Below are 121,896 nucleotides of genomic sequence, written 5' to 3' on the forward strand. Positions count from 1 at the left end.
GATTTCATGGCTGCAGTCACCATCTGCAGTGATTTTGAAGCCAGGATATAGGGTCCCCTCCAAAAATCCATATGTTGAAACCTGACCCCTCAGGTGCTGGTACTTGGAGGTGGGGCCTTTAGGAGGTGATTGGTCATGAGAGTGGAGCCATTCTGATGAGACTAGTGTCCTTATCAGAGGGATGCCAGAAGCTCCCTTGTCCCTCTGCCCTGTCAGGTGCTGCAGCCTGTCTCCACCCAGCAACACTTTCTTAATCATGTGGCCCCAGTTCAGACCCAGATGAGTCCTGAGATCTCACAGAAGAAGCAGCTGATGGCCGGGGAGGGAGGGGAGTTGGTTAAGGAAGTGGATTAGGGACCCTGGATCTGAGAGTGAGGGGAGCTGGTGGGAGACAGCAAGTGTTTGTAGACGTCATGTGCTCAGCTTCTTCTGATAGCATGCAGGACCCTGTGGGCTTCTGGGCACAAGGCCTTTCTGTGTTCCCCCACTTCTTTGATTCCAGGAAACTGCCTTTATTCAGCCTCCATGATCTTTCCTGTTCCAATGGGCAGATTCAAGCAGTTGTTGATAAGGGGAGAGGATGGGAGACCAAGGAGAAACAGTCAAGAGCAGCCCTGGGACAAGATCCTGTTTCTTCATTAAGGGACACACACAACAATGTCTTTGAGCTGTTTTGCAGATACTAAACCCCCCTCCAGGTGGGAGAAGTCCATGATTAAAGAAGTCATGTGCTGCCCACAAGTATGGAGCCCCCCAACCAGTTGGACCCAAAGGTTGACAATGCTGACTCCTACTTCCCTCACCACCAACCCATCAGAAGAATGTCCACAAGCTGATCATGCCCCTTTTGGGCAATTAATATAAAGCTTCTCAGTGTGTCCAAGTTGGGATACATGGGGATACATGAATCCATTGTGTCCCCCTTCGCCTGGCAAAGCAATAAAGCTATCCTTTTTTATATCACCCAAAACTCTGTCTCCAAGATCCGATTTGGAACCAGTGTACAGAGAAGCAGAGCTTTCAGCATCACTTCTTGTCCTTCTTCTTCTTTTAATATTTATGTATTTATTTGGCTGCACCGGGTCTCAGTTGCAGCATGCAGGATCTAGTGCCGTGACCAGGGATCAAACCTGGGAACCATGAATTGACAGCATGGAGTCTCAGCCACTGGATCCCCAGGGAAGTCCCCATGTGCTCAATTTCTTATTCCCAAACTGAGACCTGGGCTGATAGTGAGGGGATCCAGGTGTTTACACACACACACACACATACATACACACACTCACGTCTTAGCTAAACAAAATCATACTTGAGGCATTATTTTGCAACTTGCTTTTTCACTTTGAATATCTTAATATGTGTTGCAGATGGTCTTAGATCAGGTGCCAGGTTCTGGAAAGAGCCCTCTTCTGGGGTGAGAAGTTGGCAAACTTCTCATTGTATCCTCCTGTGGCAGAAGGGGCAAGGGAACTCGGGGCGGGGGCTCTTTTCATATGTACGTATTTATCTGGTGGTGTCAGGCCTTAGTTCCAGCCCATAGGATCTTTCATTGCCGCAAGCAGGCTTCTTGCTAGTTGTGGCACACGGACTTAGTTGGCCCATGTCATATGGGATCCTAGCTCTCCAACCACAGGTCAAACCCACATTCTCTGCATTGGAAGGCCGATTCTTAATCACTGGACCACAAGGGAAGCCCTCTTAATACAAGGGCACTAACCCCATGCATAGGGCTTCCCTGGTGGCTCAGTGGTAAAGAACTTGCCTGCCAGTGCAGGAGACATCAGTTTGATCCCTGGGTCAGGAAGATCCCCTGGAGAAGGAATATTCTTGCCTGGAGAATCCCATGGATGGAGAAGCCTGGCAGTGAACAGTCCCAGGGGTCGCAGAAGAGTCAGACAGGACTTAGAAACTAAATAACAACAACAATCCCATGCAGGAGAGCTCTGCTTTCATGACCTAATTATTTTTAAAAAGCCCCACCTCCAAAGCCTCTCCTTAGGAGTTAGGTTTCGCTATATGAAAGGGGGGATGTGCAAACAATTATCTACAGCAGAAGTCTTTCTGTCTCAGTGGGTGGAGCCCTGCCACATTCTTCATGCGTGCTCTTTGGTACTTCCCTGTGTGGATGTGTTTTAGGAAAAACTCACTCACTCACTGTTTCCTTCTGCTTACGCTTGCAACAGTTCTGACGCCAGATGTGTGGGTTTTCACACCAGGCAATTCTGACCCTAACAGCCTGGGTTAGCGGAGACCCCATAGGTTCAAAGTCCCAGCCCCACAAGACTGTAAGCCATGGGTCCTTAGGTTACCTACAACTTCCATCTGACTCGGCTACCAATCAGAGGCTTCAAGGACCCCCTCTTTGGGTTTGATAATTTGCTGGAGGGTCATAGAACCCAGGAAAAGAGTTTACAAACTGTTGCCGATTAATTACAAAGGATACATTATTTTCATTTTATTTTTCACTTTTTTTTTTTTTTTAAACATTGGAGTATAATTAGCCCTGGGACATTGGACACCCTAATACTTCCCCTGAGGAGCAGGTGATCGGTCCTTGATGGGGGCTCATGGTAGAAATGGCTCATGATGTTGACCTCGCAAACAAAGAATAAAATCACAATAACCCTTGAGACTGACCAAATTGCCCAAACGACACTCTGTTTTGCTGATGGTGCCTACCTTCTCAAGGCTACAAGACCACTGGATTCCAGACCTCCGGCTACGTGACTGCAGGACTCAGCTACAGGCTAAAAATTAACCATCCCTTCAGAGCATTCTTCATTGGCGGGGTGTAAGAAAGACCCCGTCAGAAAGGGAGGACACTGGTTCTCTTTAAGGGCCAGTCACCCTCTCGTTTTCCGTCTAATAAATTTCCTTTTCTTGCCTGACTTCCCAGTTCGCTCTGTTTTTCTTCACCCTTGCCTTCCATTCTGGGAGGGAAGATCCACCTCAACAGGGTGGGCTCCTCTCACGAGCCCACCTCCGGCGGCCCCCTCCCTCGGACCTTGCCAAGACACCGAGACGAGCTCCAGGACAGGACTCTCCACTTGCCTTCTGGACTGACATCCACACACTGGCCCACATTTCATCCCTCAGTTGCAAGGGTGAGTGAAATCCCATTATCCTGAGTTCTCTCTCTCTCTCCCCAACCCCGCTCTCATTTCCAAGTCCTAGAGCTAGGCGGGAGGATACCTATGGACCTCACTTTGAAATAGGGGACACCCATTTCAAAGCAGACTATCATTCTTCTCTGAGAAGGTCTGAGAATGGAGATACCTTTTGTCTGGGCCCTTTCTCCTTGTTTTCTCTCACCCTCATCTAACCTCCCTATTCGGCCACAACGGGAAATTCTCAATCCCAGCCCTCAAGGATTACTCCTCTAGGATGCCTTCTCTGAAACCTAAAAGCCTTGGGCTTCCAATGGGAGATAAGACCAAAAAGCCTTATTTACTGTTCTAACACTGGCCACATTACAGACTTGAAAACAGGTCCCAATGGCCAGAAAACGGAACTCCCGACCTCGAAAACCTCTGCAAGCGGTCAGAGATCCCTTCTGTTCAGGCATTCTTCGCTCTCTCCACTCTGGACCCTCCCTCTGTGAATCCTGTTCTACTTCTCAAATACTCAGCCCACTCTGGGCCACATCCTCCGCATATAGTGTCTCCCATCCCTGTTCAGACTTTCCTTCTTCCTTCAACCTTTCCGACCACAGCCCACCCCCTGTCGCTCCCAATCCCCTTGTAGCCACTCCAGATCCAGTTCCACAACCTCCACTTTACGGTCCCTTCTCCCTCAAACCCCCTCCCCTGCCTGTTCCAAAGGCAAGCTCTGAGACCCCAGCCCCACCCTCTATCCCGAGGGTCCCAAGGCTCTACCCCAACCTCCGTAGATGCCCTCCCCGTAGCCAGTCCTGAACAACATTAAAACAGGAAACTTCCCCTCAGGACCCCGCTCCTTCCCCTGCCCGACTCCTCTTTTCCAGGAAGCAGCTGGAGCAGAAGGCTTTGTTTGGGTTCCTGTCCCAGCCTCCCTCACTGATCTATCGATCTATTGCAAATCAAAAAGCAGCGTCTTGGTTCCTTCTCCTCAGACCCGGATAACTATCTAGAAGAATTCAAGTATCTTACTCAGTCCTACAACTTAACCTGGCATGATATTTACATCATCCTTTCCTCCACCTCCTCCCAGAAGAGAAGGAACAAGTATGGCCAACCTCCCGGCTGCAAGCTGATGAGATACACAGGGCTGACGACACAAAGCCTGTAGGGGTCACGGCTGTCCCCTCCCAGAGATGATCCTGGGATTATCAGGCAGGGAGACCTGGGCCAGCAGCCTGTCATCACGTGGTTGCTTGCCTCATTGTAGGCCTTCAAAAGGCAGAACATAAAGCTATCATCTTTGATAAGCTTTGGCTAATAATTCAAGGGCTAGACGAAAACCCGGCACAATTTCTAGCCAGGCTAACGGAAGCCCTACAAAAATATACAAGATTTGATCCCATTTCAGCAGAGGGCACCATTGTCCTTATCACCCACTTTATCTCCCAATCGTCCCCAGACATCTGAAAGAAACTAAAAAAGGCAGAAGGCCCTCAACCCCCTCAACAAGACCTTTTAAATTTAGCCTTTAAGGTTTTCAATAATCGGGAAAAACAGGCAAAGCTAGAGAAGGCCCAACGAGATAAGGCCAAATACCACCTTTTAGCCACTGCCCTTCATGGCTCCAAATTTCCATCAACCAACAAAGGCAGGAAGCCGTGTGGGCCCTGCTTCAAATGCGGCAAAGAAGGCCACCGGGCCCACTCACGTCTAAAGCCAAGGCCCCCTCCAGGCCCGTGTCCCAGCTGTGGCACAAAGGGACATTGGAAGGTTGGCTGCCCAAATCCCCCTTAGGGATCCGGACATCCCCTCCTGGTCTCGAGCAGCAGTCCTCTGACCCAGCTCTGCCCAGCCTCCTTGGACCCGCCGTTGAGGATTAGAGGTGCCCAGGGCTCCAGGCCCCGACTCTTGCCACCTCTAAGGAGCCCAGGGTAACTCTCACAGTGGCAGGTAAGCCAATCTCTTTTCTCACCGACACAGGGGCCACTTACTCTGCTCTGCCTGCCTACTCCGGAAAAACCAAGGTCTCCCAGGTCTCTGTTGTGGGGATTTTCCAATAACCGAGCCTCTACCTTGCACACTTCAAGATACCCCATTTTTGCATTCTTTTCTCATACTCCCCAAATGCCCCACTCCTATTCTTGGAAGAGACCTTCTCACAAAGTTCAAAGCTTCTATTACTGTCCCAACCCACCTTCCAATCTAGCCTGGTTGCTGCTCCTTAACACCCACCACCTCTGCAACAACAGGCTCCTTTCTGTTTTCCTAGACAAAACTCTGTAAACAATTCTCACCCTCAACTAGGAACTGTAGCATGGCACCCCTGTAATTACACTTCACATCTCTCCTTCCGTTCAGGCCGATCGGTCTACCACGTCTCGGGAACTGCAGGACATTCTTTCGCTTTCTCAGGGAGACTCCCTTCTACTCCTCTTGTAGGGGCTACGCTGGCGAGGTCACTGTCAGTTTCAGAGACTACTAACAAGTTCCCAGAAAGACTCCTATTTGCTATCGATTTCAGCTGTTGTCTTCTTACTGCTGGAATGTTTTTCTCATGTGGAGCCACCGCCTATTTATATCTTCCCATTTATGTCTTCCAGCTAACTGGACAGGAACATACACCTTGGTATATCTGACCCCAGATACTTCAATTGCCCCTAACAATCAGACCCTCCATATCCCGCTAACTCATAACTGACCCCAGACGGGCAATTCATTTCCCTGTTGATCAGTTTAGGAACAGCAGCTGGGGTTGGGACAGAAACCACAGGACTCACAACCTCTTTAAACTACTACCAAAGCCTTTCTAAAGACCTCACTGAGAGCCTAGAAAAAATGGCTACCAGCCTTATAACTATCCAAAACCAGCCAGATTCCCTGGCAGCTGTGGTCCTCCAAAACAGAAGGGGGTTAGACCTTCTAACATCAGAAAACGGGGGCCTATGTCTATTTTTGGAGGAAACTTGCTGCTTCTACACCAGCAAATCAGGCGTTGAAATCAGCAAGAAATCTGACAAACAGGCCAGAATCTCAAGAACACGCCAACACCTCAGGAATTCATGGGAAAACTGGCTGAACAATTGGAATTGGATGCCCTGGGTCCTACGCTTTCTAGGCCCTCTCCCTCTACTTACCCTTATTCTAACTTTCAGCCCACGTTTAATGTGTCTTTTTTCAAAATTTCTTCAGGGCTGCTTACAAGGCTCCACCAGCCGAACTATCCATAAGCTACTTCTAACTCACTCAAATTATCAAAATCTTCGACCCCACACAGATCCCCTTGACCCACATTCCAGCCTTTTCTTATCTCATCCCCACGATGCCCCTGTCCCGAAGGAAGCAGTTACAGAAGACTGACCGTTGGCCCTTATCCTAAATCAAAAAGGCTGGAATGATAGGGTCTACATGGGGGCTCATTGTTAAGATGGCTCATTATGTTGACCTCGCAAACAAAGAATAAAATCACAGTGACCCTTGAGACTGACCAAATTGCCCAAATGACTTTCTGTTTTCTCACTGATGTCTACCTTCTGAAAGGTACAAGACCACCAGATTCCAGACCTTTGGCTACATGACCACAGGACTCAGCTACAGGCTAAAAATAAACCATGCCTTCAGAGAATTCTTCATTGGCAGGGTGTAAGCAAGACCCCGTCAGAACGGGAGGACACTGGTTCTTCCCAAGGGCCAGTCACCCTCTCGTTTTCCCTCTAATAAATTTCCTTTTCTTGCCTGACTGCCCACCTCACTCTCTTTTTCTCTGCATTCGCCTTACAGCAGGCAGTTCTCGGGGTGCCCGGGGTCTTGTAATCCTCAAGCACCCCTGTAGAGGGTCACAGGACAACCTGAAAGACATTCAGGATGGCAGGGAGAAGAGTTACATAGGCTTTAGCATCTTACCGACACTCACTAGTCCTCTTAAGAGGCGCGCCCGAGGCCTTCTGCCTGTAACCTTTAACTGCCAAGTGTATACAGAGGAAAGGAAATCTCCCTGCGTCCTTTTGACCACAGGTGGCATCCCTTGGTGCAGTACCGCTTAGCGACACTAGGTGGCGGCCCTGCACCATCAATGCCAGCAGCAAGCGGAGGCAGATGCTGGTTCCCTTCTCTGGAAAAACCCTCCGTTTCACCCACCGAAGTCCATTCTTTCCTGACTTTGTCCTATGGAGCCCGTGGGTGAGGGGAGGTAAACCTAGAGCATAAACGGAAAGGAACTCTAGGGTCTTGTGTTGGCTAAATTCTGAAGAGAGAGGATGACTTTCTCAACACACTCCACCATTTGGGTCTCCAGGTCCCGCCCCTTTCCGGTCCCTGGACTCTTAGCAGCCTCTTCACTGGCCTCCCCATCTTCATCCAAACCAGTCTGTTACTGTGTGCTCCATGGAAAGAGCTGGAAAGAGTGTAGGACTTGGGTCCAGCACTCTCCTCTGGGCTCCACCAGCCGTGTGGCCTTAGGCACAGCCCTAAACCTCTCTGAACCTCAACAAGAAAGTAGACATATCCCTTCATTCAATAGAACTTCATTGTGTTCTAAAAAAAATTGGAGGGGATATATGTATACATATTGCTGATTCATTTCCTTATACAGCAGATTGACACAGCACTGTAAAGTAATTACGTGTGTCAGTCGATCAGTCGTGTCTGACACTCTTTGAGACCCCATGGTCTGTAGCCCGCCAGGGTCCTCTGTCTGTGGAATTCTCCAGGCAAGAATACTGGAGTGGGTTGCCATTCCCTTCTCAGGGGCTCTTCCTGACCCAAGGATCGAACCTGGGTCTCCGGTACTGCAGGCAGATTCTTTACTGCCTGAGTCACCAGGGAAGTAATTATACTCCAATAAAATAAAAATAAATGAGCCTGTAGGAAGAAAAAGAAATTTAGTTTAAATCCTAGCTATGACTAACAAAGAAACCGCTAATATTTTACTCCCCAGGAAAGGTATGTCATCAGAGCTTTTTTGAGTTTGCGAACTGATGACTTCAAGGTCCTTTGCCCTTCTCTCCCAAGGGTCACGATGTCTCATCTCCTTGATCTGAATGTCACGAGGGAGCCTTGGGATTGCTCAGACGTGAAAGGAAGCCTGTCATTCTGCTGGGTTGGTCGGTGGTTTCTCCTCTCTGCTGCCTTCCTGCAAAGCGGTGCGTACAAAGGGCAAAGCTTCTCATTTTAAAACTGAGTGTGTGGTCTTTACTCACAAAGCCTGTTTCCTCATTGTAAAACTCGCCCTGACCTACCTTGCAGGATCGCTGTCAAGATTGAAAAATGTAAACATGTCTGACAAAGCCCCCTTTCACAGAGAGCTATGTGAGTATAAAATAGTAGAATGCAATTTCTCAATTAAAAAAAAAAAACAGGTGGGGTTTCGGGCACCCGGGGTAAAAGCACTGCGCGCTCTCGCCGCGGCCCGGGCGGAGTTCCCAGTTCGTTCTCCGAACCCGCTCGCCCTCTCCAGCTTCCCGGCGACTCCTGGGTCCGGTCCTTTTGGAGGAGGGGGTCAAGGGCCGGGCCTCGGAGCCTCGAGCGTGTCCGAGCAGGCTCGACGCGCTGGCTTCGGGCTGCCGGGCGAGGGGCGCGGTGTGAGGGCCGGGGCCCGGGTGGCGCGCAGGGGCTGCAGGAAGCGAGGGCAGCCGGGGCTCGGCCCCGCTCTGCCCGGATTAAAAAAAAAAAAAAACAACAACAACAAAAACCCACCATTGGGACTTCCTTGAAAGTCCAGTGGTTAAGACTCCATGCTTCCAGTGCAGGGGGCGTGGGTTTGATCCCTGGTGGGAGAACTAAGATCCCACATGCTTCACAGCACAGCCAAAAAATAAAAAATAAACCAACCTCCATTACTTACAAGATAAAATAAAAACACTTTATCCTGATCCTTCAGAGTCTCCAGCACATGCCCACCTGCCTGCCCAGTCTTGCTGCTGTCCACCATCCTCCCAACATGTCCTGTGATGCAGCCCACCCCAGAAACCAGAAGTTTTCCCCCAGAATCACCCCTGTGTCTTCCTGCTTGTTCATTCCACCTGGACTGTCCTTTCCTCATTCCTCCCTATCAAGATCTTTCCTATATCTTTAGGCGTATTAAAAGAAAAGCTTAGACTGTGCTTTTTGGTTAGTTAGAAAATTAATGCATGCATATGGTATGAAATGAAAAACAAGTCTCTGTTTCTCTTCTCTTAATTCCCCTCCCTCAAATGCAAGGTCACTCCACAAACACACTTCCAGAAGTTTATGTGGATCTACCAGCATATATATGTACATTCTCTTTAAATGTAGGTAAATGGAATTATCGCTTCCCTGGTGGTTCAGTGGTAAAGAATCCACCTGCCAATGCAAGAGATGCAAGAGACTTGAGTTTGATTGATCCCTGGGTCAGGAAGATCTCCTGGAGAAGGAAATGCCAACCTACTCTCTTATTCTTGCCTGGGAACCTACCATGGACAGAAGAACCTGGTGGGCTACAGTCCGTGGGATTGCAAAAGAGTTGGACATGACTTAGTGACTATACAACAACAAATGGAATTATAGCTATACTTATATATTAACATGTAACTTGGATGTATTCCAAATCAACATAGAGAGAGGTGGGCTCCCTGCTTTTAACAGCTGGGTGAGGGACTTCCCTGGCAGTCCAGTGGTTAAGACACTGCGCTTGCAATGCAGGGGTCACTGGCTCCATCCCTGCTTGGGGACTAACATCCTACATGTTATGTGGTGTGACTGGGGGGGGGAAGAAAAGCACACAGTTGAAAAAGATCAGAAAAAAAAATAACTGGGTGACATTAGCACAAATCCCCCCTCTTCTATTTAACAGCCTTCTCTCCAACAGGTGCTTGCTGTTGCAGCCAATGCTGTGATGAGTATCCCTGCCCCATGTGTCGGGGCAGGGAGACGTTCCCATGGGACCATCCACGACGTCAACCTCCACTGCAATCCCTCCCCTCCTGGGGTCTCCTGCAGACTCTCCTTGGAGTTCCTGGGCTGAGCATTTGCCAGAAGCTAGAGTCAGATGGGGACTAGGTTCAAATACCAGTTGCTCCATCAACATCTCTCACTGCGTCAGTGTTCTCATCCCTACAAAGGAGACGATAATCATGGTACCACTTCCGGAGTTGTCTTGAGTATTACATGCAATAACATGTTATAGCCCCTGGATCAGGGGAAGGACTCAGGATGGCTCGCTGCCCTCTCCTTCCCCCTCTGATATCCCATCTACCCTATGGAGTCCCAAGCTTTGCATGTGGGCCCTGGTCTAGTCGTCTGCACCCCGCAGCTTCCCCGGATGTGGATGTGGTGGTGCACAATAAATAAATGGCCCCTGCATGTGCCGTGAGGCGCAGTCCTCCAGCTTTGGCCTGACCCCCACTCCGCTAGGCCTGGGGGATGGGGAGGAGTAGAGGTGCCTTTCTCTGGATGGTCCACAGCACCCCCGAGTCCCTCCCCCTCTTTCCTTACCATCCACCCCCATCCGGGTCAGTGATAAATAGCAGGAAGGTGGGGGTCAGGAGCTTCATAAAAAGCCAAGGCCCTGGCCCACCCTGGGACCAACATCACTGTCTGATTCTGGTCCCCACAGGGACCAGACACTGTCTGCCTCCCCCACCCCTGGCTGGTGTCTCACTTCAAACTTGGCTCCTCTGGGCCAGCCACGTCTCTCCCAGGGGTGGGTCTGGGGGGAATAAGAGCCTGCTCAGGGCTAAGAAAGGGGCATTTGGACACTGGAGCTCACCCGAGATCTCACCACCGCCCCTGCGCCCCCACCAATGATTTTATTCGTCTAGTCTACCGCAGGAGGCTAGGCCAGAACATCAGCATCCAGAGGAGGGAACAGGGGCACCTGGGCAGCCAGACCCCAACCAAGGGGTGGGAAGGCCAGGACGGAGTGACTGGGCACCAGCAGGGCGTCAGTCGGGCCCACACACACTCGGGGGACCAGTTAGCTGGGTCCTGAGGATAGATGCCTCTGGGAAAGGAAGGTGCAGGGGTTTGGGCCCGGCTGCAGGGCACATGCTTGAGACGTCCTGCAGAAGTGGGCACCTGGGGTGGAGGGGACTCTGCCTGCCCCCACCCCAGTCGAGCTACAGGGCCAGGGGCGAGGCTGCAGCAGAGGAGGGAGGCTAGGAATCAAAGCTGAGCTCCTCTGGGCTGAGAGCAAGTAGAGAGACTGGCTCAAAGTTGAGGAGACATTGAGGTCCTCCTATGATAACAGTAACAGCAATAGCGGTTAACAATAGCAGCTGCTCACAATTATGAGCACGTGCCTCCTGCCCTTCAAGGGGCTTCTTATAAGAGACAGGGCCTATTTTTCAGTTCAGTTCAGCCACTCAGTTGTGTCTGACTCTTTGTGACCCCACGGACTGCAGCACGCCAGGGTTCTCTGTCCATCACCAGCTCCCAGAGCTTGCTCAAACTCATGTCCATTGCGTTGGCGATGCCATCCAACCATCTCATCCTCTGTCCTCCCCTTCTCCTGTCTTCAATCTTCCCCAGCATCAGGGTCTTTTCCAGTGAGTCAGTTCTTTGCATCAAGTCCCCAAAGTATTGGAGCTTCAGCTTCAGCATCGGTCCTATTTTTTATCAGGGCCTATTTTTATCTCCATTTTTATTTGTTTATTTATGCAAGATCTTAGCTCCCTGACCAGGGATCGAACTTAGGCTCCCAGCAGTGGAAGCACAGAGTCCTAACCACTGGACTGCTGGGAAATTCCTTTTACTCCCATTTTATTTATTTATTTATTTTTAAAATGAATTATTTATTTAATTCAATTATTTGGTTGCACCAGGTCTTAGCTGTGGCTTGTGGGATCTAGTTCCCTGACCAGGGATTGAACCTGGGCCCCAAGCCTTGACAGCACAGAGTCAGCCACTGGACCACCAGGGAGTCCCTTACCCCATTTTAAAGAGAAGGCAGCCGCAGGCCCAGGGAGGCTGAAGGATCTGAGACTCCTGTGACGGTAGAGATGCCGCCACCAGTGGTTTCATGGGTAAGAAGGTGGGATAGGGTGGCTGCTATGTTGAGAACAGGCTCAGACAGGCTCTGCGGCCAGAAGGCTGACCTTGAGTGCTTTCCCCAGCACCCAGCACCCAGATCTTGAGTGCTTTCCTCGGACGCAGGCACCTGTGAGAACCAAGGTCCTGCCCCATTAGGAAGGTTCCGTGTCACTGGGCCAGAGGCCACACGGGTTTGTGTGTTTTTTTCAACTGGGTCTCCCCTAAAGGAGATTCCTGGAACTTTACCAGAGACCCCGCCGCCACTCAGGCACTCAGTGAGGGCTTCTCCCAGTAGCAAACCCCAGGTCCCCTTCTGTCCTCGGCGCCAGGCCTGGACGCAGTGCCGGGGGCGAGTGGGCGGGGGAAGTTGAGTAAGAGCGGGTCTCAGCCAGGCAGGGAGCCTTCGCTGCAGCAGGATGCGGGGGAGGGCGCGTTCGCGGTGGACTAGAGTCTAGAGCAGCGATGGAAATCAGAGGAGGCGTCCCGGAGGCGGCAACCGCAGCAGGACTTGCAAGACTTGCAAGACTCTCCAAATGAGTTTGAAGGAACGCCTGAGGGCTAAAAGGCCCGAGGGAACAGGCTCGTTTGATCCAGGGATGAAGGCTCTGGGAGGGGGCTGTTATTGGAGAGGCTTTTCTTGGAAGTTGACGGGATGATGGCACTTCAGACCTAGATTATACGTTTTATCGGGGGAGGAGAGGACGGCGCCTGGATGAGAGTAGCTCCGGCGGAAAATAGGGTTTGCCCGGGCGGGGACAGCGCGACCCTGGAGCTACAGAGGATGCTGGCCTAGGGGACCGAGAGAGGCCCCGCCCCCAGAGCTCGGGCCCGCCTCCAGGACCCGGCCCCGCCCAGGCGTCCGGCCCCGCCCCCGGCCCCGCCTCCGCCGACCGCGCGCAGGTAGGGAAGAGGCGGAGCGCTGGGGCCCCGCCCCCGGGAGCCACTACCCAGCGGCCGGCCGGCGCAGCTTGGAGCTGAGTCCCGGGGACTTGGGGCCGCCGGGAGGTGAGCGCGGGGCACCGGGAGGGGCCGGTTCGCGGCAGCTGGGCGCCGGGCGCCAGAGGGGCCGCGGGGTCGCGCCCGGGGCGGCGGTGCGTGACCGACGAAGGTTCCGGCGCTGGCTCCACGTGGGCCGATACCGGAGGCCCGGGCTGGATTGGGACGGGGCCCCTGGACCGGGTCTGCCGGCCCCTAGGCTCAGCTCGGATAAGACACCTCCCGGGTCCCTGGGCCACGAGTCACCAGAGGCGGGGACAGGATGACTGAGCCGCAGTTTAAAGTCCCAGGAGGAAGAGCGGGGGGAAAGCCCCAGGGCAGGACCGCGCAGTCCCGCCTTGCCCCAGAAGCGCCCGGAATTCAGACCTTCCCCGCCCCTCCACTTTCTCCTGGGTGAGCTGCAGCGGCCAGGGTGGAGTTTGTTCGGCCTCCCCGGGGTGGAAACAGGTGCCGCAGCCAGGCCAGACTGGAGCTCAGAAGTTGGACCCAGGAGTCCTGACTTCTGGACAGAGGGGCTTGGGAAGGTGCCCCCCCACAACCTTCTCCGTTCCCCCAGGGTACTGCGTTGGGTTAGAGAGGAGTATGTCCCTAGGAGCCCGGGGTGAAAGGCCAAGGGAGAAGGTCTGGAGTTGGAGCTGAGAAGGGAGTGTCTGAGGAGGGGAGGGCTTGCCGACTGACCCCCCACGTGGACTGGCTGCTCTTTCCCAATGGCTAGCCTTAGGACCCTGTGTGGGTGGTATTTGCTGAAATGTGATGGGCCCAGCGTCTGTGTTGTGTTACTGTCACTCACGGTAGGTGAGGCAGAGCAGAGTGGAAAGTGAAGCTTCTTTCAGAGCAGTGACCCTCAAACGGGCCTGGGGGAGTGATTTGCCTGCCAGGGAACATTCAGCAGTGTCTGGAGACGTTTTGGTTGTCACACCTGGGGGTGGGGGGTGGGGAGGGTGAGTGTTGTGGCTCCCAGCATCTAGCGTGTAGAGGTTGGGGATGATGCTAAACATCCTGAGGTGTGCAGGACAGCCCCCTACCATGAAGAGTTATCCAGTGGGAAGTGTCAGGAGTGCTGTGCTGAGCTTGGCGTGGTACCGGGTCCATCAGATTACTTCTCACTGACTGCCCCTCCCTGCCTCAGTTTCACCAGGTTAGAGGAGAAATAAACCCAAATGAGATAAGCAGTAAGAAGGCGTGAGGGCAGTCCTGTCCTAACAGCAGGCCGCCCTTGGTGCCACCAGCCTCTTCCCTACTTAAACCCCGGGCCCTGCATTAAGCAGTTCTTGGTGCCATGGGGGAGGGGCTGGAAACAGGGGCTCTCTCACAGCTGGGTCCTGGAGTGCTTCACCCCCAGGGCACCTCCCACGCTGGGTGAGCCAGGGCAGCCCTGGGGGTCAGACATCAGCACAGTGTGGAGGGTGGGAAGGGGGCAACTCTGTGCTCAGAAACTGCCCAACCCTTGATTGCTGGGCGGGCCTGGATGCCTGACACCATGTGACCGGCTGTCATTTTCCCTTCTGAACCTACTTCTAACTCCTCAGTCACTTATACCAGGAAAATAACACCCGAGGAATAACAGGACACATTCCTTGCCGCTTCACAGTCTGCTTCCTGCCGGCAGTAAAACGTTCCACGGTGGCTGTGGGAACTCTGGGTGAGATGAGAGACCCGGGGTGGGCCCTGATGCTAGACAGCGAGGCCCCCCCTGCTCATGGTGTTAGCAGAGCCCCAGTGAGAGATGGGGGTCATCAGAGCCACAGGCCAGGGGGTTCCCCGGTAGGGACAACTCTGAATTAATTATTTGCGTTGGGCTCCCCGCTGTGCAGGGAATTGCAGCGGGGGCTGTCATAGAAAGGGCAGGATGGGATGAAGCAGCCGTCCACGCCCAGGAGCCCAGGTCCCCTCACTGCCCTCCCTGCCCACTTCTTGACAATCTCCATTCCCACGCCCACCCTCCATCCTGCTTACTTGTGGTCCCTGGCCTCCTGACCTGGGAACCCTGGTGGGGTCAGAGGGCAAGTGGCAGTTTCTGGTTTGACTTTTGCTTTGGAGGGGCTTCTCTTTAATCTTTTAACTTTAAAAGGCTGGAGTGAGGCTTTCACCTTTTCAGCTAAAACAAAAACAAAGCAACCTGTAATAGCGACCTCCCATCTTCTGTGTGCCTCTGAAGGCATAAAGCAGCAGTCAGACTTGCACAAAGCTGTTCAGGAAGTAATCAGCAGGGCCTCACGTTGAACCTGGGCCACCCCTTCCCAGGTCCAGCCCTAAAACCCTGTGCCACCAGCTGGCAACAGAGTACCAGGTGACTTCTACCTCACTTACTCATTTCTGAGTACCTGGTGTGACACACATGGACACACACACACACCGGCACACGCTCACTGCCCAAGGTGGGGACTCCTGGTCCTCTAAGAGGAGGAATGAGTCACGCCATAAAAGCACTGGGGGCCGCTGGGGTCCAAGCCCAGCTCCGGGTCAGTGGTGGTGGCCAGACTTCTCTGCAGGGTGTGTGACTTGCTGTGTAAACTCTTCCCCAGGTGAGGCCTCAGATGAGAGCAAGAAGTCAAGGGATGGTGTGTTTGTGCCTGTGACTTGAATGAGCCATCTGGCACTTCCCTGTGGGTTGGGATGAGGGGTGGCAGGATTAGGGCGGCCCCGCCACCTGCCTGCCCCCTCGTGTAGCATCAAAGGGGATGTACACTCCAGACTGCAGGTCCTCTTGGGTCTCCGTGACGCCCACTTTGGGACAGACCTTAGTGATGCCCTGGCCACCCTTGGGGATTTCCAGAGTGAGCTCACGCCTCTGCTCCCGGTTTCCCGTCCAGCTGGGCCAGCCTGGGGAAGGAGTGGTGACCGCGGTGGGGGGCCTGCAAAGCAAGGGCTGCTCTCGGGACCAGCATAAAGAAAGCATTTTCTTCTCGCATCAGAGCAGTACAGACAGCACCGTGTCTGCGTTCTCTCATTCAGTAAGTTTATCTGGGGACCCAGATGCAAGGCTTGCGGTTTCAGAGCCTTGGGAAGGCACATTCTGAACCTTCCAGGAAAGTTGTTCAGTCGCTCAGTTGTGTCCGACTCTTTGCGACGCCATGGACTGCAGCACGCCAGGCTTCCCTGTCCTTCACCATCTCCTGGAGCTTGCTCAAACTCTTGTCCACTGAGCCGGTGATGCCATCTGACCATCTAGGAAAGTGGCTGGCACTAAGTGGGCAACGCAGACAAGGTGGGCCCATCAGGGATGCTGGCCGGGAGGGTGGGGGTGGTGGTGGGAGGGGCTGATTCCCAGCTGGGGGAGCCAAAAAGCAAGGCCCAGATTCTGGCAGGTGCCTGGGCTATGAAAGTATGGTCAATAGGATGGGGCAGAGGGTCACTTAAATATTCTGTGCCTCATCTTCCCCAGCGGGGTCACAGTGGTCTGCTTGGGAGGATTCCAGTGGTGGTTCATGTGAAGCTTGGGCAGGTGTCTGGCTGCACGAGGAGCGTGGTGAGGGAGTAACAGAAACATCGCAGTAACAGGGACATGTCTGTGTGCCCTTGGGATGGACTCGTGGTGAGGCCAGAGGTCTTACCATGGCCTGTTGGGGGGACAAGCTGAGAACAGGCTGTGGAATGGCATCGTGGCTGTGTCATCCTCTAGAAGTGGCCGGGTCCAGGGTGGGGGACCTCAGCATCATGGAGGCCACGGGAATGGAGGATGGGTTTTGGAGGAGGGAAGGGAGGACCAGGCTGTGAACTGCTGGCCCCCACCCTCCAGCGTGTGCGTCATGTTGCTGGGTGGGGTGGGGGAGGGTTGTGGAGGCCGTGACCCTCAGCCCTGCTCCCCGCTGGCTGGGCTGCCTGGAGCTGGGAGCTGGGCCAGCTTGGCTTTCTCTGCCTCCCACATGTGGCCCCAGAGCTTGTGCCACGAGGATCCTCGGGTGGTCGTGCCCTCTCCTGGTGGCTCTCCCAAGGTCCTGCCCCCTGGTGCAGACCCCAGAAGGCCTGGAAGAGAAGGGGTACCTACGCAGGACTGGGTAGAAGCCAGCCTTGGAACTGCAGTCTGGCCCGAGTCCTGGCTCATTAGCTGATGGCTTTATCAGCCAGTGACAATCGTGAGATAAGGACAAGGATGAGAGAATGGTTGTGAAAGCCCTAGATAAGCTGGGAAGTGCCACCAAGCGTTAGATGATGTCATTTCTACTTGGTGGGGGGATGGGAGGGGCTCATGAGTCAAAGGCCTGTGCACCCCAAACTTGCCCCAGCTCCTGAGTCACCACCCCCTGCCCGCTCTTCTGCCATTTCGCCTCACCAGTTCCCAGATAGCAGGAGGCCACAGCCCCACGGCCTAACCGTGTGACCTCGGACAGTTGCCTTTACCTCTCCGAGCCTCAGTTTCCCCACCTGTCAAAGATCTGCTGCCTCCGGGGCACTTGGCTCAGATGTAGAAACCACGTCAGCCATGGTGGCGGAGGCCAGCCAGGAATAAAAGAAGCTACACATTACCCTCCACCAATTTTCCCAGGCACTGGGCATTCACGATCTCATGTCATCTCTGCTGCATCACCCCATTTCACAGCAGAGAACACTGAGGCTCAGAAGTCATAACTTGGTCATTCTTCCAGTGGATAGGTGGCCAAGCTAGAGTGTGAGCCCCCTCAGCTCCCATTTCTCGATGAGAGGACCTCAGTGGCTCCAAAGCAAGGTGGAGAGATAGAGCTGGTAATGCGTGTGGAGAGCCCCTCTGGTCTGAGGGGCCTGGCTGGCCCACGTCTACGTGTCCCAGAGCCCTCGCAGCAGGCATCGGGACTGGGGCCAGCTTCTTCCAGGGACGGAGCAAGCCCCAGGGCAGGATTCTGGGAAGTCTGGTTTATTAGCTCCTTAATGACTGTTTACAAGCTGAAAAGTGTCTGCCTGGCATCTTCACTCTGTGCTAACGGCCGACCCCAGCCTCCAGGAGTGTGGGGCACCCTGCACCCTGTCCTGAGCGTGTTGAGGTGAGCGACCCCGGGCAGCCCAGGGCCCGACAGTGGCTGAGTGACAGCGGGCGAAGCGTTTAACCTCTCTGTGGAATATCAGGCTTTGTCCCTCGGCTCCCCAGCCTCCCAGGGCGACCCCATAACACACCGAAGCTCAGAGACGCCAAGTGGCTTGCTTAATATCACACAGCGCTCAGGGCCGGGCCTCTGACCCCGTCTCCCCGAGTAGGACAGCGTTCTCATTGTCTGGAGCCAGGCCACAAGGCGGGGATGGAAACTGGGTGGCCTCCGCCCTCGCGAGCACACCACAGAGGCCTGTTCTGTGTGCCGGGGTTGGTTGTGTCTGCAAACGCCTCGGGGTCTGGAGCCCCTGGCGGGAGGGATGTGGGCCTCTCCTCCTCCCCGACCCGTGTTGCACCCATCCCCTCCCACCACTGAGCGTCTGCTAGGTCCTACCGGTTCCGAGGACCAGTGGAAACCCAGCTCCCAGTGCCTGAAGATTCCGAGAGAGGCACACTCCTCAGGAGTGTCTGGAGCAAAGCCTGGTTCACGACAGGTCTGGGTGAGTGTGGTGCCCGGTGGTGCAGGTACCCCCACCCCCTCAGGCTCCCTCCTGTGCCCTGGTATCCAGCCTGGATGGACCAGAGCCTTCTGGCTATGCTCCAGGAGCAGTAGAACCAGGAGGGAATAGACCACCTTCCCAGAGGAGGCCAGGCTGCCGGGCAGAGCATCTCAGGACCCAGCCACTCCATCCCTTCCCGCTGTTGTCCTTGAGCAGCCTTCGGCCCCCAGCTGCTAGAGGCTACTACTTTCCTGAGGTCTGGAAGGTCTCTGCCCAGCTGTGTCCCTGGTCTGCTTCCATCAGCAGCTCCTGGAGGCCAGTGGGGCCTTGGGGAGGGCACTGTGGTGGACAGGGCACAGCATCGTGGTCAGTTGGGGCCATCTGGTGGCATTTCCCTCCCAATAATGCCTGTCCCCCGTATGTTACCAACAGCGGCCCACACCTTAGGATGGGGGGCTGTGTGGCTTGGGCAGTTCCAGCTGGGTCTTGGAATTGGGATCCCCACAGGGATGGGGCATTCACATCTCTGCCAGCCAGCCCCGCCCCCCACTGGTGTGTGGTCCTGAGCAAACCTCTGGGTAGTACGGGGTGGGGGCTGGGAACACGGCAACCTGTCCTCCTCGCCCCTGCATGCTCTTGGCAGCGGCCTGGAGCCCGGCGCCCACGTCCCGGGTCTGTGGTCGGCTGTGACTCCCAAGCCACCCCAGCCAGGGAGCCCAAGCCTGGTTTCGGATGGGGAAGGTTACCAGGTCCTTGACCCTGTGCTCAGATTCTGTATCTTCTCGAGCTTGAGCAGAAAGCAGGATCAATCCGGGCCTCCCTGGGCCAGGGCCCTCTGTGAGTGGGGCCTCTCCCTGTGGTTGGGGCGCCAACCCACAAGTGGTTTCATTTTTCCTCTCTGTTGGGGGGAGCTGGGCTGAAGGGCGGCCTGTGAAATAAGTCTGCCGGCTGGCTCCCCTGGGGAAGTGGGTGCTTACCAGGAGGCAGGGGGTCCCGGGGAGGGCTCCCGCTGGCCTCTGGAGACAGATGGGCATCCCCTCCCCACTCTCCTTCCTCTAACTCTGATGGTGGGATTTGCGGCCCCCACCTGGGAGACTTGCCTCCCTCCCTTTTCATCTGTCCATTTTTGGTCTTCCTGATCCTGTCTGACCCTCAGCTGGCCTTCTTGGCTCTTTCCTGCCAGGCTCTCCTATCCGCACTCACTCTTGCCAGGGCAGGGAGGCATTCAGGGTGAGTCACTGGCTGCTCGGGCCAGCGTGGGGCCGCGGGTAGGGAGCCCGGCCAGGTGGCACCTTTTACATAAGCTGCCCCTTGCCGGGCCTTGCAGCAGCCAGAGCAGCCCCCCACTTCCCCCCGGCCCCCACCCCAGCTCAGCAGAGCCAGGGCTTTCACTGGGGGATTGCACACTGCCCAAGGGCCTGCTTCCTCCTTGCTGCTTTTTTCACAGCGGTTCCCAGAACAGCTGTGGGGAGGAAAAAAGCAGGTTTCGGTTTCTGTGACAGGGAAGCAAGTTGGGGGAGAGGCCACTTCCTTGCCCTCCTCCCTCACCCCGACATCCTGTGATTCAGCGGGGGGACAGGCAGGACCCAGCTGCCTGGCCACCTCCCTTCCCTCCAGACTGCCCGCCTGCCGCCAGCTGGGGGGAACCTCTGGGCCAGATGGTGGTTTCTTCTTCCTCTGTTCGGGGGGCCTGAGGCCCTCGTTTTGGGGGATCCCCTAACCTTCCTGACCTTATGGTTCAGAAAGCCCCTCTCAGGAGGGGCTGCTCATCCCTCCTCCCAGGGACCCCTCCCTCTCCTGTGTCCCCACGTCTGGCCACACGCAGGCTGAGTCCTGTGTCAAGTTGCCCTGCCTGCTTCTGGCTCAGGAGGTCCTCAGAGCCCCAGGGGGTGTGGAAAATCCATCCAGCGTGAGCAAGACCCGGGGTGGCTTCAGAAACTGCTGGTATGTCAGGGGGGTGGGCAGGTGGAGAGAGAAACAGGACACCAGAGTCAGATTCCCAGGGATGGAACCACACCTGGGGGCAGGTGGGGCGGGGACAGTGGGCCCATGCAGCCTGGGGATGGGGCAGCTGCCCTGGTAGGGCTCCGGCGGGGGACCCACTGTGGGGAGGCCTGGCTTGCCCTGGCTGTGGCTGCCAGGACAGGGCTCAGCTGGCGGTGCCCGGCCCCACCCTGTGGGGAAACCGGATTCCCTGGCGAAACCAGCGTGCAGTGTCTGAGTCTGCGTTTCTGCCATGTGTGTCTGATCCTAGGCTATGCCTCTGGGCGTGGAGGCAGTGGGGTTTTAGACTCTGGGTGTACCTTGGGGTGACTTGAACTTTGTACTGCACTTGCTCTGGGTATGTACCCCCCTAGTCCAGGGTGGAACCCCTTCCTCTCCCCAGGCCCCTTTGGGGTCTCCTGGGTACCCTGGGACTGAAGGCCTTTTTCTGGGACAGGCCCCCAACAAGGTCCGAATTTTATGGGCAGGTGGCAGTGGTCTAGCCAGGTGGGTCCTGCCCTCAAACCTCCCCACCCCTGACCCTGGGCTGGATGCTGCAGCAGGCCTGGCGGGGGATCTCAGAGCAGCGGATGTGACTGGTCAGGAGGAAGCCTAGTCCCAGGACGCCACAATTTCCTCTGCAATGAGCAAGCAGTTCTGGGGCGCGGGAGATAAACGTTGGGCGGGGCAGGCGCTCCCAGCGCTCCAGCACTTTTTCTGCCATCTGGGCTCCTCCCCGCCCTAGACTGGGTTATGGTGGGCACCCAGAGTCTGTCCACAACCCCTGAATCTACCCCAGGCACCTGCCACCCCCAGCTCCTCCCTCCCCGAGTCCAGAGGCAGGGGCCGGGCTTCTGGTGCCCCCACCCCCCGTGTCTGCATCAGCTGGGGGCATACCCACTCTACGGGGGGAGAGTGACGGGCAAAGTGGTGTTTTTATGCCCAATATGTGGGCTCGAGGATGTCACGGCGGGGCATCATTTTGTCCAACCCCCTTGCGTAGCAGAGAAGGAAACTGAGGCCGTGGAGGTCACGCTGCTTACAGGCCAAGGCTCTGGGCACCACACTATGAGGATGGTTAAATGGCTCCGCATGAAAAGGCGCCCCTGCCCTGCCTCTGCTCTCCGGGACTGGCCACTTCTCTTCGGGACTGCTAAGATTTCCCCCGGGTGGGTCCAGTCCCCCCTCCCCCAGCCTTGGATTGAGTCTGCCCTTCTTCTCATCAGGAGCTCCAAGTCACCCAGGGATCCAACTGTTTGGTGACCATACTGAGCTCAGGTGTGGCAGCCCCAGACTCGCCCCCAGCCTTCCCCCGATGCCTCCACTCGTCCTTGGTGCCAGTTTCCCAGGGCGGTGCCCGCCTGGTGCCCTCTCACTGCGACCTGGTCCCAGGGGGGGCCCAGCGGGAAAAGTTTCCGTGCTGGGGCCCCAGGCGAGGCTGTTGACTTGGAGCGGTCCCCTGAGTGGTGCCAAGTGGCGTCTGAGGCGCCTGCCGACAGCCCATCTGCCCTGGGGTGCAGGTCAGAACTCCCCACGTGTGCGAAAGAAGGAAGGATGCCCAAGTCTTGGCCAAGCCTTAAGCAGGAAGCGTTCCGGGCCACCAGCTGGGCCTCAGATAGCTCTCTGGCACCCCCTGTCTACCCAGAGCTCTCATCTGCAGTTGTAGGACTGGAGGTGAGAGGCCTGCTCAAAGCCAGAGGAGTGCTACCCTGTGGAATCGGGGGTCCCGGGCCCTCCCCCAGCCTCCAGTTTACCCCATGGTGGCCCCTTGGATACTTCTGGTGACCCAGACCGCTGAGAAGCACAGTTTGCAAAACGCTGAGATGTTCGACCAAGTTTCTCTCCAGGCTAGACTCTGCTCTGTCTCCCTGATAGGAGACTCTCTGGCGGCAAGTGTATCCCTGATTTAGGGAGAAGGGGCGCCTGTTCCCAAAGAGGCTTCAGGCCCTGTAGCCAGAGCAGCCTAAGTCCCAGCTGCTCCCCATCCTGGCTGTGTGAGCTTGGGCAAGTTACTCAACCCCTTTTGAGCCTCCATTCTTATCCACAAAAAGGTAGTTGATAATATCTACCTCAAAGCAAGTTTTGAGGACAGAGTAGGATAATGCATGTAAAGGGTCAGGCAAGGCCTGGCCCACCTGGGGCCCTGACCCCGTCCTGCCCCCAGCGGCCTCAGGGGCTCCATCAAGGGGCCCCTCCTCTGCTATACCAGCATGTCCCCTGTGCAGGACTTCTCAGAAACAAAGCCATGCCCTCAAGATGTTCACTTTTTTTTTTCTTTTGGCCGCAGCACACAGCATGTGGGATCTTAGTTCCCCAAGTAGGGATCAAACTCTCACCCCCTGCAGCAGAAGCACAGTCTTAACCCCTGGACCGCCAGGGAAGTCCCACGAGGTGTTCACTTTTTAATCCTTTTATGGTGTGTGTGTGTGTGTGTGTGTGTGTGTGTGTGTGTGTGTTAGTCAGTTGTATCTCTCTGCGACCCCACAGACTGTAGCCCACCAGGCTCCTCTGTCCATGGAATTCTGCAGACAAAAAAAACTGGAATGGGTAGCCATTCCCTTTCCATGAGATCTTCCCAACCTAGGGACTGAACCCGGGTCTCCTGCATTGCAGGCATAGATTTCACCTAAACTAATTGTTAAAGAGCCGAAACGACAGCAAAACACGCCTGAATCCTTTAAACACTGCCTTGAATATCTGCCTTTGTCTAATTGAAAAGAAATCTTGATCAGAAGATAGCCAATAATGCCTGCATTTTTAAAAGTTTAGTGTTTCTAATGAAGTTCTCTAGAAACAAGAAAAGAAAGTAGGGAGCGTATTGATTATGGTTCCCAGCCCAAAGCCCAGGTCTTTATGTGATTTTGTTAGATACACGCCCAGAGGCCCCTGGCGTCCGGGCGGTCTAAAGAACCTAGCTCATCACCACAAGGGGAGAAGGAGAGGGGTTATTTCTTAATCTCCCACCTTTGAAGCTGGTGGAATTATCCCCATTTTATAGATGAGGAGACTGAGGTCAAGAAGATGGAAAGATGCATTGGTCCTGACATACCCCCTTGAACCTGCCTCCCCTTCCTTATAGGCTGTGAGCACCAAGGAAGCAGCCCTGCCTGACCCGGAGTCATCTGTCTGTCTTTCCATCTGTCTCTGCCTCCAGCCACCTCTCCACAGAGCTGAGACTTGACCCCAGAGCATCTCTGCAGAGTGAGGAAAGGACTAGAACATGCTCTAAAGTCCTCAGCAACAAGACTCAGGGAACTGCAAGCTCAGCCCACAGCCTGAAGGTAGGTAACTGGGTAGCCGAGTGGCGTGGACCCCGGGTACCAGCTGCTTTCCTTGCTTGCTTACCTGACTTGAAGCAAATATGTACTGATGCTACCCGTGGGCCAGCACTCTGCTGACAGTAGAGATGCAGCTGTGAATAAGGCAGAAAGAGGGAGACGAGCAGGGTGAAGCGACGGAGAGACACGTGGGGTGGGAGGGGTGCTGCCTCGGGCAGTCCGGGAGGGCTCCTTGGAGGAGGTGGCGCTCAAGCTGGGACCAGAATGATGAGAAGGAGCCACCTGCATGCACAGGTGCTAATCTGATCTGGGGAGAGCCAGCAGGGTCCCAACCAGAGGCCCAGCATTTATGGAGCACGTACTTGTAACTTTTTTTTTCTTAACCGTCTTTATTGAGATACAGTTCACATTTAATCTATACAATTCATGTAAAACTCATCTACTTTAGGACATTTTCATCATCTCAGAGGGAAACCGCCGTCCTTTAGCTGTCACCCCCAGCCCTGAGCCATGACTCATGCTTCTGTCTCTGTAGATGTGCCTCTTCGGGACTGCATTTGGACCCCTGGCGTATGCGGTCTATTTGTGTCTGGCTTTCATTTAGCATGAGGTGCTCCAGGTTCACCTGTGTTTAGCCTGTCTCAGCGAGTCATTCCCCTTCATGGCTGAGTAATAGCCCCTTGTGTGGATTTAGCGCATTTTGTTTACTCATTTGAATGTTTGTTTTTCCCCATAGATCATAGTGCCCTTTTTTTAACTTTTATTTTGTATTGGGGTGTAGTTGATGTACCATGTTGTGTTAGTCACAGGTGTATGGCAGAGTGATTCAGTTACACATGTACATATATCTACCTTTTTCAGACTCTTTTCCCAAACTGCAGAATTTTTTTTTAATTGCACTGGGTCTTCGTGGCTGTTCACGGGCTTCCTCTGGTGGAGAGAAGTGGCTCTTCCCCGTTGTGGCGTGCGGGCGTCTCTTTGCGGTGGCTCCTCTCATTGTGGAGCACAGGCTCAGGCACACGGGCTCCAGGTTGTGACTCAGAGGCTCCAGAGTGCAAGCTCAGAAGTTAGGATGCGCAGGCTTAGTTGCTCCGCGATATGTGGGATCTTCCAGGACCAGGGTTCAAACCCGTGTCCCCTGCATTGGCAGATGGACTCTTATCCACTGTGACACCAGGGAAGACCCACCGCAGAATACTGAGCAGAGCTCCCTGATCTATATAGTAGGTCCTTGTTGATTGTCTATTTTGTGTATAGTGGTGAGGAGGAAGGAAGGAAGGGGTGTGTGCTCAGTCATATCCCACCCTTTGTGACCCTGTGGACTGTGTAGCCCTGCCAGGCTCCTCTGTCCATGGGATTTCCCAGGCAACAATGCTGGAGTGGGTTGCCATTCCCTTCTCCAGGGGATCGTCCCAACCCAGGGATCGAACCCTCGTCCCATGTGTCTCCTGCATTGGCAGGCTCATTCTTTACCTCTATGCCACCGGGAGCCCCAGATATAGTAGTGTGTATACGTTAATCCCAAGCTCCTAATCTATCTCTCCCCCTTTCCACTTGTATTTTGACGAGCGTTTGGCTTGTTTCCACCTTTGAGTTCCGGTGAACGTGGAGCTATGAACATTCTGGAACGAGTGTCTGTGGACATGCCGCCTAAGTGCGTGTCATGCGTGCAGTCACGTGATGCCCAGGATGTCTCTTTAGGGGAGGGGGTTATTCCCCCCATAAGGTGAGGACCTAGGTGACCAGTGATCAGAGGCAGGTCAAGCCCCAGGCCACCCAGCTCCTGTCTGTGCTTTTGACCATGACCCCCCAGCACCTCCTAATAGAGCGGCAGGTGTAGGGCAGTGAGGGATCCCAGGTGGCCCGATTGGGGTGAGGGTGGGACCAAGGAGGAGATGAAGGGATAAGGAGACTCACCAGCGGCCCCAGTGAGAAGTCTGGACTTGGTTTTAAGTGAGAACTGGAGATCCCAGCCTAGTGTTGAGCATGGTATGATTTGTGTTTTAAAAGGCGAACTCTGCCACTGGGTGGAAATGGTCCTGGGGTGGGGGCTCGAGGGGGCAGCAGATCAGGAGGAGTCAGGGGGCTGCTGGGACCCTTCAGGTGAGAGGTGAGGGTTGGGGAAGCAGGCAGGCTCCAAACAAAGGTGGCTGCTGTGTTGCCCTGACATCCAGCACCTTGGCCTCATGTGGCCCCACCCCGATCAGAAGATGGATGTGAGGGAAGAGAAATCAGACCTGCCCCAGCAGCCCTGGAATGCAGGGAGAGGAAATAGCAAAGGATTTTAGCAAGACAGAGGTCACAGGGCAGAGTGAGAGGTGAAATGGAGAGATTAGTCAAGTCAGAGGGTGCTCGTTCTGTTGGGTCAAAGAGGGTGTGGGAGTCAGTGGCACCTGTGAGGATGGAAGAGCCCCAGATGTGGGTAAATCGCTACTTCCTCCTGGCTGGGCCATTTGGAAAGTTCCACTGAAACTCAAGACGCACTTATTCTTCAGTCCAGTCGTTCCCCTTCCACTGTTTGTCTGTTATAAAACTTGGAGGTGGCGCTAGTGGTAAAGAACCTCCAACGCAGATTCATAAGGAGACAGGGGTTCAATCCTTGAGTCAGGAAGATCCCCTGGAGGAGGGCGTGGCAGCCCACTCTAGTATTCTTGCCTGGAGAATCCCCATGGACAGAGGAGCCTGGTGGGCTACAGTCCATGGGGTCGCAAAGAATCGGACACGACTGAAGCGATGTAGCATAGCACAACACGTGTGATGCAGGCAAGGGTGTCCTTCACACTGGACACAACTCTAAGCAACCATCAGTCTGGAGCTAAGTAAATCTTGGTACATTCCATTCTTAGAAACCTTCCCAGTCTTCAAGACAGATCAGGTAGATCTGTCTGTCTGCATTGACAGAGGAGGATGTCCATGCTGTAGAGAAATGATAGAAGTGTTAAGTGGCCTTCCCTGGCATCTCAGGGATAAAGAATCTGCCTGCCAGCGCAGGAGACGCAGCTTTTATTCCTGGGTCGGGAAGATCCCCTGAAGAAGGAAATGGCAAACCATGCCAATATTCTTGACTGGAAAAATCCCTTGAACAGAGGAGCCTGGTGGGCTACAGTCCATGGGGTCTCAGAGTTGGACACAACTTAGCAATTAAACAACAACAAGGAAATGTTAAGTATCGTGTCCTTTTCCAGGTGCAGAGAAGCATGCGCACACCAAGCTCTTTCCCGGAACACGGGGTGACAGGCGGGCCAGCAGTTCACTTTCCTTTAGTCGTCTGAGTCTTTTTCTTTTGCAATGCTCGTGTATCATTTTTATCACTAAGATGTAATATTCTTCCTTTGTGAAAAGAAAAAAGTGACAGATGGCAGTTTCACTTACCTTTGAAAGAGGAACTTGGCAGTCCAGGGGGACAGGGACTAGCACGGTGGCTTTCTCATGCTCCCAGGAGTTAGGTTGGACCTTCCCTTCCTCGCTTGCAGCCCAGGGATTCCTTCTCTGAGAACCACCCGCTCCCTGCACAGCTATGGGTCCCTTGTTTGTGAGCCGCCTGGAGCCTTCTCCCTATACGCCCCAAGCCCTGTCCCAGGGACGAAGGCAGGGCCCTTTGTCCAAGGAATCTGCCTTCCGGGCCCCTGGCCTGCTCTAGCCCGACTGATGGGCAGGCCAAGATCACATCCCTTCTGCATCCCTGGTCCTCACATTCCTTTCTGGGTGTGGTCCTCGCCTGAAGCAGAGAGACCAGAAACAGAACGAGGTGACAAGTTGGGGACCTTCCAGGCTCCTGCTGGCCTAGAATGCAAATGAAGGGATGAAAATAGACCTTCTCACCATACCCCACCCAGTCCGATCAGTGTGCTGCTGCGGGGTTTAGTATCCGGAGTCAGTTTTGAACCAACTGTCCATGGGTTGTTCTCAATCTGGGCTGCCCGCCATGGCACGCCCTGACACCCTGCACTGTCCCCGTGCCCCCCCACATCCTGCTGCCTCTCGACAATACACCTGTGCCCCCTCCGTTGCCCTTCCAGTTGCCCTGCCCCCTTACCCACCATGGCCTCCGATGACAAGAACGGAGAGAGGGTCTCCTCGGTGTCCAGCAGCCGCCTACAGAGCCGGAAGCCGCCCAACCTGTCCATCACCATCCCTCCGCCCGAGACCTCGGCCCCCAGCGAGCAGGCCAGCATGCTGCCCCAGGTAAGAGGGGCCCCCTCTGTGTCCCCTGGCATCTCTAGGGCAGTTTCACTTCCTGGAAGGGGGCCCTTCCGGAGCCTGTTGGAGCCCCTGCCGTAGGCTTCACCCACTGCTTCCTGGCCCCCAATGTCACTGGGAGTGACTTCTGAACTCAGGAACTCAGTCTCGTGGCTGGCCAGGGAAAATAGGAAACTCCTGTCAGTCCCACCTGGGAATCAGCTGTTTCCGGCCCCAGTCCCTTCTTTTATTTATTTTTATTTGGCTATGCCAGGTCTTAGTTGCAGGATCTAGTTTCCTGGCCAGGGTCCTGAACTTGGGTCCCCTCCATTGGGAGCACGGAGTCTTAGCCACTGGACCACCAGGGAAGCCCTCCGGCCCTGGCTGTTCTGCGGGCGGTAGACTGTCTGTGACTCAGGGGAAGGGGCACCCCGACTCTCAGCGCTTTGCTCATGCAGGAGAACGGGGATGAATCACTGTTGCCAGCATCCCAACCAGTGCTCCATAAAGAGTCCATTGAGAACCCGCTGCTCACAGCGTGGGCTCCCGTGCAGTCCGGGGCCCCGGGGTGGCGGTCTCGTGCCACCCACGCAGCCAAGGGCGCTTTCAAACACACAAAGCCGGGCCAATCTGCAGCTTAGCCATGGCCAGGACCTAGAGAGGGAGCCCTGGGGAAGTAAGTGCCAGGCTCCCAGACACACTAGAAAAGGGCCCATCTGACCCTCAGAATGAGAACGCGGCTTGGGGTCAGCTGGGGTCGAGGTTTGTCCTGTCTTGGTTTTCACATCGGAAGCCAGAGTAGAGGCAGCCGGGGAGGCTCGGAGCTCTACAGAGTCACAGCCCGTCTCCCTCTCCCACCTCCAGGAATCCGGAGGGCAGAGGCGCAGGAACCCGGCCCTCCTGAAGAGCGTCAGCCTCCAGGAGCCACGAGGGCGATGGCAGGAGGGCAGCCCAGAGAAGCGTCCTGGCTTCCGCCGCCAGGCCTCGCTGTCCCAGAGCATCCGCAAGTGAGCACATGTTCCGCCCCCGCCTACATGCTCCCCCACACAGCAGACCCCCCTTCCCCACCCGACGGACTCTGACACTCCGGGGCCCCAAGCCCCTTTCTGGGAGGCGTGGACAAGCAGCCCATGTTCCAGGCTGGGGAAAATGAGGCCCGGGTGGCTCTGTGCCTGGCAGGAAGACCCGGCAAGGAGGCTGCAGGGGGTCAAGGAGCTGGGGGTGGACCCTGCACTGCAGAGGAGGGTCCCCCTCTCTCCCCCCGGCCCCGGGCTCAGCCCTCAGGCCCTGGACTTTATTCCCCTGCCTCTGCCCATCCAGTCCCTGGACACTGAGTCGGGGAGTCAGTCTGCCCCCCACCCCCCACTGCGCCCACACATGTCCTGTCCCCTCCCACTGCACACACACGCACCCTGTCACCTCCCCACACACGGGGCCTGTCTTGCTCCCGCCGCCATGGTGACATGCGCCTTGTGCCCTGTCCGCCCCCGCAGGGGCGCGGCCCAGTGGTTCGGGGTCAGTGGAGACTGGGAACTGAAGCGGCAGCACTGGCAGCGCCGGAGCCTTCACCACTGCAGCGTGCGCTACGGCCGGCTCAAGGCCTCGTGCCAGCGGGACCTGGAGCTCCCCAGCCAAGAGGTGCCCTCCTTCCAGGACACTGAGTCTCCAAAGCCCTGCAAGATGCCCAAGGTGGGCTCCAGCCGGGGATGGGGCCATCAGGGGACTCGGCCCAGCTCCCGGCGGCCTCTGCTCACTGCCTCCCTCCCGTCCAGATTGTGGACCCCCTGGCCCGAGGACGGGCATTCCGCCACCCGGATGAGGTGGACCGGCCCCACGCCCCACACCCACCGCTGACCCCCGGGGTCCTTTCCCTCACCTCCTTCACCAGCGTCCGCTCCGGCTATTCCCACCTGCCCCGCCGCAAGAGGATCTCTGTGGCCCACATGAGCTTTCAAGCTGCTGCAGCCTTGCTTAAGGTAAGGATACCTCTGCCCGGCCTGCTCCCTCTCTCCCCCATTCCAGGCACCTGTGTCTGTGCCAGGGCAGTGGCTGCTCCGGGATCCCTGGGCGGAGAAGGGGGCTACAGCCCAGCAGGCAGACTCACCCACATCCTTCTAGCCCCGCTTCTCCCTAGTGCGGGCAGCTGGTTTCTGCACCGACACATACACAGGAGAAATAGGAAGTGAAATGTACAGTCACCGCTCCCTGACCCATGTTTGTGGAGCCCCTGTTACATGCTGGGCACAGGGGCACTGCAAAGAGAATTGAGCCAGTGTCCCTGCCCTAGAGGAGCACTCAGCTCGGGTGAGGGGAAGATGTCACCATGCGGTGTGACAGGTGCTGGGGCCCGCCCAGAGGAAGGGCTGCCCCGTCTTGCCCAGGAGAGGGGCTGATGTCAGAGAGGGCACTTGAGAGGTATAAAGAAAGTTTCACCAGGAAGGGAACAGCATTCTCAGCAGAGGGAACGGCATATGCAAAGGCCTGGGGGTAAGAGGCAGTAGCAGGTAGATTTAGTGAAGGGTGGTCACAAGAGGAATCATGGGAGGTGGAATCAGAAAGGTCAGCAGGGGCCCCGTGTGCTGTGCCAGGAAGCCCGAACCTTGGGAGTAAGGGTGCAGGGTGAGTGGTGGGGTGCCAGGTACCCAAGCCCAAAGGCGGGAGGTTGCCAGGAGAAGCTGGCAGCCAACTGCAGACAGAGTACTGTGTGCAGGCCTGGGGAGGAGCTGCAGCCCAGTCCCGGCCTCCACAGACACTCCTGCTCTGCGCGGGGTCCCACCTCCCTGGGAGGATGGCCTTGACACCCCTTTGGTGTCGGGGCAGGACCACCTCCCCTGGGCCTGACGCCCGTGCCTCTGCCCCACACAGGGGCGCTCAGTGCTAGAGGCCACAGGACAGCGGAGCCGGGTGGTCAAGTGCAGCTTTGCCTACCCCAGCTCCCTGGAGGAGGACGTGGTCGACGGGGCGGAGACATTCGACTCCTCGTTTTTTAGTAAGGCAAGCACGGGGTGTGTGGGCCCTCCGGGTCAGGGGGCTGGGGTGGGCAAGAGCTGTGGGAAGAGACCCGACTTCCCATCGCGCTCTGCCGGGAGGCCCTCAGATGTCCAGAGGCCTGTCCGTGGGATGGGGGTGCTGCCTCTCGGAGCTCCCAGGCTCCCCATCTTTCATTGGCAGAGCAAGGGCCTAGGGTGGGGCAGGTGCCAGCTGGGAGGGTCACCATCAGGGCCCGCAAACACGTGCCTCCCCTCCCTCTCTCCCCGGGAGCCTGTCCGACGTTGTCCTGCCCTTGAATTGAGCTGCTGGGGGGGCAAGCCGGGGGACAGTGACTCCTCACACTGTCTCTTGCTGTGTCCCTGACTCCACCCCTACCCCAGGAAGAAATGAGCTCCATGCCCGATGACGTGTTTGAGTCGCCCCCACTCTCCGCCAGCTACTTCCGGGGGATCCCACACTCAGCCTCCCCAGTCTCTCCCGACCAGATTCCCCTGTGAGTTCCAGGCAGTCCTCCCGGGTGTGGGGGGCGGGGTGGAGGGGTTCCCCAGATTGCAGGTCCCTCCTGGTCCCCTCCTCGTGGCAAGGAGGGGGTGAGGGTACCCGGCTGAGACCACCGTCCTCACCAGGAAGGAGTCCAGCCGAGCCCCGGTGCCCCCCACCAAACGCGGCAAGCGCATCGCCTCCAAGGTGAAGCACTTTGCCTTCGACCGGAAGAAGCGGCACTACGGCCTGGGTGTGGTGGGCAACTGGCTGAACCGCACTTACCGCCGCAGCATCAGCAGCACGGTGCAGCGGCAGCTGGAGAGCTTCGACAGCCACCGGTGAGCCGCCGGCCGGCCCGCCTGCTCCGAGACCTGGGGGTGCTCACTGTCCCGGAGGGCTGCTCCCAGGAGAAGGCCCAGGGAGAGGGGCTGGGAGCCATCCAGGAGGGACCGGGGGGCTTCCAGATCCCCCTGGGCCCTCTCCTGGAGCATCCCTCCTTGTTCAGCGAGCCTTTGATGAGCACCTCTTATGTGTCGGGGGAGCAGGGACAGTCCCCCGGGTCACCCTGCGAGTGCGCACGTCACCCGGGAAGAGTCGTCAGGTGTTGCTGCCTCTCCTTGCTTCTGGGCCCGCTTTCTCCCTGGGTCCCAGACAACAAGCATTCACTGAGTGCCACACAGGCCCTGGGACAGCAGAGCAGGGCAAGTGTGGTGGATCAGAAGCGTGGTTAGAAGCGGTGACCCCGAGTGAGGAGCCTGTGGAGAGGGACTGTGTACAAGACCTTGGGGAAGCCAGAGGACTGGGAACAGGCCATTCTGTGTACAGTTAGCAGCAACCTGCTAGACTTTGAACCCCAGATCACAAAAAATTAAGTGATAGCAGGTGTGGAGTGTGTCCCAGAGAAGGAGGACAGAGAAGGGAGTGAACCAGAGGCTGGGGAGGCATGTGGTCAGGAGGAGCAGCAGTTAGCTGGGTGAAAAGAGAAGGGCAGAGCATCTCAGGCAAAGGAAGCATCATGTGCAAAGGCCCCGGGGCTGCAGGGGTGCGTTCCCAGAACTGCAAGAGGAGAGGAAGGAGGCCAGGAAGGTGGGCAGGCGCAGCAAGGCCTGGCCACCAGTGGGAGTGGGCAGCATTAGACTTGATTCCCAGAGCAGCGAGAAGCCACGGGGAGGGTTTCAGCTGGGAGAGAAAGGCATAGAGGTGCGTGTTAAGAATTGCGGTGGTGAAGGACGAGTCTGAGCAGAGCAGTGGAGGGTTGGGAGCAGGTAAGAGCTGTCAGCAGCTGGGTGTCACAGGGCTGAGGGTCGGGGTGTGAGTCCAGCTCTGCTGACCCGAGGCCCTGCCCGCAGGCCCTACTTCACCTACTGGCTAACCTTTGTCCACGTCATCATCACATTGCTGGTGATCGGCACGTACGGCATCGCGCCCGTGGGCTTCGCCCAGCACATCACCACCCAGCTGGTGCGTGGGGCTCGGGAAAGGGGTCTCCATCCTGGGAATCCTAGCCTCCCCCACAAGAGGCATCCTTGTCTTGGGCCACCTGGTTCCTCCGAGGCACAGACCTGGCCCAGGCAGGAGGGGGCTCTGGGCTCTCCTCTGCTTTGCCTCTCAGCCCCTTCCTGGAAGCCCTTCCCTGGGACCGAGAAAGCCCTGACCCTGCCTCCTTCCACCCCTGCGCCAGGTGCTCAGGAACAAAGGTGTGTATGAGAGCGTGAAGTACATCCAGCAGGAGAACTTTTGGATTGGCCCCAGCTCGGTGAGGCGCCCAGGCGCGGAGGCATCTCAACAGGGAGCCCCCTGCCCCTGTCACCCCCAGCTGGGCAGAGAGGGGGTTGTGTCTAACCTGGAAGACCCCCTCAGCAGGAGCACCCTCGGGAGGAATGCTCCCGGCCAGGTCTGGGCCTGAGCTCACCACCCACTCCCCGGCGGCCCCCTCCCCAGATCGACTTGATCCACCTGGGAGCCAAGTTCTCACCTTGCATCCGGAAGGACCAACAGATCGAGCAGCTCGTGCTGCGGGAGCGAGACCTGGAGCGGGACTCGGGCTGCTGTGTCCAAAACGACCGTTCAGGCTGCATCCAGACACAGAGGAAGGACTGCTCGGTGGGGGCCTGGGCCCTGCAGCCCCGCCCAGCCCCGCTTGTCTGCGCTGGCTCCACTGGCCCAGCCTGGGGGAGGGCCTGGCAGGGACGGTGTCAGCACACTGCACCCATCCTTGTCTGCCCTCCCCAGGCTCATGCCCCCTCCCTGGCTTCACACCCCCCTCCCTGGCTTCACACCCGCCTCCCCGGGCTCGCACCCCCCGCCCCCTGGCTTCACACCCCCTTCCCTGGCTTCACACACCCCTCCCCGGGCTCACGCCCCACTCCTCGGGCTCCAAACCCCCCTCCCTGGGCTCGAGCCCCCTCCCTGGACTCACACCCTGCTCCCTGGCTACACACTGCCCTCCCTGGGCTCACACCCCCCTTCCCTGGCTTCACAGCCCTTCCCTGGTCTCACACCCCACTCCCTGGCCTCACACCCCACTCCCTGACCTCACACCCCCCTTCCCTGGCTTCACAGCCCTTCCCTGGGCTCACACCCCCCTCCCTGGGCTCACACCCTCCTCCCTGGGCTCACACATCCCATCCCTGGCTTCACAGCCCTTCCCTGGGCTCACACCCCACCCCCCTCCCTGGGTTCACACAACCCCCTCCCTGGGCTCACAGCCCCCTTCCCTGGCTTCACAGCCCTTCCCTGGCCTCACACCCCACTCCCTGGCCTCACACCCAATGTAGGCAGCCTGGCACAGGGAGAGTATCAACCTCCCCAGCCCCAGAGAAGTGAAAGCTAAGTCCTGGGAGTGTCAGCGAGGGGTGGGGGTCTGGGAGATGAGCCAGAGACCTGGACAGCAGGGAATGAGCCTCTGCCCTAGAGGGGCCCCTGCCCACTCTGATGGGCATGACCTTGTCCAGCCTGCCATGACCAGCCCTTCCCCATCCTCCAGGAGACTCTGGCCACTTTCGTCAAGTGGCAGGATGATACAGGGCCCCCCATGGACAAGTCTGATCTGGGCCAGAAGCGGACTTCTGGGGCCGTGTGCAACCAAGACCCCAGGTACCCACGGCTGAGCTCTCTGAGATGAGGCTGAGTGTCATGTCATTGGTGCTACCCGTGGGGGTGCTGCTGGTGGGCGTGGTCGGCTGGGGTGCTGGCTGGTGGGCGTGGCCGGCTGGGGTGCGGTCCGGGGGGCGTGGCAAGCTGGGGGTGCCGAGGCCCCACATTTTGCCCCCTCCAACGTCTACTTCCAGAACCTGTGAGGAGCCGGCCTCTAGTGGTGCCCACATCTGGCCCGACGACATCACCAAGTGGCCGGTGAGTGTGCGGAGAGGAGAGCGGTCCAGGAAGGGCAGGGAGGCACCTGCCCGCCGCACAGCTCCATCTCCACTCCGTGCCCCTCCCGGCAGATCTGCACGGAGCAGGCCAAGAGTAACCGCTCGGGCTTCCCGCACATGGACTGCCAGATCCGGGGCCGTCCCTGCTGCATCGGCACCAAGGGCAGGTGAGCCGGCCTGGGCCGCGGGCCCGAGCCCCTGTGCTCCTCCTCTGCCGCTGTTCCCCCGCCCCCTCCATCCATGCTGTGAGGGTCCCTGAAGAGGGGCACCCATCTTGCCAGCGACGCCTGCTGCGGCCAGGCGCTGGACACCGGGCGAGGGATCGGGACTCAGTCCCCTGACGTCTGCCCTTGCCTCTCCGTCCCCAGCTGTGAGATCACCACGCGCGAATACTGTGAGTTCATGCACGGCTATTTCCACGAGAAGGCCACACTCTGCTCCCAGGTGAGGCGGGGCCCTGGGCACGGTGAGCAGCCTTCGCGCCCTCCCACAGTGGGTGTCTGGTCCCAACCCCGCACACCAGGGCCTCCCACCCGGCCGGGTCCCGGGGACTGACTGCCGTGCGCTCGGCCCAGGTGCACTGCTTGGACAAGGTGTGTGGACTGCTGCCCTTCCTCAACCCCGAGGTCCCCGATCAGTTCTATAGGCTCTGGCTGTCTCTGTTCCTCCACGCTGGGTAAGAGGCCCCTCACTGCCCACCCCCCAGGCCCCCGTGGTACCACCTGGACCCCTGGAGGAAGGGCCCCTGAGCCAGGGCACAACCTGCCGGGCCCCAGTGCCCCCCAAGTGCCTGGCTGGTGGCCACGGGCGGAAGCCGATGCCCGTGTGTCCCCGCCCAGCGTCATCCACTGCCTCGTGTCTGTGATCTTCCAAATGACCATCCTGCGTGACCTGGAGAAGCTGGCTGGCTGGCACCGCATCTCCATTATCTTCATTCTCAGCGGCATCACTGGCAACCTCGCCAGCGCCCTCTTCCTTCCATACCGGGCAGAGGTGGGGACTCTGGGCACTCTGGGGACTGGGCGGGGTGGGGCTAGCCCTGCCACTTCCTTCCCCTCCCCACCCGACCCCCACCACTACCCGAGGGACGCACAGCCCCTGCTGTGTCAGGCTCAACAGTCGATGGACAGCTAAGCTGGGGGCTTCCTGGCCAGTTCCTTAGTCTGTCCCTGGGCACGAGGGAGCAGCGATGCCCCCAGGTCACATGTAGGGTCACCTCCAGAAAGACCTTCCTGGACCCCCCCTCCCCAACCCCCACTTCATTTCTCCCAGTGATCACAACCACCGCCGGCCAGCACGCCCCTTAGCTACAGGCTGGGTCATATGAAGTCGCCCTCGTGTGGCCTTTCTTGCTAAGAAAGCAGGGTTTGTGGGTCAGTTCCACCTCACGCTCCGGGCTGATTCAGCGTCTGTCCCTGCCACGTGCGCTGCCCGGAGCAGGCTGGCTGTCCTGCTTGCTGTGCCCACTGTGCACGTAGGGTGGGCGGAACGAGTCCAGCTGGGTTCCGGCGGCGCTGGCTGCACCTCAGCCCTCAGCTTCGGGGTCCGCACCCTGGGAGGGCCTCACGGACAGGATGACCTGGGTCCCAGGGCTCCAGCCTGGCTGTGCCCAGGGCTCCCCGCGGGCTCCCACCCGGCGCCTGGAAGTGACCGTGTCCGTGCCCCGCCCACCCGCCCCAGGTGGGCCCTGCAGGGTCGCAGTTCGGCCTCCTGGCCTGCCTCTTCGTGGAGCTCTTCCAGAGCTGGCAGCTGCTGGAGCGGCCCTGGAAGGCCTTCCTGAACCTGTCGGCCATCGTGCTGTTCCTCTTCATCTGCGGCCTCCTGCCCTGGATCGACAACATCGCCCACATCTTCGGCTTCCTCAGCGGGCTGCTGCTGGCCTTCGCCTTCCTGCCCTACATCACCTTCGGCACGAGCGACAAGTACCGCAAGCGCGCCCTCATCCTGGTGTCGCTGGTGGTCTTCGCCGGCCTCTTTGCCTCGCTGGTCATCTGGCTGTACATCTACCCCATCCACTGGCCCTGGGTCGAGTACCTCACCTGCTTCCCCTTCACCAGCCGCTTCTGCGAGAAGTATGAGTTGGACCAGGTGCTACACTGACCACCTGCCCAGTGGGGCCGGCACGGCTGCTCCCACCCAGCTCGGAGGATGCAGGGACTGTGTCTGGACCGAGCTGTCTGCCTGCACAGCGCCCTGCCCACACCCCAGAGACCCCATGGGGCCAGCCCTGCTCCCAGGAGCCCTCCCCCAGGAGAGGCCAAGTCCGAGGGGAGACGCTCCTAAAGGCAGCCTTCATGGGGGGCCAAGGCTCCCCTTCCTCAGGCCTGGGCTGGGGGACACTCGGAGCCTGTGCATCTCTGCAGCTCGGGGCCCAGGCCCTGACAGACCTCCACTGCCCGGCCGTCAGGACCCCTCCTGGTCCTGGGATGCTGCTCAGCTCCTACCTCCGGCTCTGCTGGTACGGTCCCCAGCCCTCCCCATTACTGTGAGCTAGCTCCTCCTGGGGATGAGGCTGGGGTTCCCGCCGGGTTCCCAGCCCTGCCTGGCCACGGTCCCCTTCCTATTGTCCCTCCCCTCTCTGTCCTGTGAGTCCATGCTCGGCTTCCATCAGTGGCCTGGTGAGCCTCCCCATTACGCTCCTGGACCAGACCTCGAGGGAGAGGCTTTGGCCGTGGTCTGGGACAGAGAAGGAGCAGAAAGACACAGCTGGACTGGGAAGCTGAGAGCCTGGGCTGTTACCCAACAGAAGCTGAACCCACCAACCCACTCCAGGGCCCCCAGGCCCTCCCAGCCAGCGCTTCCCCTCGAGTTCGTGTTCAGCCTCCTGGGGCTGGACTAATGCCAAGCAGCTCACCACCCTCTGTCTCACTTCTGCCAAGAAAGGGGCAGGGCCACCCTGTGGACCTGTGCCCAGGGGTTGCCAAGGTCAATCAGGACTTTTTTTTTTACCAATTTATATTATGGTCCTAATTTTTTAAAGTAACGCTAACTTTGTATGGACAACGTCTGAAATGAATTAAATGAATTAAATTCTTTAAGATAGGACTAGCTTTTGACCTGAGGCCTCAATAAAATAAAAGCTGGAACTTTAGGGGTGGGGTGGCGGGGGTCAGCCATGAGGAGCAGGGGTCAGAGGCGTGACCCAAAGGAACCGTGGAAGCTTGTGGGAATTTTGAGGGATTTGTTAGGGGCAGAAACCAGGTTGGGGTCACCTGGAGGGTTTCAGGAGGTATGCTGAGACGATACTGGTAAATCCTTGGACTCCCGCGCTACTCCAGCCCCAGCTGCTTGTAGAGATAGTCAGGGGTCTGGCTGGGCAGAGGGGAGGGCCAGCCTGGCAGAAGCGGTGCTGGAGCTGGGGGTGCAGCTCTTGGCCATTCACTGCACGTCCCCCAGCCCTTCACCCCACACCCGACGGGGCACAAGCACAGTTACTGTGGGCAGGGAACCTGGGGCGCTGGGGTGGTGGGACAGCTGGGAGGTGGCCCCTGCCCTCCCCTCCCACCGGCTGCCCCCACTCCAGGGATGAGGCCCAGAAGGGGCAGCCGTGGGTCTGGGGGCATAGGGGCTCCTTTGGTGAGACGCAGAAGCAAGGCTGCAGGATGCCTCCCACTGTCCCCAGTTCACGGACCCAGCACGTGTGGGCGCAGTATGGATGCAGGGGGTCTGGAGGGCCTGGCATGGACAGAGAGGAGCACACAGTACTTGTGCCCCAGGAGGGCACCTGGGCTGGGAGCAGCCACCCTGCTCTCTCTTTATTTCACCCATTCTCCCCGTTCTGCCATCCCCTGGGAATCACCGTCTCCCTTCAGACCAAGCAGAGTCGGGGGACGGCAGGGCAGAGAAGGGGACCAACTGGGGACAGGGTAGGAGCCCCCGACTGTGGGCTCCCCAGGGGCTCAGCGGTCACTGTTCCGGCGCAGGGCGGCGTGGCCCCGCAGGGAGCAGTGCATCTCCGTGAAGGTCAGTGAGCCCACGACGACGGCACACGGGCCCGCGGGATGGAAGCCGAACCTCTGGTAGAAGGGCACCAGCGCGTCCTCGCACATGAGCACGGCCCGGCGCACGGCCGGCTGGCCGCCCGCGTGCTGCAGGTAGCGCCACAGCAGCACGGAGCCCTTGCCCTGCTGCCGGAAGCTGCGGTGCACGGCCAGCGCGTGCAGGTGGGCCGTGCGGCCCCCGGGCCTGTGCAGCGTCAGCGACTCCTGGGGCGAGAGGCGGACACGAGTCAGGGTCGCCTCTGTGCACCCCAAAACCACCCCCGCTGGGCCAAGAGCAGCTGCCCCGCGAGTCCCCAGTCAGCCCCCTTCTACCCAAGTTAGGAGCTATGACCCCGCCCCTCTGTGGTCCCCTTCATCAGAGCCTTGAGCCCCAGAGGACTGGGCTCTCTTGCCGGGAGAGGACGCACCGTGAGCTCCTGTGTTGGATCCCAGGCTCCCGCTCCTCCCCCACATTCTGCCTCCACGGGAGGTGGTGGCCTCCTTTCCTGAGGCCTTCCCGGGACTGGGCAGGTCACCCCCATCCTCACCTGAGTAAGTCTCTCCTCGTCCCACAGGGAGCCGATGATGAAGGCCACGGGGCGGCCCTCCATGAACCAGCCCAGGGACAGCTCGGGACACAGGGTCAGGAAGTGCTGGACCTCGTCCAGATTCAGGGGGCAGTTGCCGGAGACAGAGATGAAGGCTGCGTCAGGAAGCATGCGTGGGTGACCCCCTGTCCACTGAGCATCTGCTCGGATGCTGGGTGGGCTCCCCGGGTCCCCAGGCCTCCCCTGGGAAAGCATGGGATTCAGGGCTGCTCTTCCCCCCACTCTCCTGAAACACGCGTGTGCTCCTGTACATGCACAAAACACACCGTCAGACACTCTGGGGGCCCATCTGCCAAGGACAGGGGACTCCAGGGTCTTCCCCCAAGGGCAACAGCAGCAGAGTTCCCCAGAATCCTTGACCCTGGGGGGCCAGGGAGCTGCTCACCCTCTCGCTCAATCTCAAACACGCCGGCAGCGTCCTCTGGGGTGAGGCAGCGGAACTCGTTGGCGGGGAGTGTGTGGCGCCGCTGGCGGCCTGGGGACCCTGGGATCCCAGACGGCAGGTGCAGAGGTGAGGGTTTCAGGCAGTGGATGCTCGGCGTGGACATCCTGGGTGCGGCTGCCACCCAAGGGGTCCCCAGCTTCAGAAGGGGCCTGTGTGACAAGGAGGGTCCCTCCACACCTGTTGGAGAGGGGTGATGGTCAGGGGGCTGGTCCTCATCTCCCAGGGAGTCGTCCAGGGCGATGGCACCTCTTGCCTCTGTTGCAGGAGACCTGGAGTGGGGAGTCTGGGCGCTAGGGCGGAGCGGGCATGTAGGGCATCGATTCCTCCTGCCTTGTGCTTGCTCTGGCTCCCTGGACCCCTTTCTGTCTGTCTCCCTGACTCCCGTCTATGTGCAGATCCAGCCGTGCCTCTGTTACGAAGCCTGTAATCTGCGAGTTGCCCTCTCCACCCTCCTCTGCCTTCTCTCTCCTTGTCTCCAAGCCCTAAGCAGGGGACTCCTGTTCCTGGGAACCTGTGAGAGGATCCCACTTACCAGGACCACAGGGCCAGTTACCCCAGAGGCCGTCCTTGGGCTCAGAAGCCAGGAAAATCCAGGACCTGCTTTTGTAGCAGGTGTGGCCGGGCAGCGCATGACAGTGTCCTCAGAGATTTCTAAGGCAATGCCCCACCTCCATGTCACCCCAGGCAAGACGAAACCAGCAGGGCTGTGCCCTGTCCCCAACCTCTGAGGGCAAAACCTTAGGCTAGCATGCAGGACACAGAGGGGATTACAGCAGCTGATGAGGCCCCAAGGGTTGGGGAAAAGATCACTTGGGACCGCTCAAAAACAAAAGTCAACTGAGTCCATTCTAAGATCAAATTGGCTTTATTCAGGGATTCATGAGTCAGAAAACTAAGATCATGGCATCTGGTCCCATCATTTAATGGGAAATAGATGGGGAAACATTGGAAACAGTGTCAGACTTTATTTTTGGGGCTCCAAAATCACTGCAGATGGTGACTGCAGCCATGAAATTAAAAGATGCTTACTCCTTGAAAGGAAAGTTATGACCAACCTAGATAGCATATTAAAAAAGCAGAGACATTACTTTGCCAGCAAAGGTCCGTCTAGTCAAGGCTATGGTTTTTCCAGTGGTCAGGTATGGATGTGAGAGTTGGACTGTGAAGAAAGCTGAGTGCCGAAGAATTGATGCTTTTGAACTGTGGTGTTGGAGAAGACTCTTGAGAGTTCTTAGACTGCAAGGAGGTCCAACCAGTCCATCCTAAAGGAGACCAGTCCTGGGTGTTCATTGGAAGGCCTGATGCTAAAGCTGAAACTCCAATACTTTGGCCACCTCATGCGAAGAGTTGACTCATTGGAAAAGACCCTGATGCTGGGAGGGATTGGGGGCAGGAGGAGAAAGGGACGACAGAAGATGAGATGGCTGGATGGCATCACCGACTCGATGGACGTGAGTTTGAGTAAACTCTGGGAGTTGGTGATGGACAGGGAGGCCTGGTGTGCTGCGATTCATGGGGTTGCAAAGAGTCAGACACGACTGAGTGACTGAACTGAACTGAACATGAGTCAAGCACCATCCCACCTGGCAAATAGAAAGGAGTTCCAGGGCTTCCCTGGTGGTTCAGTGGTAAAGAGTCCGCCTGCCAAGGCAGCAGACACAGGTTCGACCCCTGATCCGGGAAGATCCCACTTGCCATGGAGCAACTAAGCCCCTGCATCACAACTATTGAGCCTGTGCTCTAGAGCCTGGGAACCGCAACCGCTGAGCGCAGGCAGCCTAGAACCCCTGTTCTGCAACAAGAGAAGCCCCCGCAATGAGAGGCTCGTGCACCGCAACTAGAGAGAGCCCGCATGCACCAACGAAGACCAAGCACAGTCATGAAGAAGCAACTAAATATTTAGAAAGGGGTTCCAAAGAGTTGTACGAAATTGAATGCCTTCAAAGGCTGAAGGGGCCAGGAACGAGGAGAGAACTGATGAGGAATTCCTTGATGGTCCAGTGGTTGAGTCTCGGCTCTTTCACTGCTGGGGCCTCAGCTTCAATCCCTGGTCGAGGAACTAAGATCCAGCAAACCAAATGGTGCAGCCCAAAAATAAAAATGATTTTTTTTTTATAATGAAAGAGCAGATGAGGTCTATCAGGAAGAGTACGTCACTAATGCTGACCAGGAAATTCCAGATTGACTGGTTTAGCATTCCAGACCTGAGCGAGGCAGAAGCTGCCAAGAGGTTAGATATTAAAACCTCAGTTTGGTGCCGCTTAGCACTAGGGACTCCATTTTGGGCTTGTCATTGATTTCTAAACAGTGTTAAGCCTCAGGGGTCAGGCTCTAACCTCTGCTCTGGTGTTCACTGGTTGGCTGGGGCATCACCCTCTGTCCCCTGGGGACCTGGGCGCACCCTCCTCTGAGGGTCCTTCCAGCCCTGGCAGCCCAAGATTGCTGCATTTATAGCACTTGATACCTGCTGAACCCTGGATCAGAGTCTCCTTTAATCCACATGACAGCTCCGCCCAGTGAGTATGAACCCCATGTCAAAGAGAGGGAAACTGAAACTCAGAGAGGTGAGGTGAGCTGTATGTTACCCCCAGGGCTGCTAGGCCCCATCGATTTTCCAAATGACCAGTTCACATCTTCGCATCTCTCCTCGCGGTCATCAGTGTCCTCCAGTCAGGGTCTACCAAGCAAAGGGAGCTAGTGAGCCACCTGTCAGCTCAAATCTGGTTCCCAGATGGGCAGGTGGGACCAGTGAGCCTGGAGACACACACATGGCTGCAACTGTGCAATTCAGACCTTGCTGTGTCCACAGGGACAAGCCTCTGAAGGGGCTCCATCGCTGACTGACCCTGGAGGTCCTTCCGCATACATTACCTCCTCCGTGGTGTAGGTAACCAAAGTCTGGTTCTGCACGTGCACCTCTTTCTGAGCGCTTTGGGGAAGATCTCCAAAGGCAGGGTGTGTGTGCTAAGTCACTTCAGTCGTGCCTGACTCTGTGTGACCCCGTGGACTGTAGCCCACCAGGCTCCTCTGTCCATGGGCTTCTCCAGGCAAGAATACTGGAGCGGGTGGCCATGCCCTTCTCCAGGGGATCTTTCCGACCCAGGGATGGAGCCCAGGTCTCTCGGGTCTCCTGCATTGGCAGGTGTGTTCTTTGGCCACCTCAGAGGATCAGTGCCTGTCTGGGGGCCGGGCTTTTTAAAAATCCCAGCTGCATGCAGGGTCTTAGTTCCCTGATCAGGGATGGAACCTACGCCCCCCCTGCAGTGGAAGTTCAGAGTATTAACCACTGGACCACCAGGGAAGTCCCCTCAAAGGGAGCTTTTGGGGAGGTGCTGGAAATGGTACATTACGTTCTTAAATTTAGCTTGTGTGATTTTGTGCATATTTGTTCTACTTGTTTACTTAAATATCCAGAAGACTGCTTTGCCTATAAGGTCCACTCCAGAGTTCCTGGTCCACCTTGGCTTCACCCCATGGGCTCCTGGTCTATCTTGGCTTCATCCCATGCCCAGGGCTGCCCTCTGGTCTACCTTGGCTCCTGGTCCACCTTGGCTTCACCCCATGGGCTCCTGGTCTACCTTAGCTTCACCTCATGGGCTTCCGGTTCACCTTGGCTTCACCCCATGGGCTCCTGGTCTACCTTGGCTTCATCCCATGCCCAGGGCTGCCCTCTGGTCTTAGTATCTGATGTGAGCTTTCCCTCCTGAATCTAGAGTCTCAGCAAACTGCCTCCTGCTCCCTTCTCCTATGCCACTACCCCAGCCCCTCTTCAGGCCAGCAGATGGCCCCTGGCTTCCCTTTCTACCCCCAACTCACACCCCTCCTGCAGCTCTCAGCCCTTCCCTAGCCAGCACCCAGCCCTGTCCTTCATTGACACACACCGCCTGCCCTATCGGCCCTTGGCTTCTACTCCCGCACAGCAGAGCTGACCCCTGTCCACACACCATGGAAGGAGCCCCTGCTGTCACCAGGACCCGGGAGGCACTCCAGTGCTGGCCCGGCCAGGTGCTGCTGGGCCCACCTGGCCCTGACGCTGGAGTAACCTCAGATCAGCCCAGGTGCCCCCACACCCTTTCACCCAGGGCCCCTCTGCTGTCTGAGGCCCAGCAGAACCTCCAGAGCTCACATGACCCCTGCTTACCCCACCTGCCACTGAGCTACTTCCTGTCTTTCCCCTTCTGGGAACCCACGACTGACTTTTCAGGACTGACCAGAAGACTTCCTCAGGTTTGGCCTTCACACCTGCTGGGAGGAACATGTCCAGGACCTGAGTTGGGCACCCCCACCTCCAACCTGGGGTCCCAGAAAAGGCCTCCTCTGATAGGGGCTTCCCAGGTGGCTCAGTGGCTAAAGAATCTGCCTGCCAAGCAAGAAGACGTGCGTTCTGTCCCTGGGTTGGGAAGATCCCCTGGAGAAGGAAATGGCAACCCACTCCAGTATTCTTGCCTGGAGAATTCCAGGGACAGAGAAGCCTCACGGGATACAACCCATGGGGTTGCAGAGTCAGAAACCTCTTAGCCACTGAACAACAAAGCTCTTCTTAGATCCTGTGGCTCCACCTCGCCCTCTGGTGGCTGATCCCAACAGCCTGGAGCTGTGAAGAAATGCCCACTGTTGAATGCACCTCTTTTGTTTGGACACCATATGGCCTGTGCTTTCTGGAAAACCCGTCTAGGCACATGGATCCTCAGAGAACAAGACCAGCAGGATACAAAACACAGCTAAACTGGTGCATGGCTCCCATGGTGGGCAGGAAAGGGCAGGGAAGGCTGATCACAAGGCCTCTCTCCCGGTCAACAGGAAGAAAACGACAATACCCCATTACAGGGAGAGAGTGATGGGAACAAAGATAAGGGTGCCCTCTGCAGTGAAATCAACATCAAGAGTGACAGCAATAGTGCCTGGCACCAGCCAGAGTAAAAATCTGCTGAGGTTTTTTTTTGCTTAGCCCCAAAGCATGCAGGTTCTTAATCCCCTGACCAGGTATTGAACCCAAGTCCCCTGAAGTGGAAACGCAGAGTCTTAACCACTGGGCTGCCAGGAAATTCCCTACCAAGGCATTTCAGACCACTAGACTCGCTAGTCAGAGAAGGCGATGGCACCCCGCTCCAGTACTCTTGCCTGGAAAATCCCAGGGATGGAGGAGCCTGGTGGGCTGCAGTCCATGGGGTACCTAAGAGTCGGACATGGCTGAGCAACTTCACTTTCACTTTTCACTTTCATGCATTGGAGAAGGAAATGGCAACCCACTCCAGTGTTCTTGCCTGGAGAATCCCAGGGATTGGGGAGCCTGGTGGGCTGCCGTCTATGGGATGGCACAGAGTCGGACACGACTGAAGCGATTTAGCAGCAGCAGCAGACTCGCTAGAGATGTGTCCTCCCCCTCCCCTGGGCTGTAATTGAATCCGTCAACCAAGGGAGTAGCCTCAGGTGACATCAGTTAAGTCTGTCCAATTTAGCAAATAAAAATGCAGGACACCTGGTGAAATTTGACCCAGGTATACAACAAATACTTTTTAAAGAATGAATGATTCCCAGGTGGCGCCTAGTGATAAAGAACCCGCCTCCCAGTGCAAGTAAACTAAAAGATGTGAGTTCCATCCCTGGGTGGGGAAGATCCCCGGGAGGAGGGCATGGCAACCCACTCCAGTGTTCTTGCCTGGAGAATCCCCATGGACAGAGGAGCCTGGAAGGCTACAGTCCACAGGGTCACAAAAAGTCGGACACAACTGAAGTGAGTTAGCACACACGCATACATGTGATATGTAGAACATTTTTATACTAAAAAAGGAGTTTATCTCAAATTTCAATTTCACCAGAGGTCTTGAATTTTGTCTGGCAACCCTGTTTGTGAGGTATGAGAAGGGAAGTGGTCAGCCTGGGCCGGTAAAGGGCCGTGAGGGAGCCGGGGAGAATCGCAGGTCTGCACCAGGCGCAGGGCATAGGGCAGCGCCTATCTGAGCCTTGGGCTGGCTGGACCCTTTGGTTACCAAACCTCATACAGTTATCACCTTCTTTTCAAAAGTCCACATTCTGCCATTTTGCTTTTATGAAAGGCTTACATTAATACCTGTTTTCACTAACCAAAAGAAATCTGAAGAGGATTTTCGCTATTCCATGAAAAGAGGTGAAAATCGAAAACAGCATTGGGGGATCGTTTGGCAGTGAACAAACTGAATGCAACAGCAAAACGCCCGAGGGAAGACGTCCAGGAACCGGAGAAGCCGTTGACTGAGGTTTTCACTGTGATTGCCAGGGCTACAATGATTACAGGAAAACAGGACTAATTTTGAAACAGCATGTAGGTTTAGGGCAGCTTTGCACGTTGACTGCCTACTGAGGGTTCTATGATAGAACAACATGTGAGTCTAAGCAGTCAAGCTTACTGTCCTATTCCCAGCCTTCCTCACCAGCCACGCCAGCCACATCAGCGACATCAGGTACAGCAGACAGCGACCCTGACCTTTGACTTCGAGGCAAGCAGACCTAGAAGACACAGCTGTCAGTGACCTGCCTGCCCTGATGGATTCAGACGCGGTGAGATGTTATTAGATGAACTGCTTCCTCTCGGTCCTGCACGCCAGTCTCAGTCTTCCTCCCCCGCCGCCACCAAGACCGACCCTAACCCACCGTCATGACCACCTCTCGGCCTCCCAGTGTGTTCTATCTTCCCCATTCTGGTAACTGAGTCTAACTGTCGTATGTTATTTCTATTTGATAAATGCTGTATGATTATCTTATTATTCCTGCCTTCCCTATATGTTAGTGTTATTTTAGGTTTTATGTGTTATTTGGTATGATTTGGAAGGTTATTTGGGGGGTCTGGGAACACTCAAAAGTGTTTCCATATAACTTAATGGTAATCGCTTCTTCGCTTCACGGCCTTTCAGCTTACAAAAGTTTTCATGAGAACTCCCTACTTCCCGACAGTGGGAGAAACCTGTAATGTACACCTTGGTTTGATGCCCCCGGCCATGACTGGCACCTGTCCAGCTTTCCCTGCTTCAGAACCGTGGTCCTCATACCTGGCTGTCCATTGGAATCCCACGGGAGCTTTAAAAATATTTCAATAGCTGTCTCATCCTCCGAGACTGTGATATTGACATCCTAGAATGGGACTCCAGGCCTGTGTACCTTCCCCCAGGGGATTCTCCTGTGCAGCCTGGCCTCAAAACCACTACTCAAAGCTCATGTTCTCCCAACAGCCTTTTAGTCATGACTTTGCAACCTGCTTGTCTTCCTGTGGGGAAAGAATGTGGGTCACCCAACAGAGGTACCCAGCCCGCTGTGTGCACAGAGCCCGGGAGTTTCAAACCTCTGTAGCCCCAGCCATCACTTCCAGTGGAGTCTGTGGCAGTGGGCGAGAGTATAGACGGACCAAGAGTTTCCTGGCTGGAACTTATGGCAGTCCGCATGTGGGTTGAAAGAGAATTTCCAGACCTAGGGTGTTGCAGAAAGGAGTGAGTTTATTAAGAACCAAGAGCAGAGATAATGTGGGCACTGAGAGCGCAGCAGGCAGACACCTCCTGACAGGCCAGGGAGAGCGGACGGAGGGAGAATAGAGTTTATTACTGGGAGATGCCATTAGAACAGCAGGCATGCTCAAGGGAGGGATGACGTTTTTTGTGGGTTGTCATTGTTGTCCAGTCACTAAGTCGTGTCCAACTCTCTGGGACCCCCTGGACTGCAACACGCCAGGCTCCCCTGTCCTTCACTATCTCCAGGAGTTTGCTCACACTGATGTTCATTGAGTCGATGATGCTATCTGACCATCTCCTCCTCTGTCGTCCCCTTCTTTTGTCTTCAATCTTTCCCAGCATCAGGGTCTCCTGTGGAGACAATTTTTAAAGCCTCAAGACAAAGAAAGTTCCTGCTGGAGAGCTGACATTAGGTGATTGGTTAGAGCGCTATAGGGTAAGCACTGGCTCTCTTGACTCATCTGGGGTCAGGAACCTGGTTGGTGATGATCAGGGGGCTTTTGGCAACGGTTACAAAAGGGTTCAGTCTGCTTTGGAGGTGACCGTGGTTCTGGACTCTGCTTCTATGGCCTTGGGGCAGGACTCCACAGAACTGCTGGGAATATGTAAGGTTCCCCAGAGGACCCTGCTAGAATAATGGGGGGCATGATGAGGGCCCCCACAGGGATCCTGGAGTGAAATGGAATTCCCACAGAGGCCTAGACCCACAGTTCAGCCCCCTGGGCCCTTGGAAACCCCACCCTGTACGCTTTCCCTTCCTGGTCATAATATTTATCTCTTGTGCCCACTCCACTGCCCGTGGCTGTTCAGAGGCCTTCTGAGGCTCTGCCCAGCCTGGGGGCTGAGGGGGCAGGAGAAAAATGCCACCTACCTGCAAGGCGGTCACAGGTGACACCACTGTCACCAGTGTAGAGGCGAGAGGACAAGGCTGGGTGTGGGATGCAAAGTCAACGCCAACAGATGTGTCCGAGTGGGGACTCTGGCTCAGGGGCTGCGTCCCAGGCCCCTGATGATGGAGTTCCACTCTCTATGTCACGGACTCCCTGCAGCACCAGCCCCCTTGAGAGGGTCCCAAGACCACGGCTCCCCCGGCTCTGACTCAGCTCACCTCTCGCTTCTTCTCCCCAGTTGCTCCTCTTCAGGGGTCCCATTGTCACCTCATCCACCAGCTCTCCTCTGGGTTCCCCAGCCTACAAGACAGGGCTACACACATCTGGGTGCCAGCTGTGGCTGCCCACCAGGTCTCTCCCACAGGCTCTGTGGTCCCAGGCAGATCCTGGGCGATGGTGGGCTCCTGCTCCAGGACATTCTATGACAGTGGAGCCGGGTTGTCCAGGCCACACGGAGAACCCCAGAGGGCCATGGGACCTGACTGCCCACCTGCCCAGCAGAGCCTCCCTCTAACCCGGCTGAGCCCCCACCCTATTAACGCTCTGTAGCGGTGAGATGACCAGACAGACTTGGCTGTCCTCACGGAGGAGAGGACATTGGAGTTTCAGTATGGGAAGGACGTTCTGAAGGGCTGCATGTCCCCACAGGGAAAGTGGAGGCTGAGCTGGGGGATGTTCTCTCGGGGCCGAGGGTGGGCAAGATGAGCCAATAACCAGAAGAAAGGCGAGGAGATGAGCAGATCCAGAATCAGGAGCATCACAGAACCCGAGGAGGAGTGGCCAGTAGCATCTCCTGCAGCCAAGAGTGTAGAGAAGAGCTCAGCTTCACCCTGATGGCCGCTGGGCATCCTTCCAGGAGAGAGGGGTGGGGGCGGGTAGGGGCCAGAGGCACCAGGGCTCCTCCAGGTGACAAAGCAGAGGTAGCAACAGGCAGAGGACATCAGTGAAAGGTATACTGACCCACCAGCGTGGCCAAGGCCTGGAGAAGTCTCCCCACCCCACCTTGCCTCCAGCACAGAGCCAGCGGTAGCTCAGAGGCACCGAGGTGGCCTGGCACAGGGTGGCACTGACCACTGATCTGGACCAGGCGAGCAAGGGCCGCGTCAGTGTTAGGGTCCCAGGGAGCTTCTCAAACGGGGCCCCACCTGCTCCCTCTCCTCTTTCGCGTGACAGCTGCGAGGTTCCCACTGCTGATTCCTTAATCCCTGGATGAGAGGGAACAGCCGAACCCCTGATTCATGCTCCGAGGTCACCTCCTTGCTGGGACCCCGCCCTTCACTCCGCCTCTTCTCTGCTTTTGCTCCGTGACCTTGACCACCGCCTGCCAGCATATCCCACAGCTACGAATTAGGCCAAATGAAGTCAGCCTACTGTGACCCTTCTTGACCCTAAGAGTCAGCAGTTTGTTGATCAGTTCCTCCTCAGGCTGTGGGCTTGCTCAGTGTCTGTGCTTCCCACGCACGCCACCTGGAGCAGGCTGCCTGTCCTGCTTACTGCCCTGGGCGTGCACACAGTCGGTGCTCAGTGTTTGCAGGAAGCGGGGGAGGGAGGAGTCCAGCCATGTTCTGGCAGCTCCAGCGGCACCTCCCCGTACCCCGAGGCTCTCAGCTTTAGGGTCCCCACCCTGGGAGGGGATGACACATAGGGTGACCCAGGTCCCAGAGTTCACGCCTGGATATGCCCGGTCCTCCCCGCAAGCTTCCAGCTGGCACCTGGAAGTGACCCTGTGCCCTCCCCACGCACCCACCCACCCTGCTCATCATCTGGCTATAGGTCTACCCCTGGCCTCACCGGCCTACCCTTCACCAGCTGCTTCTGCAGAGAAGTACAAGCTGGACCAGGAGCTACACTGACCACCTGCCTGGCGGGGCCAGCACGGCTGCTCCCACCCAGCTTGGAGGACGCAGGGACTGTCTGGACCGGGTTGTCGGCCTGCACAACGCACCCCACACACATCCCAGAGACCCCATGGGGCCGGCCCTGCTCCCAGGAGCTCCCTGCCCGCCAGGAGCTCCCTCCCCCAGGAGAGGCTGAATCTGAGAGGAGATGCTCTTGAAGGGGGGCTCCTTGGGAGACCGAGGCCCCCCTTCCTCAGGCCCAGGGTGGGGGACACTCAGAGCCTGTGCGTCTCTGCAACTCGGGGCTGAGGCCCTGACAGCCCCTGTGCTGCCCTGCCATCGGGAGCCCTTCTGGGGGTGGGCTCCTTTCTTCCAGGGTCCTGGGCTGCTGCTCGGCCCCTACCTCCGGCTCTGCTGGTACAGACCCCTCCCCGTTACTGTGAGTGCGCCCCTCCTGGGGACGAGGCTGGGTTCCCGCCGCGTTCTCAGCCCTGCCTGGCCATGGCCCTCTGCTTCTGGCCCCTCCCCATAGCAGAATCGGGGTCTGCTGGGCAGAGGGGAGGGCTGGCCGGGCCGAAGCAATGCTGGGGTGGGGATACAGCACTCAGTCACTCACAGTGCCTCCCTGTTGCAGCCTAGGGTAGCAGAGACCAGAACCTGCCCCGGGACTCAAGGGTGCGGCACACTGCACACCCGTGATTGTCCCAGGAAGCATGCCCAGCGGACATTCTTGGAGCGGCACGTGCTCTCTGCCCCGCTTCACTGCCTACCCCAGCGTCCGTCCCCACGGAAACAAACAAGATATTCCTGATCAACAGCAGAGCCTTAACTTTACTCCCTCTTTACGGTAAGCTAATCCAACTCCCCTGTATAGCTATTCCCTAATGATCTCATGTGACTTCTGCCAATAAAAGTGCGGGCTGGAAGGAGCCATTTTGTGTTCCTGCCATGGAGAGCGGGAGGGCTCCCTGACTCCCCGCTGGCCAAATTATATGTGTCTATCTTTTCATTACGTGCTCACCCCCGTTTCAGGTCTATCTCACCTGCTGTGCAGGAAGCGGCACCTCCCCTCAGTCCTTCACCCCCCACCCGATGGGATGGAAGTTACTGTGGGCAGAGGACCCAGGGCACCTGGGGTGGTGGGCAAGCAGGGAGGTGGCCCCTGCCCTCCCCTCCCGCCGGCTGCCCGCACTCCAGGGATGAGGCCCAGAAGGGGCAGCCGTGGGTCCGGGGGACATAGGGGCTCCTTTGGTGAGACGCAGAAGCAAGGCTGCAGGATGCCTCCCACTGTCCCCAGTTCACGGACCCAGCACGTGTGGGCGCAGTATGGATGCAGGGGGTCTGGAGGGCCTGGCATGGACAGAGGAGCACACAGTACTTGCGCCCCAGGAGGGCACCTGGGCTGGGAGCAGCCGCCCTGCTCTCTCTTTATTTCACCCATTCTCTCCGTTCCACCATCCCCTGGGAATCACCGTCTCCCTTCAGACCAAGCAGAGTTGGGGGACGGCAGGGCAGAGAAGGGGACCAACTGGGGACAGGGTAGGAGCCCCCGACTGTGGGCTCCCCAGGGGCTCAGCGGTCACTGTTCCGGCGCAGGGCGGCGTGGCCCCGCAGGGAGCAGTGCATCTCCGTGAAGGTCAGTGAGCCCACGACGACGGCACACGGGCCCGCGGGATGGAAGCCGAACCTCTGGTAGAAGGGCACCAGCGCGTCCTCGCACATGAGCACGGCCCGGCGCACGGCCGGCTGGCCGCCCGCGTGCTGCAGGTAGCGCCACAGCAGCACGGAGCCCTTGCCCTGCTGCCGGAAGCTGCGGTGCACGGCCAGCGCGTGCAGGTGGGCGGTGTGGCCCCCGGGCCTGTGCAGCGTCAGCGACTCCTGGGGCGAGAGGCGGACACGAGTCAGGGTCGCCTCTGTGCACCCCAAAACCACCCCCGCTGGGCCAAGAGCAGCTGCCCCGCGAGTCCCCAGTCAGCCCCCTGCTACCCAAGTTAGGAGCTATGACCCCGCCCGTTTGTGGGCCCCTTCATCAGAGCCTTGAGCCCCAGAGGACTGGGCTCTCTTGCCGGGAGAGGACACACCGTGAGCTCCTGTGTTGGATCCCAGGCTCCCGCTCCTTCCCCACATTCTGCCTCCACGGGAGGTGGTGGCCTCCTTTCCTGAGGCCTTCCCAGGACTGGGCAGGTCACCCCCATCCTCACCTGAGTAAGTCTCTCCTCGTCCCACAGGGAGCCGATGATGAAGGCCACGAGGCGGCCCTCCACGAACCAGCCCAGGGACAGCTCGGGACACAGGGTCAGGAAGTGCTGGACCTCGTCCAGATTCAGGGGGCAGTTGCCAGAGACAGAGATGAAGGCTGCGTCAGGAAGCACGAGTGGGTGACCCCCTGTCCACTGAGCATCTGCTCGGATGCTGGGTGGGCTCCCCGGGTCCCCAGGCCTCCCCTGGGAAAGCATGGGATTCAGGGCTGCTCTTCCCCCCACTCTCCTGAAACACGCGTGTGCTCCTGTACATGCACAAAACACACCGTCAGACACTCTGGGGGCCCATCTGCCAAGGACAGGGGACTCCAGGGTCTTCCCCCAAGGGCAACAGCAGCAGAGTTCCCCAGAATCCTTGACCCTGGGGGGCCAGGGAGCTGCTCACCCTCTCGCTCAATCTCAAACACGCCGGCAGCGTCCTCTGGGGTGAGGCAGCGGAACTCGTTGGCGGGGAGTGTGTGGCGCCGCTGGCGGCCTGGGGACCCTGGGATCCCAGACGGCAGGTGCAGAGGCGAGGGTTTCAGGCAGTGGATGCTCGGCGTGGACATCCTGGGTGCGGCTGCCACCCAAGGGGTCCCCAACTTCAGAAAGGGCCTGTGTGACAAGGAGGGTCCCTCCACACCTGCTGGAGAGGGGTGATGGTCAGGGGGCTGGTCCTCATCTCCCAGGGGGCCGTCCAGGGCGATGGCGCCTCTTGCCTCTCTTGTAGGGGACCTGGAGCGGGGAGTCTAGGGGCTAGAGCATCAATTCCTCCTGCCCTGTGCCTGCTCTGGCTCCCTGGGCCCCTTTCTCACTCGCTGATGTCCTGTTGATGTGCAGTTCTTAGGGGCGGCCGTCCCTCCCTTACAAAGCCTGTGAGCCGCACATTCCCCTTCCCGCCCTCTGCCTCCTTCTCTCCCCCGTCCCCAAGCCCTAGGCAGGGGACTCCTGCTCTCAAATTCTAGGAGCCCAGGGTCCAGGGTTCCACTTACCAGGACTCCTGTGTTGCAGGAGCTCTAATGTTCCCCCCACAGAGCCACCACTCTGGGGGCTGTCCACAGCCTCAGGACCAGAAAAGTCCAGACACTTGTGATGTTGATCTCAGAGATTTCTAATCCCCTGCCTGCCCCACCCCCACGTTACAGGCAGATGTAGCCAGCAGGGCTCTGTCCCCCCACCCCCCACGCCGAGCCCTGTCCCTGCTGGCTGAGGCTGAAACCTCAGATGGCACGTGGATGTGGAGGATTACAGTGGCTGGCTGAGGCCCCAGGGTTTGAGGGAATGAGCACGGGGCTAAGCCTCGTGGGTCCAGTCTAATCCGTGTCCTGGCGCCAACTGACTGGCACAGGTGTTCATGCTCTGTCCCCTAGGCAAGCCCGCTTCTGAGGGTCCTCCCAGCTCTGGCAGCCCAAGCGTGTCATCATTTAGAGGACTTGCTCAGTGGCTAATCAGAACTGCAGAACCAGAGGCAAGAGACCAAGGCTGAGTATGGGATGCAAAGTCAACGTCATTTGATGTCTCCATGTGGGGACTCTGGCTCGGGGGCTGCATCCCAGACCCCTGATGATGGAGTTCCACTCTCTATGCCACGGACTCCCTCCAGCACCAGCCCCCTTGAGAGGGTCCCAAGACCACAGCTCCCCCGGCTCTGACTCAGCTCACCTCTCGCTTCTTCTCCCCAGTTGCTCCCCTTCAGGGGTCCCATTGTCACCTCATCCACCAGCTCTCCTCTGGGCCCCCCAGCCTACAAGACAGGGCTACACACATCTGGGTGCCAGCTGTGGCTGCCCACCAGGTCTCTCCCACAGGCTCTGTGGTCCCAGGCAGATCCTGGGCAATGGTGGGCTCCTGCTCCAGGACATTCTATGACAGTGGAGCCGGGTTGTCCAGGCCACACGGAGAACCCCAGAGGACCATGGGACCTGACTGCCCACCTGCCCAGCAGAGCCTCCCTCTGACCTGGCTGAGCCCCCACCCCACTAATGCTCTGTAGCAGTGAGATGACCAGAACAGATTTGGCTGTCCCATGACGGAGTGGACATCAGAGTCTCAATATAGAAAGGACATTCTAGGGGCTGTGTGTCCCCACAGGGATGCTGGGGCTGAGCTGGGGGATGTTCTCTCTGGGTGGAGCCGTGGGCAGGATGAGCCATTAACAGGAAGAAAGGTGAGGAGACGAGCAAGCCCTGGATCAGGACACATCCCAGAACCCAAGTACTGGACAATCAGCAGCATCTCCTGCAGCCAAGCGTGGAGACAGGAGCTCAGAGTCTCCTAACAAGGACACCCACCATGGACTTTACGAGTCCTTCCAGGAGAGAGGGGTGGGGGAGGGTGGGGGACAGATGCAGAAGAGCCACTTTATGGTGACAAAGCAGAGGCCGCAGCAGGGCAGAGGGCACTGACGAAAGATGCCAGTCCACCCCACCCCCAGCACAGAGCCTGCTGCAGCTCAGCTGCACCTGGAGGGCCTGGAACCGGGGTGGGGCGGGCTGCCACCGTGTGACTGCTGCTGGGCTCCCGCTGTAGGACCCCAGGGAATCCACCTGGGGGAAACTGAAAGGTGGACCCCACGAAAAACTCCAGTGACGCCTCCGAGACCCCAGTTTTCCCAACAGAGCAACTGAACGGCCCAGGCAGGCAAGGAAGGCAGCGCTCAGTTCAGGCACTCGTGAAACTGTAAGAGTTGCGTTTTTTGGTGGTTTTGAGGGCAGCATCCTTCTCTCATTCTTCCCCCGCACTTAAGATCTGCCCTGAACAGAGTGCACAGAGCACAGTTTGCCTAATCATATTTACCTTTCCAGCCTTCCCAGGTGGCGCTGTGGTAAAGAATCCGCCTGCCGATGCAGGAGAGGCGGGTTCAATCCCTGGGTCAGGAAGATCCCCTGGAAGAGGAAATGGCTACCCGCTCCAGTCTTCTTGCCTGGAGAATCCCATGAACAGAGAAGCCTGGAGGGTTACAGCCCATGGGGTTGTAAAGGGTCGGGCACGACTAAGCGACTGAGCAAAAATTGACCTTTCCAACCTTAATCTGTCACTAGCAGATTCTCCAGGGGATGGGGATTGAGATGGAGAATTGTGTGCAGGAGGTTCACCCAGCAAGCTCCCAGCAGCTTATAAACCTCTCGAAAACAGAGATTGCATTGAACATGTGGCAGCGAGCTAGATACATAGACAAGGATTCTATCAGCTAGGTGTTGATTCTTCTGCTGGTGAGGATGACACTTAGCTCCTTGACTTTCCGTGGATTTCCATTGAAGCCTCCTTTGGATAGATAGACTGAATGTGGTCTCGTCCTTATTTAGGGTTTTCAGTATCTGCCATGGTACACAGGTTCCTCAGGAACCTTCCAGACCTTTCTGGAACGGAGGTGTCAAAAGCAGGGAGAGATCGCCACCTCCTGGAGAAAGAAGGGACCTACAGCGCCCTAAGGATCTGGAGCTCAGCTGTGCAACAGAAAGATCCTGGGAGCCCCACACATGATATTCAGTTTTCTAGTAACCACATGAGAAGATGCCAAAAGAAACAGGCTAACTCGATTTTAATAAGATCTTGTATTTAACCCAGTAGATAAGGAGTATTGTCATTTCAACAAATAACTGATATAAAATTATTACACATATTTCATATTCTGTTTTTTTTCCTTTTTATACTGAGTCTGTAGCTTGATGTAATAAAACTATCTTGAATCTTAAAAAAAAGAGTACATAGTACAAATTTATGGTATGGTGTGGTGCCAATTATATGTGAATCTATACTTGAGGACCCTTTTGTTTTAAAAAAAATTATCATTTCTATAGTATATAATTATATATTTATTATAGAATAAATACAAAATACAGATGAAGGATGACAAAAAAGTCGTGTGTATTTTACATTTACAGCACATGTCAGTTCAGACCAGCCACATTTTTAAATGATGCCTAAATAACTTTATTTATTTATAACATTTATTTATTTGGCTTCACCAAGTTTTAGCTGCAGCATGGGGACTCTTAGTTGTGGCATGTGGGATCTAGTTCCCTGACCGGGGACTGAACCCAGGTCACCTGAATTGGGGGCACCGAGTCTTAGCCACTGGACCACCAGGGAAGCCCAAGATCAGCCACATTTCAAGTGCTCAAGAGCCACATGTGCTTAGGGGCTCCTGCAGAGGGCAGCCCCGATCTAGAGACTAAAGTTTAATGAGACAGCAAAGTCTTGGGGAAGGGGCAGCACGTATGTGTGTGTGTGTGTGTACACATGTGCGTATGTATGTATGTGTGTGTACGGTGAGTGTGCCTGAGTGGGGTGTGTGTCCAGGAAAAATGGAGAACTGGGGACCTGAGCAAAGACAGAGGTGTCCAGTGACCTGTTGGCATATTCGGGACCTTTGAGAGAGGCTGGCTTGTTTTGCACAATCATTTAACATAAATAATTTTTTTTAACTGAAGTATAGTTGATTTACAATGTCGTGTCCACTTCCGCTGTACAGCAAACTGATTCAGTTATACATAGATATACACTCTTTTTCATATTCTTTTCCATTATGGTTTATTACAGGGTATCGAATATAGTTCCCTAGGCTCTACAGTAGGACCCTGTTTTTTATCCATTCTATATGTAAGAGTTTGCATCTGCTGACCCCAAACTCCCAATCCATCCTCCTGCCCCTAAGCAACCTAAAGTCTATTCATTCTCTATGTCTGTGAGTCTGTTTGGTACCAAAACTCTTTTGAGCACCTACTATGAATCAGACCTGTGCTAGATTTGGGAATACAAAGGTACAAAGAAGACACAGTCCCACAGGAGAGACAGGCATGCCAACAAATGGTCCTAATAGAGTGAAATAAATGCAATCAGGCAGGTATGACTAGGCAAGTGGAGGAATCAGTGGGCACAATGGGGCTCTTGGAAGACGTCATAAGATGAAAAGGAGTTCTTTACGCAAAACCATGGGTTGAAGTAGAGGAATGAAAAATGCCAAGCAAAAGCACAGAGGCACTGGAGAGTCAGGATCCTGGCATGAGCAGCTGAGGCTGCAGCAGGGAGGGTGTGAACAGGATGCAGCGGTGGAGGCGTGACAGGAGGCAGCTGGGAGGGATTAACGAAGGAATTCCTGAAGGGCCCCGAGCACCACGCTCTGATGGACCATGGAGAACCACGAAAAGACACTAAGCTGAGAAGTCGGATGGTGGTGTTTATACGTCAGTCTTCCAGGAACAAGGTGGTGAGGGGCGGAGATGAACTAATAGCAGCAGCTAACATTGATCAGGCTCCTACAGTGTCCAGGCACCAGCAAAGCATCTCTGATCCTTAATGTCAGTTAAATTCTAACAGCCTTAGCTAGTAGGTATTGCTATCATTCCCGAAGGAAACCAAAGCTCAGAGAAGTAAAATAAGTCAAGGTCACCTAGTGAGTCAGTGGCAACACAAGCTTCAAACCCAAGTTCATTTAACTCCAGAAACTCAGCCTTAACCACTGCACCATCCCATCACCCCAGCCCCATTGGACCCTTCCAGTGAAGCAGGCAGGGGCTATTTGCGTGTGAAAAGGGAGGTGGAGGGACCAGGTTCTGGGCTTAGCTGACTTACAGAGCTCCATATCAAAGGCTGACCCTCAGGTGGCCAACTTGGTACCTAGGTAAGTGTCCCTGCCATCTACCTGGATGAAGACTCTGGGAGAAGGCAGGGGTTTTAGGGAGAAGATGCCACTTTGCTCCCATGGCTGGTCATCCAGGAAGAGCCCATGCTTTGGTGGTGGGGCAGTGGTGGTGAAGAGTATGGCATGGTTAAGCCCCAGCAGCCCTGTTCCTGTTCTGCAAGCTGGTCTGGCAGATTTGCTGTCCTTGGGCCCTGAATCCTCAGGAAGGAGCGAAGCAGGATGAGCCTGCCCATCCTGGGCTCTCACTCACAGCTCACCCTTTCCACTGTCACCCCCAGCACAAAGGGTTTCACCCTGTGGACTGCAACCCATCCTCATGGTCAGGAGTGAGTGGCCAGCCAAAGACCAGCTGCTCCGGGTCTTCATTCTGATTGTACTGCGGGGTGACCTTGGGCACGTCCCGCGGTTAGTTCACCCAGGGCATCAAAGCAAGGAGGAGTGAGGCTCCAGGAACAAGAAGATCCTTTAAAAATTTTGTTAATGATGGTACTGATGAACCTCTGGAGGAGGAAATGGTAACCCACTCCAGTGTTCTTGCCTGGAGAATTCCATGGACAGAGGAGCCTGACGGGCTGCAGAGTCGGACACAACTGAGCGACTAACACACACGCGCGCGTGCACACTGAGGAACCTGTTTGCAGGGCAGCAGTGGAGATGCAGATATAGACAACAGACTTGTGGACACAGCCGGGGAAGGAGAGGGTGGGACGGATGGAGAGAGTAACAGGAAGCATTAACACTACCAAACGCAAAATAGATAGCCAGTGGGAATTAAATGTATGACGCAGGGAACTCAAACGGGTTCGGTGACAACCTAGAGGGGTGGGATGGGGTGGGAGGTGGGAAGGAGACTCAAGAGGGAGGGGACATATGAATACTTATGGCTGATGCATGCTGATGCATGGCAGAAACCAACACAATACTGCAAAGCAATTATCCTTCAATTAAAAATAAATTAAAAAAAATTTTTTTGACTTTGTTGCAGCATGAAAGCTTAGTTGCCCTGCAGTGTGTGGGATCTTAGTTCCCTGAACAGGGATTGAACCCATGTCCCTTGCATTGGAAGGCAAATTCTTAACCACTGGGCCACCAGGGAAATCCCAAGAGCCCATGATTCTAGAGCAAGCCAGTGGTGGACCTCAAAGGCATTTCTCCAGCCAGCCACTGAGGGTGTGGGAGGGCTCCCCAGGGCCACACCCTTCCTGCCCCCCTTTCCCAACCAAAGACCCCAGTGCTGCAGGCAGCCTAGAGCTCCCAAACATTCACTGCAAGGCGAAAGGGACCTCTCTGGGCCCATCTGGATTTCCTCCTACTCAGAGGTTTGGAGAGGCCAAGCAGGGTAGGGTTCCAGTAGGGGGCAGCGTGGGGCTCATGTTCACTTGAAGGTTCTGGAGAGGCGGTTGTGGCCAGTTAAGGCAGGGAAAGACACAGCCTGCTTCACGGGGATCTGTTCACTTGGCTGCCAGGTCTGCTGCCTCCTGCACCCAGTCAGCCCCTTAGCAAGGGGAGTGGCCAGGCTGGCTCCGTTTCTGGCAGGCACATTTGTAAATAAGCAAAATTCTCCCAAGAAGTATCTCTATTCTCCACGAAGAGCTAAGTATTGAGCCCATGAGAGAACGGTGATTTTCCGCTGGGGAATACAGGTCTGTTTTATTTTATTTTTTCCCCATTCAACAGTTATGAAAATAAAAATCAGGCAGTCACTTCCATCCAGGGTCACCCCCACTAGCCAGCCTGGAAGTGCAAGAGACTGTGGCTGGGGGCTTGGGGTTTGGGAAGGAGTTAAGTCTCACACTTTGCCTGGAGCATCTCAGGGCTGAGTGAGGTCACTGAAGGTCACTAGGAGGTAGGAAGGAATGTACTGAGCTTCTCTTTGGAAAAGGGCTCAGATGCAGTTCAAACTGGGGGCGATAGACAGGGCTTTGAGGTAGCACGGGCCGGCAGGGGCCAGAGAGGGCTGCTCTCCCCACCCCAGCTTCAACTCCTCGGGTATATGGAGGAGACAGTGGGAAACTGGCCCGATGGAAGTTTGGAACCTCAGACCTTTGATGTACCCACCAAGATGGTACCCTTACTGAGTGCCAGTGCTTACTAGGCACCAGGTTACACATATTAGTGCGAGGATCCACCAGCTTGAAACAGGTTTAGCAAGGGAGGGATCAGCATTTGAAATCAAGGGCTCTTGCCTACAACCTAGCATGTTCCTGGTAGTGGTGGGGGTGGGGGGACAGCACCCTCTGGGGCGGTGCTTCATGAAGTGGGGCTGATACTTCCTCCCGCACAGGTTAAATCTATGTAAAGATGGGTAATCTATGTAAAACACTTATCACAGTACCTGGCATTAAGTTACAGCTCAATACAGGGTAGCTATTATTAGCCATTATTATAAGAAGCTGCAGAATAAACATGGCACATCTTCCTGGAGTGCTAATTTTACTCAAGATTAGGGAGGAAAGGACTTTCTTATTACATTAAAACAAACACTGGCATAAGCTGGAGAAGAATGCAAAACTCACTTAGATTTTTGACATCAAACAAAGACCTGCCCTGCCCCTTCTAAGGTCTTGCTCACCCCCCATCCCTTGATGGATACCTGAAGGAATTCCCTGGCAGTCCAGCAGTTAGGACCCTGAGCTTTCACTGCCGAGGGCCAATGTTCAATCCCTGGCTGGGGAACTAACATTCCACAAGCCTGGAGGCCTGGCCAAAAAAAACACAAGACCCTTAACTTGAGTCAGGAAACCTGGGTTCCAACCTGACTCTACCAGTTCCTACCTTATGCCCTTAAGGCACTGAATTCCTTGGACCCTGTTTCTTACTGGTAAAATAAAGTTAATTACACCTGTATCCAGAATTGTGATAACAAATAAGATCATGTGAATGTGTCTGCCACTGTGCGGGTCAATAATAAGTTATTGATAAATGTTAGGTGATCAGGGGCCAAGGAGACAGAGCTAAAGGGACATGGTAGATGGAACAGAAGCTACTATGTCACTGCTACTAAGCCTCCCAAGTCTTTATGGAGAAAGGAGTAGGGTACTGCGTCTTTTCAGCAATAATTTCAGATGGACATTCTGCACTGTGGTCTGGGACAGGAAGGCCATGATTTGGGAATCAAGCTTTGTCTCTCCATCACATCCTCATCTCCCCTTAAGTCTTTTTTTTCCTATACCTTAGTATGTGAATTTTCCAAGATACAAGTCCACTGACAACCACCCCACACCCAGTAATATATCAACACTCTGTAAGTACTTAACTCAGGGCATCTCAAGTACTCAGGTTGCCATCTGCACTCCATGTGTGTTTTAATTAAAAAAAATGTTTTTCCTTTCATGAATGCTCATAACTTTTCCACAAGTATAGTTCTATATCCTCGGTAGTCTATAAACTACCCAATGCCTTTTTTGAAGAACCTAAATACTGAAATATTGACTTATCTTGCTAATTTACCACTCATGGTCTTGCAGAAAATTGTGAAAAAAAATGATTTTAACTGAGAAAGGTGAGGAGGGCCATATCTTGAGTATTCCTAATTTCCTTTCAACAACCCAGTATGACTCTGTCCTCTGAGAATGTATCTAAATCTTTTGGAAGTTACTTAGGAGAGACACATCAGTATAATTACTTCTGTTTTATAATTACTTTTAATATTTTAAAATGGCAATCTGGAGCAGATTGTAAGTCTAAGAATTCTGCCAGTCTAGAATGTTAGTCTAGGCAGGGGGTTTGAAATATTATAATAATGAAATATATAAAAAATTCCTTTATTGGGGAACTATATGCCAGGCACTGTTCTATTTCACTTAATCCTGTCAACTGCCAGATGACAGAGGTACTGCTATTACCTCCCCAATTTTACAGATGAGAAAATTAAGGTGAAAAGAAGTTTATCAGCTTGCCAACTTCATAAGGTTAGTAAGTGTCTATGCCCAAAATTTGGAATCGACGGCTTACACCCTTAATTACCCCTCTCTCCTCCTTCTTGCAACGCATAAGCCTCAGGGAGCTTTGAAGTTATCTGCTGCTGCTGCTGCTGTCATTTCAGTCGTGTCCGACTCTGTGTGACCCCATAGTCGGCAGCCCACCAGGCTCCGCCGTCTCTGGGATTCTCCAGGCAAGAACACTGGAGTGGGTTGCCATTTCCTTCTCCAATGCATGAAAGTGAAAAGTCAAAGTGAAGTCGCTCAGTCGTATCCGACTCCTAGCGACCCCATGGACTGCAGCCCACCAGGCTCCTCCGTCCATGGGATTTTCCAGGCAAGAGTTTAAAGCCAAACCATAGGGGCCACTAACACTTGCTTACGTTTCCAATCTTTCTCTGGGACTCCTTCACCAACTTCTTGACCAGTCCCTAAGGGGTCATGACCTTCCAGGCTTTGCAAGGAATTCCCTAATGCAGTACACTGTAGATACACTCTATATTTAGCCTTGCTTACAAGCTGCCTTGGAGTTGCCTTTAAGCTATTTAATGTGTGTGTTTCGTCTTTCCAACTAGATTGTAAACACCTAGAGGCTGTATCTTGTTCCTTCTGTATCCCTCCCAGTGCCTAGAACTAGACTGGAGACGTCCAGGGAGCTCATTAAGTGTTGTGGACGGTCTCCGGACCGTCCTCCATCCTATCTCGACTCCTCCCCTCTTTCTCGGTGAGCACTCCACTTCCCGCCCCCGGGTCCCCACCCCTGCCTCCTCTCTCCGTCCTTTCACTCCCTCTGGCCCCGCCCCGCCCTCATGCAGTCCATCCCTCCCCACCCCGCCCCGCCCTCATGCAGTCCATCCCTCCCCACCCCGCCCCTCGCCAGCGGCAGAATCTCCAGCGTCCCCTAGCGACCAGGCAGTAGCCCCTAGCAACCGCATCTCGGTTCCCTGACGACGGCGGCACGCAGCCACGTCAGCGCGCCGTGGCCCCGCCCCTCGGCGCCGGCAGGCCCCGCCTCCCCGTGCCTTTTTCGCCGCCGCTGCTGCCGCCGCCGCCGCCACCGCCACCGCCACCGCCGCCACCGCCGCCGCCCGAGACTCGCGCAGCGCAGTTATGGCGGATCCCGCAGCGTCAGCGCCCGCAGCCCCGGCTCCCGCCCAGGTCCCGGACGTGCCCCCGAGCCCGGACGCAGCCCCCGCCTCGGCCCCGGCGCCGGCGTCCGCGGCGGACTCGGGCTCCGGGCCATCCTCGGACTCTGGCCCCGAAGCCGGCTCGCAGCGGTTGCTCTTCTCCCACGACCTGGTGTCGGGCCGTTACCGCGGCTCGGTGCACTTCGGGCTGGTGCGCCTCATCCACGGCGAGGACTCGGACTCGGAGGGCGAAGAGGAGGGCCGTGGGAGCTCGGGCTGCTCGGAGGCTGGGGGCGCGGGCCACGAGGAGGGCCGGGCCAGCCCGCTGCGCCGCGGCTACGTGCGCGTCCAGTGGTACCCGGAGGGCGTCAAGCAGCACGTGAAGGAGACCAAGGTGCGGCGGGCCGGCGGGCGGGGGCCGGGCCGGGGGGCCGGCGGGGGACCGAGTCGGCCGCTCGAGCCCTGGGCCGAGAGGGGAGGCGTGCAGGGCGCTGCCCGGTAGTGGTGCCACACTGCAGTGGGGCCGAGATGGGAGGACAAGCCTCCGCGGCGGGGACGCTCCGGTGCAAAGTCATTGCACCAGCCTTGGGCCACCGGGCCCCGGGCTTCTCCCACGCTAAAGACTGGCGAACTGGCAAGCCCGTGCCAGGCTGCTGCGGTGTCGGCCTTAAGATCCTGTATGTGAACCCAGTCCGGTGGGGGAACTCCTGGGGCAGGCACGCTCTCGGCTTTACACCAGAGCGGCGTTCTGCTGACCCCCAGAGCAGCTACCTACTGCATTATGCATCCAGAAAGGAAGGCCGTGCCGGTCCGTGCAGGGAGGGTTTATGGGCATTCCAAAACAAAAGATAGAGGTGAAAATCTCGGCAGACATGAAACCCCAGGAAGTTCACTGGATTGCAGAATGCGTTATCATGGGTGAAGAAAAGCAGCCCCTTGGTGTTTTAGCTTGTTGCCTGGTTTTAACTGCTGCAGGGAACTTTGAGTAAAATCATTAACAATCGGAACCCTGATATTAATAGCCCTGAGGGTGCAGGGAGGGATGTGGCAGCTACTAACTGGAATTGATGACTCTCTTAAGTACAGATGGACTCCTTGGGGGAAAAAAAAAAAATTCTATAGAACCCTGGATGGAGAGGAGCCACCCATTTGGAAACCTGAAGGATTTGTCTTACCTGAGGCCATTAAGCAAATAGCAGACTCCCCCGTTCATCATCATAAAACTTAAACCGTGAACCAGGGTTGGTTTGGTGGCTTTTCACATCTTGTTTTCCCCCAGTGTGAACTCCTATCAGTAATTCACAGACACACACGCCTCTTGTATCTTTCACCCCTATTTCATCTCCTCCTCCTCCTCTCCTTCAAGAAAACATTTCTTGGCGAGAATCAGGCCTGGACTGTTTTAGCTGCCCGGGGTGTTGAGTGGTCTGATTTCAGGGGAGGGCACTTTAGAAGTTAATCTGGGAGACGAAGGCGACCTGCACAGGATTCTGTGATGACTGGTCTGGCTGGGAAGAAGTCCCCACTCTCCGGAAGAGCCTGTGATCCATTTCCTAGTGGCAGAAGTCACCACTGATACCAGCAGGGTCTTTTTCCTAGCCAGTACATGTGCATCCACGGGCACAGAAATCCCTGCACAGGACCCCTGGCTTCCCCTCAGAAAAATACAGATCAGGCGGTAGCTTCTCTGAGTCGGAGAGAAAATGATAAGTTCACGCAAAAGTATGTGGAATAGATGACCTTTTGCTGCAGAATGCTGGTTAAAAATTACTGCCAGTATTGTTGGGAAGACAGGAGTTTTTGCCCTATGCACTGCATTTGTGTGTTGTTACACTAGCGAAGGTTGTGTCACTGGTGAAGGGTTGCCGGCATCTTTCCACTGGTTCTTAAAAAACGTTTTTTCTAACCATCTCCTCTAGAGGTTTGTGACTTCTGGGATGGAGCTCGCTGGCCTCTGCCAGGGCCTGCTGCCCGGGGACTCAGGGAGGCAGGCCCGGCTCGCTGCTGGGAGCTGCAGTGTTTCTCAGTTGTTGTTCCTGTTCGTCTCGACTTTGGTGGTTAACTTTGTTTACAGTTATGCTCAGTCTGTCTCCTCACACAATGTGTAATTCTATGAAGTTTGACTTAAAATAATCTATTTTGGAACTAAATAGAAAATAAGTTTAAGGCCCCAGGTTGGATATATCTTGAAGCTGCCCTCTTGTGACTTGCTTGGAATTCGGTGAAGTCCATCGTGGCTCCAGCGGTGATGTGTTCTTTGCTATCGTAGTTTCTGCCGCTTCTGAGCTTGGCAAAACCTCAGGGACATAGGGATCCTGGGATGGGGTGACACGTAGTGCCCATGAGTAGATGGCAGGAGCTAGTGCTTCCGTCAGGACTTGAGAATGGTTTTATTGGCGGGAAGGAAGGGAGTTTATACCTGGTAGGTAGCTCTCTGTTACCGCAAACCACAGGCACAGATGACCCTGACCAGTTCTGCTCCTGAGGTTTTGTTCCTGAGCACCCACTGGGGTGGTGGGCTGGGGCCTGGGACCGTGTGACATTATGGTTTAGGAAGACTTTCCCTCTCACTTCCCACTCCTTGTATACCCATTGAAGGGACAGTGTGCTGTGAAGACCATTAGACCGAGAGTGATTCCCACTCCATCACTAATCTGGTTATGAGACCTGAGAACCCAGTTATTGATAGGATAAAGCAGTGCCAGTCTTGGGAAACTTTTCTTTTTAAAGCTGCCACCTATTGCCATTTTATAAATAGTGTCCTTTTAATGTGAATTGTTTGGTAGGCTGTGGAGTGTTTTTTGTAGTTTTCATGTTAATATGGCAGACTGTGAGTACTCTTAGTTTCTTAATTTCTTTTAAGTTTTTAATGAGCAAATTGAGAAAGAGAGATGAAGAGGACAGTCAGCAAGTCCTATCCCCTCCTGGCCACTACCGTGAAAGTTATCAACAGAAAAATAAGTCGTTCTTCTGGAAACTGCAGGATTTATGGTCTAACTCCTGAGGCTTCAAGCAGCGAAAGTTATAAGCCTCTTTAGGACTAAAAAAGAGGCACCCAGTCTGTGCTCCTTCCTTTCCTTGAGCTCCTGACCCCTTCAGTGTGATAGCTGATTTATCCACTTGAGGCTTGTCCCGTTCGGCCATGGGTCTCCTGTGTGGAGACTTCGGCCTTCCCATCAGTGGTCATCCTTTGAGTAGATTTTTGGAATGAAGCCGAGTGCTGACAGCCTCTTGCCCTTCTTGAGCGTTGGCTAAACATGGTGGGTCGTCCTGATCTCCACCTGTCGTGGTTGGACAGGCAGCCCCTGTAAGGAAGAGCGCCAGCTGCTGTTTGAGCAGCTTTAGGGCCTTCGTGTTTACACTCGTTTGCTTTCCCGTCTCTCGTGCGTTGTCTCTTGCTCTCAGTTGCCACAGTTTTCACGGTCTGTCTCTCAACGATCACCCTCCTTTTGTGAGGTGGTGTGTGTTTTTGTGTGTGTGTGTGTGGCATTCCTGGTGACAGGTCCCTCTGGAATTGGCTTTTGGGTTTATTTTTGGCTCCTACTCAGGCCAGCATTTCCACGGGGAAAGCTATTTAGGTGTAGCATCATAGCGTGTGAGGTTTGCTTGCCTCGCTGGTCCAGTGCTGGGCCCATTAAAAGCAATTGTTCTCAGTGATGTAATAGGAAGAATTTACGTAAGGTTAACCAGGGTGCAGGGCTGAGCGCATCTGATTGCATTCTATTCAGGTAGGATCACAGCGCGGTGGCATCTCACCACTATTCTGTGATTTTAATCTTTGTCCCTTGGCTTCTGGTTTCTAACTTGTAGGCCTCAGTGTCTTCCTGGCTTCTCTGTCTGGCCCTCTGCCTAACTCAAGGGCACTTTCACCCAATGAGGGACATGTGTTTGCGTCCTGTGATTGGAAGTAAAAACCCTTGGGTGCTCTTGCTGGCTGTCACCTGCTCTGAATGACCTTGGCCTCGTCACTGCCTCCTTTTCTCTGTCTGCAATAAAATACGAGGTCTGTCTTTCTAGCCACTGAACTGAGCCTGCATAGGTGGAATAACCAGCAGCTTAGCTGGGTGGTGCCCAGAGCAACCTCTTGGCTGTTGGCAGACACTGTCCTGATGTCCATCAGACAGGGCCAGCCGCGCCCCTTCAGGAGGGCGCATCCATGTGTCGCAGGTGGTGCTCCTCCACAGGGAAGCCAGAAGGTGCGCTCTGTTTCGGTGATGTAGGCATTCCTGTTTGATGATGCTGCAGCTTATGACCTGGTGGATTATACCTTTGACTTCTTCTTTAAGCCTCGTCTATAAATACTCATGATCTTCACTCCTGTTACTTTATAAGAAAACAGTAATGGACATTTAAAGTAACACCTGGCAAAGTCTACCAGCCTCCAGGAGGGGACGGAATGAATGTGTGTATGTAGGTATATATATCTTCCAGAATCTAGGGGCATCTTTTGAAATTCCCAAAAGACAGAAAATGAGATTGTGAATTACAAGGATGGCAGAGTATTGCTTTTGTGTTTAAAGATTACATAATGCTTGTTCTTCTTCTTACTGTGTTATTATGTGCTGGACACTCGGTAAGTACTTTATGCGTTTGGCTCACTTATGTGTACAACACCCCTGGGAATTAGGTACTATTATTACTGTTTTAGAGAAGGAACCCGAGGAACAGAGTAGTTGTGTAACTTATCCAGTCACACTGATAATAGTGGAGGAACCCAAATAAAGTGGAAGTAAATATAGTTTGCCGTCACCTGAGGTTTCATAGGTCGTTAACTAGAATTGAGTACCCCCATCAAACATGAGTCACTAGCCCTGTGGTTGGCATTAATTATCCAGTCTTTTCACACTTGGATGTCCCAGTGGACTGGGAGGGAACCACAGGCGAGGAGAAAGGGCAGGGTGTTGGGATGGGTGGAAGTTGGACCAGTGGCCACAAGGGAGGCCGTCTTGGACAAGAGCAGAAGAAGTGTGGGGGAAACACCCTGTTTGCACTGCAGGCTGCTTCCAGCCTACTTTTGTCATTCATTCCCTAGCCCCTTGGTCATTATCCAAACAACTGTCAGAAGACACTTTATTTCTAGAGAACCTGTGAATACCTCTAGATGTTGAGTGAAAGAAACCTGTGCAAGTCTGATTCCCTGCCTGCAGGTAACCGGCCTTCCTGTGTTGTCTTAGACGAGGGTGATGTCAGGAAATCCAGCGTGACCTCCTGCCCAGTCTTGACCTCCTGCCCAGTCTTGCTGCCATCGTCACCCTCCCGCTGGGAATGCTGAGTCCCGAGCTGGGTTCAGGTGGGCTCCTTCAGTCCCCTCTCCCGGGCCCAGCCCCTCCCCATCAGGCTGCCTCCACTCCCCACCTGTTATTGCTTTAGGACACTGAGGTCCTCTGGTGCTTTCCCCACCCCGTGTCCCCGGCAGTCCTGCCTTTCTGTTTGTCATTTTCCTGTTCTATCAAGAGGAACTTTTTCTTTTTTATAACTTTACCCACGGGCCTCATGGACTCCGGTGGAATATCCATGGGGCCCTCGCTTTACAAAAGGGATGTGGGTGCAGTGTGCGATGTGCATTGCCATCACTACAACACTGGACCCATGACCAGTGCAGCTGACCCTGTGGTCCCCTCCGAGTTGAATTTACGGTGATTTCGGTGATGAGCGGGTTCTCTTTTAAAGAGCCTTAACCCTTGGAAGACACAATCTGTGCTCCTGTTCTGATTGAAAGAAGCTTTTCGGAGTTTGCTGCCCAGATCGGAGTGGGAAGATGCTCAAGCGGGAGAAATGGCCAGCAGGACGTTTCCAGAGTGCTTTTCGCTTTACACGATGCTGTCACTCACATTGACTAGCAGTTTGGTGTTTTTAACCGTAGCTCCTCCCTGAGGCTCCAGCGGCCCGGCGGCTGGATGCCAAGCCCTGAGAAGGACGAGGTTTTCATGCTCCTGAGCCCACAGTGGCAACTCTGACTGAGCTGGAACACACGTTCAGAATTGCTTCTCTCGCTGACATTTCTGCCAGCCTCAGGGGGCTCTGTTAGGAGCCACCTGACACGTGTGGTTGCCAACAGCGAAGAGCAAAACGCTTACTGGAATTTTTTGTAGTTCAGAATAGAACTGAATCACGTTAGTGGATGGCCCTCTGAATGTATCCACTCCAAGGTTATTTGCCCGTGTTTTGCTCTTCGGCTACTCCCTGCGGTTGAGGGTTTCGTGTCCTTCGACCCAGGCTGACTGAATGGATCTCTTGGTCCACTGGGTCTGCAGGTCCGCTGTGTTCTTCTGAAGCAGGATTGTGAAAAAGGTCTTACGATTTAAACATTGAGGCAAACCCCTGCTGTTCAGAGGGGTTCAGCTCGGCAGTAAGTCCTGGGGCAGTAAGTCCTGGGATGCGTGTCCTTTAAATCCAGTTGACTCGTTGAGGGGTTTTTGGTGTGTTTGCATATTTTGAAAGACTGAAACATCTTATTTTCTGCAGCAAGATGAAAGGAACTAGACACTGGATCACTTATGGTTTAAGTTGATGGCATAGCTATATCTGGTAAAAATTCATTCGGACTATGGCAATCTGAGCAATTTAAAAAATTCAAGATACTGAGTAGTGCTTTAAAAAAAAAAAACTGCAGTCAATCCTATTCAACAATAAAATGAAAACCCCCAGCTCCTGGAGAGATTTCCTGCAGTCTGAAGAGCGTTCTTCATTTGCATCCTGCAAGTGAGAGCTGGTCCTTCACACTCAGCAGTTCTGATGAGGTTCTTCCTCCTAGCTTTAATTTTAATCCTTTTTTGTGGGAGATGCTGCTGTGATGAGGGCTGGAGGAGCTGCCTTGACAGGCGTGTCCACGGGACTATACTTACTGGCCCCCTAAGTGCAGGTGGGAAGGAAGACAGACACACACATCTGTGTCTCGTGTGTGGCTTCCAGGAGCATCAGGACCTGACATACTCCGGGCTGAAAGCAGCTCTGACTGTTTAATTACTTGAGGGAGTTTGAGGGCCCTGAAGGCTGATGATGTCATCTTCAGGACAAGGGAGAAAAAGCGTCTCACCCTCCCCCAGCGTGCTTTGGGGGCACCCACCACCCCTGGGTGAGAAGGGCTGTTTGCCTCCATTTCCCCGTGCCCGGAGCACCCCAAAGCCTTTCTCCTTCTGGCCTCCCACTGAAGGGTGTGAACAGCTCTTCCGAAGGTCACAAAGGCCTAGGGAATTCCTGGTCATGGTACTTAGAGCTTTTTCTCAGTCCCTGCCCTGTTGACCCTCCAGCCTTGTCAGTATGGTCCATCAATCACCCTCTTAATGGAAACTCTATTCCATTGAGTTACAACTCTTCTGGCTGTAGTGAATTTTTCTCTCTCTTACCTTCTTTCCTCTTAGGAAATTTTGAAGATTCCCCTCTCCTCTGGGCTTTTCTTCAGCCTGCTGTGCTGTGTGCGGTGCTTAGTTGCTTGTCGTGTTCAACTCTGGTGCCCCTTGGACTGCAGCCCACCAGGCTCCTCTGTCCATGGGGATTCTCCAGGCAAGAATACTGGAGTGGGTTGCCATGCCCTCCTCTAGTGGATCTTCCCGAACCAGGGATCGAACCCAGGTCTCCCACAATGCAGACTGAGCCACCAGGGAAGGGCTGCTGGTACCTGCATGTTCGTCCTTACTCGCACATTCCCAGCTGCTTCCTTGATGGCTCCATCCTGTCATCTAGAACCTCCAACTTTGCGAGTGTTAACTGCCCTCTCCACCTGCAAGTCTGTGGAATTGTAAACATTTCTTTTCCCAACTTTTTATTATGAGACAGTTTTAAACAGAGAGAAGTTGAACGACTAGGCCAGTGATTACTAATTACCAGCCAGCATGAGTCAGTAGTTAACCTCGTCCTCGTGCCAAGTTTGCTTTATCTGTGTCTGTAAGAGTATGTAAATACGCTCCTCCAGAGCCCCTGGTGAGTCAGGAGCAGACATGACGCTCACCTCCAAGTACTCAAGTGTACATCTTCTAAACATCAGAACGTTTAGGATCACTTAAAATTCTCCTTTTTGGGCTCCCATTCTGACCCTTTTTCCCTGTTATAAATAATGCTGCTAGGAAAATGGGTGTACAGATATCTCTTTGAGATCCTGTTTTTCAGTTCTTTTGGGTATACACCCAGAAGTGGGATTGCTGGATCATATGGTAATTCTATTTTTACTTTCTTGAAGAGCTGCCGAACTGTTTTTCCATTGCAGCGATACCATTTTACATTCCCACCAACAGGTCACAAGGGTTCCAATTTCTCCACACCCTACATTTGTAATTCTTATTTATTTATTTTTTGATAGTAGCCATCGCGCTGAGTGTGAGATGATACCTCATTGTAGTTATGATTTGCATTTCCCTAACGATTAGATTAGCGGTGTTGGGCATCTTTTCATGTGCTTATTGATCACTTGTGTGTCTTCTTTGAAGAAACATTTATTCAGATCATCTGCCCGTCTTTGACTTGAATTGTTCTCTATTGTTATTGAGTTTTAGGAGTTCTCTCTATATTTAGGAGTTCTCTCTATATTCCCTGGTAGCTCAGTCAGTGAAGAATCTGCCTGCAATTTGGGAGACCTGGGTTCGATCCCTGGGTCAGGAAGATCCCCTGGAGAAGGAAGTGGCAACCCATTCCAGTATTCTTGCCTGGGAAATCCCATGGACAGAGGGAGCCTGGTGGGCTACAGTCCACGGTGTCGCAGAGAGTCGGACACGACTTAGCGACTAAACCACCACTGTCTGTTCTGGATGTTAGTCCTTTGTCAGATACCTGATTGCAGGTATTTTCTCCTTTGTGGGTGTTGCGCTTTACTCTCCTGGCAGTCTTTGGATGCATAAAACTGTTTTCATTTTCCTGAAGCCCCAACTGTCTGTTTTGTTTGCTTCTGTTGCCTGTGCCTTTGGTGCCAGGCCCCGACTCGTCTGTCTTCAGATCTTTGTTGGAAACGCCCCTTGCTTGCCCTGCATGTCCTCGCTCCTGCACTGGTTCCGGCTCTGACTGCCCCAGCCCGGACTGCCTCCTGGCCTCCGGACCCCTTTTCAGCCCAGCAGGTAGGCTGAGCTCCCGGGCGAGCGCCCCACCCCCAGCCTCCGGCCCTGCCTTTGCGTGTCTTCGGGGCTCCTCACCTACTCTCTGCCCCTTCACTTGAACCCCAGGTCACCTGTGCTGTTCCCTGCGTCTCACACCCCGTGTTCTCTCCGTGGGGTGCTTCTTGAGAAACAGGGCTTTCTGTGAAAGCTTACGTTCCGAATGACTCACATGGAGGAGTAACTCCTTCAATTAAAAATGGATCTAACCACCCTGTTTACCTGTGGGGCTAGGGGGAGCGGGGAGAGCATGGTAAATGATCCCCAGTCACACCTGCGAAACCCGATGGCGTGGAATCTGCTGGCTGCTGTTAACGCAGGTTCTTCTGACACAGTCAGACTGGGGTGGGCGGGCCCGAGGACCTGGAGGGGAATGTCCTCCCTGTGATGCAGAGTCTGCTGGTTGGAACTAACTACCCTTTGAGTTGGACTGACATATATAGGTGCTTAAAACCCTGTTGTTGTAGATTCAGGTTTTTAATCTACCCCGCACCCCAAGTTGTAAGTGTGTGTATATATATATACACACATAGATCTGATTTAGGGTTCTTGTCTCCCCTCTGCTTAGTCTTCTAGTAACAGTGTTAATGCCAGAGATTGGCCAAAGATGGGCCACAGGAGGGAAGGGACATTGAGTTGCCCTCGATAAGCAGGCAGTGCTTAAGGGTCCTAGTAGCAGAAAAACCTGTTTTCTTCCCCTTTACCCTTTTGCCTGGGCTTCCCTGGTACCTCAGACGGTAAAGAATCTGCCAGCCAACTCAGGAGACCTGGGTTTGATCCCTGCATTCGGGAAGATCCCCTGGAGAAGGGAATGGTAAACCACTCCAGTATTCTTGCCTGGAGAATCACATGGACAGAAGAGCCTGGCGGGCTGCAGTCCCTGGGTCTCAAAGAGTCAGACCCAACTGAGTGACTAAGCACAGACATACTCCCTTTTGCCTACTGACCGGTATTTATATGCAGCTGTCTCCAAGACGTGTCGTTGGATTTAATTTCTTTTAAGGGTGAAAATACATGACAGTTGTTATGAATAGAATGCAACCAGTCTAGGAGGAAAAGGGCTGAAATTGCCGTCTTGTGTCCAGCCCGTATCCATGGCTCGCTGGCTCTGTGCCAGGCAGCATCATGGTTGCTTTGAACGTGTCATCTTTCTCTTTCCCTAAAGTGGCAGAGACCTGGGTTTCCCAAGGGCTCAAGCAGGTGATGCCCCTCCCGTAATAGCACCAGGGACAGAGGGTGAGGACATTCAGTCTTGGTTGTGCTGTGTCGCGGGTGCCTGGAAGCAGCCACATGAAGAGAGATACCCGCCGTGGAAAAGCGTATTCAGCCTGTCCCCCATCTTTCTTTTATTCTCATCATTGTCCTATTTCATATCTGCAGTATAAACTCTCTTGAGGTTTATAGGAAAGTTGTAAGGACCACGGTATACCCTTCTCCCAGCTTCCCCCAAGGTTGACATCTTTATGTAATATGGTACATTTGTCAAAAGCAAGAACTTAGTCCTGGTTCCACACCATTAACTGAAACACACACTTGTGTTTGGATTGGTTTTCCACTCATGTCCTCCTTTTGTTCCAGGATCCAAATCTACGACTCCACAGTGCACTTAGCATAATTGCCTTTTGAATGTTGGAAAAACCGTTCTAATTGCTCTTGCTCTTTATCTAATCCACACTCCATCCTTTGCCCTAAGAGTCATTGTACTGAAGAATTTTGCTCAACAGCTTTTGATGCTGGAGAGAAGGGGTCAAGCTCTCTAGAAAGAGACAGTTGGGAGCCACACGAATCGTGGAGGGCGCCGGAGGAGAGCAGAGGGCAGCAGGGGGTGGACAGGTGAATGCAAGGGCGTGGGAGTGCAGCATCCAGGTCAGGTGTGCGGGGAAGACGCAGGCTCAGTGGCCTCTTGTCAGTCTCTGTGATCATCCCTGAAGAAAATCGGTGGGATTATTCTCTTATTTGTCTTAGATGGTAGTTTGTTTTTTGCTTTTTTCTGATTGCTCAAGTTATTTTGAGTTACTTATACACACTTAGTACACAGTTGCAAGAACATAGAAAAATTGGTTTAAGAAAAGTCACCTATAATTCCACCACTCAGGTATAACTACTGCTTATCACTGCAGTGGATGGTTATTCTAGTCTATTATCAGCGTATCAATATTTGTTTACAAAAGTACATACCGTGCTTAATCCTGCCCCCACACCACTTAACAAACTTAAAATGGACCGTGTAAATGGACCATTTGCACATGTCCAGGGGAGTTCCAAGTTTGCAGTACTTGTGTATTTCCACCGAACAGTGGAAGCTTTAAACCCAGAGAATCGTCTTCTCTTTGCTGGTTAGTGTTCTGGAACACACCGTTCCCACGACAGGCAGTATCATCTGCGTGGAAGCCCGGTCACGTTTGTTGCTGGGCGGGCTACCCCACCTGCTTCGTTTGATGTGCACTGATTCTCTTGGGCTCGAACCTAAAGACTTACTCCCAGGTTGTATTCTATGAAGTGAATTTTTAAAATTTATTTAGTTATTTTATTTTTCGCCGCCCTGGGTCTTTTCGCTGTACGTGGGCTTTTCTCCAGTTGCAGCAAGGGGGGCTACTCGCTAGTGGCTCTGCGGGGCTTCTTGCTGCAGAGCGCGGGGCTCTAGATGCGTGGACTCGGTACTTGTGGCTCACGGGCTTCGTTGCCTCACAGCATGTGGGATCTTCCTGCATCAGAGACCAAACCCGTGTCCCCAGCATCGGCAGGCCGGATTCCTATCCACTGAGCCACCAAGATAGTCCCCAGATTGTATTTTAGAAACACCACCAGTGACAGAAACTTTGGCCACTTTTACCTTGCTTCAGCCTTGGGGTCTCAGTTCCGAACCTTCTGCGGAACCCACGGTCACGCTGGTGCGCTGTGGGCGCCTCACAGGGGCTTGTTCAGCCCTTCAGGGTCCTCTCCTCTGTTGATCGCTCATCCCATAAACTACATTCAGATGCAGTTCCCCCTGCTTTTTCTGCATTCTCTCTATTAGAATTGTCACCCATACCTTGGGGCCTTCATAGTCTCCCAAGTTGGGTGTTCAGAGGCAGATATGTTTCTTTTTGGTAACATTTTCATTTCACAAAAAATTTTTGATAACATGATTCTTAATGTCTGTAATTCCATCCGATGGATGAACCTGTTTCTCTGATCCGTCTCTTTCAACCAGCTAAATTGTTGCCAGGTTTTCAGTTTTAAATGATGGGACTGACATCTTATACTTTTTCTCTATCTTTGTCTATTTCTGTAAGTTTCTTAGGTTAAATCCCTGAATGAAATTACAGGTCAAGGGGTAGGAATACATTTTTAAGACTTGATTGACTTTACTACACTGTCCTCCCCCCAAGTGGTCTCCACTTACACTTCATCTTAGAACGCCTGTTTGCCAGCACGATGCTGAAGCCTTTTGTGACTGAGGCAGGAGCACCCGGCTAGTTGGCAGCATCTAGGGGACTAGAGCGCAAGTCAGCTGACTGTGCCCCGGTTGCCAAGAAATAAGCCCTTCTTGTGCCAGCGGTTGGCCCTGAGCTCTGCAGGCCGGGCGGGCCAGTCTGTCGTGCCTTCAGCTCACGGCGAGCATTTTCCGCAGGCAGAGGGCTGGACGAGGGGGCCGTGAGTAAGACGAGGGTGCAGGAAGTGCTCCCTGGGGCTTGGAGTCGGCATGGAGACCTGTGATGGCTCCGCGTCCACAGCTCGCCCCGTAGACAGAATCTTGGACGGTTTCTGGGACTGGACGAGATCACCCTGAGCACCACTCAGCATAGCGCTGGCTGGCAGCTGCCGCTGCCAGGGAGTCATTTAGCTCTGCTTCAGTTTCCTGGTCATGTTTGGGAGCCCACACAGTAAATATGATTGCAGGTCCAAGGGGGGATATTGCTAATTAGCTTGTCTGCCCTTTAAATTGAAATCTTAATGCTCCTGTGTGTGTGTTTAAATAGATAATATATGCAGATGGAACAACATTCAAAAGGCTTAAAGAGGATGTCATGAAATGTTTGTTTCCTTTCTAACATTTCTTCTCCCCAGAGACCATCACTATGACCAGACTTAGTCTGTTCTAAGCATATATATTTAACAAGACTAGGCATATATTAACACCCCGCTGAGAATGTCTCTGTGATGGTTCTGCAGCAAGACTGAATTAATTAGATTTTTTTTTTCTTTTTTCAATATGTATTTATTTGGCTATGTGGGGTCTTAGTGGGGTCTTAGTTGCAGCATTTGGATAAAAAAGTTACCTGACCAGGGATTGAACCCAGGCCCCCTACATTGGGAGCGTGGAATCTTAGCCACTGGACCACCTAAGGTCTACTGGAGGTCCCTAATTAGATTTTTAAAACTATTTGCTACTTTTTTTCTCCCTGCTCCTGCGTTTTATTGAGATTCGATTGATGTGCAGCTTTGTATAAGTTGAAGGTATACAGCATAATGGTTTGAGTTAAATATATCATGACATGATGACCAGAATAAATTTAGTGAATATCCATAGTCTCATAGATACAAAATAAAACAAGAAAATTCTTTTCCTTGTGGTGAGAACCCTTAGGATTCACTCTCAACTCTCATATATAACATACGGCGTGTTAATCCCATCTGTCACGGTGTACATCACGTCCACAGTACTTACTTTTAACTGGAAGTTTGTACCTTTGACCGCCTTCCTCCAGTCCCCTCCGGGTTGCCCCTGGGAACCGCAGACCTGACCTGTGTCTGTGCGAGTGTGTCTTTGAGGTGTGTTGCCCCTGGGAACCGCAGACCTGACCTGTGTCTGTGCGAGTGTGTCTTTGAGGTGTGTTGCCCCTGGGAACCGCAGACCTGACCTGTGTCTGTGCGAGTGTGTCTTTGAGGTGTGTTTCACCTGCGGCGCTGTTCCTGGTGCACAGCGTGCTGCTTCAGTATTTTTGTACATTTCAAAACGGTCTCCGCTGTTCTCTGCCTGTTCTGACTGCACGTGTGTATATTGTCCTCCGCCTCCCCCCCTTTTTTTAATACCATGGCTTTCTGGACAGCTGTCTGCACTCGCCAGGTCATACTCCAGGCCGGCCTGGGTGGGCTTTGCCCTCTCTGTTAGCTTTGCGACGTTGAGTGATGCACTTAGAGTGTCCCGTCCCTGGCCTGTCCTTCCCCACTTTCTCCTCTCTGCGCGGGCAGTGTGCCATGTTGAGTTGGGTACCACATAGGGAGAGACCACTGTGCTGTTGGGGGCAGCAGGACCAGCGTTTATTTTCTCTTGGCACCTGCCCCCAAGCCCTCTGTCTAGGGTCTTCTCAGTAGCCAGAGGTGCCACTGATGTGAGTGGGGGCTGTTGGCGGTCCTTGAATCAAAAGACCCGTGGTGGAGCCCAGGATGGGTGGGTGCGGAGCGGGGAGGGGAATGGCAGTTGTGGTTTGGTTTGTTCGTTTGTTTTCAAGTTTAAACGAAAAAGCATTCCCAGAAACTTCCTAGTGCCTTTTGTGCCCACTCTTGGCATTTTGCTCACGAGGCGTGAAGGTTCAGGCTGGGGCCACCCCAGAAATCCTTCCAGAAGCCAAGGCTAAATAAACTCTTGAGGGGACCCTCCACAGCCCCAGAGCAGACTGTGCCATGGGCAGTGGGCTGCTTGCTTTCTCCAGGGCAGGCGTGAACCTAGCGCTCAGACTCTCTTCCCTGTGGCTCCAGTGAGACACTTCCCAGGTGGCGCAGCTCACAGAAGCACTGGGACTGTGTCCTTGGCAGTAGTTCCCAAGGTTGGCGTGTGTTTCCTCCATAGAGGGGCTTCCAGCTTCCCCGCCTCCCATGGACACTCACACCTTAGGTTCCCCTTTTCTGTGTTGGTGACCCTGGACCATAAGGGCGTGATCAGTGCAGGTAGGTCTTCGGCTGAGGCCCGGAGATGGTTGATATTGGCTGCATCCCATGTTTTAGGGTGTCGAGGTCCATGGTAGCAGGGAAGGGACTGGAGGGGGTGATTAGATCTGGTTTGACTCCTTAATTTTGTAATCGGGGAACTAAGACCCCGAGGGGCTAAGTGGTTGAGATTAAGGTTGATGGAAGCTACAAATGAACCCCGACACTAAGCCTTAGGACAGAGGAGTCCACGGGAGGCGCCCATCTAATTCTGAGTAGAAGTCGAGGGGGTCAGTGGTGTTGATTTTAGTTTTCTGGTGATTTTAATTGTAGTGGAGACAGTTTCTGGTTTTTGACTTGGAAAAGAAAATCTATAGTACAGAGGATTTAGGGGATTTACACCATGACTCAAGAGACATATTCCAAGAAAACTTTCTACTCAAGAACATACAACCAGGCAGCTTAACCTGAGCTTGGGGGAAAAAAAACAGCAACAGCCACCAGCTTTATTGAGATATAACTCATATGCCCACGTGGCACTAGTGGTAAAGAACCCGCCTGCCAATGCAGGAGACATAAGAGATGTGGGTTTGATCCCTGGGTTGGAAAGATCCCCTGGAGGAAGGCATGGCAACCCACTCCAGTATTCTTGCCTGGAGAATCCCATGGACAGAGAAGCCTGGCGGGCTGCAGTCCACGGGGTCGCAGGGAGTTGGATATGATGAAGCAAGCGACTTAGCTCACATACCATAAAATTCACTCTCTTAAGGAAGACAGTTCAAATGGTTGTTAGTATATTCAGAGGTTTGTACACCCACCATTACGGTCTAAATTTAGAACACTTTGATTACCCCCCAAGAAAGAAACCCTAAACCCATCAGCAGTTACACCACATCCCCCACTCCTATCAACCGATGGGAGTAAGCACTTTGTGTCGTCCTGGGTTTGCTTGTTCTGCACGTTTCCTATAGTTGGGAACATGAAGAGTCGGCCTCCTATGTCTCTGTGGCCCTCTGTGTCTGACTGCTCTCCCTTAGCCTGTTTCCGAATTTCCTTCACGTTGTAGCATATGACAGTGCGTGCGTGCTCAGTCACGTCTGACTCTTGACAACCCCATGGGCTGCAGCCTGCCAGGCTTCTCTGTCCGTGGGATTCTCCAGGCGGGAATACTAAGAGTGGGTTGCCATTTCCTTCTCCAGGGGGTCTTCCTGACGTAGGGATCAAACCCACATCTCCTGCACTGGCAGGCAGATTCCTTAGCACTGAGCCACCGGAAACAGCACAGAGCAGTGCTTCATTCCTATTTACAGCCAGGTAGTCATCCACTGTGGGCTTCCCTGGTGGCTTGTTTTTATCAGTCTTTGGATGATAGCCATCCTGGTGGGTGTGCAGTGGTATCACATTATGATGCCATGTGCATTATGACTAATGATGCTGAGTGTCTTTTCATCTCCTTGATCGCCATAGATGTATTTTCTTGGGAGACATGTCTATTGAGATACATCCTTTGCCCGTTTTTTAGATCGGGTGATGTGTTGACTTGCCTCTGAGACCCTGCATTTGGGTCTTGTCTATCCTTTAGACCCTGGCAGGTGGGCCCTGTCTGTGTCCCTGGGGTCTGTGCGAGGTGTCTTGCTTTACACTGGGATCTAACTCCCTTTCCTGTTATAGCTTTAGGGGATTTGAGACCCTTATTAAAGGGTCTCAAAGACCTTTAGGTTCTACATCTTTCTAAGAACAAAGTTCTGATTGTTGTACCTCTGACGCTGCACAGTCACTCTAGAATGAGAATGAGGTTGTTGAATGGGGCTTCTTGGACAGCGGGGCAACCTTGCACATACGTTCCAGTTGCTTAAAATATGCATGGTATGCCATTTACAATTGAAGGTTTTCAAAGGCATAGACTGTATCATCTTTTTTCCTCCTTGACTCTCTCATAGTACAGATTGTAATATTTCTTATGCGGTAGGTGATGAAATGGGGTTCTCTGGGTAAAGAATCCATCTGCCAATTCAGGAGACGCAGGTTTGATCCCTGCATTGGGAAGATCTCCTGGAGAAGGAAATGGCAGCCCACTCCAGTCTTCTTGCCTGGAGAATGCCATGGACAGAGGAGTCTGGTGGGCTACAGTCCCTGGGGTCACAAAGAGTTGGACACGACTGAGCGACTAAACAGTAACAACAGTGGGGATGAAGTGCTCGTTGCTTGACATGAGTGTGCTTTGGTCACCGTCGTTTCTGGAGCCGTTTGGCAGGTGGCCGTGCTGAGACGGTGCAAGGATGCCTGTGTGTGACGCGGGGCTTTGTCTGCGAGGCCCTGGGCTTTCCGAGTGTGTCTTGGCTGCCGCCGCTTCACAGATCCACCCTCCTCAAGCAGCATGGCCAGCTGCCGAGGGGCACATGTGCTGCTATTCATGCCCTGCGACTTTCTCAGTGGTTGTTTTGAGGTTAGCATGTAAGAGTCTGGTCTCATTTTGTAAGTGTGTGAAGTGTTTTTTCCCCGTGCCTGTTGCCTGACAATGACCGCAGGTCCCTCCCTCCCAGAGCCCAGCTTTGTCCTGTATCAGTCCTGATTGGAAATCACAGCCATCTATGGAATTTAAAGTTTCTTTGACCTTTGAAACAAAAGCCATTTGTAGGAGCAGACAGGTGGCCCTTTGAGAGCATTGACGGAGTTTGGAGTGGAGTTGTGCTTCTCTTCCTGTCCCCCATCTCAAATCTTGGAGTTGCCATTACTGGAAGAGCCCGTCAGACGCCTGATGTCTAGCAGATAGTGTGCGCGTACTTGTAGCTGAGTGTCGAAACCGAAGATTTCTCATTTGAGTTGGTGATTTCTTGTTTTTGCTGACATGTTAGCATCTCTCCCATCTGCACACATGTCCCGTTGTTGTTGTCGTCGTTCAGTCGCTAAGGCGTGTCTGACTCTGTGACCCCACGAACTGCAGCACGCCGGGTCTCCCTGTCCTTCACTCTCTCCCAGAGTTTGCTCAACCTTGTGTCCGTTGAGTCGGTGATGCCATCTAACCATCTCATCCTCTGTCACCCTCTTCTCCTCCTGCCCTCAATCTTTTCTAGCATCAGGGTCCTTTCCAATGAGTCAGTTCTTTGCATCAGGTGGCCAAAGTATTGGAGCTTCAACTTCAGCATCAGTCCTTCCAATGAATATTCAGGGTTCATTTCTTTAGGACTATAAAAGTGAAAGTGTTAGTCACTCAGTTGTGTCCAACTCTTTGAGACCCCATGGACTGTAGCTTGCCAGGCTCTTCTGTCCATGAAATTCTCCAGGCAATAATACTGGAGTGAGTAGCCATTCCCTTCTCCAGGAGATCTTCTCAGCCCAGGGATCAACCCTGGGCCTCCCCCATTGCAGGCAGACTGTTTACCATCTGAACCACCAGGAAGGCCCTTTAGGGCTGTGGTTGTGTGTAAATACTTCACAGAGTTCAAGTTCAGGAGCTCTGGTTGACGTAGGGTGCTTGGGTTCACACGGGTGATTGAACACATTCATTTATTTCCGCTTCCTCCAGAAACCCTTCTAAAATGACAGGAAAGGAATTTTTAAAATGTCTAAACCCACGAGGACCGAGAATAGGAGAGAAGACGATAGACAGGAGGCTTTGAGCTGTGGAACGTGGTCGGTGGAAGGCGGCAGAGCAGGAGCTGAAGTGTTGGTGCCGCAGCGACCTGCCCGGGGGAGCGGTATGGAAGCCTGGGGTCCCTCAGTGCCGGGACTCCGTCTGGGCCTGAAGATGGGGCGATTCGCTGAGAGTCTCCGTGGGAGGAAATGCATTTCCCTGAGTTACCTGTCTGCTTGTACCAACCAGAGAATACTTATCTCCTCTGCCCACAAGAGCAGAGGCTGATGCTCTGGAGAAATCCTCAAACCAGACACTCTGGACGAGGCACCTCAGGTGGAGCAAAGTGGGCAGCCAAACCCTGAGAGGGGATTCAGGGAAGTCTGTCCAGTTGAGGGGAAATCCCAAAGCCTGAGTCCAGGCAGGGCCCGGGATTGGAGGACTCCCCTCTGGAAGAAGAAACGGTGTCAGAGACAGACCTGTGGTTGCTAGCGTTGGGCAGGCCCTCAAAGCAGAAGCTGGATGCTTCAGCTAATACGCTCAGTGTGAGTCCAGAGGCTTGCTTGTGTGCACAAAGCTTCCATCATCTTTTTATTGCCTCAGCTTTCCAATTTTTTTATTTTGAAATAAAGGTAGATTCCTAAGAAGTTGCAAAAAATGGTCCAGAGAGGCGCCCTGCACCTTCACCCAGGTTGCCCCGGCGGTCACACCGTACGTAACCCGGACAAAACCAGGAAGTTGACATGTCCCGGATGCTTGTGTATGTAGCTTCACGTAACCACCACAGCGGTCAAAGTACAGGCCTGTTCCATCATCACAAAGAATTCCCTGATGACTCATTTAAAAATAGGGATGGACAGCAAGGATCACTGCCTGTTTCCCAACCCTTCGTGGCCAGAACAAGCAAAGACAATGATATATCAGAGGAAACAGCTGATAACTGCAAACAGAAAAACCCTCAAAACACATAGCGAATAGCCTCAGAGAAATAAGAGTCAGGATTTTGTCAATGAAATAAAACAGGATGCTATAAAAGTCAGAAGAGGAAATAATTCTTAGAAATTAAAAACACAACATTAGAAGGAAAAAAAGCATTGACAAAGACTCCCAGGAAATAGATTATCTGACATCTAGGCAATCTAAAGAGAGGGAAAACAAAGGGCAGAAATGTATCAAAGAAATGAGAAATGTTTCCAGAATTGATGATCACAAGGTTCCAGGGTGGTGAATGGGAAAAGTCCTAACTGGCACATTCGTATAATTCCAGAACACTGGGGATAAAGCTTCCAAAGCGACCAAACAGTCACTAAACAAGTCTGGGAATGAAGATGCATCGAGTTCTCAACTTGATGGGAAGCCAGAAGGCCATGGAGTAGATTTCCAGTGTGACGTGGTAGATTAAGCTAGTGCACAATAGAACCACTCTTAAGTGCGATCATTTAGAAGTGCTATGTGAAATACAACAAAGATGTTAAATATAACTGAACAAATGAGAAAGAAATGAAATAACAAGACACAGAATCAAAGAGGGAACCTAAAACCAGAGGAGGCTGCTAGTGTCCTGGCAGCTCTGGTGGAGGGGGGTGTGTGTGTGTGTGTTGCTCAGTCGCATCCGACTCTTTGAGACCCCATGGACCATAGCCTGCCAGGTTACTCTGTCCATGGAATTTTTCCAGGCAAGGATACTGGCGTTGCGTTGCCATTTCCTCAGTCAGTTCAGTTCAGTTGCTTAGTAGTGTCTGACTGACTCTTTGTGACCCCATGGACTGCAGCACACCAGGCTTCCCTGTCCATCACCAACTCCCAACTTGCTCAAACTCATGTCCATCAAATTGGTGACACCATCCAACCATCTCATCCTCTGTCATCCCCTTCTCCTGCTTTCAGTCTTTCCCAGCATCAGGGTCTTTTCCAGTGACTCAGTTCTTCACATCAGGTGGCCAAAATATTGGAGCTTCAGCATCAGGCCTTCCAATGAATATTCAGGGTTGATTTCCTTCAGGATTGACTTGTTTGATTGCCTTCCTGTCCAAGGAACTCTTGAGAGTCTTCTCCAGCACCACAGTTCAAAAGCATCAGTATCTTCAGTGCTCAGATTTCTTTATGATCCAACTTTCACATCTGTACATGACTACTGGAAAAGCCATAGCTTTGACTTGTAGGGACCTTCATTGGCAGTTCCTACTCTAGGGGACCTTCCTTACCCAGAGATTGAACCCACATCTCCTGTGTCTCCTGCATTGCAGGCAGATTCTTTACCCATGAGCCATCAGGAAAGCCCCGGGGATATTTACTGGGCTCTGAAACAGGCCCAACAATAATATAACTTGGGATTCTTTTAAAAACATATAGAATTGAAATAGAAATCCCCATTAAAGGGCTATTAACTGGTAAAACGGGAAAAAACAGACATGAGAAAATCTCCCCCATGGAGCCAGAGAAATGATGAAGAAGTTTATCACTATCCTGCACTCAGGTGCTGGGGGAAGTCTCCTGTGAGCGATCAAAACATCTTGAGTTTGAGGTCTGTATTATAATCCCTATGTGTTTTAGGAATCCCCAAGCCAGCACCAGGCTGGTGATACTCCTGGAGCCACTTGCAGAAAGAAAAGCAAAAAGTTTGTAGAATGACCCTTGCACAGCTCAGGCCACCTGGAATCCTACAATTTCTACAAATTACGAGCCCGTGCCAATAAATTATTAAACATATAGAAATCATAAGCAAGAATCAGGTGTCACAACAAAACAGGAGGATTTCCAACATTTTACAACTTCAGATGATAGAGATCTTAATATAATGTTTAAGGTGATCGGAGGGTTAAAGAAAGATTAGAAATCAAGAACAGAATAGGATACAGTACATTTAAAGAAGCTGTTTTTTTTTAAGGACCACATACAATCTCTACGATAAAAACTCTAGCCGTTGCATATAAAACCCAATAGAGATGTTAACCGGCAAAATAGACACATCCCAGGAGAGAATTATGCATGAGCCAGAAAAGAGATCTGAAGAAGTTACGTAGACTTAGCACAGAGATCCAGAGAGATGGTGCAGAGGGGAGGGCGTGAGGAGGACCCAGGCCGGCTCTGGTGGAGTACCCAGAGGGCTCGGGCGCATCTTAAAAGCAGCTTGAGAGGAAAACAGAGATTGCTCCCAAGGCTCAACAGTGAAGCCCAGCAAGTGTCTACATAGTAATAGGGAGGTCAGACCACGGTGGAAGAAAATCTTCACGAGGACGATAAGACCAGCATATCATTCTATCGCGAGAACAGAGCACAGGTACTGGGTGGGAGCGAGGTTCAGGAGAGAGGGGACGTGTGTATGCCTGCGGCCGATTCGTGTTGGTGTACGGCAGAAACCAACACAACATTGTAAAGCAACTATCCTCCAGTTAAAAATAAATTAACTTTTAAAATATATAAGCATTTTCACAGAAATAGAAACCCAAGTTTATTCACTCACAGACTCTTCACGGACTTGAGGAAGAAGGAAACTAAACCCAGGTCAGAGACAGCAAAAACTTGTGGTCAAGCTGAATCGTGGCCAGCGTGTAAAACTGGAGTCGTTACTGACTTGAGGAGGGTTAGAAACTAAAATGCTGACAAACGGTCAGTGGAGATGAGGGAGAGGGTCATGGGAGTCAACATGAAGATCTTTGAACTGTTAGGGAAGAGTGGGAGGGCAGCTGGTTTCCTCTAGACTTTCTGAGTCAGTTGGACACGTTAAAACGTTCACGGTAGAAACAGGATTGAAAGGTTTCAAGCCAATAGAGGGAGAATGTTCAGCATTATAAAAACTAGGTCATTTCACTGGAAAAAAAGAGGAAAGAAAAAGTGTGGTAGACAGAAAGACAGGTAATGGAAGGAAATGGAAGGAAATCCACACGGATCACAGTGAATAATCGGAGCAACAGCGCCAGGTAACACTAGAGGCCCTCAGTTTGGACGAGCAGAGCCCTCGACGCTCTGTGAGAGCATCACAACCAGCCAGTCGCCTGGCAGACGTTTCTGCCCGGCCCGCGAGGACTGGAGGCACGTGCTCCCGCGGACCTTCCTCCGGAAGCTGGTGGGAGGTGGGCTGCACCTAGACCAGGGGGTGTCCTGGGATCCAGGCCATGAGATCCCACCCAGGCAGGCATTGCAGAGGGGCTGGAGGCTGCAGGAGAGAGAGGGGCAAGACCAGAGCCGTCCTGTTAGACCGGGCCCCCCAGGGTGGGGTGGAGGGCTGACCCCTGGGCCGGGCCAACGACCGCAGTCCACGTGTGACGGGACCCTGCCCTTGAGCAGCGGCTGTTCTAGTTGGAGGAGCAACTCACATGTTCAGAGGTGGCAGCCATCAGAGGGTCTCTCACTGGCCATGCATGACATTTATGAGGCTGAAGCCGAGCCCTGCAGCCTGCCCGAGCTGGCACAAGGCTCGGCTGGCCTGTAGGACGCCAGCCTCGTAGAGGTGGCCAGACCGGAGGCGCCGCCCTGCTTACCTTACAGGCCGCACTCTTGAGAGCCTCCCTGGGCAGCTCCTATCAGACCTGTCTTCGAAATGTTAAAGAGAGGCCCTTCCCCAGCCGATGTCCCCTCCCTGGTCCCTCCTTCCAGCCTAGTTCCCGAAGGAGCTGCCACCCTCCACTGCCTGCTTCCTTGGGGGGCCAGTGGCTCTCTGGTGGGGGTTCTGCTGACCACTGCCTCTGTCCCCAGCCCAGTTCCCACGGGTTCCCCCAAAGCCATCTGCTTCCAGGCAGGGCAGGTGCTGCGGGAGAAGGAAGCGGGGCGGTCAGAGGAGGCCTTCCTGATGGGATGACGCCCAAGCAAAGACTGGAGTCAGCTGTCTGGGCACGTGTAAAAGCCGTGATTGTCACCGTGGCGGCACCTCGTGTGTGACTGCTCATTGCACTTCCGTGCCCCCGCCTCCTCCCGGCTCTTCCCAGCCTGATGTTTCATTAACACCAGGCACACGCAGCGTCTGGCATCCTCGTGGGTGTGCAGATTGTCGTGTGAGTGTGTGGATAGATGGATGGATGGTCCACAGTCGCGTGAGCAGCCTGTGACAGATGTCAAGGGAAGCCAACCCAGGCTTCTGCAGGGCAGGCTCTGTCCCTGCCTGGCCGCTGGGAGAGGAGAGGCGGATCTGGAGCCCAGGCCCGAGGGAAGCGGGGTTCACGCTGGGTGCCCCGTCGCACCCTCTCCCTGTGTGGTTCACTGCACAGCTCTGTGCTTCACCTCCCGTTTCAGGGCAGTTCAAACTGACCAGTGAAGTAAGCCCTCCAGTCGTTGGCAGAGCATAAGCAGGGGTGGGCAAGAGAATTCCATTTCTATTACTCGCCACATGCCACTCATGTCCTGGGGGCTTCCATCTCAGAACCATCACAGACCTGCCACCTGCCATCACCCTCATGTGACTCAGTTGGACCTTGAAAGGATTGTGGCAGAGTGCTTGTCCCGTCTTCTTCCACTTAGATTGATGGGGGCTGCTGGATGCCGCCTGCGGGAGGTGGGGAGGATTCTTCAGACGCCAGCCTGGGGTCATCTTCTGGTTCTTCTTCACACTTCCGGTCCCGCAGCCTGTTGGCCAGTGCTGAGGGCCCAGAGATTAAGAGAAATACGGCCAGCCCCGGTCGGAGGGATGGGCTTTTCTGGTGGCACAGTGATGAAGAATCCTGCCAATGCAGGAGATGGCGGGTTCGATCCCTGGGTCAGCAAGATCCTCTGGAGATGGAAATGGCAACCTCCTCTGGTATTCTTGCCTGGGAAATCCCATGGAACAGAGGAGCCTGGCAGGGTACAGTCCATGGGAGGGCAAAGAGTTGGACACACCTGAGCAACTTAGCATGCGTGCAGGTTGGAGAGATAGCAAGGCTGAAATGTTTCTCGTAAAAGGTATATACCGTGTACCCGATACGTCTCCAGCCCTTCTCAGGCAGGGGTGCTGATGCTCCAGGGCGTTCGTCGAAATGTGTTAATGCATTTTCATCGATGCTGATTGCTACGGTCCTTTAGAGAACAGAAGATAGTCACCTTCTATGCCTTGAAGGCTCAGATGACAATGACTCTGGCCTTTCTGTCTTTGGAGGAGTTGTGAGCTTGCAGGACTGAGCTGGGTCTCTGGTACCTATAGGTGTTTTCTCCTCACCTCTCTCCAGTGGGTGGTGGCGAGTCCTTTCCTTGTTCCCAGCCACGCCAGTTACCACACGCTCAGCCTAGAAGCCAGCTGCTCAGTAAGCATTTGTGCTTCGTTCTGTTAGAAATCTTTTGCTCAGAGGGCAGGCTACCTGATCCTCCCCTGGTCTAATTCTGGTGACATGGGGTAGCTGAGAAAGGAAGACGTGACTGTCGAGGTGGGCGCTGGTGAGTAGTGAGGCCAGTCAGTTGCTCCCCGCGGGGCCAGCCTGTCTGTGGGGCTCCAGGTGGCTGTGCCGCGGACCGAGGGCATCAGGCCGGTTCAGAAGGCCATCAGCATTTTGGGAGCAGCTGGCTGTAGGACCGTTGCTCAGGGATGTGAGGCCCTGGCTCGCTTTCCATCCTGGAGGTGCTCACCTTGCTTCCTCCTCTCCTGTCTGTGCCTTGGCCAAAGCTCTTGCTTCCTGGGCAGGGGGTGGGGAGAGGACATGTTTGCAGCCCCCCACCCAGTTTGTGTTAGAAAGATGGAGTTTTGTAATTGAGGAAAGCAGAGGATGACAGTTATTCCGGGGTGAGTCCTGGAAGCTCCTGCCCCCCCGGTGTGGATCCGCCTTACCGGCCCACGGGGCAGCTCGGGGTGGGTGGGATGGGGGCACAGAGCCCTCACGGATGGTGAAGACAGAACTGCCCAGGAGGTCAGCCCCACCCCCACTCCACCGCCCAGCCCACCTCAGTGAGAACCTGGCCCTGGAGGAAGGACTCCGCCTTGGACCAGGGCTCTGGTGTGTATTTTTACTGCCTTTTCCTCCCATATCTGCATTTTTAAAAATAGCAATGCTGAGTGAATCCCTGTCAGTCTGAGTCTGCTGTAGAAGGTAGGGTGCATTTCGCAGGGAGTATGGCTGTTGATCAGCAGCAATTCTCAGCGTTTTGGAGTGTGGACTGCAGGAGCTGTGGGCTCTCCTGGGGAGAGGCGTCCCCAGCCTGCCACTGCGGGAACAGGCCCAGCTCTGCCGGCCAGCGATGACGTCATCTTGAAGGTGATGTCACTTTTCTGCGGGTTTGAAAGAGGGGAGGTGAAGAGGAGGGAGCAGGAGCGTTTGGGAGCCGAGGTCCCAGTGGTCGTCCCTGAGAACTGGACCAGGCAGAGACTGAGCTTCCTGCCAGGGTGGTTCTTTCTCAGACTCGGGGTTCTTACCCGTAAGGAGAGCCGCGTTCGATGCACCAGCTCCTGCCCGTCCGGCCACCGAGCTCTAAAATCCCTGCGGTTCTTGTGGCCGCAGTGTGGGGCCCAGAGCTGCCTTCCTGCCTGGAGGTCTCCACCATGGGAAAACCGAGTCGCCCGGGTGTCCAGGGACGTGTGCTGGCAAGTTCTGCTCTTTGCCACCTAGGCAGCAGCCCGCCTGGGTCAGGTCCCAGGACTCTTGGCCCCCAGGGTCTGGGGCTTTGTTCTTGGCGTCTGTCTGGAAGCTGATGGAGGCCAGAGTCTGGACCACCTGAACAGAGGTCAGAGTTGGGGCCACATCGTTTAGAGAACCTGGTCCCTATGTGTGCTCAAGGGCTGACCCGCTGGAGTGTGTCAGGTATACTTGGGCGGGGCGGGTGTGAGCCCAGCCTTGCTTTGCTAGTTATTGTAATCCACCTCACTTTTGCATCTTGATCCCCAGGTTTTTCATCTTTAAAAAAATTTTTTTAATTAATAACAGGGACCTCCCTGATGGTCCAGGGGTTAACTACAGGGAACAAGGGTTTGATCCTGCTCAGGCCATGGCGTGCGGCCAAAAAAAAAAATTAAAAACAAATGTCCCTGAGTAGTCAGGGCCCTCTTTTGTTTTAGAAGAAAGTAGAGCTATTTTAACCAGGCTGGTAATCAGACTCACCCAGGGAACATTAAGAAATAGATTGCTGGTTTCACCTAGAGATTCATTCAGTAGGTTTGGGATTTTATATATATACATGAATCTGTATTTTTGACAGCGCCCTGAGGATTCTGATAGTTGCTTTAAACCTTAGTCCTCCTCCCAAGGGACCTGCCGAGGTGGCGTCCGTTTTTCTTCATAATCTTTTGCTATTTCAGCACAGCTAGGTTAAATATATCTAGCCTTCTCCACTCTGTTTTTATGGGGCCATTGGTTCGTTTCCACCAGTTGCCCTTCAGAGATCAAACACAGTGGTGGGTGTTCAGCCAAAACACTGCCTTGCTGTTGCTGATTTTAGGGCTTGGCGTCTGCAGGTGGGTGTCCAGTGGTTGAGATGCATTTTGAATCCCTCACTCTCAGAATCATGTCCTCCTTCAGACCTGTGATAATATGAATTCTGGCTGAGACGTCCTTCTTCCTGTGTGAGACCTAGAGGAGCTCAGAGGAAAGAAGTTTCGTGCTTAGTCAGACAGAAAATCAGGCCAGGGTCTCGTGTGCTGGACTCTGCTCACTGGTCACCCCTTCTCCTCCGACAGCACAAGGGCTTCGTGAGGCTTCAAGGCTCCTGGTCCTGGTGGGGGCCGGGGGCGAGGCTCGCTCCATGAGTGCCAGCTCTGGGACCACCCCCTGCATGCCGTCTCCAGGCCCTTGCTGCTGAGCGGGCCGTGAGGACTCCTTTCCCCCCCACCCCCAACCTCACTCCCCCGGACCTGAGAGCACCCATGCTGACCCCTGGCCCGGTGCTATCTTCTCCTCACCGGGTCCCTGGATCACACCTCTCCCAGGGTAGGCACCTCAGTGCCGCCGTGCCACCAGCTGAGCGCTCCATCTCCCGCGCGCTCTGATTCATTCTTGGCCGAGTCTCATGATACACCTCACTCTTGGTCATGGAAGTGGGTGTGTCTGCTCTCATTAAAAGGGGAGGAGAATTGTGACCGTATAAACAAGAAGGTGGTGACTGGCAGACTCCAAGATTTCCTGGGATTTTCTTTGAAAGAGCTCCCTGATACTGAGATCCTTTCAGTTTACACAAGACTTTTTAGAAATGCCTTCTAAATCAAGATGCACCTGTATGTTAATTTTTGCTTCTGTTTCTGTCTTTGTAGATGTTAGTTTCGTGTATTTGTTTCCTCCAGCTGAGGTTGAGTTCCTGGGGAGAAACCTTCAGGGGTGCAGTCCACGCTCTGCCTTGGCGCTCCCGTCACAGGGCCTTCTCAGGCCGGCGGGGGCGGGGGGATGGGGGCGGGCTTTGGGGGTGCACATTCCCAATGGACTCCCCACCTGGCCCCTCAGCAAGGGCAGGAGCTGGGCAGGTAGACCCCAGGGCTCCCAGGCACTGAGGGGACGACCTCTGGAAGGGGCTGCCCATCCCGGGACAGCCCAGGGAGGTGTCGGGACTTAGTTAGCCCCGCAGCCGGGGTGTGGCGGTGCTGTGGCCTCCGTGGCCCTGGCTCTCAGCGTGGCCAACGGCAACCTCGCTCCCTGTGCCAACGAGGCTGGAGGGACACTTCCTCCCCGCTACAGGGAGTCTGCTCTTTTGAGGTCAGTCAGGGTTTTAGGACTTAAAAATCAAACCAAGAGGTTAACAGCAGCCCCCAGGAGCCATTCAGTCTCTGCCAGGGTCATCAGGCCACTTGGTGCCTGAGTGACACCCGGTGCCCTAGGGTGGGTATCCCTTCCACGCCTTGAAATAGTGACGGCAGGTGTCTGAGGCACAGACGGAGGTTGGTGTACATCCCGGGAGGCTGTGCTTCCTCCACGTGGGGTCCTGACGCTTGAGGGAGGGCTTGGCTGCCCCGCTGGACTCAGACGCAGACCCCTTTAGCTGTTTCTCCTCCTCTCTGCTGCCTTTAAAATGCCAGTCAGAAGAGCCAGGATTTGCGGCTACGTATCACAATCGCATTAGGAACCTCTTCAGAATGCCTGCTTTCAGATTACCATCCAGGGGACCGACTGGGCAGGGAGCCTGGGCTGGGTCCCTCCTTCCACCCCGAGGCCCCTCTGTTGAGCCGCTGTTGAGTGAGAACATGGTGATGTGCCCATGTGTCACCCGGAGACCTTGTTACCCCGTGGGCTCTAAGGTGGCCGGGCTGGCGGGGGCCTCCGAGCCTGCATTTCCAGTGAGATCCAGGAAGATGACGAGGGCCATGACGAGGGCCACTCCTGCCAAATGAGGAAGGAGATAGCAGATCCAGGGCCCTGGAGTCCTGGTGCCGGTGGTCTGGGGCAGGCCCCTCACCTCTCTGAGCCTCCAGCCTGCTCTGTAGGGCGAGAGAGACTACAGCAGTACCTCCGACCTCTCCACGCAGGGCTTGTTCCTGCACAGTGTGAGCTCTGTGAAGGTCTGCCTGCGGGGTTCCCAGCCTGGGTCATCGTTCTGCGAGCTAAGCTGACATCAGACTCGTGGGGGAGAGGGAGGGGTCTGGAGAGCAGCCCCGAGCCCTCTCTGGGCCTGCTCTCTGCCTACTCAGGGATGCCCAGCAGCCCAGCCATAAGGACAGGCCTGAAACCACACTGTTGACTTCTCCTTTATCTCTTGAGGAGGGAGTTCTTCTCACTCTGAAGCTTCCCGTCTCGTACCCTCCTTCCGAATCCAGGAATCCTGGGCTCTTTTGTCCTTTTTGGAGCCAGGCTGATCAGGCTGGGGCCAGACACTGGGTGCAGTGCAGAGTTCCTGAAGGCGGGCGCTGCCCTCCCCCTGAGCGCTGTAGCGTCTGCAGACCCAGCTCTGCTGCCTGGGCTTCCGCTGGTCCACTGCCAGGCACAGCTGCCCGGCCCTCCCTCCCACTTAGGCAGTGGGACGCGGTCCCCTTTCTGTCCCCTTGGGCATGCTGAGTCTTGGGCCGTCTCTGCAAGCTGGCAGGCCGCAGCTGCAGTTTCCAGGCAGTGATGCAGCCATGCTGTATTGCCTGGCCCTGATTGCAGGCTTCTGGTCTGCGGCATGCCATCGGAGCAAGGGGGCCCTGGGGACAGGGCCACCACCCTGGGGGGTGAGAGTGTAGACGCCTGGCCAGCACAGCTTTCATCTGAAAGGGTGTGTGTGTGGGGGGGGTGTTCCTCTGCAGCCTGGCCCTTCCCACCTGCCCTTTGGCAACAGAAGTTTTTGTGTTATTTACTCGTGTGAGTGTTTTCAGGTATTTTCATTTTGTCTCCCCCCAACTAAATGTTAAGTTTTGTAAAGCCGGGACACATACCTTCGTATTTGTACTCTTATCTCGTTCTGAAATCTATAGAAAACACTAAAAAACTATTGAATTGATTGACCTCAGTCTTCAAATTCAGCGGAGCTTCTGTTGAGTGGTTTCTGTAGCATGGGATTGACAGAATTTTCCAGCGAGGGGCACCAGCGTTGGTCTGTTCTCCCACTGCCCAGCCGTTTCCAGCTCTTCTCCCGCAGGCACGTGAGGCCCTCCAGCCATTTGTGTTTGCTAGTGAAACCTTCGATCCTCAGGTGGGCAGCTTGCTGATGGCTGGATTTTTAGGGACTTTCAGTCACATGATGGTCAACTGCTGTGAGAAAGTCATTACTCTGGCATTCACTAGGCTCACTGGCCAGTCAGGTCCCCAGATCCATTCAGAACTGAAAGCTGACAGAGGAGCCCAGCTCCAGCCCATAGTTAGTACCGTTTCCTGCCACGCCCAGTGGGACTGTTCTGAAAGCCAGCATACTGACATTTTAAGTAAGGTCAGAAAGAGTTAAGAGTTTCCCCAACCCCACCCACGGTGTCTACGTGTAAACGTTTGGATCCTAGGATTTTTGATCGTTTGCTTGGTTCTGGCTCTAGACGAGCTTCTGACTAGAAGAATGTCTCCCTCCACTTGATATAACCGGCTGAAACCCAAGCCAGAAAGGACCAGCCAGAGAGGATCCGTGGAGCAGCTGGGTGGGGTGGGGGCTCTCAGACACCTTGAAAGTGACCCACCATTGACTACACCTTTTACGTCGTGACCCAGAACTCATGTATGTTATTTATGCAACTGGAAAAGTTTTCTGGAGATAGTACTCACCCTTCCTGTATGTGATAAGCCCAGTGTTGGCCATGACCCACTAAATTGATTTCATAACCCACTAACAGGTCTGAGCCCTCGGTTGGAAACAGTGTTGCTCAGGAATTCCCTGGCGGTCCAGTGGTTAGGACTCCCCACTTTGACTGCCAAGGGCCTGGTTCAGGAATGGGGATGGCACAGGCGAAACTGCATGGCAAAAGAAAAAAAAATCTCTGCTCTAGGGAGCATCCATTCTAGGATTCGCAAGGCTTTTCCGGAATTCTGCACCAAGGCGTAAACTTGCCAGCCTGCCAGCACGGCTCCTCTGGCCTCCAGACTGCATTTGTATTGGAAGGAGGTGGTCAGTATCCCTGGGCCTGCCCTTCTTTCCCCACCCATCTCTGCACCAGATCCTTCTACATCCTTTTAAAAGACTGTATACATTCCTTGTTTCGCAGTTTGTAATCTTATCAAGCCTTGAATCCGTAGGAACACTAAAAAGAATTTCACTTACCTCAGTCCTAGGTTTTAGCGAAGTTCCTATTGAATAGTTTTCCTCTAGTCTCACCCCCCAAACTGAGCTGGGCTTCTCAGCCAGTGGCCAGCGTGCCCCCGCCCCCGTCTCGCTCTGCAGTGCACAGGGCAGCCTCCGCAGTGAGTCCGGGTTCTCAGAGCCAAGTGGACTCAAGGGCAGCAGAACTGGGACCTACTGCAGCCTCTGTGACCTCGGCTGAGGGAGCGAGGGGAACTGGTTAGGGGACCCGAAGTCCCCCCACCCGACCCCACCCCCACCCCGCAGTGATCACTGTGCTGGCTCGAGGGGCAGGAGGGATCGTGTTTCTCCGATTGTTTGTACCCCTTGGGAATAGCAGGCCTTTAGAAATTTCCAGCATTGGTCTGACCTCATCATATTTCTTTGAGGAATCGTTCTTTGAGTCCTGGCCTAGGTAAACAGCCTCATCGTCTGAGTGTGTCTGCTGGACCTGCCACTTCCCCACACCACCCTACCCCAACCAGGGTCACAGAGGGCCCATCCCCCCCCAACACACACACCGTCTTCCACGTCTTCACTCACTCGCCAAGGGTGCCTTGTAGGGCTGGCAGACAGCTGGTCCTTGAGCCCCGAGTTTGAAGCTCCTCCCATTATCAGTTGAGGATCTGGTGCGGTCCATATCACTAACCCTCGGAGAAGCCCACGTGGTTCTCTTGCTCTGGGTCTGAAGGACACAGGCCCCTCCTCTCCCATGTTTTGACCTCCAGAGTTTGACAGGACAGTGGTGGGTGGGTGGCTTCCAGCCTCAACACAGACGTTCAGGCTCCTTTCAGGGCCATCCTCTGCCTGTTGTCCAACTTCCTACTGCTTCCCCGCGCATGCTAGGGGCCTTGTTAGTGGGTCCTGATCTTAGGGACCAGGCACAAAGGCCCCTTGTATCCCTCGGGCATGTGCTTGGCCCCCACGGAGCATGCTAACCCATAGGGCCACCCAGTCCTACAGGATGTGATGTTCAGATCCACTGGAAAGGAGCATCTTGTTTCAGCTTCCTTGTGTTTTCAACCAGTTGATCAGCCTTAGTTTGTCTTTTTCTCTCCTTAGAACATTTTTATTCAGTGATTTAGGTTCTCCCAGGTCAGCCAGGAGCAGTGTTGTGATTGAGGGTCTAGACCCTGAGCTGCGGCACCATCAGTGCCCAGCATCAGAGCCGCAGCGCAGGGGAGCTGTGTGCGCCTTGGGCGGCCCGTGGGGCAAGGGGCAGAGCCCTTGGGAGCCTAGAAAGGGGCGGGATGGACGTGTGCAGCCTCCCTGCAGGTGGCCGTCCCCCACGCGGGGTCCCCACTCCCTCCTGTGCCGCTACATTGCTTTCCGGCTTGAAGCTCCCCGTCAGTTCTGATCTCAGGAAGCAGCCAGAGGGCGATCCCTTAACCCACCTCTGGTGTCCACACCACTGGGCTCACCTGGGAGCAGCCTCGGGGCTCCTCAGCCTCCACACCGGTGATGCTTTGGCTGATCATTCTCCGCCGTGGGCTGTCCTGTGGTTTGTTGGATGTTTTAACAGCATCCCTGGCCTCCACCCACCAGGAGCCCCTTCCCCCAGCCTTGACAGCCAGGTGTCCACAGACATTGCATGTGTCCTCTTGGGGGCGCAGTTGCGCAGTTGAGAACTCTGGGCTGCCTGGTCCCACTGCCTGCTCTGCAGCATCTTCTCTGCCCAATCGCCAGGTGATTCTCCCAGCATGCCCCGCCACAGAGAGCTGCAGGAGCTTCCGCCTCACTCAGGGTGGACTCTCGGGTCCTTCCCCGGTGCTTTCTCTGAGGCCTGAGACACCCGGCCTCGCCTCCTGCTCACTGCTGCTGTCACAGCCTCTGCTGGCCATTGAACACTCCAGGCACAGGCTCCCGGGTCTTTGGGGCGGCTCTCTTGTCTGCTTGGCAAGCTCCCTCCCTTAATACACCCAGACCTCTGGTCACATGTCACTTTGGAATGGCCTTTCCTGAGCACCCACTTAAAATAACTCACTCGTGCTCACCTCCCACTTCCAGTCACTCCCGCATACATTGCCTGGTAGTGCCTTGATTTTCTGTACGGCCTATGGCACTACCTGGTGGGTGGGTGTGTGTGTGTGTGGGTGGGTGTGTGTGTGTGGGTGGGTGTGTGTGTGTGGGTGGGTGTGTGTGTGTGTGTGCGCGTGCGAGTAATTCTTCCTGTGCTTCACTGAATGGAAGCTGAGTCAGAGCAGGACCTGTCTCAGCAGTGCCTGTTCTCCTGAAGCCTGGCTCCCCCACCCCCAAAGGTGCAGGAATTCCCCGCTCCCCATGGGTGGTGGGCATGTTGTTTGCTACTCGTTTCCAGAGGAGGCAGTGGAGGCAAAGGACATGTGTTCTTGGATTCCACCAGGCACATCCCTCAGACATGTCCCAAAAGTGTCTAAGCACAGGGAATTAATTATTATACCCAGGATCTTATAATAAGCTATAATAATGTACAAAGAAAAAAACTCACAGAAACAAATCTCCATGCTATACACTTGAAACTAACACAGGATTGTAAACCAGCTGCTGTTACGGTTGTTCAGTCGCCAAGTTGTAGCCGACCCTTTGCAACCCCATGGACTGCAGCGCGCCAGGCCTTCCTGGCCCCCACCATCTCCTGGAGTTTGCCCAAGTTCATGTCCATTGAATCGGTGGTGCCATCCAGCCATCTCATCCTCTGTCGCTGTCTTCTCCTCCTGCCCCTCAGTCTTTCCAAAGTAATGCACGTTCGTTTTAGAAACCACCGGTAGCCCCTCTTCACTCAGACACTGTGTTATTTTGGTGTGTTGTGTTGTCTTTTTTTTTCTGTTCAGAAACCTCCGACAGCTACAACTCTCCTCCAGAAATGTTAAACCATAGTTGACCACCTCAGAGCTTGTTCAGAATTCTAAAGCTGATCATGATAAAAACTACATCAGAGTGCACCCAACAAAGAATGAGACTGTGTCTGGCTTAGTCTCCCTGTGAACCTGGCCGTTTCCTGGAGCAGGCGCAGTGCCCCCCTGGTGTCGGCCCCGTGTCCAGCACCTGTGGTCTGGGTACTGGATCTCTGGAGGGCGGGAGGAGCAGAGGGTGCTCTGCTGAGAGAGACCAGGAGGCTTCTCCCACCTGTGGCCTTGGCCTTGGCGGGTGCTCGGGGGCCCTCATGACGTCCTCCAGCTGAAGCCACGACAGCTGCCTGCCATGTGCTCCAGAAATGAACAGAGCAGTTACTGCTTTTACAACCAGGACAAGGATTGCTGTCTTGCAGAGTGCATGGAGCTGCCAGAAATGTGGTCTGCTCCGTTCTTGTCTCTACAGCTCTGGGAAGGGAAGAGCTTTTTCTGTGGTTAAGAGAATGGACTTGAGCTGGACTGCCTGAGTTCAAGTCCAGGCTGCATCACTTAGGAGCTGTGTGCCCCTGCCCACGTGACTTCATCTGCTCTTCATCCCAGTCTCCTTTTCTGAAGGCCAGGATGGTGTACTGGTTCCACGAAGTTGTGGAGGATTTCTCAGGTTGAAACACGTGAACTGCTTGAAGACCGCGTGCGTGTGGAGCGTGACACACACCAGGTGTGCTGTCGCTGTGAGGAGAGGCCTCCAGAACAGGGGTTCCTTCCAGAGACTGTGAGATGCCGGGAGCTCGTGCCCCGGGCAGGCAGAGGTGAGGAGGGCGAGGGGAAGGCCTGGTCCGTGGGCGGCGCCCAGCAGACGTGCAGAGAGCCGTGCCTGGTGTGGGGGCACACGGGCGCCCAGGAGGCAACGCTGTGGAGCGGAGAGGAGAGCCTGGCGAGTCATCCTGCCCTCCCGGGCGTTTTGTGCTCTTCTTCTGGGATTCCCAGGGGAGGGCACGTGGACAGAATCGTGGCCCCGGCGCCCCTCGCTCCTCCCTGCCATCCCTGCCACTCCCACTCGGCACGCACTGTGTCATTGTCATTGTCCTGCAGCATTAGAATCTGGAGACCTGGCTTCACGGTGGAAGGGAGTCTGGCTCTGGCAGGAGGCCGAGTGCAGGTCAGGAGAGCCCCACCCGTGGACACATTGGCTCCCCAGCACCCGCCCTCCACCCCCCGGGAGCTCTGTGACCTGCCTGTCCCACATCCTGGCAGCACTTGCGCAAGGGGAGGAAGGAGAAAGCCCACCCCTGGCCTGGCCACGATGCCAGCTTTCATGAGCTGTGGCATTCTTTCTTGGGCCTCCGAGCAACAGCCTCAGCATCCCCTCCGCCCACGGGGGCAGCAGGGCTGGGCCGTGTCCCTGCCGGGACTGTACCGACTCAGGGTCCGCCCCGGGCCACTCCCATCCTTTCCCCAGGACGCTCTCAGGGACCGACCCCAACGTGAGGTGGGGCTGCTGTACCTCACGGCCAGATGCAGGGTCGCCTCCCACCCCTCGCAGCACAGCCCCTCTCCTAGAGGGCTTCCCCTCGCTGCAACTCCTGGTTTCCATGGCAACTTGGAAAGACCTGTAGTTGTGGCTTTTTGAAGTCTAAAATGGGAGCAGAGGTTTGAGATAGAGCGGGACAGCACACTGAAAATACCATGTCCTACCCGGGGATTTGGACCCAGAGGGTTAGAGGACAGGAGGTTGGTTGAGTTAGCAAAACGGCACCGTCATTCCAGTACCTTCTTGGCAGAGTTCCACATGGCCCCTGGAAGCCTCCTGGGGTCTCGGAGCCTGAACTTGGGGTCACCAGCCAGTGGGCACTGGCTGAGCGCTGACCGTGAGCCAGGCGCCCGGGGGCCGTCTGTGCTTTCACCGCCTTGTGAACCTTCTGCGCCCCCGAGGGCTGCTGCGCCGTCTCGTCTCCGGCGAAGGTCCGCTGTGCCTAACCCGGGGCTCGCTCCCTGTGGGAGCATCTCGGTCGCCTGTTGGTGGCAGGCCCGTTGCTTCCGCTTTCCTTGTTTCATAAGTCACATTGCACGGATGCAGGGGTTTCGGTGACCTTGAGTGTCTCCCTTTTCAGTACCTCAGGCCACCTCATGGAGGTCGCCTTTCCAGGCCCCAGGTTCTGCAGTGGCGAGAGTAACCCTGAGGGTCTTCAGCTGGGTGTCTGTGGGAACAGCTCCTCCCCCCTCCTCGTTTGGGGTCTTGGAGGTTCTGCGCTAGGGAGGTGGGCAGTCCCAGAGCCCCCCTGTTCCCAGGATACAGTGAAGAACCCCAGAGGAGCCTCCCCAGGCTTGGGGGGCCAGTGCAGAAGGTGGGCTGGCTCAGTGGAGAACCGTCGGGCTGTTGTGGGGATCCTGTGCCCAGGGGCAGGTGGGGGGACAGTCATGGAGGGAAGGGGTCAGCACTTGCTGTGCACAGAGGTTGGCGTCCTGAGTTACTCATCAGCCTACAGTGCTCCGCAGGACTGTCGATAAGGAGCAGGCTCCAGCTGGCTGGGCAGGATAGCCCAGATTAGAAGGTGGTGCGGCTGATAGCTGCCTCGGGGTGCCCTCCAGCCCTGCGTCATGCTCCTCCTCCAGCCCACCCTCCCCAGCACTCAGCAGCAGGGGCGCAGGGCAGGCAGAGGCGGAGGCAGGACTCCGCTCATAGCAGAATGTTTTGCTCTCGTTTAAGTGAGGCTTTCCATGGTCTGTCGCTTAGCCACCCTTTCCGGTGTGATCAGTTCCCTCCAGTGAGCCCGACTTTCACCGTGGACCGGGGAGGCTGCCCCTGGTCTGTCCCTGATCAGAGTGCGGTCCTGTCCCCAGATCCAGGTGCCGGGGAAGGGCGTGTGGGATTTGGGAAAGCCCCGGGGAACTCGGGGTTTTTGCGCTTGGCTGCACGTAGTGAAGCGCTGCTGCACTAAGGATCTGGTAGCTGGGAGGAGGCCGTACCCCCTGTGACTGGAGGCCGAGCTCTCACTCTCCGCTCTCTGTTCCAGCTGAAGCTCGAGGACCGCTCCGTGGTGCCCCGCGATGTGGTCCGGCACATGCGCTCCACTGTGAGTCCCCGTCCCACCCGGCGGGCATGGCCCTGGGGCAGGTCGGGGCAGGTCTGGGGTGGCCCCCAGGGCACCTTCCCTGGGCCTGGATGCCTTCTCGCCCGCAGGACAGCCAGTGCGGCACCGTGATCGACGTGAACATTGACTGCGCCGTCAAGCTCATCGGCACCAACTGCATCGTCTACCCCGTCAACAGCAAGGACCTGCAGCACATCTGGGTGAGCCCCCTGCCGGCCTCCCCCCACGGGGCTCTGCTTCTCTCCGCAGCATCTTCCAGGTCGAGCGGCCAAGCCCAGTGCTCAGCCTCTCCTTGCAGCTTGTGGCGCTTCTCACGTGTCAGCCATCCGGACTTGAGGTCAGGTGGCGCTTTATGTCTCTGGCAGACAAGGCTGGTTTCCTTTCTCTTCTAAGACTTTGTGTCGTCGTTTTTGAAACAATTTTTTCCAGTAGTTTATGCATTTCCGATTCCAAGCTTGCTGAAGGTTGTAGGTGCCGTGTCTCCCGCAGCCTCGGGAGCCACACCTGGTGCCGTGTCAGCACTGGCTCCTGCCTGTTCTCCCTCTTACCCACTCCTCTCTCCCCGCCTCTCTTTTCTCCTCTTTTCTGAAACTTTGTTTTTAACCTTTTTTTTTTTTGGCCACACCATGCAGCGTGTGGGATCTTAGTTCCCTGACTAGGGAACGATCCCGTACCCCCCTCCCTGCCTTGGCCACGTGTTAACTGCACAGCCAGGGAAGTCCCTGCTTTTCTGAAACTTCTGAAAGCAAGCTACAGATATGATTCTATCTGCCCCCGAGTACTAAGTGTATATTTTCCCAAAACAGAAACACTCTCCTATTTAACCATCATTCAAACCCCTAGATTGGGACCTTGACCCGTTACTGTCCATCCACAGACCCACTCAGTTGTTCCATCAATCTCCGTTTTCCCCTTCTGACCCGGCCTCCATCAGGAGCGCACGCTCAGTCGTCAGTGCTTTGACCTCCCCAGGCTGGAGCAGTTCCCAGTCCTGCTTTGTCTCCCTGTCCTGGGTGACCCCGAGCATGGGGCCGTCCGACAGTGCCCGTGACAGCCTCGGGCCCCGCGCTTCTGGCAGAACTGCCCCAGAAATACCGCTCAGCTCTTCCCTGGCCCTGGAACGTGCCTCGGCTGCAGTGTGGGGACGTTCTCTTTGCTCCCCAGTTGTGTTGAGCTCTGCTGAGCTGCCTCCCAACAAACTCAGATTTCACCCCTTGGCCAGCGATCATATTGGTTTTGTGGGGAGATATTCCGGGATTGTGTCAATAAACTGGTGGTTCTCAACTCCCATCCACCAGCCTTAGCCTCCATTAACAATTCCCACCTGACCCAGCCAGCAGCCTGATGGCTGCTAAATGGTGATTTCATGACACCATCACTGCCTGCTTTATTATGAGTTTGGCATTCTACCATATGGAAGAGCTGTACTTTCTGTGCCATTTATTTCCTTATTTTTTACATCAGATGCAGAGAGTCCTGTTTTATTCATTGGTTGTAATCCGTTACTTGTTCTGTTGCTTCAGTGATCCCACCCAGATTTGGCCAGTAGGAACCCCTTCAAGCTGGCATCTGTGCTCTTTTGACATGTCTCCACCATTTTTTTAAAAAACACTTTACTTTCCATATTGTTTGATTTCTGATCCAGACTGGAATCAGCCGTTTCTTCAGCGAGCCCTAGTTTCTTTCAAAAGCCATGGTCTCAGTGCAAACTGGGTGTGCTGATTGCTCCTGGGCCCCATTCAGGGCAGCGCTAGGGAATCCACGTATGTGTATCTAGGTGGATAAGTGCACACGTCTATATGTGTATGTAGGTGGATAAGCACGCACGTCTAAATGTGCCTGTGCCCATCTTGTGTACGTATTCAGATGTGTGAGCCCGTCTTGATCCCTCTGACCCCAGTCCAGCTCCAGCTCCTCTCTCTTCCCCTTCCTGTGTTAGTGGCTGCTGTCCCCAGCAGGGAGACTTGGCTCTTGATATCCTCCATATAGTTATCTGTTTATTTAAATCACTTTACTGTGTAACCACCCACCCCAGCTCACTCCCACTCACGTGTCCTGTGTCCTCAGAAGGCCGTCCAGCCTCTGCCCCTGTGGGGGCGAGCAGCTGGGGACTCTTGGGGGAAGCTTGCTGCACAGTTACTAGGTCCGACCCACATGGAGCCTTCCTGCCGTCTGTGGGGCCAAGAGGAACGAGGGTTCTGGACACCAGAGTCCTCCGTCGTCTCTCACCGCCTGTCTGTCTGGTCTGCAGCCCTTCATGTACGGGGACTACATCGCCTACGACTGCTGGCTGGGCAAGGTCTACGACCTGAAGAACCAGATCATCCTGAAACTGTCCAACGGCGCCAGGTGCGGTCTCCCCACCACACAGGAGCCCTCGCAGGGCGGGGCCGCTGGGGAAGGGGCAGGGGTGCGTCCTAGGTCCCCCGAGGGCCATGCCAGGGGCTGCGGGCCTTGCGTCTCAGGGCCCGACCCTGGGCTGGTCTCCTTGTCAGCCTGGCTGGATTCTCCGGCTCAGTTCCTGGTCTTCGCTCTACCCTGGCTTGGGGAGACCCTCGTCATCACATAGGACCCCCAAGAGGGGCTGATGCTCTCCTTTAGGCACTTTAAGGGGGTGAACGCTGAAATCTGCTGGCTGAGTCCTGTTTGTTTTAGAGAGTTCCTTCTTCCAGTGCAGGGACTAAGGTGTGGGTGGAGGGTGAATTACCCATTTTAAGGCCTGCAGAGGCACTGACGCCTCCACACAAGTCCTGTAGACACTGACCAGCTCCTTCCGGGGTCCTGGCTGCCTCGCCTCCCCTGAGACTCAGGGACTGGGTCCGGTGCCCACCAAGCCCCCGCCCCCTATTGCAGGTGCTCCATGAACACGGAGGATGGCGCCAAGCTCTACGACGTCTGCCCGCACGTCAGCGACTCTGTACGTTGGCTCCACCCCAGGAGCCTGGGGGGCCGCGGGTGGGGGGCGCGTCTCCTGTTCCTCAGCCCTGGGCTCTGCAGGAGGGAGCTTAGGGGCTTCTCGGCAGAGAGCCGGGGTCTGGCCCGGGGCGACCAGTGGTCTCAGCCAGTGCTTTCCTGGAAGGAGGGGGTGTGTATCAGAAGGTGTAAAAGCTTGGGTGTTTGCAGGAAGCAGTAGAACTTTCTTTGCGTTTTGTTAAGTTTTTATCTCATCCTTTTAAAATCTCCCTTTTTCTTGGAGTGTACACAGTATTTTACTGTGATGTGACATTTTAGAGCAGTGGTAAATGACAGTTTGTAAGTAATACTAGGAGAGCGTGTGTGATCAAGCAGGTTTGGGGACCCCTGCTCTTAGAGCTTTGTCCCCCCAGACCAGCAGCATTGTTGTGGCCCGAGAGCTTGTTATAAGCAGGATGGGCCAGCCGTGCCTTTTAGTGAGTAAAACTCCTGGCGGTTTGTGTGCATCTGAGGTCTGAGAGGTGCTACTCTGCAGTCTTAGGTGGTGTGGAGCATGGAGGCCTGGGGTGGACGGCAGGTGTGGACACTGCTGCCCCCGCCCCCTAAGAGGCAGCACTCACAGGGACCCTCCTCTGGCCCCCAATCCTGCAGGGTCTCTTCTTCGATGATTCCTATGGCTTCTACCCGGGCCAGGTGCTCATTGGCCCTGCCAAGATCTTCTCCAGCGTCCAGTGGCTGTCGGGCGTCAAGCCGGTGCTCAGCACCAAGAGCAAGTTCCGCGTGGTGGTCGAAGAGGTAAGGAGGAGGCGTGGCAGGGAGTGAGGCCCGGGCACTCCTGCCCAGCCTGCCTTGCCTGGAAGGGGGCTGCTCTGAGGACGGGGAGCCCGGGCTGAGCGAAGGAAGGAGGTGGCCAGTGGCAGGTCCGCTGGGCCCTTCTGGAGGGAGGAGGCCTCCGTGACCTCTGGGAGGGTCTGAACTACGATGTAGACCTGCCTCCCGCTCTGGAGGACGGCTGCGGGAGCGAGCGGCATTAGTCTGCTGACCGGGCCTGTCCGCCCGCCTCCCCAGGTGCAGGTTGTAGAGCTGAAGGTCACCTGGATCACCAAGAGCTTCTGTCCAGGGGGCACGGACAGCGTCAGCCCCCCACCCTCTGTCATCACCCAGGAAAACCTAGGCAGGTGAGCGGCCCCAGCACGCCCCCTGCCTGCTCCAGCAGCCCCAGAGGTGGTCCCCAAGCAAGTCTCTGGGCCACAGGCACAGATGCCGGGGGTGTTGCCGAGGACCCCCTCGCCCAGCGTCTGCCTTTCCCCTCTCCCTCTCGCCTCCCAGGGTGAAGCGTCTCGGATGCTTTGACCATGCTCAGCGGCAGCTTGGGGAGCGCTGTCTGTATGTCTTCCCAGCCAAGGTAGAGCCGGCCAAGATTGCCTGTGAATGTCCAGAAAAACACTGCGCCCAGGGGGAGGGCTCTGTGGCCAAGAAGGTATGTCCTCGGGGTTGGGGCTTGGCGGGCGTTTGAGGAACTGGCCTTGAGCCATTTCCACAGCAGGAAGGTCTGTGCCTTAGGCCTTGGGGGGCAGCCCTGATGACCCTTGCAGGCCAGTTAGGTGTATACAGCCGTCACCCCTCGACCGAGCTGCCTGGAGTCAGCTCTCCATGGCGCCCGCCCTCCCGCTCTGCCGGCAGGTGAAGCGCCTCCTGAAGAAACAGCTTGTGAGGATCACATCTTGCTCCCCGGACGTCCAGTGCTCCAGGGACCATTCCATGGAGGACGCAGGCAAGAAGGGGGCGGCCAAAGCCAAGAGCGAAACGGGCTCCGCCAGCCCCGAGGAGACGCCCGATGGGTCCTCCAGCCCAGTGGAGATGCAGGACGAGGGCCCAGAGGAGGCCCACGAGGCGGGTGAGCAGCTGCCCCCCTTCCTGCTGAAGGAGGGTGGGGACGACAGGCTGCACTCGGCCGAGCAGGACGCGGACGATGAGGCCGCCGACGACACAGACGACACCAGCTCGGTGACCTCCTCCGCCAGCTCCACCACCTCCTCCCAGAGCGGCAGCGGCACGAGTCGCAAGAAGAGCATCCCCTTGTCAATAAAGAATTTAAAGAGGAAACACAAGAGGAAGAAGAATAAAATCACACGCGACTTCAAGCCGGGGGACAGGTAGACTCAGGGGCACCCTCTTTCCTGGCTGGGTGTCTAGCCCGAGACCGTTCCCTGGCACCTGCACGCAGGCGGGCTCATGGGTGCACATGTGGTATGAAGCCCCATGTGGGCTCAGGGGTGCCTGGGGTCGGCCAGGTGGGATGGAAGGATCTGAGAACGGGAGAGGGTGAGACCAGGGTTGAGGGATTCTCTGGAAGATGCTGGGCATGGAGACTGCAGGGGAGCAGCGCTGTTTCCTCCCTCCTGCCTGAAGCTGAGTTCCAAGTTGCCAAGCCCACAGGGAGGGCAGGTGGGGAGGGAGCATCCCTGGCCTTTGCTCACTGGCCCGCCTGCAGGGTGGCTGTGGAGGTGGTGACCACGATGACCTCGGCGGACGTGATGTGGCAGGACGGCTCCGTGGAGTGCAACATCCGCTCCAATGACCTCTTCCCTGTGCACCACCTGGACAACAACGAGTTCTGCCCCGGAGACTTCGTGGTGGACAAGCGAGGTAGTGCCGGGCGCGGCTCAGGAGGAAGGGTCAGGAGGTCTGGCATCAGGCCTCCCCTGGGAGGTGGCTCCCGCTATGGACGGGGCAGCCTTTCTGGCCTTCTCTGACCAAGCCAGGGAAGCAGTGGGTCCTGGGCTCCTGTGCTTTACCTGCAGCCGGCTGTGGGGGCAGCCGGTGGCCCCAACGGGGTGCCTTAGCTCACTCCTCGCCTGCTCTGGGTCCACAGTCCAGAGCTGTCCGGACCCCGCTGTCTATGGCGTGGTGCAGTCTGGGGACCACGTGGGCCGCACGTGCATGGTGAAGTGGTTCAAGCTGCGGCCGAGCGGTGACGACGTGGAGGTGAGCAGGGGCCGCCGCCCCCGTGTCTCCTTCAGGGTGGGCTTTGGTGAGCTGGGCATAGAGCCCCCAGGCTCACGACCGCCCATCCCGCCCTAGCTGATCGGAGAGGAGGAAGACGTGAGCGTGTACGACATCGCCGATCACCCTGATTTCCGGTTCCGCACAACTGACATCGTCATCCGAATCGGTAACGCTGAGGACGGAGCCCCGCACAAGGAGGACGAGGTAGGGCGTCCTGCACGGCCGCTGCAGTACCTGTCGATGCCGCCAGAGGGCGCCCCGCCCCGCGAAGGAGGTGCCCCGCCCCGCCCCGCCCCGCCCCCTGTAGGGCCCGCCTGCCGGTCTACACAGCTGCTCCCCGGGCTCCACGGGTGGTTTCTTAGGGGCGCCCAGCCCTGTCCTCAGTCCTGTGAGCGTGGTGGCAGGTGCCGTAGGAGCACAGGAGAGGCCTGGGGAGGTGACTCTGAGCTGGGCCCCAGGGAACAAGTGGGGACATGTGGTGAGGTCAGGCAGATTCTGGGCAGGGGAGAAAGGGGTACCAGAGCCCCAAGGCTGGAGCCTCATCCAGGGGGCATCCAGAGAGACCAGGCTCAGTGGACAGCGAGTATTGGCGGTGTTTCAGCCAGAGGGCTGTGCTCTCAAGTACTCACGTTGGTCTCTGGCCGGCGCCCACACCGCTTCCATTCTCACGGCCCTGCCTGTGCCCTCACTCTCGGAGAGCTGCCCCTGACCCCGTCCTGTTTCCACTGCAGCCATCGGTAGGCCAGGTAGCCCGCGTGGATGTCAGCAGCAAAGTGGAGGTGGTGTGGGCTGACAACTCAAAGACCATCATCCTGCCCCAGGTGAGACCCCCGGGAGCCCATGGCTCAGCTCCAGACTGTGACAGCCAGGCCAAGGGCTCAGGGCCTTCCTGGAAAAGGAATCTTCTTTTGGGGAGCAGGGTCTTGGGGAAAGGAAGGGCAGTGTTACACCCAGAGCCCCGGATGAGAGTCGGGAGAGCAGAGAGGCTGCCTGCAGTGGGCCCAACCGTCCCGCCCCACCTGGCAGGCTCCTGGTTGCCAGGCATGTCTAGGTTCTCACAGATCTACCTGGATCCCTATTTCACTGCGCTGAGAATGCACAGGTTGCGCCCTGTAAGAAGCAGCCTTCCCCCACCACTTCTAGGAAACTGTCACAGATCGGGGGGCAGGAATGGACAGGCTTTCGCAGCTCCATTTCTGTGCCCCTCGTTTGATCTGATGCTCACACCCCAGCTCCCCTCTCCCTGTGCCAGTACAGGATGGACGAAGGAGTGGCTCCCCCTTCGTCTAGGAGGCCATTCCAGGAATGGGAACAGAGTCACAGAGTCTGCCGCGGTCCAGCGGACCAAGTGCGGTCAGTGACGAGGAGGCTGGCACTGGCATTTGCTGTACCCTGGACCCAGGGGCTGGGCTGGGGTGCCTCCCAGAGGCCTAGGGACCACCTAGCGCAGAGGCCCAACCGCGAGGCCAGAGCAGGAAAGGGAGAAAGGGCGGCAGGGCTGCTGAGGCCTCAGGGTGCCCGGTCAGTGTCAGCTCTGAGGCTCGGGGTCCCTGGCAGAGGGCCTCTGACCAGCCCGCGCCCCATCTCCCCTCAGCACCTGTACAACATCGAGTCTGAGATCGAGGAGTCGGACTACGACTCAGTGGAAGGCAGCACCAGTGGAGCGTCCTCAGACGAGTGGGAAGACGACAGTGACAGCTGGGAGACAGACAATGGGCTGGTGGAGGATGAGCACCCCAAGATAGAGGAGCCCCCCATCCCCACCGCCGAGCAGCCAGCAGCCCCAGAGGAGGACAAGGGTGTGGTGATCAGCGAGGAGGCCGCCACGGCCGCCATCCAGGGGGCCGTGGCCATGGCCGCCCCCGTGGCCGGGCTGATGGAGAAGGCGGGCAAGGACGGGCCCCCGAAGAGCTTCCGGGAGCTGAAGGAAGCCATCAAGATCCTGGAGAGCCTCAAGAACATGACGGTGGAGCAGCTGCTGACAGGCTCGCCCACCTCCCCCACGGCAGAGCCTGAGAAACCCACGCGGGAGAAGAAGTTCTTAGATGACATCAAGAAGCTGCAGGAGAACCTCAAGAAGACCCTGGACAATGTGGCCATCGCCGAGGAAGAGAAGATGGAGGCGGTGCCGGAGACGGAGCGCAAGGAGGACAAGCCCGAGGGGCAGTCGCCAGTGAAGGCCGAGTGGCCCAGTGAGACCCCGGTGCTCTGCCAGCAGTGCGGCGGCAAGCCTGGAGTCACATTCACCAGCGCCAAGGGCGAGGTCTTCTCGGTGCTGGAGTTCGCACCCTGTGAGTTCGTCTGGCCTCACTCCAGGGCCAGGGCGCCGTGTCCCTGGAGTGGGCCCCAGTCCCCGTGCCAGCAGAGGGCGGCGGGGGAGGCGGGGGCTTTGTCCACCTGTCTGGGGAGCACATTCAGCCGCCGCTGCTCCTCCGGTTGGCGTTCCCAGGCCTCGCCTGAGGGACTGACCACCCTCTTTCCCCCTCTAGCGAATCACTCTTTTAAGAAAATTGAGTTCCAGCCTCCAGAAGCCAAGAAGTTCTTCAGCACAGTGCGGAAGGAGATGGCACTGCTGGCCACCTCACTGCCTGATGGCATCATGGTCAAGACATTCGAGGACAGAATGGCAAGTAGGCGGGCTTGGGCAGGCACAGGCGTCCGGGTGGGCACTCCGGAGGCTGCAGCCTCAGGCCCTGGGCCTGCAGGCCTGGGGGACACCCGCAAGGCCGCCCGCCTGCAGCCCCTCCTCACAGGGCAGGAGAGGCTCCAACAAATCTCCCACAGCTGTGTCTAGACCAGACAGCCGCCCTTTTAAAGCTTAGTTTAAAATTATGTAATACGTTACTTGACTTCTCTCTTTTTTTTGAAAAATTAGAATGTTACAGGAAAAGCTGTATTATCCTTTGACCGGTCCTTGACCCAGCCCCAGGGGCAGTGACTTTAGGAGGCTCACCTCCGGCCCAGCCCTGGAGAAAGGGGCCATGGGAAAGGGACCGCAAAGAGGGATGCTGTGGAACGGGCCTGCCGGCACTCCGCCGGTCCGCTCAGCCCTGGCGGTCTCTCGGCTGGTGGCGTGGCCCTGGTGATGGTGCCCCTGCCCTGGCCCTCAGCCTGGGTCTCTGATGTGTGTGCAGAGCCTCCTTAATGACTGACAGAGCATTGTCCTCGAGTCCAGATCCTCTCACCCCTCTAGATCCCTCGAAGCCAGTGCAGCCGTGCCATCCTGGAATGATCTTTCCTCTTGTTGGCTGTCGTTGTTGTTGCCTTCATGGGGTGGTGGGGTGTGCGGGGGGAGGTCACAGTGGTGTTTGAGGAATGCAACTTACAAGTAGTAGTTTATTTAAAAAAAAAAAAAAGTAAGATAAAAACCAGTTTGGAAAATTCCTTTCATGCCAGGAGTTAAGAGGTGCCAAGTGGGTCTGTACAGAGTTGTCTGCATTCAGCTTCTCTGTCGCTGTCAGCGGGTGTGTGGATCCTGGGGCCGCTCCTGCTCCCTCTGCAGCCGCACGGCACCCTGGAAGACTGGAAGTGGGCTCCATGTGCGGGTGCCTGATGCCCACATCAACCTCCCTACTCTCTCCCTGTACCCCCCTCTAGGACCTCTTCTCGGCCCTGATCAAGGGCCCCACTCGCACCCCCTACGAGGACGGCCTCTACTTGTTCGACATCCAGCTCCCCAACATCTACCCGGCCGTGCCCCCCCACTTCTGCTACCTCTCCCAGTGCAGTGGCCGCCTGAACCCCAACCTGTATGACAACGGGAAGGTGTGCGTCAGCCTCCTGGGCACCTGGATTGGAAAGGTGGGTCAGCGCTGGCTCGCGGTGAGGGTGGGGGCGGGCCAGTCCGGGCAGGCGTCTGGGACACAACTGATCAGTGTGCACCGTGTGTGCGTGTGTGTGTGCTGCAGGGGACAGAGAGGTGGACGAGCAAATCCAGCCTTCTCCAGGTGCTTATCTCCATCCAAGGTAGGCGGGGTGTGGCTGGAGGGCACCATCACTCTGGCCATGGCGCCCCTTGACCTCCCGTCTAGGGGTGGAGGTTGGGCCAGCCCTGAGGGACTTCCCCTTCCCTCTTGCAGGTCTAATCCTGGTGAACGAACCGTACTACAACGAGGCAGGCTTTGACAGCGACCGAGGCCTGCAAGAGGGCTACGAGAACAGCCGCTGCTACAACGAGATGGCCCTCATCCGCGTGGTGCAGTCCATGACCCAGCTGGTCCGGCGGCCACCCGAGGTCTTTGAGCAGGAGATCCGGCAGCACTTTAGCACCGGTGGCTGGCGGCTGGTGAACCGCATCGAGTCCTGGCTGGAAACCCACGCCCTGCTGGAGAGGGCCCAGGCGCTGCCCAACGGGCTCCCCAAGGACAGCAGCTCGCCGGAGCCGCCGGCTGTGGCCGAGCTCTCAGACTTCGGCCGAGAGGAACCTGAGGACGGGGGGCTGGCCCCCGGGGAGGCCTCCCAGGGCTCAGACTCGGAGGGCCCGGCCTCAGCCCCCAGGGACCGCACGGAGCAGGCCTCGGAGGCCCCGCCCGACGCCTCGGTGCCGCCCAGCGTCAAGCCAAAGAAGAGGAGAAAGAGCTACCGGAGCTTCCTGCCCGAGAAGAGCGGCTACCCTGACCTCGGCTTCCCCCTCTTCCCGCTCTCCAAGGGCTTCGTCAAGAGCATCCGGGGAGTCCTGATGCAGTTCCGGGCTGCCCTGACGGAGGCGGGCATGCCCGAGAGTGCGGGGGACAAGTAGCCAGCAGCCCCGGAGGAAGGCACGTACGTGGCCGCAGGGAGAGGCCTCCCCCCTTCCCTCTCCTCCTCTGTCCCAGTGCAGGCCCCGCCCCCTGCCCTTTGCCCCCTCCTCCCAAGGTGAGTTTGCTGCTGACGTGCAGGAAGTTTCTTGAGATGCTGCCATTTGTATTCCGAAGCAATCTTCCAACAGGCAGGTGCCCTGTGGCAAAGGAAATCAGAACCGCGCAGCTGATTTTCCCCTTGTAGTCCCAGGCAGAGTGCCCCTGCGCTTCCTCCCGCGCCGTCTCGCCCTCAGGGCAGGGGTGGGCTCTCCCTGGGGTCTGACACAGGAGAACACAGGCCACGTGGACGTGCCTTGCATGAAATGTGGGTTGCCGCGGCGGTTGCCCCGTCCCGCCTGCCCTCTCGAGTCCCGCTGACGCTTCCTGGTGTCCCGGGCCTGCCCGTCGCCACCACCTGCCAGGTCTTCCCTCGCCCCCCAGCTCGGCCACCCTCCCCAGAGCGGTGCCGCCGCCACTGACTCCCGGCTGGGCCCTGGCCTGTTGAACTTGCTCTCTGCGAGAGGTGGGCACCAGGCCGGGTGCATGGCGACGCCCGGGAGGTGGTGGCCCTCGCACGCTGCCACGGGGTAAGGACAGGGAGCTGCTGCTGGGAAGACACGGCTATAGGTGCCTTGCCCTTCCTGCCCCTCGGGGTGAGGGGGATCGCAGCTCTGGCTTTGAGGTCCCCGGAGGCGGGAGCAGCAGCACAGACGAGGGCCTCTCCCGTGGACTCGGGCCCTCTCCCCTCCTGTGTCCAGTGCTCACGCCGGCAGGGGTGGCACGCAGCTCATGGAACTCAGAGTGGGCCAGCCCTCTCCCCGCCCCAGACAAGAACACAGCCTGTCAGCCCTGCGCTTAAAACCGCAGGCTCGATGTGGCAGAGTGGCGGCCAGCAGGGTTTTCCCTCGCAGAGCTGGGCCCAGAGGTTTACAAGTTTTCTAAGCGTTTGATAATGTGAAGCTCCAGGTGAAGGGGATGCCATTGAGCACATTGCAGCTATGTAATTTTTGGTGTATGTAATGTAATATTTAAGATTGAAAGAATAAATCAAAAAATATTAACTCTTACTAGGAAAAAAAAAGAGACAAAATAAGAAGCCAAAGCATGATGTGTCTTGTCCGCCTTACGCTGGCTCCACACCTGGGCCGCCGTGAGCACGCGGCCGGCGGCAGCGCGGGGGAGGACGGGGGCCAGACCAGGGCTGCGGCGATTGGAGGCCGGAGTCGGGGTCTTGTTTGAGGATCACCCAGAGTGACTGGCGGGGCTGTGCTTCCCGGTGCGTTGTTCACGTGGAGATGTGAATGCCTATTGCTTAAGATATCTGTATAAAGTGCTGTGTGATTAAACTTTTTTTTTTTTTACTTGCATTTTTTTTGGTTTGGCTCATTACAGTGTACAAAACAGACAAGGTGGCACCATTAAACCTGCCTCTGCCATTCATCTGGCTCTGTCGCCTTTCTTTCCCTCGGGGGCACCTCACACACCCTCCCCAGGGGAAGGAAAGATCCCTGTGGCTGGGGCGGGGTGGGGGGCGTCTCAAGGCAGCAGCCCCTTCCCCACCCAGCCCGCTCCCAAGCCTCTTCATCTCCTGTCAAGGACTTGGCGGGGCCGGGAGGTGAGGGTCTAGAAGCTCAGTGGGTGGGTGCTCTTGCCTCTGAGCAGGGCCTGGGTCCTGGAGCCCCCTTTCAGCAGGGCAGCAGCAGCAGCTCTGTTCCCCGGGGGCCTCTGACCAGGTCCACCCGTTCAGCTCCTTCCAGACGCTGGGGGGGGCTGGCCTGGGCTCGAAGCCACTCTGGATGGCTGGAATCTGCCTCTCCTCACCACTGCTTCCTTTTAAACCCCAGCCCACCACTCCCCGACAAGGACAGACGAGGAGGGCAGGGGAGCCCCAGAGCCCGCCCTGGACAGACAGACTCCTTGTAAAAAGGGGACAGCTCTCTGCCATTTTGACCTCTTGCTCCTTGCCAGTTTTCCCCAGTGCCCCTAACTCCGGGACAATCTCCCTTTTGGCTGAGATGCGCTGGCTGTATGGCCCTAGGTAAGACATACTTGCTCTAAACCTCAGTCTTCCTACCTGTGCTAAGAGGCAGTTGGCTCCAGACCAGATGGGGTATAATCATCACTGGGGCAGGGCCCCAACCCCTGCAAAAGCAGCCTGGACCAGCTCTGGTCCTGTGCCCACTACCAAAATGACTTCCCAGGGGCCAGTACCACATGCTGCCCCATCCAGGAGGGACCACTGGGTTGGTCATCATGTTAAATTCTGGAGCCCGGGCAGAATTAAGACCCCACTCTTCGCACCCTCTAGGATAAGACCAGCAGGCTGGGAATGTCACTTTATTCAGATCTGATTCAAGGGTGGCTTCCCTGCTCCTACCCCAACACTCCATCTGGCCTTCGGTGGGCAGAGCCTGTCCTTCCCACCCTTCTCCAGTCTTCCTTCTCCTCCTCCTCCTCCCAACTCACCACGTGGGCTGTGGACAGGCCCTCCAGTCCTGGGGGAGGAGGGAGAGAGGGGTGGCGGGGCCTGAGCACAGAGTGAACCAAGTAGACAAAGGCAGGGGCAAGGCCCACAGAGTCAGGGACGCTCTGATGGGGGCGGCGTCTGCTGAGACTTCCTGCGGGGTGAGGGCTGTGGTTTCAGAGAGGGTGGGGGCTCCCTGTAGCCACTGACCATCCAGAAGTAGTTGGGGAGAACCTGGCCCTGGACAGCCTCGCTGATCAGCAGTTCCCCATCCACAGTAAACACACCCTTCCCATCCTTGGGCTCCAGGCGGAAGGCAACCACAGGCACATAGACCAGGTGGGGGCAGTGGCACTCCATGTGCCTGCCTTTCTCCATGGCCAGGAAGAGGCGCAGCAGCATGGCCCGGGACACGCCAGCACGCACGTAGAACAGATGCATGGCGCCAGCCGAACAGCGGCCCATGGGGGCGGTGAAAAGGTCACTGGCCAGGTGGGAATGCAGGAGTGCTAACACCAGCACAAAGTCCTGCTCCGGCACCACCGTCCAGTGAGGAGGCACTGGCTGCTCCAGGGGCACCACATGGGTGTCCGCGGGGTCCTGCGGGGCCCGAGCCGGGGAGGGGCCCCTCCTGGAAGCCAGCGTTTCTGCGGGCAGGTAGGCCAGGCTGCCCCGGTAGGTGCGCAGGGCCACCAGGCGCAGGCAGGCGCCTAGAGTGAAGCGCATCTCGCCCAGGCGCCGAAACTTCTCGCTCTCCAGATCCACGTCGGCGATGAAACCCCACGCCAGGCTGAGCACAGAGAAGAGGCGCTGCCCGCAGGCGGTCTGCAGGGATAGCAGGTCCATGGGCGCCAGCAGCCGGCGGCACAGCAGCTGCGTGCAGTTGGTCAGGAGGTCTTCCTTAGTCACCTGCTCGTACCTGCAGGGGAGGGAGTCGGATGAGGAGCTGGGGCAGGCCAAAGTAACCTTGAGCCCCTGGGGGAGTTGACAGCGGGTGACAGCCAACTGGAGTCACTGAGAGAGAGAGAGAGAGAGGACCCTGGAACAGAGGCTCAGGGCTCCAGAGACGAGTGGTAGCTCGCAGGCACTCATAAAAGAAAGCCTGGCAGGACCTGAGGGAAAATAAACCCGCTTGGACCCTGGCTCTCACCCGGCGTAATAGTTCAAAGAAGCGGCCACTGCATTGCCAGAGCCTGCCGGGAGGCTACACAGGGGCTTCTGGATGGCGGTCTCCCAGTCAGGCCGCTCCATGAGCCCGTTCACCACCTGTTGGAGCACAGGAGGCCTCAGCCTGGGAAGCTACCCCCACCCGCCACGGCGCCCCCACAACCCAGACCCAGGCCCAGCCTCCCCTGGGAAGGCCTCACCTCGTGGATCAGCCCGTCTCCGGACATGACCACCAGCGCGTCCCAGCGTCTCAGGTCCTCCGCACGCACCAGCTCCCGGGCGTGGTTCCGCCGCTCTGTGCAGAGGGCGCGGCTATCAACGTGGGAGGTTGGAGTCGCGGGTCCCCCGGCTGGGGATGCTCCCCACGCCCGCTCCCGGGAAGAAACTCACCAGTGAGCATCAGCGTGAAGGAGACGTCGGCCTGGGCCAGCAGCGGCTGTACGTGGCTCCTGAAGAGCTGCAGGGCTTTGCCCTTGCCCCCGCGCGGATTTAACAACACCAGCACGTGGCAGGGCCTTGGGAGCGTGTTCCGGGAGCCGCCCGCTGTAAACACAAACCGGAACCGCCACTAGGGGCTGAGGATCACAACTCGGGCACCCGGGTGGAAACGCGGCGCCTGAAATCCACGGGTAATTGATCCAGCTGAGCCTGGCCAGCGGCAGCGGCCTCCAGCGGGGCACTCCAGCCAGTTTGGCTGGGCTCAGACTCCCACCAGCTTCTAGTCTCATGGGGAAAAGGGCTCGCCTCCAGGGTACCCAGCCCCTCTTGTTCAGTTGACTCCGGCCAACTTTCCTCACCAGGGAGAATAGGAATCCCCCTACAGGCCTTCCCCGCCAGGCCCCCACAAACCTGCATCCATGACCTCGCCCCGCTGCCGAGGGGTCCCCGGCGCCGTCCGGACGCTGTCCGCCGCGGCGGCTCCTGACTTCAGCTCCTTATCGGTGCTGCCCAGGCGGGCCTCTCGGTGACGGCTATGGGGCTCGCCCTCCCCGCCCGTTGCCGGGGCTGTGGGGGCACCCGCGTCATTCCCTGCGGTTGCCGGATCTGAGGGAGAGGAAACCGCGCTGGTGGAGTCTGGAGCGGCCCCCTGAGGTAGGGGGCGCCCCATTAGGTTCTGGGACCACGCTCCGGGAGCCGCGCGCACCGGCATCGCCTATTTTTCCAAGAGGTCCAGAAAGCCGAGGTCCAGTGCCACCAAGGGCGTTCGGGTCCTGGAACTGAGCTCCCACCACCACCACCCCCAGGGGGAAAGGGTCTTTTCCTGAGAGCCTGTCTTTTCTAGGACCTCGGGTTCCGGCCCGACGATGAGTCAGAGCCCCGGCTCTCTCCGTGGGATCGGGTCTTCAAGCCCCTCCCCGGGGGCCGCCAGGGGGAGGGGAGTCCAGTTGTGTAAAAAAATCCCAGAAGGTGAGTGGCCATCGCCGCGCGCGAAGTTCGGGGCGAGTGATCCTCGGCCCGAAACAGCCGGGTCGCCGCGTCCTCTACCCCGAGCTCTGGAGCTGCCCGGATCGCCGCGCGCGTTTCCAAGGGCCGGGCTCTGCGGCGCCGCGCGCAGCGCTCGTGGAAACGGCGCCGGAGTCGTGCGAAGGCTGAGCCGGAGCCGGGCCGCCAGCCACCACCTCCCTCAGCCAGAGCCGAGTGGGCGCGGAGGCCATGTGCTGCACGGCAGCTCCCCCGGCCGCCCAGGAAGCCAAGAAGGGCAAGAGAGCAGGGCAGGCGGCCAGCCCTACCCAGTCGGTCCAGTTTCCTGGGGGAAGCGCTACCTCCGTTCCCCACAATCGCCTAGGGCTGAACACAGCCAGTCCCGGGCTCAGCCTCGCATCTGCGGAGCAACCGGAGCGCCGAGTAAACGCTGACTGCGCGGCCTCGCTGCCTCCAGCCTCAAACTTTTCGCTCAACTTCGGGGAGGGCGCCGTGCCTAGCCTCCCGGCCTGGCCACGCCCCGCGGCCCAGGCGTTCGCAGGGGTGGAACCCAGGCCCCGCACGGCGCAAGCAAGCGGGGCCCTGGCCTTGCCGCTCCGCCCCAGCCCGGCCCGCGCCCACGGCTCGGCCAAGCGCTCAGCCCTTTGGCTGGGTCCGGGGACTCTCGGACCCAGTAGGAAGGCGAGCGACGCGGCCGGGCGGGAGACGTGGAGGCTGCTGGCTAGGCGCGGAGCCCCAGGCCCGGCTACGAGCGGCGCGCCGCGAGCGCAGCGTCCCGGGCGCGCAAGGGTGAACGCGCATCACAGGCCGCCGCGCACAAAATCTGAGCGGCCCCCGGGTGGGGCTCCGGGCGCGCGTGGCTCAGGGCTCTGGTTAGACCCTTGCCTGTCACTGGATAGTCTCCTGGCGGAACCTGCCCCGCTGCCCGCGCCCCCCAATCCCACCCGGATTTCGAGGTCCAGGCCCTGCCAGGTACCCCTCATTTCGTGCTGGGGTGTCTCTGCAGCCGCTCCCATCCTCCCCCAGAGTTATTTTTAGCTTCCTGGACCGCACGGCCACGGAGCCTGAGACAGCCAGAGGAGCCATCCCGGGAGGGAGGGCCCGGAGCGCGGGGGGTACGCGGTCCGGAGGAGGGGGCCTTGTTAAGAACCTCAGAAGTTGGGTGCTTTTCCCAGAGGACAACATCGATGCTCGCCTGAACCAGCGGGCGCTCCAGGCCCCGCGCCCCTTACCCACCTGAAAGGAGCTTGGCGGTGTAAACAGGCCTAGGCGACCCCATCCGGATTGGGGAGCCAAGCATGGGGGCGTGTCCTCCGTCGCCCTGCTGGCTCAGCGGGGAGCTGCAAACTGGCCCGGGGCCTCGGGTGTCAATGGGGTGTGATCAACACATCCCCGGCAAGTAAGTGTCCGATCTGAAAGTGTCCACGACCCGCTCGAGTAAGCTCCCTGTGGGGTAGTGTGCGGCGACCCAGAGGAGGAAGTTGCCAAGGTCAAGTTACCAAGTTTCTAACTCCCTAACCAAAGTTAGAAAAGACCAAACCGCTGTAGGAGGCTTAGCTGGTGCAGGCCCCGGCTGCAGGGTGCTCACGCGCCCACACCTGCCCCCACCCAACACCCATTCACACGTCTCGCTTCCCATCGCCCCTGAAAGTCGACAAGAGGCAGGTCTCGGCACGGCTCCGAGGTACCGCTTTGCGAGAGGACCCAGGCGTCCCTGTTCCCCAACACCTGGCGGGGCGGGGCCCGGGATAGGGGAGAGGCTCAGGCTGGGACGCGTGGGTCCCGGGGCCGTTGGCCTGGCACGCGGCCGGGTGGTGTCCACCTCCGCCCTGCGCAGCTCTGGGGGCAGCCCTGGCTGGGTCGTGAGCGGCCCGAGCGCGTTCCGGGAAGGTGACTCAGCGATGCTTTCACGGGTCGAGAAACTCTGCGAAACTAGGAACCCGAGTGGGGAGCGGGGCGGGGCGTCATCACCCTCTAGCAGCGCCGCGATCGGAATCCACCGAGGTCTGATCTTGAACCTCCAGGCTCCCCACCCCCCGCCCAGGAATCCAGCGCCAGGAGCCAAGCGCCGCGCTGCAGCCGCAGTGCCGCGGTCACGCGACGCGGGAACGCCAGCGCCGGCGGGAGGAGGGGGCTCCTTGCGGGAGCCCGGACTGGATCCCTCGGCTCTCCTCTCCCCCTCCTCCCTCGCCTGCCTGCTCCTCCAGCCAGGACGGTCAAAGTCAGGGCTTTGGGCGCCTGGAGGACGCGGGACGCGGCGTGATGCTCCCGGGGATCTCGGATCTTGGAGAGGGGCGGCCTCCCTCTTCTCCCCACGAGCGCTTCCATCAGTCCTGAGAAGCCGCTGCTTAAACCTCGGAGTCTGGTGGGACTCAGACCCGGGAAGCGAGGACGTGGCCGTACACGAGCCTAGTGAGAAAGCCCACCTGCCGCAGGGTCCCTCCGCCTCCCTAGCTGGAGCCCCCGGGGTCGTGCGGCCGCTTGGGGGCGGGGTTAACTGGAAACCCAGCGGCGAGGGAGGCGGGGCGGCCTGCTGGGTTGTTATCCGGCCTCCGGGAGCCCAGTGGGAGGGAGGTGAAGGGCAGAGCCCTCTGGCCCCGGTTCCAGTCCGCACAAAGGCTCCTCTGTCCTCCCGGCCGCCTCTCCCCAACCCCCGTCCCCACCCCCAAGGTCCCTGCTTCGCCTGCTTCTTTCTCGTCCGTCACCTCCTTCCTCCAGCCTCCCTCCCTCCGAGCCCGCCCCGCCCCCAGCCCCTCTCTAAAGAGGGTTATTTCATCTCCAGAGATCCTCGTCAGTACCCATGGCCCAGGAGACCGGATTGGGCAAGAGGAAGATGCTTTTCCCCTTTTGATAATTGGGGGAAGTGAAACCCTGAGAGGTGAAGGGTCTTGCCTAGCTAAGCCACTGAACCAGCTCCCTACAGAGCTGAGAAGCAAACCCAGATCCCAGCCCCCAGCCCCCAGCCCGGGAGGCCCAGCTGACCCCAGGCTTCTAGCTGGCGTTTGAGTATCCATCCGCTCCACGTGTTGCTTGCCACAGAGCTGCCTCATCCACCCCGCTGCTCAATCGCTCTGAGAAAGAGGAAGCATCTGGAAGCCCTCTCCAGGCTTCATCCTCCAGGTTCTGATTAAGCAACTAGCTGCTGTGGCCACAGGCCTGGCATGAGACTTGATCTGTCCCGGTCACCAACCATCAGGTACATCTGTCTCAGAGGTGAAAGAGACTGCTGTTCCAATTCCCCCAGTCACCCTCCCTCCTCCTTGAGGGTAGCCTCCCCAGGACACACCTGATCCTTTTCTGTTCTTTTTCAAAAAAAAAAAAAGCAAGCAGGCATGCACTGGGCCTGGCCCAGCTCTCTGGAAACTTGGAGCCAAGGCTGCCAGATGGCAAATGACTTGCTTTTATTAGGAGAGGTTTCCTGCCATCTCCTTGGTTACCCACTCCAGTATTCATTCTTGCCTAGTGAATTCCATGGGCAGAAGAGCCTGGCGGGCGACAGCCCATGGGGTCGCAGAGAGTTGGATACGACTCAGCAACTAACATTGATTTGTTCATTCCTGCCATCTCACCTGTTCCTGAGGTTCCAGCTCCCAGGCTGAACTGCAGGACCCCCGCAGCCTTCTTTGACCTCAAGGGCTTTCTGCCTGGAAGGCTGCAAGGGCAGGGAAAGGGAGGTGTCCAGCCTGACTAAAACAGTTTAAGACTGGTCTCCTGGGATGGACCCAGATGTGGTTTCCCATTCTGAAATCCCAGTGACCCTGACACGCATTGAGGGTGGCAGGCTGTGGGTGGAGAGGTGTGTCCTACATGGGCATGCAGGAGACCAGACTGGTCACACGAGATTCCTGACCTGCAGGCGGTGTTCCAAGTTTCTGTCTCTGTGGTGGTTCAGCTGCTCCAGGTGTGGTGGGGTGAGCCTAGATTTATCTCGGAGGTGGCCTCCTCCTCCTCACAGGTGTCCTTGCCGAGGCTGCCAGCCAGCATCTCTTCTGGGTCTCTGGACTCTGCCTCCCACACACCCCACATCTGAGCAGGCCTGCTCAGAGGGACACATTCCTTTCAGGAAAGTTCACTAGCACAGCCTCCCCTAAAAGGCCTCACCCCTGCCACTCATTTCAGCTGCTGGTCTGGGATCTGAAGGCGTCTGTGTTAGTTTCCTTGAGTTGTCATAACAAGGTACCACAGACTGGGTGATTTAGAAATTTACTGTGTCACGGTTCTTAAGAAATCCAAGATTAAGATGTCAGCAGGGTCGGTTCCTTTCAAGGCCTGTGAGGCAGCGTCTTGTTCCAGGCTTCTCCCCTAGCTACTAGTGGTTGACTGGCCACAGGTGTTCCTTGACCTGTATGTGCAGGCTTCCCAGGGGGCTCAACGGTAAAGAATCCACCTGTCAATCCAGGAGATGTGGGTTCGATCCCTGGGTCTGGAAGGTCCCCAGGAGGAGGACATGCCAACCCACTCCAGTATTCTTGCCTGGGAAATCCCATGGACAGAGGAGCCTGGCGGGCTACAGACCATGGGGTCACACATTGGACAAGACTGAGCATGCACACATAACCTGTGCATGCATCACGCAACTCTGCCTTGGCCACCACATGACCCTCTTCCCTGGTGAAAGACCTGGCTGAAATTTGTTGTTTCAGGGTCTACATTATCTTCTGCGGGACTGTTCTTTTTTGAATGCAAATTACTCTGGGAGGAAAACCCAGTTAGTTATGAGGACTCTAGTGTGAATGGATGTATCAGTTTTTAAACTAAAAAAAAAAAATCGAACAGTCCTAGGTGTCTCCAGAGAGGACAACAGTGCAGGCTCCTGTGGGTGCCACAGGAAAGGGACGGGAACTGGCCCTGCCCGCCTCCCACTGTTGAGGGACCTTCCCCAGGCTTGCACACCACCCCCGCTCCCCCGACTTTCCGATCTTACCCTGCACCTCGGCTTATGGCGTCTCTGGTTTTCTGAGCAGATGGGTTTCTTCCACAGTCCTTAGAAGAACAAAGCTGGGTTTTGTGTTAGTGTCCTGGGTTCTCGTTGCTGCACCAATTTCTCATCTTGCAGTTCTGGAGGTCACAAGTTTAGAATGGATTGGCAGGGCTGAGCTGCCTTCCTGTTCTAGCGTCTAGAAGCACCTGCATTCCTTGGCCTCGGATCCCTTCTTTCACCTCCGTGCTGGCAGTCTAGCATCTCCAAGTCTCCGTCTGACTTTTGCTTCTGTTGTCACATCTTCTCTGACTCTGACCTTCCTGTGCTGTGCTAAGTCATTTCAGTTGTGTCTGACTCTTTGCGACTCTAAGGACTGTAGCCTTCCAGGCTCCTCTGTCCATGGAATTCTCCAGGCCAGAATACTGGAGTGGGTAGCCTATCCCTGCTCCAGGGGATCTTCCTGACCCAGGAATCGAACTGGAGTCTCCAGCATTGCAGGCAGATTCCTTACCAGCTGAGCTACCAGGGAAACCCCCCGATCTTCCTGCCTCCCTCTTGTAAGTTCTCCCGTCTGTGATGACATTGACCCTACCTGGCTAACTCAGGTTGAGCTCCCCGTCCAAAAGCCTTAATTTAATTTAGTCACAACTGCAAAATTGCTTTTGCCATATAAGGTAACATAGTCATGGGTCGCATGGAACTATGACACAGACATCTTTGGGGGGGGCTGTTATTCTGCCAGCCACAGTGGGGCAGGGAATGTCTGGGAATCCTGTCCTTACTTGGCGCCAGAACCTTCTTTCTAGCATTCTGCATCTCCTTAGTGGTACCAGCTGAACACAAACCAGGAACTTGGTTTCCCTCAATTCGCATTCGTCATGGTGGGGCCGAAAACATTCTTGCTAAGGTCATTGACACGTGATTCTGTAGACTTTGTGGTCTTTGACTCATCAGACAGAGGCCCCCGCAAAGAACACCGGTTTCCATTTTTAAAAACTGCACAGGAGGGAAAAAAGAAATTGCCTGAGAAGGAGCAATTGGCATATTTACTGAACATAGTAATTATAGGATAACAAATAACTTTTCACCTGAGGAAATGGTGGGGCACAGACCTGCCCATCCATTTCCAGTTTGGCAGAATTCCCCACTCTGCAGGAAGGGATTGCCACCGGCCCAGCCCACTGGGTACCACACAAAAGACGTG

At 56.0% G+C, this 121,896-nt stretch overlaps 5 protein-coding genes and 2 long non-coding RNA genes across 22 annotated transcripts; 2 read left to right on the forward strand and 5 right to left on the reverse strand.

Annotated features, from left to right (window-relative positions):
• Positions 1-13,004: 13,004 nt before the first annotated feature.
• RHBDF2 (rhomboid 5 homolog 2) lies at positions 13,005-37,914 on the forward strand. 4 transcript variants are annotated; one of them, XM_019982160.2, is made up of 19 exons: positions 13,005-13,088; positions 23,644-23,845; positions 27,862-28,027; positions 28,886-29,028; positions 29,515-29,710; positions 29,794-29,997; positions 30,887-31,015; positions 31,393-31,505; positions 31,639-31,833; positions 32,845-32,956; positions 33,177-33,251; positions 33,437-33,598; positions 34,482-34,591; positions 34,786-34,849; positions 34,942-35,036; positions 35,238-35,313; positions 35,445-35,545; positions 35,709-35,862; positions 36,550-37,914. In XM_019982160.2, exons 3-19 carry the CDS (start codon positions 27,884-27,886, stop codon positions 36,967-36,969), a joined length of 2,493 nt encoding a protein of 830 aa, XP_019837719.1. In that variant the 5' UTR covers positions 13,005-13,088; positions 23,644-23,845; positions 27,862-27,883; the 3' UTR covers positions 36,970-37,914. The 4 variants fall into 4 exon arrangements, with proteins under 4 accessions (XP_019837719.1, XP_070630129.1, XP_019837721.1 ...); XM_070774028.1 differs by having other exon boundaries at positions 30,887-31,010; positions 31,397-31,505; XM_019982162.2 differs by having other exon boundaries at positions 13,008-13,088; positions 23,719-23,845.
• On the reverse strand, positions 26,828-33,604 carry LOC139177625 (uncharacterized). Its single transcript, XR_011562169.1, has 2 exons — positions 33,471-33,604; positions 26,828-27,172 (listed from the first exon to the last, which is right to left on the reverse strand). It is a non-coding gene; the product is annotated as an uncharacterized lncRNA (long non-coding RNA).
• Positions 37,915-38,681: 767 nt separating the features above from the next.
• On the reverse strand, positions 38,682-40,060 carry LOC109573499 (serotonin N-acetyltransferase-like). Its single transcript, XM_019980736.2, has 3 exons — positions 39,843-40,060; positions 39,398-39,552; positions 38,682-39,074 (listed from the first exon to the last, which is right to left on the reverse strand). Exons 1-3 carry the CDS (start codon positions 40,003-40,005, stop codon positions 38,769-38,771), a joined length of 624 nt encoding a protein of 207 aa, XP_019836295.2. The 5' UTR covers positions 40,006-40,060; the 3' UTR covers positions 38,682-38,768.
• A 7,295-nt stretch (positions 40,061-47,355) lies between these two features.
• Positions 47,356-49,546, reverse strand: LOC139177628 (uncharacterized). 2 transcript variants are annotated; one of them, XR_011562170.1, is made up of 3 exons: positions 49,416-49,546; positions 48,489-49,063; positions 47,356-47,731 (listed from the first exon to the last, which is right to left on the reverse strand). It is a non-coding gene; the product is annotated as an uncharacterized lncRNA (long non-coding RNA). The 2 variants fall into 2 exon arrangements; XR_011562171.1 differs by having other exon boundaries at positions 48,252-49,063.
• Positions 49,547-51,486: 1,940 nt separating this feature from the next.
• LOC109573505 (serotonin N-acetyltransferase) lies at positions 51,487-54,645 on the reverse strand. Of its 2 annotated transcripts, none has more exons than XM_070774029.1 (4): positions 53,341-54,645; positions 52,755-52,991; positions 52,310-52,464; positions 51,487-51,986 (listed from the first exon to the last, which is right to left on the reverse strand). In XM_070774029.1, the coding sequence occupies exons 2-4, from the start codon at positions 52,915-52,917 to the stop codon at positions 51,681-51,683; spliced, it is 624 nt and encodes a 207-aa protein (XP_070630130.1). In that variant the 5' UTR covers positions 52,918-52,991; positions 53,341-54,645; the 3' UTR covers positions 51,487-51,680. The 2 variants fall into 2 exon arrangements, with proteins under 2 accessions (XP_070630130.1, XP_019836300.2); XM_019980741.2 differs by having other exon boundaries at positions 52,755-52,994.
• An 8,307-nt stretch (positions 54,646-62,952) lies between these two features.
• Positions 62,953-112,158, forward strand: UBE2O (ubiquitin conjugating enzyme E2 O). 2 transcript variants are annotated; one of them, XM_070774032.1, is made up of 18 exons: positions 62,953-63,433; positions 99,941-100,000; positions 100,108-100,218; positions 102,270-102,367; positions 102,872-102,935; positions 103,583-103,726; positions 104,000-104,109; positions 104,261-104,336; positions 104,615-105,087; positions 105,426-105,580; positions 105,807-105,919; positions 106,016-106,144; positions 106,672-106,761; positions 107,535-108,231; positions 108,430-108,566; positions 109,538-109,741; positions 109,849-109,906; positions 110,020-112,158. In XM_070774032.1, the coding sequence occupies exons 1-18, from the start codon at positions 63,023-63,025 to the stop codon at positions 110,676-110,678; spliced, it is 3,789 nt and encodes a 1,262-aa protein (XP_070630133.1). In that variant the 5' UTR covers positions 62,953-63,022; the 3' UTR covers positions 110,679-112,158. The 2 variants fall into 2 exon arrangements, with proteins under 2 accessions (XP_070630133.1, XP_070630132.1); XM_070774031.1 differs by having other exon boundaries at positions 62,954-63,433; positions 104,261-104,411.
• An 881-nt stretch (positions 112,159-113,039) lies between these two features.
• Positions 113,040-121,090, reverse strand: SPHK1 (sphingosine kinase 1). 10 transcript variants are annotated; one of them, XM_070774039.1, is made up of 6 exons: positions 120,696-121,090; positions 115,199-115,393; positions 114,740-114,965; positions 114,550-114,661; positions 114,333-114,448; positions 113,040-114,101 (listed from the first exon to the last, which is right to left on the reverse strand). In XM_070774039.1, exons 2-6 carry the CDS (start codon positions 115,206-115,208, stop codon positions 113,297-113,299), a joined length of 1,269 nt encoding a protein of 422 aa, XP_070630140.1. In that variant the 5' UTR covers positions 115,209-115,393; positions 120,696-121,090; the 3' UTR covers positions 113,040-113,296. The 10 variants fall into 10 exon arrangements, with proteins under 10 accessions (XP_070630140.1, XP_070630136.1, XP_070630142.1 ...); XM_070774035.1 differs by lacking the exon at positions 120,696-121,090 and adding an exon at positions 119,622-119,915; XM_070774041.1 differs by lacking the exon at positions 120,696-121,090 and adding an exon at positions 118,754-118,918.
• Between the last annotated feature and the right edge of the window lie 806 nt (positions 121,091-121,896).

This window comes from Bos indicus, chromosome 19 (assembly GCF_029378745.1).
Source record: "Bos indicus isolate NIAB-ARS_2022 breed Sahiwal x Tharparkar chromosome 19, NIAB-ARS_B.indTharparkar_mat_pri_1.0, whole genome shotgun sequence".
Classification (NCBI taxonomy): domain Eukaryota; kingdom Metazoa; phylum Chordata; class Mammalia; order Artiodactyla; family Bovidae; genus Bos; species Bos indicus.

Bases quoted from the DNA above. Each gene is read 5' to 3' on its own strand.
- RHBDF2 (XM_019982160.2), top strand. From the start codon at position 27,884: ATGGCCTCCGATGACAAGAACGGAGAGAGGGTCTCCTCGGTGTCCAGC. The intron at 29,029-29,514 runs GTGAGCACATGT...CCGCCCCCGCAG, and splicing joins CTGTCCCAGAGCATCCGCAA to GGGCGCGGCCCAGTGGTTCG. The intron at 35,546-35,708 runs GTAAGAGGCCCC...GTCCCCGCCCAG, and splicing joins TCTCTGTTCCTCCACGCTGG to CGTCATCCACTGCCTCGTGT.
- LOC109573499 (XM_019980736.2), bottom strand. From the start codon at position 40,005: ATGTCCACGCCGAGCATCCACTGCCTGAAACCCTCACCTCTGCACCTG. The intron at 39,553-39,842 runs GTGAGCAGCTCC...TTCCTGACGCAG, and splicing joins GTTTGAGATTGAGCGAGAGG to CCTTCATCTCTGTCTCCGGC. The intron at 39,075-39,397 runs GTGAGGATGGGG...CTCTCGCCCCAG, and splicing joins ACGAGGAGAGACTTACTCAG to GAGTCGCTGACGCTGCACAG.
- LOC109573505 (XM_070774029.1), bottom strand. From the start codon at position 52,917: ATGTCCACGCCGAGCATCCACTGCCTGAAACCCTCGCCTCTGCACCTG. The intron at 52,465-52,754 runs GTGAGCAGCTCC...TTCCTGACGCAG, and splicing joins GTTTGAGATTGAGCGAGAGG to CCTTCATCTCTGTCTCTGGC. The intron at 51,987-52,309 runs GTGAGGATGGGG...CTCTCGCCCCAG, and splicing joins ACGAGGAGAGACTTACTCAG to GAGTCGCTGACGCTGCACAG.
- UBE2O (XM_070774031.1), top strand. From the start codon at position 63,023: ATGGCGGATCCCGCAGCGTCAGCGCCCGCAGCCCCGGCTCCCGCCCAG. The intron at 103,727-103,999 runs GTAAGGAGGAGG...CCGCCTCCCCAG, and splicing joins TCCGCGTGGTGGTCGAAGAG to GTGCAGGTTGTAGAGCTGAA. The intron at 108,232-108,429 runs GTGAGTTCGTCT...TTCCCCCTCTAG, and splicing joins GGTGCTGGAGTTCGCACCCT to CGAATCACTCTTTTAAGAAA.
- SPHK1 (XM_070774033.1), bottom strand. From the start codon at position 115,499: ATGCCGGTGCGCGCGGCTCCCGGAGCGTGGTCCCAGAACCTAATGGGG. The intron at 114,662-114,739 runs GTGAGTTTCTTC...CCACGTTGATAG, and splicing joins CTTCACGCTGATGCTCACTG to CCGCGCCCTCTGCACAGAGC. The intron at 114,102-114,332 runs GTGAGAGCCAGG...CCTCCCCTGCAG, and splicing joins TCTTTGAACTATTACGCCGG to GTACGAGCAGGTGACTAAGG.